The sequence below is a fragment of the Sinohyriopsis cumingii genome, chromosome 11 (assembly GCF_028554795.1).
Source record: "Sinohyriopsis cumingii isolate HCF-2022 chromosome 11, ASM2855479v2, whole genome shotgun sequence".
In the NCBI taxonomy this organism is placed as follows: Eukaryota; Metazoa; Mollusca; class Bivalvia; order Unionida; family Unionidae; genus Sinohyriopsis; species Sinohyriopsis cumingii.
In genome coordinates this window covers 90,730,394-90,860,516 of record NC_142971.1, presented here as the reverse complement: position 1 = coordinate 90,860,516, position 130,123 = coordinate 90,730,394, and the positions used below count along the sequence as shown (strand labels likewise).

The following is a 130,123-nucleotide window of genomic DNA, read 5'->3' as shown; positions in this document are numbered from 1 at the left end:
CAGTTAATGGAGGTTGAACAACAACGAGAAAAAAATTATAACATCTTAAGGTTTTTCTATTATTGATTTAGACTGTTGCTTTTCTATTAATGTTCATTATATTTTTCTTGAAAATAACTTTTTTCAAAATGCACAAATGTCAACCATGCTTGAACAGACAGGTGCACGTACGAGTCTCCTTGATTATTATTTTAACTTTATTTCCTTGAACGGTTGGAAATTTTAGAGTATACAATTTCGAGAAATATCGATGTTAGACACACTATGCATGTATAGGACATTTGTGGCTCTCACCTATCTGCCTGTCTGTCTGTCTGTATGTCTGTCTTTCATCTGGTGCATGGGTATGTATATCCTCGAATGAATGTGTGTTTGCATACGTACATAAACATACTTCTGGTTAAAAACAAGTATAAAATGATGCTAAGTTAGAAAGAGTGATTGAAAGATAAGGACAACAGATATGAATATTTGTGACTATCCATTTATTATTGACTTGTAGATGTATGTTCTTACTAGCAGTCTCTTATTTAAGTCATACTGTTTGCAAATTTACATCCAGTCACGTGGATCAATATTGATTTAAAAGGCAAACCAAAGTAATATGACGGAATCTGTGAAATAATTGGATCTTTAAAACTTACATATTTGATGCAAGGAAAGTTAAACAGAATTAAACTAATTTTAAGAAGGCTGCTGTATATGAATTTACTGGTGGCAATCAGAAATGTTGTCTAAAGACCCCAGCAAATTTGAGAGTTATTACGTGTCAGCATAAGCAAAGAAAAATCATGCTGAAAGTTAATGCATGTACTGTCCATTATTTGATGTTTCAAAAGTCAAAAAGAAAATGAAACAACAAAAAAAACGTCATTGGGCATGTTATTTAATCTAAATATTGTATGATATTTACACCCAAATATGAATAAATATTCCATCTGTATTAATTATTCTCATTTATCGTTATGATAGCTAATGAATTATTGCTTTGTCAAGTTCTTCTGAATACATTAAAATACTGTGTTCCATTTTAAAAAAAAAAACTTTTCTGGTTTAAAATATTCAGCATTACAAATCAGCTGACGTATCAAAGTCGTGTTATAATTTTCTTATCAAACTTGTGTTATAATTTTTTTAACATGTGCTATGAACGAACTATTAGCCTTGCGAAAATAACTGAGAAAGAAGGATATATCAACATATGAAAAATACAAATTGTTGAGATTGTTTTCGTTAAAGTTATATAATCAGAAATGTGCAATAAATGTTTAAAATCAGAGAGCAGAGTGAAATGTTCCTACAAATGTATCTGAAATTATGGATAATGAATTTATATTATCAGGTATGGACAGTATTTAATTTAATTATTTGATATCATTTAAGTGTGGAAAGTAAATATTATTTAATTATCTGATATAATGTAAGTATGGATACTGAATCTAATTATTTGATTTAATGTCTATAATTATTCTTCTAGTATGAACAAAAGATGTTTGACATATATAATTGATTCATTGTTTTAACCATAATGATCTGTATGTAGTACAGCTAAGATACCTTCCTTTGTTGACTTTATGTTTCGCTAACCAAGTGTAGAATAGTGAACTGTCCGGAACTGGAAATTTTTTGTGGGCATGTGCATTGGAGCTAAGGGAGGTAATTTTAGGCGCTATGATCAGTAACTCCGTTGCAACCATGAAACCCCCTATAAACAGCCTGTATCTAAATGTGAGTGTGTTGCACTCTTGCACCTTCTAAATGGGCACCTGAATGGAGCAGGGTGCCCATTCAGAAGGTGCAAGAGTGTAACACATGCATGTTTGACATTAAATAATTAAGTAAGTTATTGTTCTACTTTACTGGTGGTTATAGATGTTGTAAATAGTTACATATACATTAAAATTTTAAAAATCATTATTTGTTCCTGAAATTCAGTATTTTTGTCATAAGCAGTAAGTATTTTTGTATGTTTTTTTTTGTGTGGAAGCTATGGTATCAGATAAGAGTCATTCTTGTCATACCATTTACTTAAATAACACTGATAATTGTTTTGAGAAGCTATATCTTTTTCTTCGATAAATGATTCAAACCTCTCAATAAATCAACAGAATCTTTATGAATGTGTTTTAGTTGATTATTCTCTCAAAAATCTATATTTTTATTGAGATTTAAAGCATCATTGTTTATTATTAAAAGTCTACGGATGGGTTTTCTTCCTGTTAATCTTGGGATGAGGGTGGGGGTGCTGACCTGACATATAGTACACATTCCAAATATTTTATCTTCAAATATGAAAGAAGGATGAATCAGGAAGTAGTATTTTTTCGTCAACATTGGAATCAGTAATATTATAAACTTAATTGTCAACACTTTTTATTTCAGCCTTTTCTTTCATTGAAATATCATTTTTGTTACAGAAAGAAAACAAAATCATAAATAGTTGGAGAGAAATTGATGAAATTGTAGTATCCTGAATTCTTTTGTATGGACCTTTGTCTTATGTTTTAGGATATTCCTTAATCAAGACAATCTTTCATTTATTTGGCTGTGTAATTCATACTATTATAGGCAGTGACTTGAATTTAAATACTGTAGAACTGTTCCAGGAATACTGGCCTAATCCTGTGGTTCTGGTATGACAAGAATGGCAGAAAGCTAATATCTTGAATATTTGTATAGATTTTCTTTTTGGCTGTTAAGATTGTTGCAGGATTGTACATATTACCTAGTATATGTAGCCATCAAACCATAAAAATAGACATTGTTATATATCTGTCTGAAGCACAGATGGGGAAGATTGAGAGAGACATCAATCAAGTGAAATGAAATTCAAGGTAGCCAAATGAATATAAAGTAAGTCCCTTGATGCCATATGGGACTCCTATCTATAGATTTTTTTAGTTTTTGAATGTGTTTCTCCACCAAATTGAATTAAGAATGATTGGATTGAATCAGAAAATACAAAATATAAGCCAAGTCAGGACTGTATATCTCTGAGTCTGTGCTGTGCAGTTTTCTTATGTTAATATAGTGGAGTACCAAGTATAGAATATTTATTGTCAGTGGAACTCTAGATTTTATGAAATGATCAATTCTGATAGTGATTTGACACCATCATCAGTCCTAATCAGGAAGGAATGTTTACCAAAATATATTTTCTATCATTTTCTGCAAAAATGTTTTTGATTGTTTTAGCTGACAATATTCAGTCTGTTTCGTGTTTAGTTTGGTCTTCTGTGTTGTCATTGTACTGTTGCCTTGGATAATACTCCCCCCAAAAAAATTCTGTTTTTTTTTTCTTCTGCTGCATCATATCCTTTCCATTCCGCTTCAAGTTTTCCTGATCTATATATATCAAGAAAATTATTTTGTGCTAAAGTGCTAGCTGTTAATGATAAATGTTAATTACGGGTTTTTATGGCTTTAAAAGTATGACAGCAATCTGCCTTGACATCAAAGCATGTCAGCATCACTACTTGTAGATATTCATTATGAACATACTGATATTGGTCCACATAAATAGATGGGGTTTTGTTTTAGTGGCACTTTTAACACATTATTGACTGTATCATGCCAACTAAACCGGAGATAGGAGCCTTAACAAGGACACACTGCTGCAGCTGTTCCTGGGTGGGTATCAAACCCATTACCCTTGGTTTATTAGTATGGCACTCGACCAACTGAGCTACTGCAGCTTCCATTAATCAGTTTATCCACTAAGTCCATTGTTGAGTGTAGGGAGGTAGAATGTCCTCAAGTATACATAGCAGTCTTGTTTGAAATGACACTGCAAGTCATAAACCACCCATTGTATGGAATTGAGGCTATTGGTATCTGGTTGTCCTAAGATTTGAAATGACTCTGCAATTCATGAACTACCCATGGTATTAAATTGAGGCTATTGGTATCTGGTTGTCTTCAGATTTGAAATGACACTGCAAGTCATGAACTACCCATGGTATTGAATTGAGGCTATTGGTATCTGGTTGTCTTCAGATTTGAAATGACACTGCAAGTCATGAACTACCCATGGTATTGAATTGAGGCTATTGGTATCTGGTTGTCTTCAGATTTAAAATTACTCTGCAATTCATGAACTACCCATGGTATTGAATTGAGGCTGTTGGTATCTGGTTGTCTTCAGATTTGAATTGACTATGCAATTCGTGAACTGCCCATGGTATTGAACTGAGGCTGTTAGTATCATCAATTTGTCTTCAGATTTGAAATGACACTGCAAGTCATGAACTACCCATTGTATTGAATTGAGGCTATTGGTATCTGGTTGTCTTCAGATTTGAAATGACACTGCAAGTCATGAACTACCCATGGTATTGAATTGAGGCTATTGGTATCTGGTTGTCTTCAGATTTGAATTGACTATGCAATTCATGAACTGCCCATGGTATTGAATTGAGGCTGTTAGTATCATCAATTTGTCTTCAGATTTGAAATGACACTGCAAGTCATGAACTACCCATTGTATTGAACTGAGGCTATTGGTATCTGGTTGTCTTCAGATTTGAAATTACTCTGCAATTCATGAACTACCCATGGTATTGAATTGAGGCTATTGGTATCAGGTTGTCTTCAGATTTGAAATGACTATGCAATTCATGGACTGCCCATGGTATTGAATTGAGGCCGTTAGTATCATCAGTTTGTCTTCAGATTTGAAATGACACTGCAAGTCATGAGCTACCCATGGTATTGAATTGAGGCTATTGGTATCTGGTTGTCTTCAGATTTGAAATGACTGCAATTCATGAACTACCCATGGTATTGAATTGAGGCTATTGTATCTTTGTCTTTAGATATGCACATCAGTGTCATTTGGAATTACACTGAATCATGAAATAAACATGGCCCTTAAAGAGACTAGTGGTATAATGTTTACAATTTATAATAATAGTGTGGTTACTGTTTGCAGACCTGGTATTATATTAGTTGAACTTCAGCAGTTTACATTTGTGTCTATAATTTACAGTAGAGGCTAGTACCAATGGTATACCATATTTGTCTATATATAAGAGTCATTCAACAACACAACATCTTTGATTCAGACCTGCTATTTATATAATGTGTTGTCATATTAGTCTTCAGGGTTTGTTCTACACAGTGTCAACCCAGATCTGCTAGTACATTATGCAGCTGCAGATCTAGTTTGGCTGTTTGGTGTGAATTGTCTACTGGTATCTATGGTACATCTTTTGCAATATTCATTACTGTACATTATTCAGATGTGTCTGTATCTCATCCCAGAATTGAAGGAGAACAGAAAACATGAGATTATTGATTGTTCTAAAATTGCTCAGAGAAACTTTTGTCTAAATTTACCAGTTGAAGAAATGGTTAAGATGAGAACATTGTCACAATTGATTTTGCAAACAACAACTGAACATTTGTTTTAATGACTGGAAAATTGTGAATGTAAAAGTGCTTTGAGTGGTGTACTTTTTAGTAATGAGGAAAGAGATGATTTGAAAAGTTTGTTATTGGGGTCAGGTTCATTGAATTCCGTTCAGAATCATGGTGGACCTGTTTCTCAGCAGTTCATCAGATAATTTTCCCATCTTCAGTAAAATATTTCTAACATTTTCCCCAACGTGAGATAAATGAGAAACTTTTTTCCATTGTCATAAATTGTTTTAATTATTGGGACAGAAGTATTTTTGTTACATGACTAAATCCTATTCAGCTTTTTGATACATATTTGGCAGATATGACAGCTTGAAAAATGATGAGGTTTGTAAGAATGCAGAAACCACAACTATTACACTTATTCCACATGCATTGTCCTATTTTATTCTTTAACTCTGAAATACAATTCACATGTTTAGTGTCATTATGGGTTTTAATGATATTGTTTTTGAAAATTTGTTCAAATCATCAAATGCCACATTAAATCATTCTATAATGCTGGCTGATGATGATGTCTGATCTCAAAGGAGTTTTTACCTCTGTTGGTCATAGACCAGAAGAGTTTACAGGATGTTTTTTTTGTCTGCCATCCATCTCAAGTTATCAATATTCCTAAACTACATGAAACTTTGCACACACATTCATCCCAAAGTTCAACCAGTCCTAAATGAAAATGGTGACACTTGGTCATCCAACTTCATGGAAATCTTTTTATTGCTACTCTTAAAGAACAGAGAGTCAAGGGGTTTTGAATAGACGAGTTCGGCTGGTGTCCTGTGGGTTTTAAATGAAAATGGTACTGATCTGATGTCTAATATTTCTGCCACAGCAGCCATCTTGACATCATTATTACTGCTTCTCTTAAATTTGAAAATCTTTTTGTTGCTGAAAAACATCAGAGATAGTTTAATTACTCAGCAGTTAAGAGGAAGAAATGGTTTTGTGATGAATTCCAGGAAATTTCTTTTCACCCAGTTGAGGGTCAGTTCCTTCAGTGGATTCATTTTCGATATTTCATTAAATGATGATAAATATTCTTGTCCTTAAATGCATGAATGATATTGCAGTCAAAAGAAAGATGATACCAATTGTTCTTCATTTATTTATGAACATTTCCTCTTGGATTTATGTTGTAATGGCTTCTGTTAGTACAGGCCAGTGTTTCTGTCTAAGGCAAAACAACATTAATGGACTATTTCCAGTGAACAACAACAACAAAAAAGAATCTTTCAAATCAGATTATGTTATTTTTGGGCTGCAGCCTGCATTGGACCCCGTCTTCAATCATTGGGCTTGTTTCTTTATAGGTAGCTCAGCTTTTACATTATTCAGAGACAACACTTAACAATACAACTTAAGTCAGCTGTATAGATACAAAGAATGTAGACCCATAACATTCTGCAATTAAAACTGTACCGGATCTTATTCTCCATTGGATTTTGTTGGATTTCGTATTATACTGGACTTCATAAATGTCATTATGCATCTGTTATGCATTCCTGAAACCACCTCCCATGAGAGGTACTTGCACATCCAGGTAACACAGCAATAAAAAGGTCATACCTTCAGCAGGGCTGGTTCTTTATCTTTACCATATGTGTTTATTTACCTACTCTCATAGACCATTTGCCTGTCATTAAGTATCTATTAAATGTGACCTGTTCTTTCATGCCTTGCCCTACCTTCTGTTTTGTTCCTTTTAAAAAGAGGATATAATAATTATTCATTTGCAGTGAACTGGCTTTTACAACTCATTTGAGAATGGAGTCTATTATCAGTAGTGAAATTTTGATACTTGATGGCTGTGCATGAACTGCGATTGTATTGTTTGCAGACCAGAACAGTTCTGCAACAATCTGCTTGTCTGAATTTAATTTCCAAGCATTACCTTTTTCTCCCTTGATCAGATTTCTACAGAACTGGCATAAAGCCAGAGACATCATGTTTTGAAGGATTTTTGGCATTTTCCATTGTTTATTGATGTAGTCTTAGGCAGTGTTCTTTAGATAGAAAATTTACTCCTTAAGGGATTCCATCAGTTATTGCACAGATCCAGTCACTGCACATTTCTTATCTATTCTTGACTTCTTGTAGTATGTTTTGAACCAGTAGATGGAAACACTAACACATAATGAAAGGTAGTTTTTGAACCAGTAGGTGGACACATTAATTCACAATTCAAGGTATATTTTGAACAAGCACATGTAAACATCAACACTTAGTACCATTTGTATTTTGAACCAATTGATGGAAATAAATGCAAGGCATATTTTGAACTTGTAGATGGAAACATTTGGTGAAAAAATTAACACGTAATGCAAAATATATTTTGTACCAACAGGTGCATGCATTAACACCTAATTCAAGGTATATTTTGTATCAATAGGTGGACACATTAACACTTAATGTAAGATATAATTTGAACCGATACATGAAAACATAAACATTTTGTGCGAGGTCTATTTTTAACCTATAGATGGAAACATTAACACATAATGAAAGGTATATTTTGAGTATGAACAAACATAAATAGTGCATAGAATTTAGAACAGTTAAAAACTTGGTGGTTACTGGTTTTGTGTTTCATTTGGCATAGACCCTCAAAACAACTATTTGCAGATATCACCCAATTTAATCTTTTTACTCAATAATTATCCCCTGAGTGATAAATTCTGGCTATGTTGCTGAGATCCACATGCATGTATTTGACATCAGACTTGAGTTAGTCATCACATTTTGATATGAGTGGGTATGTTTTGCAGACTGATGCTTATGGTACGAAAAAAAGAAAAATTAGAGTAAGAGATTTGATGATAATTATGTTTGATAGATGCATGTATACTTTGTACCTAGACTAGGTTTGGAATAGATGCAGCTGTTTATAAGATGTTGCACCTGTTTGATTACAATCTAAATAATCCTGGGCTTCTTTTCTTTCATTTTTGCTACCCCAAGTGTGGTGAGCAAAATTCAAGAGTTTTCTTTGTTATATTAAGCGGGGTGCATGATATTAAATGCACAAAGAGTTGCTGCATTGCAGATTTACTGTAAATATCTTTTCCTGATTCAAGTAGTGTTGTGATTATCTTTGTAAGTCTCATGCATGTTTAGTTTGACATCTTTGATTATATTAATTCAACACTAAAGTGCTTGATTTAGAATAAAAATATTTTGTTTACTTTTCCATGTTTCTATCCCAGCAGCTATTAAATAAACAGTCTGGACCTACTGAGTAGGATTTGGAAGTAATTAGAAGAAAGTAAATCCCACAGTTGCATAAAAGAAACACCTGCAACTCAGTTTTTTGTGTTTAATTGTTATCCCCAGTATGAATACTGGGAGATATAGCTACTGATACATTCATCTGTCTTTCCATAAACATTTTCATTTCCAGAGCATTACAAACTGATCAGGGTATTCCAGCCAGACTTGGTACACATGTCTGGCAAGTTATATCGAGGTGACTTTTGATATTTAAAATTTTCCACATTCTATGTATGTTTTTATTTTATGTTACCGTGGATGCATTGTTGCATAAGTAGTATATAAATTGAGAGTGCTTGTCATAGGGTACTAACAGAACTAGTATACAAATGGATATAGGATACTTTCATTAGGAGTCTTTGCATAAGCAAGGCACCAGTGGGATATGTTATTCTCCAGGTGGTTGTTGTTGTTGTTGCTGTGGGGTTAAACACCATTTTTCAGCACATGATAGGCTATACAAGGCAGCCAGTATTAATGGTGGAGGATGAACCCAGGGAAACCCCAAGAAAGAACCACTGACCCACGAGAAGCTACTGGCAAACTTTCTCACATACCCACATTGTGTTATCTGTGGGTGACTATTGTTAAAGTAAAGCTTATAAATCAGGCCCCCCACCCCACCCTCTGAGTTGGAATTTCCAAAGGGATTTCAAATGCACATCCATCAGTGATTCACTCTCACCCAACACTTTGAATGCTTGGCTGGTACAGCTCATTATAACCCTGCTTAATTTCTCAATACAGAAAATACATTTCTTATTTCAAGAGTTTTCAAATCTCTAAGACTTATTTATATAATCTCCATGTGCCAGTTGAAGTCTCCATATGCCATTTGAAGTATCAAGTTTGCTTATTATTTGTATACATCATTCAGGGATTGATTTAACCTTTTACGGATATGGTATCACATGGTCTAGCTTTCATTTTGCTTCACTACCATCTGTTGCATTTTATCAGCATATTCTTGAACTGTCGTTGACTATTTAGTTACCCACTCAGTAACATTATGTGCTTTTTTTTAGAAGCTATATATATTTTTTCAGGATATTTTTGCCTCTGTTCTTTTCATTCAATATGTAAAAAGATTTAGTGGCTTTCATTATCAGGTAATCAATTACAGCATAATTGTCCAGATTTCGAAGTACACTTTTTAAGTTATGCAATTCATGAGATTCCAGTAACCATAATGCAAACTATTGGCATTTTCCAAAGCAGTTTGGTCATGAATTTACTAGACTCTTTGACAAGGAGTCATAAGCTACTTGTACATTTACTAAAGCATTCATAACTATTGCGCGAGGGGGGAGCACTTTTCTTCAGGACGATTGTCGATATTTTCTAAGAAAATTATAAACATCAATCCGTTCAGAAAGAAAGAAATTATCTTAAGAAACTTAGTAAATTGGTAGAATAATTTTCTTTATCATTGATACACGTTTATATCTTTCGTTTCTCATGTAATATCTGACACTTTTTTATAATCTGCCTGCTGTCTACATTTTCCTTCTTGTCCTCTTATTCTAACACCTTTACTGGTAACTTTCTTGCAGCAATGGGGCTCCATGGTAGAAAATTGGTGGCAGTGACTTTGATTTGTTTTTTTTTTTATCTTGGGGTGTGAGTTGAGTTTTTATTAGTCTAGTCCTTCAGGAATTAGTCTAAGTGTCTTCATTATTGGTTTGCAGTCTTGGCTGGCAATGATTGATTCAGCTTCCTTGGATTTTTGTCAGAACTCAAAGCCCTTGCGGTACATTTTACACTTAGATGTCAGATCATGTGTACCATATATAGTCAAAAAGAAGTATCTGCTAGATTTAATGATACACATTTAGACTCTGCAGGAGTTATCTCCGTTGATATTAATAAATCCCCAATTGTATGCATGAATGGCTTATATTGCAATTGATTTCCAAGGACTGGATTTGTATATATAAAAAAAAACGATTAACTTGTTGTGAGGGATGGGTGGGTGTGGCAATCTTACAGGATGCACAGAGAAAATGTTATGTATGTTACTTGGAAGATTAAGCTTAAATTTAGAGCAGTTAAGATGAAAATGTTGTCATTTATAATGCACATGTATAGTGTGAAAATACCTAATCAAAACAAGAATCAAACTTGACATTAAGGCTTGATGTATACTTAAAGGCTTTGCTTTAAAACTTGTAAATAGCAATTTGGCATCTCAGATAAGAGTTTTCTCTGTTGTAAAAACAATCTTAGATTTTTTCAGGTTAAAGTGTATCATTAGTACTTGGGGAATAGGAGTTATGGTAAAGTTGAAGAAAATGCATTCAAAATATTTCCTTTAGTTCCAACAGATTTACAAGCCATTATGCATTTCATAAGGTTCACACAGATAAGTTTGTCTCTGAACTTTGAATAAATGGTTTATCAAAACATTTCCAAATTATCAAGTCAAATGTCTTTTGAACATTTTTCTTGCAACTTTAAGTTCATTCGTAAGTTTGAATTTGCGAGGTCTAATTGGCAGTAAAGTACTGGTAGAGTGAAAAACGTGGCACAATAGATATCTTGAAATAAGTGGGGTTTTTTTATTGAAAACTTTTGGGTAGATAAAGATGCATCCAATTTCTTATTGTTTTATTCAAAGTGATTTTGATGATAATGTGAGACATGATTTGCACAGTTAAAAAAAAATTGTGCTAAACATTATATTTACATCGATCTATTAAAAGTTTTTTGTTTGTTTCTCATGTACCACAAATGCAGTCAATGGAATTGACACCTATATTCCTTCGCAGTGATCTTCTGAACTTGCATTTTGCATACTTGTGTGAAGCAAAGATGCTAACAATCTCTCCTTTCTCACGTTAGGTTTAAGAAAAAGCAGATTAAAATCCTTAGATATCAATGTTTGGATGTTGGGAGATGATGGAGAGAGGTGTAGAGCAGTGTACATGTATCTGTCAAAAGTTACATTAAAAAAATGAAAAAGGAATCAGATAACAAGCTGCAGTACATTGTGTATGTATTATTGTCTGTCTGTCTGCCTGTATGTATGTATGCATGCATGCATGGATGTCTGTATGTATGTGTGTGTGTATGTATGTATGTATTCATTATTTTAAGCATGAAGGGTCAATAACACATATTTCTGTATACTTGTCAATCTAGTATTTGACTGTTATCTAATTTCATGTGCTACCATAAATACAGACCCAACTGAGTTCTTGCTTCGTATCTTGGCACATCAAGTCCTCCTGTTTCTGTTATTATGATATTATCCATTAAATGCCTGCAGCAGCATTGAATTATCAGTTCTGTTCTGTTTTCTGATTTTCAGTAATAATAATAAAAATAATAGCAACAACAATAACAACAACAATAATATCTGCAAGAACATCATTAATAAACATTAATAGATAGTGTATCTAAAATAGTGTTGAGAAAACATTTTACATATGTGAGTCTGTGTAACATTTAGTTTCTTGCCTAGATACATTTGATGCATTAATGAGATTAAAATCCAGAATAATGAGGCTTATAGTCATGTCACATGTAAAATATGCCCGATGGAGAACTCTTCTTACAGACATAGGCTGACAGATTTAGCCCCCCCCCCGAGCAATCCAGTTACCACATGAAATTACCAACCTATTTTACACTTAGCTGTCAGATCATGTGTGCCATATATAGTCAAAAAGAAGTATCTACTAGATTTAATGATACACATTTAGACTTTGCAGGAGTTATCTCCATTGATATTAATAAATCCCCAATTGTATGCATGAATGGCTTATATTGCAATTGATTTCCAAGGACTGGATTTGTATATAATAAAAAAAACTAATATTAACATGGTGTGAGGGATGGGTGGGTGTGGTGTTCATACAGGATGCACAGAGAAAATTTTATGTACTGGCGGGGTATGTTACCTGGAAGATCAAGCTTAAATTTAGAGCAGTTAAGATGAAAATATTGTCATTTATAATGCACATGTATAGTGTGAAAATACCTAATCAAAACAAGAATCAAACTTGACATTAAGGCTGACAGATTTAGCCAGTTATTACATGAAATTACCAACCTATTCCTAGGGTACATTGATTGCTTCTCCAAAAAATCAATTACTTTGCTGCAGTGATCAACATGATATTGATCCTTAGGCGATAGATTGTCAAAAGTATCCATCTTTGTTTGTGCTCATGTTTTCACTCCATAGTTGAATAAAGTTTTCCTATGTTAAAGTGGCCATTCTGCATTTTAATCTCTAATGCATATCTGTATTGTTGACATAATTTAGGTTTATTGATCATTTATTGTATATCTGACATGGTGGGTTGATTGGTTGGCAATGCTGATTTGCTGTTTGATTTGTGTAGATACTTTATTTTGATTACATAGAAACAATTATTATTGTCCAAAGGATGGAGAAGTACTTGGTCAATTCCCATTTACTAATTATTCATGTACAATGTATATGCAACTGCAGGTAGTGTAGCCCTATTACATAATTTGTCAGGTGGATCATATTATGTATTCATTATATACATGTATGTGATTTGAAAAGAACAAAGTAGACCCTGATCTTCTGGTACTTTTATATAATGGGAGACACAGGTCTACTGCATTCACACCCAGGGGCATGCTGTACTTGTGCAAGCACAGTGAATGTGTACATCATGCAAATACAGTGTTTGGCAGCTAGTATACATCAAGCATCAGCCGTTGATTCTAAAAGTGCTTTTATTCCCTTTTTGGACAGTCCAACTTTTCTTTTTGCTTTTTTCCAACTTGTTGCACAATCCCAAATACTGTCGTTAATAGCAATCCTTAAAACTGACAGAAGTTAGATCATTAGGACTTTACTTTTGGTTCTTTATATTGGAACATATCCTCCACAGTATTGTTACAAATCAGTCAAATGATCTTTTGAACAAAAATATTTAGGAACAAGACATTTTACTAGAGGGTCTGTAGCTCAGTCTTTCATTTTAGTAATTCTTTTGTTCAGGTAGAGTCAAGGAAAGGTCAGGAAATGTAATAATGCTAATAAGACACAAAAAGTACTGTGATTATATACTCACTTATAACTCTAGTCTGAGTTTCCTCTGATCATTGTCACCCCATTTTTGATATTTGGACATTTATGTTGAGGTGTAGGGTCAGTGTCCATTCTCTTTCGAAAAGTTGGAATTTGCCAACACCATTTCATCTCATCTGTCAGCAGATTAAAGACATGATGAATGCTATGCTCATGATTTTTGAGAAAATACATCTTATTCCTATTGATTTTATGCAGGTATATTTTGATGAAAGGTTGTTCAAGTTTGCTGGGCCGGCTAGTAAATGGCTACCCCAGCTTTTCGATAGGGAATGGACCCTATGCCCAAACATAAATGTCCAAATATCAAAAATGGGGTGACAAGGGTCAGAGGAAACTTGGACTATTATAACTCAAATTAAACTGCAAACATCAAAGATCCCCATCTGCCATAGCATAATGCACCTGCAGATCTGATCTGTGTTTGTTCTACAGACTACTTCACACAAACTTCACAGACCCAGATCTGCATGCGCATTATGTGACAGCAGATCTGTGTGTTTTAAGTTAAACTCCCCTTATAAGCGAGTATATATTGTAATTATTCTGCAAACATCTTCAGATATTAAATCCATTTGTGAGACTGTCTAGTTCAGAAGTCAGAAACATTTCTGGTCTGTAAGTTTTGGAGATTATTGATATTTACATAGTGTTGATATATCTTTGAGTGTTCTGGTGATTGTAAACCATCATGAGGGCAGCTATTTAATTACATTTTGGTACTTGTTGCTGCTGCTGTCATTGTTGACTCATTGAGGTCATAGCTTGCACCATTGATTGTGTGTCAGTTTTTGATGTTGAGCTGGAGTAAAGATAATTATGCCTTGTCATGTAAAGCATCTTCTGTCAGCAGGCTGGAATATTACTGAAGCAGACTAATTTAAAATATTACTATCAAGCACTTTTGCATATCAACTAGTCTGTACCCCTCCCCTTTTTTCAGGTTGGTTTATGTACAGTTTATATACAGGGGTAGAAAAAATTCATTACCCGGGAGCTTGGGACAGCTTAAAGGTCATGTATGGCAACCATTTTTTCCAGTGTGAACCTGATCAGGCAACAACAAAAAATATTTTTCAAAAATGCTGCTGTTACAAATTATAATTGAATTTAATAATTATTCCAGTGACAAAATTTGATGGTAAAATTGTCTGTCTTGGTACTTTTTGCAGATTGCCCAAATTGTCTCCACAAATTTCATAGTTGAGTCTTGGGTGATTTCTGTTCGTAAAAAGCCATGCTGAGTATTGTTGGCTACTCATTATCTGATCTAGTAGTTACAGCTGATACTACTAGCCCCATCTGCTGAACCCATAACACATTAACCCCTGGAACTTTTTGCCATTTTTGCCTGAAAATCGAGTAGGAAACACATTTTGAAAGCTATTTCTGAATAGACTCGAAAACACCAAATCCCCGGTCATCTTTCAATAACATACTGCCTAGTTGTGTTAGAAACATCATTTTTCGTTGGCTATTTGACTTGCGCATGAGCAGATGGGTAAACGTTGGACTTCTTCATCTGTCTGTTTGCAGTTGATACCGGTTTGCCTTAGATCTGAGACCAAAAAGTCAAAACCGGACACAAAATGGGATTATGACTAAGGGCGAATTTTGCGTTAAAAAAAAAGTCGGATCCAAAAAAATGAGGTTTTTCTATCTGTATTTTGTAGTGGAACTAGATATTCCAGATTATTTGGTATCATTGTAGAGCTACATCTGTCTACCTTTCTATAATACCACCCACTTTAGTGTATTATGCATGACCATGACGCTACAGAGCTCGGCAGTAGGCTACTACCTCCTGCCCCGTAAAGTCGTCGCTAGAGGTTAATGTGTTAAAGAAACCTGACTAGTGAACACTCCAGTTTTGTTAACACACCAAAACATTTTAGCACCATCTTTCATCATTTACTTGACTTTTATGGCATGTATGATGTAATATAGTATTATGCTTTTCCATCAGCCATTGGAAGACATCAGTAGTTGGTGTGTAACCTGTGGCACTTGTCTCTTTCAGCTAACTTTAGTAAAAAAAATATATAAAAAATGTGGCACTTATAACCAAACTAATCTCGGTTGTTGTTGCACACTATATTAGCTTGTTGGGTGACACTAAACAAATCCCATGTGGAAAGTTTACTTTTATCTTGCAGTTTAAACAATGGAATAATAGTAATTGAATACTTTAGACATGGGAATAATAGTAATGGATTAGTGATAATGTGAACCGGAATGATGTAAAGTTGGCTGAACATTAAAGATGGACAAGTTTCTGGCCATTGGTCAGGTTATCCATCAGTACCTTTATTTGTTTAGGCGCTGATTGAACCAATTCCAAAACACTATTTAAAATGGTATTTGTATGATTATCTTCTGTTTACTGATCTCAGACTGATGAATTTCACAACTTGTGTCACTTTTGATTAGCCAGACTGATGGTAAATTACAAGTATTGCATGCTGTTTATATACTGATAGATGACAAAAGTTGTTGAATAATTTTCATTTCAGCAGTTTGCAGCAATTGCAGTAATTTACTAGGCAACCTGATCAACCAGTTTTTCTACCCCTGATGTACATGATTCCATGTCTGTGATATCATATTTAGGGAAAGCAATTAATGAAATACAAGCTGCTATAATACCATACCAAAGATGAAAGAGACTTGAGGGATTAAACTTGACATGAATTGTACAGTAAGCTACTTGTGCTTAATATTCAAGGGAAAAATCTTATGAAGGATACTTATTTTACTCAGTTTTGATTGAGTATTTTTACCATTGTCAGCAAAAACTTCCATCAGCCACATCTTGAATGCTGCGGAATGTTACTATTGATAATATCATGATTATTAAAATTTTGTATACTCCATGGAAAGCTTTGACTTGATATATAAAAAAATCCTTTCTCAGCTAATCCATTACGTGTATTGTGTATACTTGTTTAAAAGTTGAAGCCAACTGCAGACTTCAGAAACCTAGATATACTGTTGCACAATGTACTGGCAGACCTAGGTCTGTGTAGTTTGTTAGAACTAACAGTGTAAATCCTAACCTGCCAGCACATTATATGATGGCAGATCAGGTTAGTGTTGTTTGCTTTTTGACTCGACAATTGACCATGTATGATTAGTCTGTTCCAACATACCTAGGTTAGCCATGCACTAAATTATGCAATCCATCATTTCCTAGTACTCCACATGCACATTAGAAAGTAACAATTTATAAATGTGTTTTTGAGCATAAATGAAAAATATTTCTATAATCGTTGTTTTGTTTTGTGTACAGTAAACTGCCATTCATCCAGACTCATAAGGGCATAGATTGTCCAGATATTATTGTTTATCCATATAATAATTGGATTTTAAAAAAAAAGAGACAAATCACACAGCCAGGGTACAAATAATCAATCTGCAAAACCAAATTATTCATACAATTTCTGTCTGAATAAAGGCTGTTTTCCTGTACCATATTCATGGTATAGTTCTGACTATTTTCTACAAGTTGTGATTTTCAGGTGTGAATTAGGCACCTTTGATTTTGCAGAGTAAAATGTGCAACATTTTTTGTTGGAAACTTGTGTATTGCAGAATCTAAATTTCTACACTAGTGACTAGTGTATAGCTATGGTTTCTAATGTACAACACCCCACCCACTCCCCGCAACTTTATTGTTATTTGAGTAGCATTGTCAGTGCAGCCCCTAGTGTTAAAACAGTGAGAGTCAAAAATCTCCTTGGTGTCAAAACTGGGGGTTAGACGAGTAAAAACCAAACTTTGGTATCAAAACTGGAGGTCAAATTAAAAATTTGGGGGTCTCTGAAGCACAAATGAGGGTAAAGGGAAACACTGATTGTATTGGATTTGCAATTCACTGCAGTAAGCACAATTTCCAAAAGAAAAAAATACAGTAGTTTTTGTGCATTGTGATATTTACTTTAGTACAATAGCACCAAAGTATAGTGTACATGTAGATGAGTTGTTGCACAACTTACCAGCAGATTGTAAGATCTGGCACATTATTTGTTGGCAGGTATAGGTCTACGTGGTTTACAGTTGTTTGCATTATATATTGTTTTTATTATATACTTAAGTGTGAAATATAGAAACTGGTGATTAAAAATAATTCTTGTATTTTTTAAATTTAGTTACTATATTTTCATATCTAAAAAATATATCCTTGTAAATTTCCCATCATGCCAAGTAATGCTATAGTGTGTCTACTTAAGATACATCTGCATAAATCGAGCACTTTGTGAGTTAGAACAAATCAGTAGAAACTGGAATAGATTTCAAACATGGAAATCCATTTTTGCTGCAGAAATGTGACTTAGTGAAGTTATTTCCCTTTCACAACAGTGATAAACCACACTGAGATGCATTGTTCAGTTGGACTTGCTTTGTGGTCAGATAGCAAAAACCTACAAAATGTCCAAAATGTAATTTACTGTATTAGATTAGGTCAGCCCAATCCTACCAATCTCTTTAGTCACTGATGCGTGATCAGCACATAAAAATGGTAGCATTGAACCAAACATTATTTTTGCTGTTGTCATACTGGTATCATATTTTAAGTGTACTAAATATTAATATTATAAGATGGTATAAAAATGTAATTTCTGGTGATTTTCAACAATTTGAATGCAATAATTCATAAACTGGCATTATTAAACAGAGTACAAAGGGAACAGTTACTGTTAATATGTGAACAGCATCCTGTCATCATCTGATCAAATTATACATATTTGAGCTAGGTAGAAATGATAAGAAAATAGAAAAAGTAAACATATTTATTGACTTTTCAAACAAATTATATTCATTTATAACATTTCCATCTAGTAATTTATAATGATAATCCTGTAACTTTGACGTCACTTTTAAAAATGATGTTTTGATCAGTAAAATATAAAAAGATAACCAGGGTGTCCAAAGACTTGTAGTACAGGAAAAATGTTATTTATGTCCCCACATCTATAGGTCATAAATGGATTACTTTTAAAAATAATTAAGAATATCCCTGGAATTGTAGTATACCAAGACTTGTCATTGACCAAGACTTGTCATGTACCAAGAATTGTCATGTACCAAGAATTGTTGTAATTATTGTAATACAAAGACCAAATTTGACATCAACGCTTACTACATGCACACTTTTCATTTAGCAGTAGAGTATATGAATACTATTTCCTCTATAGTAATTTACAAATGGCAAGAGCAGACATTGCTTCACCTAATTGATGGAACAATAAGGCATAGTGTGAATATGCCATGAGGTGCATCTGTTTCCTTCAACAATTTATATTTTAAACGTCTCAAAAACCAAATTTTGCATAAAGAATTCTGGCATGAAGGCGTTTCATATTTATACACATGATGCCAATCCACCATCCCCTGGTTGCCATTGCCAATCTGCCATTAGATATGGACACCATTACTGTACATAGAAAAACCATTAAATGACTTCATCTCCAGAACCAGTGAACTGAATTTATACAATCTGACAAGAATCATTTTGGCATGAAAGCTCCAAAAATTTATCTAATTGATATTGGATCACGTTACGATAACGTTACTTCCAAAGTTATTAAAAGTGAAGAGATCTTCATATAAGCTGTTCTCCAGAACTACAGGAGACACCTCTCATATGCACGACAGGGTTTAAACAAGATGTAGACCGCATCATTGAAAACTCATTTAATAACAGCATTGGGAATAATTGACAATCAGTAACTTTTCCTAATGCATTTCTTCACTTACATCGGTAATCACCTTTATTTTTAATATATCCAGTCTCTGAAAGGTTGTGCAAAATCTCACTCCAAGTGACTTTAACATGCATCGTATGCAACCAGTGAATACATTGTGTATTACATCACTGCATTTTGCACATGAATGTGGGTACATTCTGGTGTAAAATAGGTTCAGCTTAAAATAGAAACATCTTACTTTGATACTAAAGACTAATTAATTTGCAGGTTATCTTTAAATTCATTTGCAGCTAACAATTCTGTGAGATGGAGATCAAAATGCAACTGGTGTTTAATTTGGTTTTCATAGAAACACTTGTGGTCATCGCAGTGATGGTCGATTGACGCTTTTCACATTTGAATACAAGATGGTACATCACGTTTGTTATGATTAGTACACTGAAACCAAGGTAAAAGTTAAAATTGGAGCACAAATTACACTTGACAGGACCAATTTAATTGGCATTTATTTGTTAGTATTGCCACCAGTAGGTCATTTTAATCAATATTTATTTAGTTATACATGTATATTATTTTCAGTGTACTGAAAATGGTTTTTCTTTGACAGAAAATGTACCAAAATATATGGCTTTGATTTATAATTTTGAAACAAAAAAAATGGAATCCTTGCCTCATTATACACAGGCTTCATGAGCTATCCGAGTGTGAGTTGGGGGAAAGATGTAGAATGTCAAAAACCTTAACAGCAAGCATCCTGGCATGAAGACCTTTAAATTTTTAGAGATCAAACTAATATGCTAATGAATATAACAACTAAATTTTAAAAAATCTTTATATGACCATTTTTCCCCAAAACTTCTAAATTGAATTTCATCTAACTTGACAGAAGGCATCTTGTTATGAACATCTTTAATATTGGTAGAGATGATGTTGATATGCCATCAGATATAGTCAAGGGCCCTGAGTGGTCTAAAGTGCTCTTCGTTACGGATTACTGCCATCTCACCTCTGTCTGCGTGGGTTCGAGTCTCGGATTTGGCCAATGTGGGTATGTGAGAAAGCTTGCCAGTAGCTTCTCTAGGGTCTGTGGTTCTTTCCAGGGATTTTGCAGGTTCTTCTTCCACCATTAATACTGGTCGCCATGTATAGCCTATCGTGTGCTGAAACAAGAAGAAGAAGAAGATATAGTCATCATTACCAAAACTAGAAAACTTCTTAATGAAATTGTGCTTAAAATCCTTCAACATAATTTAACCAGATTTGACAGAGCATCAAGGGCTTTCAAGTTTATACAAAGCCCTCTCCATTTAGGATCACTGCCATCTCAACTCTGTCTGCGTGGGTTCGAGTCACAGATTCAGCCAGTGTGGGTATGTGAGAAAGCTTGCCAGTAGCTTCTCGAGGGTCAGTGGTTATTTCCGGTGATTTCCCTGGTTCTAACTCCACCATTAATACTGGCCGCCATGTATGGCCTATCATGTGCTGAAAAATGTTGTTAAACCCTACAACAACAACGACATCAACATGTTTATACAGATATGTTGGTTGCCTTACTATATAACTGCCATCACTAATATAGAAAATCTTTAATGATTTTTCACACACAAAAATATCAGATCAACAGGGTTTGATCAGATTTGATAAGTATCCTGGCATTGAGGGATTTTCGATTTTTGCAAATGATGCCGAGTCACCATCTAGAATGGCAACAATTACTAAAATATGCAGACGCTGCTAAAAATAGAAGAACATTTAAATTACTTCTGGAAATCCACTGAACAGAATTCAACCAGACTTAACCAAAAGCATCATGGTCAAAAGGGCTTTCAGTTTTCATAAAATGTCAGTCTGCCACCACATATAGACACCATTATTAAAAAGAAAAAAATAAATAACTTTGTTTCATTAACTGCTCAGTAGAACTTTACCAAATTATGCAGAAAGCTTTCTGGTTCTAAGAGCTTTAAAATTTATACAGATTATATTTTTTGCCCAAAAAAGTGGTAACTGTTACTAAAAAGTGAAAATCCAAAACATAACTTCTTAAAAGCCACTCAGTAGAATTATACCAGATTTTTCTAAAACATTCTGGCATTTAAGTCTAAAAATATTTGCAAATGATGCTACTCTGCAAACAAGTATTATCACGTACACTGTTGCACACAATCTTCAAGACTTGTCTGCCATCTTGTAATGTGGTTACTAAATATATATATAATAAAAAAAAAAACTTCTAGTTAATTGCAGAGCTAATTGCATTACAGAATTCACCATTTCAGTTTCTGTTGTAGAAATGTTGTTTTTCAAGATTATGTTTGAAAGGTCTACCTGCTTGTAACCAATTAGACATTTTGGCTGGTAGATATGGGGATAAAAAATATGTTGTGGGCTTGACTTCATTTTTTAGCACATGATATGCTTATAACTGGCAGAGGAAGAACCCAGGAGAACACAGGAAAGAACCACTGATCCATAGGAAGCTACTGGATTTCTCACATACCCACGTAGACTGAGCCATAGACTTTAACCCATATGGGCAGAGATAAGATGGCAGTGATCAGGAAAGGCAAGCGCTTTATACAACTTGGCACCCCCACCCCCCAATAACAAAATAGTTAACAGCATTAGGAAAATAAGAACTAAGATTTAGTTCTCAGAAAATGAGCTGCTGAGAATTTGATGACATACATGAATATATTTAAATACCATGGAAGAATTTTAATTATGCATAGTGAGTAGTTTCATTAATTAGCACATAATTTCTGCTTTTAAAAATTTATTTCTCTGATTGTATCATAGTAAGTATTTCTAATTTGGAACATATTTTGCCTCCTTTTATTATTGCAAAATCGAAGATGTGACAGTTCTGGCGTACAGCGGTAAAGTATCTAAAGTTCTTATCTTTTGACATGTGATCATCGTTTGGAATGAAGTCCCACTTTGTGACATATTCTAATTAACAGTTTGTCTCCCTTATAGTAGGAGGATATGCATTTAAAATGAAAGAGGCATGATTATTGCAGCAATGCAGTTTTGGCATGCCATATGCTAAGGGCACAAGGGAGAATTCTTATATACAATTTTGATGCCACATCAACCTGCTTAATATAAAAATTTATACAAATATAAAATACACCAGTAAGGTCCGAAAGTCATTATTTAGGATAGTTATGATAAGAACAAAAAATATGAATATTATTCCCTTGATCTGACAAGTGAATCGAAGCTCATACCTATAGAGGTTTTCGCACCCCAGCTGCAAATTCGTACGTGCATTTTTCATGTCCTAAGGTCATTTTTGACACAAAGTGATGTTCACAGTGCAAATTCATTTAATTTTCCTCTGTGATAATTTTGAAAAAAACTAGTAAAGAGCTTCATGCAGTTCAAAATAGTTGCCATCATGGCGTGTTGTTTTTGAGATACTTTGCTTGCCTTGAATGGGTGGCCTGCTCTGATTCCTAGCCAACTTTTGGGATTTCACTATCCATATAGTATGAAGTAACTAAAGCAGGTGTACATGCCTCAAATAAATCTCAAGGACAGCACAAGTCTGAAACATGTAATTCAAATGTACATCTATCTCCAATTAGTACAAAACAATAGCTGGAAAAGTCACATCAAAGGCTTAAGTTGTGACATTTGAGAGGCCAATTGACAAAAATATCTCTAGCGACCAAAATGCTTTTTGATCTTTATGAAAATCTAGATTATATTAATGAAAATTTATCAATGCAGCTATTTCAAATGGTTTTTTTTGGGTGGGGTTTGCAAAAAAAATGTTAGTGTTTCTATAAAATTATTATTTGTCACAAAACAGTGACGTTTTTTGCAGTATATAGAACCTAGTTCCCTCCTCCAAGTTTATGCTGCTTTATTTTCTCCTAATAAATGTTGCTTTCATTAGATTATTATTGTATTAAAATTCATATATCTGTTTAAATATAGGATGATTTTTGGGGGTATTTAGATCAGAAAAGTATTTAGTACCATTTCAGAAAAGAAGATCTGAACAAAATTTTCACAGGTTTGGGAGACATTACCCAAGTCATTGTGGCATGCTTAACTTGCATTCCAATCTGTATATTAGACTCATGCATATTGGAATGCCATTGAGTATTTGTACTGTGGCACATATATTTGCATGTACATCGTTGCACCCAATCATCAGAGACTCTTGTCTGCTATCTTGTAATGTGCTGGTTGACCAGATCCTATACTGTTCATTCAGTTCCATTTCATAGATTCTAGACTTTTATATGTTGGGGCATTATGCAACAATGATTCCCGGTTGGTGCTGGATGTTGGGTAGGCTTTAGGTCTTCATATCGGCAACTCACATCTGATATGATATGCAACTTCCGATGCTCAAAATGTATTGTATCTATGGATGGTATACATGTAATGCCATTAGACATGCACCTGTAAATTGTTGTTGATTTTGGATAACTTGTGTCATTTTTATTTATGGGAATACACTCGTTGCATTCAGATGCAAAACTAAAACTATGACATCCAGTGCTACATTGTTTATTTACTTTCTGTAAGGAATGATTGACAGAGTAATATGGAAGTGGCATTTTCATGTATTGAACATTTCTATAACAAGTCAACGCCACCGGTTTATTGGTGTACCAATCCATCCCTAGTGTAGATCATTGACTGGATACTTGTTTTCCATACTGTAACCTACCAGCTTTTTTTTTTTTTACACGTGAATGTACTGTGAACATGGGAGACCTTCAGATATCTTTTTTAAGAACAGTCGTTGGTATAAAAGTATGTCATAGTTTCATGTTTCAGTTATGTTGACCTTAAATTTATTTGTACATTTGTTGTATATTTGTTGCTTATGCAGCTGTGTCATATATTGCAACCCTGCATAATTTAATTAGCCTGATTTATTTAAATTGGCCCAAATTGCATTTCTTTTAACAAGAAAAGCATTCCCATGCACAAACTCCTAAAAAAAGTATGACAGCTGATTAGTCAGTGATTTGACATTAGTCAATAGTTTGAGTCTAGTCAGAGTTTGAGTATGTGGTTGTTTGTTGTGGGGATGTGTGTTGTAATATTGTAGTCTGATGGTATTGCTTCTTCTTGTCCTTGGAAAATGTAATGAATTTTATAAACATTCTGCACTTTATATGGAAGACAGACCCTTAAGAAATTCTGTTGAATAAGAATCCGACATTTCACTTTTTATCTTCATCTTCAATTTAATCAACATTGAAAGGGAAACACAAGTCATTGCTAATGAAAAAGAACATGCAAGAAAAAGAAAACATTACTCAAAATAAAAAGTTACAGAAAAAAGCATTTTTGACCTTAGAAATAAGTCTTTCAGTTGAGTTTTTTTTCTTTTAGGAGGAAGCAGTGGAAAGAAAAGTTGTAAACTTTGATACCTGTAAATTCATCTTGTAACTTGTCTTTCTAAATTCGCTTACAGATGGACAAGAAAATGCCAGAGCACTGTCGGAACCATGTAAGTCTATTTTTATATTCTCTTTTCCTATGAGTTTGTTTCTTCATTTCCTGTATAAAAAATCACATGCAATTTTTAGGTATTATGTTACAATGCAAGGAATTTTCAGGGCAAAAATGAGAGCATATTGTTAATCTACAGTTAAGTCTTGGGAAGGAGGAGTTCAGTGGGACATATAATTGTTGTTTAATTATTAATCAGACTGATAAATCTTCGAGCATACTTTTCTAAACGGAGTTTAAAATGACATGTTCCTCAGAATTTTTCTCATTAATAACCATTTTCCAAATCTTCAGTGATGTTATTTTCTCAAGTCCACTATTGGTACTTTTTTTACAGCTGTGAAGTTGGTATTCACCACAGAATGTGATCTTTCTTGATTCAGTACTTTCTTTGGGTCATGACTTTCATTAATATATATGCTCTCATGTTTGTTGTTCAGCAGATTTTTCAAACAAATTATTTTACTGTGACATAATGTGTAAAATGTTTAGATGCTGAATTTAAGGTTTTGCACACACATTACAGCAAATGAGCAGGTTGAATTTAACATACATAGCCTGCCTGAAAAGTTGCCTACTTTAATGAACTTTTTTCCTCCTTCATTAAAAGTATTTGTGCTTTATCGTTAATTAAATGTTAATGCTGTGGCTGAAGTACTTTCTAAATTTACAAATAAAACAGTTGTAATGCTGTTTAACATTTTTGATCTAGTTAATTATTCACTGTTTTTTGTGTGCAAATATGACTTGATGATGGCTGATTGGTGCATGCTTTCTAAAATATTGGGCTTTTGTAGTACCACCAATATAACATGGGGAAACATTTTATCATTATTAAATTTAATATTTCTTAAACTGTCTTCATTTATCTGTCCATGTTATTCAAACCACAAATATCTCTAGACATCAGTGACTTTTTTTCCACTACAGAAACTTGTTGTGCATAGTATCATTGAGCTTACCAAAAAGTGCTTTAGAATTTTAGACAGATCTGCCATGAAATATTTATCTCTGTTAACTAGACACCATTATTAAGCACCTAACTTCTGTATGTTTGACACATTTTAGAAAAACCATCAATGCAAGGTAGACTTGATTCTAAACAACCACCTGTATCATATGCTTGCTGGTTTGGAGCAGCTTCTTCTTAAATACCAAAATTTTCTTAAAGAAACTTCAGAGAATGTACCATAAAGACATTCTTCAGAACCAGAATTTTAGATTTTCATGTCTATTGCCTAAGTTGAATTAACCACCTGAAATAGTTTATCAAAATAATTTTTGTTTGGTTAGAGCATGCAAGGTTATGAATTAATGATTTTTAAACAAAAAACACTTTTAAAAAAAAATTCGTTAAGATGAAAATAAACGGATGGTTTTCAGTTTTTATTGTACAACAAAAATGTTTATTCTTCAAGAATAGTTGTTGTTTACACAGTTGTTAAAATATGTTAAGTTAGACATTAACAGTAATATCAACTAAGATGAATTAAAATTGATGGTATCTCACTATCCGATATACTCACTTGTAAGTCAAGTCCAACTGCAAACTGTACAGACCCAGATCTAGTCACATAATGTGCTAGCAGATCTGGGTCTGTGTACATTGTTAGGAATAATAGGTAGAACAAACAACATTCACTCTAATCTGCAGGTGCACATGCTATGGCAGATCAGGATCTTTGTTCTTTGCAATTTGACTTGACTTGTAAGCAAGTATAGTTATTATTTATGGAGATCGCCATTATGGCTCTTTTTATGACTATAATGCTGTGTGAGAAACATTTATTAAAATTTCAGACAATAAACTATGTATTAGTCTATTAGTTGCAAAACTTTTGAGTTTAATGACAGTAAATCAGTCACTTAAATATTTGATCACAACATATATGCTGTCTTGGTACTAATTAAAAAAATGTGTAAACCATTATGTTAAAAAGAAAATGATGCATCCATTCCTATGCTCCACCTTTGCCTCGTACTTTTGGCTCATTGCATGAAGAATGCCACTGTTGGCAGATATTTGAGGTTTTTTTGATTGAGAAATTTGACATATAAGTTTTTTTAAAACACAAATCAACATCAGAATTTAAATGGACAAAAATTAACTTCTTTACTTTTTTCATCCTACACCATGAGCTATGGAACCTTGGGACCTGTTTGTATAGAGAATGTTTGACTAACATTACAGTGCACCATGGCATGCTTTATAGAATCACAGTATAATGGGGCTGTGTTTCACATTGAGGTTTTTTTTATGCTTGTGCTTGAAGTTTGATCTTGAAACGTTACATGAAATCCCACTAGATATTGAGTAATTAGAACATTTTTGCTCTTGTTTCTATATTAGTGGGAAAAAGGAATATAACATAGGTTTGGAAAGTGAAGTATTTTGGTGGATTTGGGGCTTACTTTTTAATGTGCATTATATGTTATGTTGAGTAATTTGTAGTATGAAGCATGAAGTTTCATCATAAATTGTGTGTAATTAATTGATCAGGTCAATATTTGAAGAAATCTAATCTTAATGAAAGCAATAAAATTTAGGAAAAGAGAACACATTGCCATTTACTCTCAGTGTCAATGAATGTAATGCATGTTAATCCAACACCATATTTTTAAAGTTTCTGAAGCAGTACATTTGAAAAATAAGACAAGATTTCTTTTATGGTGATAATCATTACTATTTTAGTGAAGAAAAAAACCCCCACAATTATCACTTGGAGTTAGGGATGCTGGTTTAAAATCTGCCTCTAAGTTCATTATTGCATGTTTTATAAAGCATATCACTGCAGTTGACCAGTTTTAAATACTTTGTTGTTTTTTACAATTGTTGGTTAATGTTATTTTTAAAATTGCTATAACCTGTTCTGATTTTTTAAAAAAAGGTGATTTGTTGATTAGGCCCATTTTTTAAGATGGAATTTTTTTTTCAAACAAGTGTGATAACTAGTTTGCAGTTCAGATATGGAACATGAAGAGATGGGAATAAATCTGTATAAATTGTAAGCCTTTGTAAAATGCTTTTCAGTATCTTTAGGTAGTAGTCATTTTAACTGGTGATATATTTGACAATAATTTAATATCTTTTGAAGGACATATTTGAACCATATATGTCCAAAATTTTCACTGGAACTGAAACATTGTTCAGATGAATGGGATTGCTGATGTACAAGTTTGGACTATACCAAGTTACCATATTCAGTGTAATACTTCCATTGTATACTTAACAAATTATTATGGAGAGCTGTTGACTTTGGAGAACTTTCATCTGGTCCAGTACTCTTAACTAAACACATACAAGATCCATTTTTTTTTTTTTTTTATTTCTAACATGCAGTTTAGTGGTAACTAGACAGCTGGGAGCTGCTGTAAGAAAATGATGTTCTGCGCAAATTTTAGGAGTTGCTTCCCTCAGGATCAAAACAGTTGTATATAGAAATGAAAAATTCTTAAGCATGTTTTGTCGAGAGTGTTCTCATCTTAGCATTATAGGAACATAGGTGTGGGATAAAAATCTGCCTTATTTGGATAAATCAGATTGTTCTGTACGTATATTTGCATGAAGCCTTGGGGTTTTTTTGAGCTCATGGAAAAAAAAAAAATGACTGATTACCATATTTTCTCATATAAAAGTTATACCAAACTGTAAACAGCATGGATTTAGATTGGTTGAAGCAATATCTGCCAGTGGATAAGGGTTTACACTGTTATGTTCTAGTTTTAATTTCAAGTCAACAGAGTATAACCAAATCTAGTAGTATAGTATGATTAGTATAGTATGTGATGGCAGATGTATGTCTATATTGTTTGTGCAGCTTGATGTGCATCTGTATACTGGTAGATTTGGTACACAGTGATTCATACAGAGGTTAATTTAGGTTGTAGAGCACCATAAATCATAATCTGTGTCAAATGAGAATGGCTGATTAGACTTTGTTGCATGCAAATATCAATTAAGTTCAAGAGCCGTGAAATCCTAGCTGAAATATAAAGTAATAAAATATGATACATATTAGCTTTTAAAATGTTGCAAAATTATGTGTAGGACAAGAAATTTATTGTCATGTAGCTTTGCTACGTGGTAAATATGGCATGCAACTGAAACATGTTTTCATCAATATAAATCACCAAGAAGTCTATACATTATTCCAGATTGTCTTCTTTGAGTTTGGTTTCAATTACCACCTAGTTGAAAATGCTAATTTTAAGAACATCGTTTGCTGATAAAGCATGGATTTGGGTTGCCACAAATGGGGGTGGGGGTGGGTCATGCAGCAAAATCCCATTAAATAAGTGTAGCCAAACTTTAAGCAAGCTTTTGAAGAATTAAGAAGACAGAATGGTCATTTGATTGGTAGTTATTGGTAGAACAGTTTTTTATAGTTTATTTGGTTAGCTTTGTAATAGGGATATGAGATCAGAGAACTTGTGGAATGGTATGTTGTGCATCCATCGTTTCTCTGCCCATTAGCACAAGCTTATTAGTGCTACTCCTCCTATACTACTTGGAGAATTGCCATGAAACTTTACCAGCATTTATCCTGTGGTCTTGTTGGTTCCTAGATGGAAACTGTGATGCACCATTGTCACCATATTGAACAGCTTATCATTATTTACATTGAATGAATGGTCATATGAACATGGGTTTCCACTGAAAAACTTCTTAAGTCTAGTTGGTCCTAAATTAAAATTAATCTGACATCAAGTATGGCTGCCATGAGTGTAAAGTAATATTGGCATGGGATTTTCACCAGAAAACACGGTTTGTTAATTCTAAATGAAAATGGACATCATAAAAATCTTCTTATTACTACTCATAAATTGGTCAGCATGGGATTTTCTCATAAAGACTGCTTATGGTGTTTACATTTGTGCTGATCTAAAGTCCAGCATGGCCCCTAGAGCAACCATCTTGAAAATCTTGTTATCACTACTCTTTGAATATAAAATTATATTTCCATAGGTTGCATCAAATGACTTGTAATGTCTGCTTTTTCCTAAAGGAAAATGGTACCCTTCACAAATCCAATATGGCCATGGCCATGTAGAACATATTATCACTACTCTTGAATTTATGGTCATATTAATGTTTTTGTTTTCTTTAATACAAAGAGAGTTCTTTTGATCTCTACTTGGTATTAACTCATTAACCCCTGGAGGTTTTTGTCATTTTCACCGGAAATGCAAGTAGGAAACACATTTAGTATGCTATTTCTGAATACATCCTAATACTTTGACTTCCAAGTGATTTTCCATTAACCTGATTCCTAGTTGTGTTAGAAATATCGTTTTTCATTGGCTATTTTGCTCAAGCATGAGCAGAAGGGTGAAAGTTATTTTTCCCACTGAACAGACCCATCATTTTCGAATCGACATCACTCTTTATTCCAAATGCCCATCTTATCCTACTTTTTGCAAAGGTTCAGCTGTCTGTGTGCAGTTCAGACCAGTCTGCCTTAGATCTGAGATCAAAAAGTCTAAAATCCGGACACAAAATTGGATTCCGACTATAGGCGAATTTTGGGTGGAAAAAAAATCGGGTCCAAAAAAAATCAGTTTTTCCTTCTGTATTTTGTAGTGAAACTTGGACTTCCAGATTATTTGGTATCATTGTAGAGCTACATCTGTCTACTTTTCTATAATACCACCAACTTTAGTGTATCTTACATTACCTTGATGCTACAGAGCTCGGCAGTAGGCTACTACCTCCTGACACATAAATGCGGCACCAGGGGTTAATGAGTTAAATGAAAATGGTGCTGCATAGACCACAATGGTAGCCAACTTGAAAGTTATCACTATCTACCTGAATTAATGGTCACATGATTATGGGGTAAAATACTATGATCTGGATGCATGGAGATTACAGCTGAATGCAAGGACCCTAAGGATGGCAAATTTTCAGTTGTGGAAAAAAGACCCCAGATCACTCTTAGGAGAACAAATGTTGGTGACTTTGCTTGGATTGGTTGGGTGGCAGAATGCTTATACCAATGGAAGCTATAGTTAAAAGTGCTTGTCACAGTTGCGAGTCAAGATATTAAATTAAACCCTCCTCCATATAAAAACTTAGATAACCAATTTGTTGTTGGAGGAAATTGACTTTGTTATCCATTATCAATATTTTGAATCACCTTGTATTAAATTACCAGTCTGATAATATGGAGTTATGAAATAGTGAGACAAGAATGTGTGTGTGTGTGTGTGTGTGTGTGTGTTTTCTCCATGAACTGTTTATAAAGTTGTCAATTTATGTACCGCAGACATTCTTGACATATTCATTCATATTGTCACGCATTTAGATACATATTACCTGTATATAGTGGACTGTTTAAGAAATGTATAATGCTGTCCATTATATTCAGGTGTCTGCTTAGTCAAAGTAACAAGACAACACTAATAAAGTGTATGAATAAAATCCATTTATTTTGGGTCTTTGTTGAAAATGTAGTGTCCTGTTGAATAGGTTTCTTATGCATTGGAATATTGACTGATTTACTACTCTTGTTTTTCTGTATTGGAATATTGATTCTGATTCTATTACTTTTGTTTTTACATATGCCCAATCAGGCCATCAAAAGGCTTGGAATTTAAAATTTTCATGCTGATACAGAAATTATCGAAAACTTCAATGGAAGTAAAGTCTGTTTGACTGAATTGAAGTAAATGATAAAATGGTACCCATGTATGTTTGCAGACATGTTTATTTGAATTGATATAGATTCTGTAGATCTGTCACTCTTGTTCACCCTTAGTTTTGATTTTTAAAAGCAACATTCTTTTGCAGTATTTTTATTTGTGACAGATTGAATTTCATGAACTTTTAGTTATTTGTTATTTTCTTTTTATTTTATTAGTGCTTTCTAGCGATGCAGGCACAAAAGTCGGTACGTGTTGAAGTCCTTGTTTATGCTTGTTTACATGTACCAAAAGGGGAGGTTTGATATACTGTCTTTATCAACATGTTTTCTCTATTTGGTGAAACAAAGCAGAGAGTAAAGGCTCCGTTGGTGGCAATTTCCTCTTCCCCACCCCCAACAGATGCATACTGAATCACTTTTAAATGATACCATTTTATTATGGCCAACATTTTTTGAAACAGAAGACATAATTCTTGAAACCCAACTGATTTTGCTGTCAGTGAATTTTTTTCCCCTCTTTGTTATTAGTGCTGTATTGCAGATTTTCATTGAAAAAATAATTCAGTCTTTCTGCTTTTGTTTTTCCTGAATAGATGAAAACATCACTCTTTTGTCACCCCTTCTATCTCAGTGTTATACTCACGCTAGCATCTAGTTTGTTGTCTTGTAAGCTTGATCTTTGGCAGTGTTACCATATTTTGACATAGCTTAGATATAGGCATTAAATATATTATGATGTCAGCATATTATTAATTTCTATATCCATTTTCAGAGAAATGTTTATAATGAAAGTGAAAATTACTATAATTTAAAGTTCCATTTATTGCATGCTTTGCATTCTCTCTTTTTAGCTTTTGCATATTATATCTCCTTTTTCATAAACAGAACTGAAAGTAAATCCCTATATATTTGGATCTGTTCTAGTCCTAGTGGTAAAGCAATTTTTGTACATGATGATTTGTCCATGTGTATATCTAAGCATCTTGGTATCATAATTCTGAATGAGCGGTCATATGCCTAATTTTTTTGTATTTTATTTTTAAAACTGTTTTCAGTTGGATCTTATTCAGTGTTTATGTTCTAGAGTATTTATTACTCAAAAGCATGGTGATGGTTTATATTCTTGTGTCATCAACTCTGGGAAGGAGGCAGCGCATAATGGTCTCGTCATTTTTTTCCTTCATTCATTATTGATCTTGAATCAAGAAAAACAGACAAAAGGAATAACAAAAATCCAGCTGAGGCATACTGAAGAAAAATTTGCATATTGGAGTCCATTTTTACAAAATAGGCTCAAAAGTTTCGACGGCTGAGATTTCATTATATACCTGTATATGTGTAATTGACTCAACAGCCCAGAAATTTTACACTTTTATGAAGCAATATGTTAATGACCTGATTTGATTTACACATGTAATGTGTTAGTTTAATGAAATTGTGCCCCTTTGTGACTGATTTTTTTCTTTCTTCCCAAGATGATCATTAATCTGTTTAGGTATGATTGCACAAAAACTGTTTTACAAAGAGCCATTGTAATTGCTTTGGGATGGTCATACTTAGATCATCTTAGTACATTTTAACATGTATAGCACTTTCTTTTTGTCACAGTCTTGTGGCCCTTTGCAATTTAGAATTTCTATACCATATTTCCAGCATCTTCCTCCTGGAGTTATAACACATGGATTAATGATTTGATCAAGAGTCCATTTAGCTAATTTTGTTGAGCCTACTTTCATAGGAAGCAAGATAAAGCAATCACTTTTCTGATGGCAGCATCAATAGTTTTTGGTTGAAGCTTTTTGTTTGCATATATTCCTAAACCCCTTTATAGATTCTCACCATAATTGGCATGAAGCTAATATAATTCTTTCTATAACATGCTTTTATTGAGAGGACAAGGTCACAACACTAAAAAATTTGCTTTAACTGTTTGGTTAAAGTTTGTTTTGTTGTACATGTACTATGTTTCCAAACATCAATTAACTGGACTAGTGGAGACATGATTTGGTCCCTATAAATTATAATGTGGATAAACAAGAGTACTACAAAATAAATAAAAGGTCCAGAACACATTCTACTGTTTTGGATGAGTGAAAAGTCTGAAAAATTTATGAATTCTTAATCATTGTTTTGCTGTAACTAGCTGAGATGAACCTTTAGCGATACAAGAAGCATTAGCAGTAAGTAAACTTAGAGAGGTTGATTTTAACATAAAACAGGTACTAAATATATTTGATATGTAAGCAAGCAAGAACTTCCCAGCGACAATTTCTTTTCAGTAATATCTCTTCATCTGGAGGTGCAACAAATTCTGAAAAATGAGAATATGGATGGAAACCACAGATCAGAATTGACCTGTTGATGATGCTTATATACTCAGAATTGACCTGTTGATGATGCTTATATACTCAGAATTGACCTGTTGATGATGCTTATATACTCAGAATTGACCTGTTGATGATGCTTATATACTTAGAATTGACCTGTTGATGATGCTTATATACTCAGAATTGACCTGTTGATGATGCTTATATACTTAGAATTGACCTGTTGATGATGCTTATATACTCAGAATTGACCTGTTGATGATGCTTATATACTTAGAATTGACCTGTTGATGATGCTTATATACTCAGAATTGACCTGTTGATGATGCTTATATACTCAGAATTGACCTGTTGATGATGCTTATATACTTAGAATTGACCTGTTGATGATGCTTATATACTTAGAATTGACCTGTTGATGATGCTTATATATTCAGCAGTGCATCAGCTTCATACAGAAATTAAGAAATAGACACGACCACAGATATTTAAAAGAATTTTTAGTAGGATGCAGAAATTTTAAAATTAGCTAATCAGTATGTTGAGGGATAGCCAAGTTGTATAGCATCTTGCTCGAGAGCACATTTCATATTTTTTTTTATATACCTTTGCTCAAGTCTCAGATATCATGGCAACTAATTGGTTAAATCGAATTCATTATTTTCATCGGTATAACATTTTGTAGAATTTTAGGCTGCTTCATATCATGAATTTGTAGACATGGATCAGGTGAAACGATTCATCGAAATATTGATGCCTCAGTACCTTTGCTGTAACGATACACACATATCGATACAATTGATATAAAATCGATACAAAACAGTCCATACTATTTCCAAGTGCTAGTTGTAAAAAGTTTTATTTGCCTTGTTATTCTTTCAATTGAGAATTTGTCAGGCACATTCACCCAATATTGTTTGTTGGAACAAAAAGGACATGACAACACTCACTTGCCATCTACAGATAAACTAAAGTGACATTCATAATATTGCCGCCCCCACCACCAATTCAGTGGTAATTATTTTATTGCAACAGCTTGTTCAGTTCCAGTTGTCTGTTGAAAAGTTGGAATTTGCCGACACCATTTGGCATAGGGTAGCCACTTATTAGCAGAACTAGCAAATATTTCAAGCCCTTACATTGAGCCTTACCTGCATGAAATCAGTAGAAAGATGATTTTTCTCAGAAATTGGGACTTGAACATTCTGTATGCATTTAATCTGTTTACAGATGAAACAAAATTACAGCTTTGAAATTTGACTTGGAACTTGCCTTTTGCATTGCTAGTCACATGACATAAATGATTGTTAAACTTAATTTCTATGGCATATTGTGCTCTGGAAGAATCATTTTGTCATAATTTGAACTTGCATCATGGAAGTTTTACAAATGAGTTTATGAAATGTGGGCTACCTAGAAAACTCAGACTGGCTGATTCCCAGCATTATTCATCTTCAGATGAGGATTTGAAGTTATCAGATTATTGGAGCTGGGAAAAGTGTTAATTGAGATAATAGTGGGTGATATTGAGCATGAAAATAGTGTTAAATATGAGTCTGACGTCCATGCTGGATGGACAAAAATAGATGGCATGACGGTTAATCATCCTTTCAGCAAATGTGGAAGAGGCAATATACCAAGCCAAATTATTAAAATCAATTTAAAATTAGAAAGCAACTTTCATTTCTGCTTTCAAACAATTTAGCCCTGCTGGATCATGTGCTACAAAACTTTTTTCCCTGTTGGGGTTAAGATTAACTGAATAAATAATAATAATTAAAAAAAGTGAAATTGAGAAGTAAACTAATTTTGACCAAAATACCTCTGTCTGGTGGCTAAAATGAGTCCTGCATCTGATCAGATGGAGCAGCCTTATTTGGTCTAACATGTTGAATGTAGTTCACTGACAACTAAGAGGTAGACTGTTTGAATGTGCTTTTGTTTTGTCATGGACGAGAATGGCATATAAATAGATGCTGAGTATATGTTTCTCTGTAATTTTCATACTGGAAATGCATCCAGTGAATCACATAAAAGGGCATTTCCATCCATTGACAGACCTTCTAAAGATGGAAAGACCATCGAGTTGATATGTGTATCGATAATATATCATTTAATTGGCTGTGTATTGTGAATCATATCAGTATGTGGCATGTGTGTCTGGTTTCACCCCTATTGAAAACCCATCAAACAATAATTCTACTTTGGAAATAATTGGACTTAACTACCTGTATAATATATACTGTGTAGATGTTGGGTCCAATACCAAAAAACATAGACCTTGATCTGCCAGTGCTGATTCAGTGGCTGATCTGGGTCTGTGAAGTTTGCAGTTGGATATCACTTGTACTCAAGTATATATGGTTATCTCCAAAATTAGTGCCAACACAAACATAATAAATGAATTTACATTATTATCAATCATTCTTTTATCCTTAGGAAGTGAAGTTTTATTTAAATTGTTTCATAAGTTTCATTTGAAATGTGCACAGATGTAAGATTCTGTTTATCACATGATAAAAATATCTCATTTTTCCTGACAAAGAAGCAGGATAGCTTAGCAGAGTGACTTTAAAATGCATTTATATTCATTGGTGATTACACCAAGTTTTGCTTTATATGCTATGGTACTTTATATCTCATATTAAAAAAATTGTGATATGTATATAATAACCTAAAATAAGACTACAGACTAGTCTGCAATTAAGAAAAAACAATCCATTATTTGAAATAACATGGGTGTTGGAGTTTCATTCATTTTGCCTCTGACAAACAATTGGTGTGTGTGTGATTAGGGTTTTTAACTTAGCATTAACAATTTTTCAGTCATATGTCTACGATGTCTGCAGTGTGGCAGTTTATAGTGATGTCTAGCACTGAGGCATCATGCTGTAGACATGTAATGTAGCAAGATGTCCCACCCAGTCACATTATCCTGACACCAGGCTGACCAGTCCTAACACTAACCTCTTAATGCTGAGCGCCTAGCAAGGCAGCTGTTAGTACCATTTTCTTTAGTCTTTGGTATGACTCAGCCAGGGTTCAAACCTACGACCTCCTGCTTCTGAGGCAGACGCTTTAACTACTAGGCCACTGGAAAGGCGACAAAGAAATGGTTTGGTACAGAATTGATTTACCTGGAGAACATTTTATTCTTGTTGGCTTACAGGGTGGTATATTACCATAGTGGAAATTGTTGGACATTTGTCAATACTGTACTGTCTATACTTGTTTATAAGTCAAGTCCAACTGCTAAAATAATATAGACCCTGATCTTCTGTCACATAATGTGCTGGCAGATCATGGTCCATACTCCTGACAAACTGCAGAGACAAGAGATCTGGATATTTGCAGTTTGCAGTTGGAGTTCCAAGCCATTATATACAGCATGTCTGTTCAATATCCACAAACTGGTTAGTTGTGAATAATAAATGTACCCAGATAGAAAGAAAAAAACATTGTTTCACTCAAATGCACAAGTTTACTCTTAAGGTTTTGACCTTTGCGCAAATCTCAAAAGCATGACAAGCTGTACACTTTTTCCCATGACATCACAGGGTTGGCTATTATGAATGCGATGTAGTGAAAGCAAGTTTCCTTATCAACTGCAGGTGAATTCCAAACTTTATTCAGATCCACTGAGCAGTTTTAATGATAATGACGGGTCAGTATCAGATGCTTGTGTCGATAGCCAGGACTAAAAAAGTTTAAATGATGGATGTATTTACGATGTCACAAAGTCACATATGGCCTATCCCTGATAAATTGGTATATAAATTCATTGTTGCCATAAAGTTAATTTTGGAACTGTTGAATAAAGTGCATAGAACGATTTTAAACTGTTGAGTAAAACAAGAAAGATAAATTCAAATTGTAGAAATACATGAAGAAGCCATTTATTAGGCTGTCAGATTTGTGTAACCCGCTATGTAAACTTGCTGTTTTTTATTGCAGCAAGATATGTATAAATGATTGTTTACACAAACTCAAAAGTTTTTATTAAGATATTCAGAGACCTTAGTCATGTCATTTTTGTTTGGAAGTGGATTGTATCCAGATTTAAGTTCAAACTAGCTAACAACTATAAATTCTTGCAGAGTTTTTCAACCGACCATTATCTTATTGCATATCCAGAATGGACTAATAAGGTCACAGTTACAGAGGTGGAGATTTTAAAAATATTGTGACATCCTTGCATCCGGAAGATCACCTAGCAGAAAAATAACTGAGATATCCCTCACAAAAATACTAATAATCACAACTCTAGAAAATAACTGAATTTTGTTATTTATTAAAATTTGTCACAAGCCATTTTTTCCAATGAAACAAATCAAACTTGTCCAGTTTGGCTTTTGATGTTCAGATCATAGCTTTGCACTGTTAAGTTCTGCAAGGAACATAATGTTGGTTATAAATTGGCTTTCAGAGGCAATGCAGCTTTGCAACAATTTAATGCATCAGGCATTGAAAGCTTTATCTTTCTTTCTGGTCAACATTTGCGGCCATGCCTCTAGTCTTTTTTTTATGCTACAATCAGAGATCTATTTGAGCATGTGACATTTGGCATTGTCAAATGGTAGGCAAATAAAGGAAACTTTTCTTTGAGCTCTTAACATTACAATATAAACATTTTACTTTAAATCTTGGATACCTCTCACCGGTGAAATTTATAAAAGGAAAACCAATATGTAAGTGATGTTCAGGGAACAAACAAAATCATGACCTACATGGACAAGGGTTTTTTATATAGAGTTGAAAAAGGTACATAAACATAATAAAAAGGGTTTATAAATGTCACTAATGTGGTTACCTATATAGATGTACTTGCTAAGGTATCTTTCTCAGCATTGATTTGGTCTAGTATTTGATCTGATAGGCTTTGTGTCTGATACAAATTAGTTCCATACCATTGGCAGGCCACATTCTTTGTGCAACTTTTGATGCATCATCCAAGCTATTTGTTAAAATTACACATTAGACTAATATTTCTGTTTTCATTATAAAGGGTTTTTCTTTTATACTAAGTTACTTGTTTGGGTATTACATAAGAAAACTTTATGGGACCAGACATTATTTCATTTGGGGGCGGGTTTGATTGATGGCCTTGCAGGTCATAGTCATCACAAGATTATGCACACTGATATTTTTGAAACCTTAGTTGTCATGGAAATGAGTGTACAAATGTTTTGGCCTTGAAGGGTTTCATTTTGTTGTTTTGCATTTTATAAACATATCGAACTTCTGATGCTGATCTATACTGCTTTAACCATGGTGTTGGTAACATCTGCTTCAGGGCTTTGATAACAGAAAGCATAAAAATGTGTTTTTGAACATATTGCCTGTTAACATTTTTTTAAGTTTTTCTCCATATAACAGATTGTACACATTTCAAATATTTATCTTCAAAGAAGAACATGCAGGTAACTTTTATCATATCAGTAGACAACCTATATTATCTTGTTGCATTTTAAATTTCATAAAATGCAAGTATTAATATTTACTGATTTAGAATGACAAGAAATATTGAATATTTTTCCATTTTTCAAAAAGTGTTAAACAGAAGACACCTCAAACACGTAGTAAATTGCTGAACTAGAAGGTTCATCAAGCATCATTTGTTAATCCTAAATATTTATTGTATGGTAGCACTTGTCACAAAATTCAGGTACTGTACCCACATTGTGGTTTAAAAAATCTAATTTAGGTGGATATTTGTGGTAAAAGCTTGTCATAATTAGTAAATATCAACAATGATATAAGCACTATCCCCCTTCATGTTTAGACTCATATGCTAAAAGAGTTTGGTGTCTTGGGAGCTTAGGAATTGCATTCACTTGTCCAGTATGTTTGTGCTTTATAAAACTTTCAGAGCAGTGTTTGTAATTTATTAAACCATATTATTAAGTGGTAATGAGACACCAAGAATACGTGGTGGTAAATTACTATTTGTACATGCTTATAAGTTGAGTCCAACTGCAAACTGCACAGACAGATTTGCCAGTGCATAATGTGTGGGAAGATTTGGGTCTATGCAAATCATTGGGAGTAATCAACATAACAAACAACAGAGACCACAATCTGTCATTGCATTATGCAATGACCGATCAGGGATCTATGTTGTTAGCAGTTTGACTTGAGTATAAGGAGGTATATATGATACAAGAACACATGCTGGAAACGAGGCACATGGTTTGTTGTGAAATTTTTAAAGTGAGATTTGATTTAAATGGAGAGAAGTGCGTTTTCCAAGCCATGTGTAAATATTACATTGACTGTATCATATTTACATGCTTGTAAGTTGAGTCAAATTGCAAACAACAAACCTTGATCTACTATTGCATAATGCGCCAGCTGATCAGAGTTTATATTGTTTGTTCTACTTATTACTCATAACAAACTGCATGGACCCAGATTTGCCAGTGTATTATATTATAGCAGATCTGGGTATGAGAGTTTGTGGGTGGTCTCAACTTAACCAGTGAGTCTGTACAGTAGCAAGATTTTCCTTCTACAGCTGTAATTTGTTGGGTTTTTTTAATGACTTTTTTCAATGATTTTGTTATAAGACCTATGATAACAAAACTAATGGATGAATGAATGTATAAATAAACAGTTACTAAAGCAGGAAGAGTGTTTCCAGGGTAATTCAAGTAATTTTATTCCAGTAAGGTTCATCAAAATGTTTATGATCTTGATAATACATGAATTACTATAAATTAATGATACACTGATAGACTCCTAGATTTGCTGGGATTTATAGACAAAGACTATTACATAAAATGAGAATTTGCAGTTCTAACTGTTCTTAATAGTCCTATAGTTAGGGTGGTGGTGATGAAATATGAGAGGAGCACCTAACTTTTTTGCAGATCCTGACAACATCAATCTTGAAGTTACAGGCAACTCACACAACATTGCAAATGCCAATCTGGCCAACAAAGAGGGGATAGCAGCCCAGGATCAAGCAGATGCCCACAGTAATGCTGAGAAGGCATCCGGAGGAGGAGGCCGAAAAGACAAATCCGTGCTCCAAGGAAAACTGACAAAATTGGCAATTCAGATAGGTTATGCAGGTCAGTATTTTTCGCTCTGCTGGTCATAGGACAGAAGAGCATATGGGACATGCTGTCATGTCATCCATCTGTCTGTTAGCATTGGTTTGTTAAACTAATTCTGCTGAATTTCTTAGAGGAATGCCATGACAATAAATGAATACATTCATCCCAACAACTAATTGATTCCTAATGAAGATGTTGCCTCGTCTCGTGAATGAATGGTCATGATCAGGATGGGATTCTTTACTAAAAGCTTATGATGTCTGGTTGGTCGTAAATGAAAATGGTGCAAATCCGATATCCAGTATTGTCACCATTGCAACCATCTTGAATATCCACTCCACTTGAATATTGCTACTCCAAGATGATAGCATAGATATGGGATTTTCATCAAAAGACCAAATTTACATTGATAAGAGAAAAGGCATTAGAGTAAGTATAGTATGAATGAAAGAATTAGACTCAAAGCCCTGCATCAATGTCATATCGGCTGCTAACTATGTGAAATATTCCTATCGATGCAGTCAGAACAGAGCTACAACGCAATGACTTGTGACAGTAAGACACCCTCCCCTTCATTTGTTGTTATCAGGGTTTACATCTTTCATTGTAGAACTTTGACATAAAAGACACAAATGGTTGTCATGCTGGTGCATCATGTGGTTATATGTCTTGGTTTAATGTGTCTTTTTTAGATTGACTTGTTTCCATTCATAAAAAAAATAGGGTACACAGTGAAACCTGCCTTGGTTGAATTAATAGCTATTAAGCAGAGATGTCACTTCTTCATTTGGTGAGTTATAATACCAAACCCAAATTGATTCTGTTGTTAAATGAGAGACTTTCATGTTTAGATAAATATCATCATTTTGCATAACCTTTTTATTTGCATACATGATAACCTCATTAATAGATGATGACATTGTGTGCAAGTGCACAAATCATGCAAACTTTGGATGAATCCACATCCTTAAAAAGCAGTGATGCTCGAGAACTCCTGCAGATTAGTTCATATTCATGCATATAAAAATGTACTAAGCACAAAATAAAATCAATAGTTACCTGTTACATCTTAATGTGCTTCTCACACCACTGGTCATTCCACCAGTAGAATTTCTCGTCACACTTGTCATATGCATTTCAACTTGCCAGCCATTTGCACTTGTCCATATTTCTGCTTGACATGAATGGTGGTTAAACTAAATTTGATTGGTACATTGGGGCCTGGAACAGGCAATTTTTATAGTGTTAACCTTGCATTCATCAAAAAAGCTGTACAGATGTTTGTTTAAATTATGAACTGCCTCGAAAACCCCAAATGGTTAACTCCCAACAAGATTCATCTTCGGATGTTAATTGAAAATTTTATTAGCCAGTATTGGCTGATTGAAAGTGATGACAAAAATGATTCTGAAAGTTTTGAAATATATCGAACTTATTGGAGCTTGGTAAGTGTTACTGTAAAACCAGTGAATACTTTTGAGCCCAACAAATGGTGCTGAATTTGAGTCTAGTATAGATGCTAGATGGACAAAAATGGATTGCTGTTCAACATCAGTACTTCAGAATTAAAAATAAAAATACCAGTCATAATTGAAATGCAGCTAATTCAAAAGTATTGTGCAGTTTTCGTTTCAGCATGGAGGGATCTTGTGCTACAAAACTAGATAGCACTTTAAGGGCTAAGATAAATTGAATAAATAAGGATCTGAAAAAGAAATTAGAAAGTAAGGAAACATGCATTATAACAAGTAGGCCTTGGCATTGATGGACTTCAAACACTAATATAGCATTATGGAACTGATAAGAAATCTGGCATTGTAGTCTGCAGTGATTAAAGAAAGTTAAAACTTGGGCAGAGTTGTTAGTGAAAACTCTTGTTTTGGAGCTGAGATTACCTAGACATAACAACCACCAAGAACAAGCTGCCTACGCTGGCAATACATATGCCCCTTCTGACAACAGACTGGGAAAGACCATTTCTCAACACAGAACAATATTCATACAGAGATGAGGAACAGATTATACTCAGAAACAATCAACAGGTTAATGCTTTTACAACTTGGGAGGATATGTTTTTTGAGGATTTGATTTCAATAGAGTCCCAACAGAGTTGAGCAGGTAAAAATGGGATGTATTTTCCATTGTTAGGTAAATATAGACTATGAATGTCCCTCCCCCCTTATGAATGGACCCCACCCCACACCCCTGGATAAATAACTGGCAGTATCACTGCACATCTGATTAGGTAGAGGTCAATTTTCACTGTGCTTAACTTTTTAAGCAGACATAGGCAACTTATTGAGACCTACTTTTCCTATGAACATTGTTTAAAATAGTAATTGACGGCATTTTTTTCAGAATTATATATAAAGTCATTCTTCTGCTTTCATGTTTACAAACTTTTGGAGCCCCTACTATTAACTCATTAACCAAGCACAATATTATTTACATGCCATGAAGATGTACCTTATTTCCATCCTCTGTAGCATAAACACCAAAGCAGGTGATATTACAGTAAAGTCAATAGATATGGCTCCACTGTGATACCAAATATTATAGACTTTCTACTCACATTACAAAATACTGCAGGATTTTGTGTGTGTGTGTGTGTGTATGTATGTATGTATGTATGTATAAAAGTGAAATCGAACTAGCTGATCCAAAACATCATCTGTAAGACAACTTTGCATCCAGCTGAATGGAAATCTCATGGAAGCAGATGTTTTTGGATGTATTCAGATGTAATCCCCAAAATGTGTTTCTTGTATCTTGGGGTAATGACCTAAGAGGCCCCAACTTTGATACGATTTGTCCTCTTTTTTTCAACTTTAATAGGGACAATGCCCAAAATAAATCCTAGATGCAACCCAGCAAGTATATTGCAAGATTTAAAATATTACCTGAATATATGTGACCATTTTGCAGTATCTGTGTACGATTTTGTGATTAAATATAAAGTGCCTGTGAAATTATTTGAAACCCTAAAACCTGAAATAATTCAGGATGAGAACCTTACTATAGGTGATTGTTTACACTTAAGATTTAGTTTGCCATATTGGCTTACACAATGAATTTGTTATAAAATATGGAAATATTCAGCATTTAATTATCATGCTTTTTTACCATATCCACCTACAAAATTGATTTCAGTGTTTTGTCACTGAAACCAGTGGTTCTATTCACAAGTAGTGGAGCCTATCTTTTTTTTCATAACCAGAAGTTGGAGCATAATAATGATAAAACAAAGAAGGGGGTGGAGGAACAGTGCCAAAATGTTCGATCACTTTATTGAGGAGACATAACTCTTAAAGGTTCTTTCTGTTCTCATAATATATCACCTTCAGTTGTTAGTACAACATTGAATTTTCACACATGAAATACAATGTGTCTGGATAATCTGACTAATATACTACATACTATAGCAGAAAATAATGAAATGCCATAACTTTATAATCAATTCATCCCTAGAACTCACTATACTTGATATCATGTCACACAAAGAAAATGATTCAGACAAACCATCACATAAAAACTTTAGTGTAATTTATATTTATTATTGGTGTGGGTGTGGGTGTTGATGTTTTACAGTGCCAAGTATGCCAACTATATTTAAGTGTATTAAATACTTCAAAGAAAATGTAGTATGCATAAGTGTAATTAGATTTGAATATCCAGTCTTTTTTTTATAGGTCTTCTGAAAAGATAATTTATTATCCACTGGACATTCTTGCTTTTTAGGAGTCACACATGCAGACCACCTTGAGAACTCAAATCATGCTTTTTGAGTCTTGAAAGTAAAACCCAACTTTGTCTTGGTATATGGAAGGCATTATGCATTCGTGTCTAAAATTCAGGAACTTATCCGTTGCACTCAGTTAGTGCCTGAAAGTTAAATATATTTAATTGCTATGCATAAATGTATGATCCTCAGAATAAAATGAAATGTTTTTGTCTCAAAAAAGGTACTGCTATTGCTGTGTTGACGGTGCTCATTTTGATCATCAAGTTCAGTATCAAGCGTTTTGCCATCAATAAAGAAGAATGGCGTTGGGGATACATAGAATACTTTGTGAATCATTTTATCATTGGTGTGACTGTGCTTGTGGTGGCTGTTCCAGAGGGTCTTCCATTGGCTGTCACTTTGGCTCTGGCATATTCTGTTAGGGTAAGTAACTAACAATGGTAACCTACATTTAATATGTATACCTTAGTCTCGGCATATTGAATGTGAAAAAGCAGTAATAACAAGTATTTGTCCATTTATTTTTCACTGTAGATGCTAAAACAGAAGAGAAATACTCTGTTAACCTATATACTATTATATTTTGACTATTATAACTTGATGGCCATATCATGAACATGACATTGACTCTATCACAAGAATTATCATGTGCTTTATAAAAAGTCTTGGAGGAACAATGTGCACATAATAAGATTTTAATAATTTGCTTGCCTCAAAAATTTAAATATTTATGGTGGGATTACATCAAATTCTCACCTAAATGACTAAGATGTCTGACAGAGAATTCATTCTGAACATTTGATGTTTGATTAAAAACCATGCAAAAAAATGTAACAATCTGTAAAATACACTTGTACTACATGTTTCTCATGGTTTCAAAAGATGCATTTAATGTTGACCATATCAGATGGATGTTAACTGAAATGATCATCTACATATACATTTTGTGTTTTGACTGATGCAACTTTATATTGATTGATCTTATCAAGTATTATATTGCAGTAATATTCTCCACTTCCATGGCATGGTTGTTGGCATAGACTAGTGGTCAGTGAGTTCAAATCCTGTCCTGACAAAACTGGGTCAGATTTTGTCTTGTATCTCTGCCAGGAATTGCCATTACCACAGCATCAATCTCCAAACTAGTCGTTGTATAGTCTTTATATTGTTGACTACTCCATTTATTCCGTCTTTGCTAAAGGGTCCATATTTATCAGTCCTTGTTTAGAATACCACTATTCCAATCGTTAATTCTTAAATTGTGAAAATGTGTATTTATTATGAGTAGGCAGGCAGTTCACATTAAACATTCAGCTCAAAGTTTATTAATGTTGTCACTGTCATCAGTAATAGAACGATATATATATATATATATATATATATATATATATATATATATATAAAATTTCATTAGTTGGGCTTAAAATGTGAAATGTGAGATTCACATTACTGTGTAAGGATTTTTACATTGGATTTTTCTTGTATTCTGTATAGGAGCTAAAAACTTTAGAATTATATATATATTTACTTTCTAACCAAGACTTGTTTAATTTTAATAAAAAAAAAGTTTTAGGGCATAATATTTTTTGAAAGGAAATGATTTCTGAGCAGTTAAAAAATTTGATATACAAGGTCAGGTGAGCTTATGGCATGGCTGTGCACATGTTGTGCATCATGTGTCATCCATTATTCATCTCTCAACCATTGCTATTTCTAATTTTTCAAACATTACTGGACAATTTTTCATTGAATGAAGGCAACTTTATGCAAAAAAAGTTAATCTGCCATCAAATATGGATGCCATAATGAAAATAGTAAAAATCTTTTAAATTACTTATCAAAACATCTGAATAGAATTGTATCCAATTTGACAGAAAGCATACTGACATAAAGACTTTTAAAGTTTGTACAAATGCTGCTGTTCTGACATGAAATTCGGACAGTTATTGAAAATAGACAAACCTTGAAATGACCTTTTCTCCAAAACGGCTTGATAAAATTTGACCAAACTTGACAGAAAGCTTCCTTCAAAGTCTATACAAATAATGCCAGTATGCCAACAGCTATGGCACTGTTATTAAAAATAGAAAAACCTTTAACCAACTTGAACAAAACCATTGAATAGCTCAACCAATGTATGTGAGAAAGTTTGATAGTTGCTTTCCATAGGTTGGTGGTTCTTTTCAGTCTTCCTGTGTTCTTCGCCTGCCCCTGCCCCCACCCCACCCCCCAATCATTGAGATTGTTAATTCACTTTGCACAAGCTATATAATTTTTGGTTTAGCTTTGCCATGTTTGTTGAATATTGTTTTGTTTTTTCCCCACAGAAAATGATGCATGATAATAATTTGGTACGTCATTTGGATGCATGTGAAACTATGGGCAATGCCACTGCTATCTGCTCTGACAAAACTGGTACATTGACAACAAACAGGATGACAGTAGTGGAGAGCTTTATTGGAGGTAAGGGAATTAATTTATACAAGTTTTAAAATAGTAGACAATATCGGAGCTTTATTTCTTTGCCAAACTGAAGTATTGCTAACCTTCAGAGCATTAGTTTCTGTATATGTGAATCCACCATACAGAGATGAAAAAGTGTTTTATGAAGCTTTTTAAAATTTAGCTTTCTCCTTATCTTCATAAAAAATTTACTGTAATTTCTTAACTTTTACTGAGTCAGACTAGAGTCACTATTTTTGAAATAATTTATTGTGAGCATTAATGTATTTTTTACAGTTTAGTGGCAGGCATTACAATCAAGTTTGCTGATATTACCAGAAACAGTTTTTATTGTATAATGGGAATGATATACTATCACTGTTGTCTGTTCCTGAATAAATATTTTTATTTACAAAGCAAAACTCATAAGCCATTCAAGATATTTCATCCAAACCTGGTGCACATGTCAAGCAAGTTTTGCAGAGATTCCTTTTCATAGTTAATTGCTTTTTAGCTTGACTAGATAGACCAGAAGGGCTTGTGCTGTAGCCTGTTGTCCATCATCCATTCATCCACCCATCTTTTGTTTGTTAGCAAAAGTTTGTTACTGCTACACCTTTTAGACTACTTGGAGGATTGTCATGAAACTTAACTCACATTTTTCCCAACAACTAGTTGGTCCTGATTGATAATTGGTGTCCCTTGTATGTTCAGTATGGCTGCCAAGGTGACCATCTTAAAGAGCTTAATGCTACTCCTTTTGAACAAATGTTCATATTCATGTGGAGATTTCATCCAAAATGTCTTGTGATCTCTAATCAGTCCTAAATGAAAATGGTGCTGATTTGACGTCCAGTATGACTACAACAGTGACCTCTTAAAAATGTTGTTACTGCTACTTTTCTAGAATGACTGGTGATATTGATATGGGATTTTCATTAAAGAACTTCTTATGATGTCATGTTAGTGTAAATGGTGCCCTTCAGGCATCCAGTATGTTCACCATGGCATTCATCTTAAAAATCTTTTTATTGATGCTCCTCCTAAATGGCTTTGATCTTCATCCAGTATAGCTGCCACAGCAGCAGCATTGAAAAGGTTATTGCTACTCCTGAACAGATGGTCATATCAACAAACTAAGCACTAAGGTAAAGAGTTAAAATGGTGCTAGTCAGACCCTCTTGTTTCATTGCCATCTTGGCCATCTTGAAGATTTTATCACTGCTGCTCTTGAATTGATAGTTGTAACAACATGGGGTTTTCACTGAAAGACTTTAATTGTTTCTACATGAAGATCTTGCCAACCAGGCCTCCAGTATGCATACCTGCCATAACATGCCATGTCACACGAAAACACAAATTTGGACTCCAAAAGCCCCCAACACAGTCATGTTTAGAGAAACACTATTTTAAGGAATCTTAACCCCAAAGTTATTTCAACAACAAAACCCATATCTAAGGGCTGGTATGAACAGTAAATATTCTTGCTCAGGTAAACCAGTCCTTGGGGCATATAGATGATATAGAGGCTATTAAAAGGAAATACTGTCAGAAATAAATGGCCATTGTCAGAGATTACCTAATTGGCAGACAATAGTTAGTGTGATGTGTCTTGTCAAATCCTGCTGCAGGATATGGCATTTGTTTAATTTGCATATATGAAGTACAACAACCCAAGTCACCTGAAGTTATCTTCAGACATCAAAGAGACATAAAGAAACTGATGTTATTACACTGCATTCATTGAGAATGTTGAAGCCAACTTTTATCAGATTTGCGATTAGAGGCAACTTTATTTGAAGTTGGATGTTTACTTGCATATAAAATGCAATATGATTATTTCATTTGTCTGAATAGTGTGAAAGTGGAATTCATTTTTGAAGGGCGTCATTCAGGAAAGAACGGGCTGTCAGCAAACCCTGGCAAAAATAAATTTCAAAACTGCAGGTTCAAGAGGGTACATTTAATTCTTTGCACATACTGCAAACAACTTAATTGACGGAGGTGTACACATCAAAATGGAAGCACAATATTCAAAGCTGAATTGAACAGTCATATTAGATCTTAATCTTGTTAAAGTACTAACTACAAATTGACCTATGCTTTTCAGGATGATTTTAGCCATGAAATAGATTGATTGAAACACAGTAATAAGCACACACTGTACAGTTGATTTGTGGTGATAAAGCATTAAGACTCAGACAGACAGAGGTTCTTATTACTGCTGTATTATGTGTAAAGACCCAATTAAACTTTAAGTATTGTCTCCATTTCCACAAAGAAATGGTCAGTCACAGATATGATATACAGGTGACCCCATTATAGCACGCTCCGTTATAACATGAATTCGGATATAACACAGTCATGGCGTGGCTCCAGAAATTTTATATACCTGTATTTTTCTCGTACACAAAAAAAAAATCTTTCTTAAAAGTACAAAAAAAACCCCCCAAAAGTTGATTATCATTTTAGGGAAGAGATCGCACATGAATAATACAAGATGATCATGGCATGGCTCCTGAAATTTTATATGTATGATTCTCGTATACAAAAGAAAAATGTTTTTTCTTCTTCTTAAAAGTAACACAAAAGTAACGGGTATGGCTTTGGTAATGTCGCAAACTGCGATTTTTTTCTCCCTTATTAGCGGTAAAATATACCATCTGGCGATTATTTTTATTGGCGACATTATCGGCTGTTTAAACTTGTATATACAACCATTGGTTAGGAGTGGAGAGATTCACAGGCCCTATGAAAGAAAGCCACAAACTTGATATAAAATGCACTGAAAGTTATCTGTTATTGCATAAACAATTTCTTTGTCCTTATTGTACTGTATGTTGTGAGATATCCGCCTGTTTTGTTGTTGGTGATTCTGGTAGTGGAGATCAACCAGACGAGGCAAAATCTAGTAATCTATCTTTTGTCGGATTTTCGGCTGCTCGCTAGTAATTAATATATTTACATAGATTGATATTTGTTTGTGGAGGGTAAGTAAAATTCTTCTTTTCACTCAATTAAATCCTTCACAACACTCAAATTTTCTGTGCTAATCGTTGTCATCAGACCAGATCACCTGCGTCTCTGTTTTCCGTTGACCCTTTGTTAAATTTCTGACGCATGCATGGAAGGCAGCTACCACAAATATATTTAACCAAAATAAACAACAACAAATCTTGTTGGTCTATTCAATAGGCAGGAAGGAACAGTAACTACAATCAACCAAATGACGACCAATTCTTTTTTTAAAAAATGTACCCAGATAAAATTGTTTGCTGAAATTTCAAAGAAAACAAATTTGAAGCACCGATTGTTATGAAAACGTACTAAACAAATGGAAAACAATTAGTCTCAATCATGCAGTACAGTTATTTGATGTTGCCGCCACAATAAGAAATGGGCATTTATTTGGTTCTCCAAAGCTGTGGTGTCCACCTTCGATGCGGGAGGTCGTGGTTTCGATCCCAGGCCGAGTCATACCAAAGAGTTAAAAGAAATGGTACTTACAGCTTCCTCGCTTGGCACTCAGCATTATGAGGTTAGTGTTACGACTGGTCGGCCTGGTGTCAGGATAATGTGACTAGGTGGGACATCATGCTACGTGTCTGCGGTATGATGCCCCAGTGCTAGACATCACTATAAACTGCCACACTGCAGACATCATATCAATATGACTGATTTTTTTTTTTTTAAAGCTATGTTAAAAATCCAAATCACACACACACACTTGCATTACTTTTGAACCCGCTATTGAACTATTGAGAGCAGCAAAAACTGCATCAAATTAAGCACGTTTTGGTATCCAATCAAATTAAAGGACAGAAACTTGATATTTGTTTTTATTTAATGTCAGTGTGGTTGTGAATATGTGAATGGTTTGTACATGAGTATGGAATTGGTATTTGACAATGCTAAGTCAATAAGTGTAAGTAAGTGTATTAAATGCTTTGAAGAAAACAGATAAGTCATTTTCTTCTATTCACATGAATTTCCAATCATTTTCTATATGATTATATGAAAAGATAGCTTATTCTCAATTTGACAACATTGATTTCTGGAGCCATACAAGCATGGAATCTCAAAACATTTTTTCCATCTAAGAAAGCTCCAACACTGGAAATTTGGCAGATATGAGTATGATCCACATATCTGTCATCTTGAAAAAATTTCTTGTAGCTACTTATCTGAACAGATGGTCGTATAAACAAGGGGTTTTCACTGTGAGACCGGTAATGATCTCTTGTTGATCTTAAATTAAAAGTGATGCTGAGGAAAATCTTGTTATTATTATTTCTCTTAAAGGGATGGTCATAATAACACTGGTTTTCACTAAAGCACATTGCCCTGTATACTTAGTCCTAAATGAAAATATGCCCATGTGACCTCCCAGTTTTCAAAAAAGTCTTGAAACTGCTACTTCTTTTGTATGAATGGCCTTTCCCCATCATAAAAAATTCTATCTTGCAATACATAATTACTCCTATATTAAAATGATGCTTATTTAACCTCCAAAATGGCTGCCTTGATGGCCATTCTGAAAAACTTAGTGTGAATATTTCTGAACAGATGGTCATATCAACATTAGGTTTTCATTAAAATGCTGTAACAATAAAAGCTAGTTCTGAATAAAAATGGTGCTCATACGACCTCCAGCATGGCACCATAGTGGATATCTGCACACAAAAAATCCTACCATAACTCTTGTTACATGTGTGGCACTGGCATGAGGTTTTTCACTAAAATACTGCGTGTTTAATTTTATTCTGAATTTCACTGATAGGTTTAATGAAGCTTGGCATGTGGGTATATCTTGTCAATGATTCACTGATTTTCTGTATCTATGATATCAGGTTCAATATCAAAGGTCATGACAAGTATTTTTGTACTCCACTACAAGTGTCTTGTGAATTTGTTAACTTTGACGTGTGGAAAATATTTGATTTACCATACTTGGTATGTTTGAGTGTCTCAAGAATACTAGATATGCGTCAGCATCAGCACTCAGCACTTAAAAGGACAAAAGAATCAGTCATTTAGGGATTCCTGGAAATTCTTTTCTGTCAGGAGACCATCAGTCCCTTCAAAGAACTCGTGTTCATGTTACCATGAAAGTAAAGTGGAGCATAAGTAATATATAAAGTAATAGTGTAGACCTGTCAGTAGATAAAGTAGTACAAAATTTGGGAGTTTTGGACAATAATGTGTATTTAGTAAGAGTCCTTCCATAAGCAAAGAAACAGGTTGGATGAGTCATCTCTAGATGACACTTGTATCTAAAATATATAATACAGAATTACAGAAATGATGATGGTAATATGATGGATTTAATGTTTTTACAAATATCATGACATGAAAATATATTATGATTTGCATAATTTTTTGTATACTTTATTCACTTGGATGATTTTATTTCACAATATTTTTTTTTCAGAAGTCCATTATAAACAAATTCCCAACTTTTCTACACTGAATAATAGAGTCCAGGAAATGCTTTCAAGGTCCATTGCTATCAACAGCGGTTATACCTCACAAGTCCTGGTAATGCATATTGTTTCTTTCCTACATTTGATAAGCATTGAAGCAAGCCCACATGTACTTTTCCGCTTGCAAATCTGAACAATTTGTTTTATTTTTGTGGTAACATTGTAGGCATTACTATGCTACTATTTCTTTTATTTTTCTGTAATTTTGATGAAATCTAGTGCACAAGTTACAAGTCTCTATGCACAAAGACTATCTTAATTATGTTTGACAATAACTTGGCCACACTGTTTAAGAAAAAAAATAATCAGAATATGTTATGTTGGGTTTTCAGGAGGTAATTGTTTTTCAGCTGTCTTTGGAATTACTTGTTCAACAACTCAGGCACTTGAAAATGTCAGATATGGAAACATCAGCAAAATAATTGTTGGATTTTACTTTAAGCTAAATAATAACTAACAACACTCAAGTTAAGCCTACCAGACAAATACCAGTAAACTGGTGGAAAAAAAACAACCACAGAATTATTTGTTTTCGCATAACAGCAGTACAAACCTTATTTGGAGACGTGTTTACACTCATGACGATTTATAACATCAGCATTAGCAGCCTGAGAGTGCAGTATTTAGATATTGTGTGAGAGAGACAGACAGACAGTCTTCTTAAGCTGGTGTCATTTATTACTTTGTATCATATTGTAAGTTATTTGTGTGCCAGCACCATCCTTCTGTCATATACTCATTGAATTATTTTAGGTTCCTATATTTACTGATTGTGCCATTTTATCTAAGTGCTAACAAGTTATATTATTCAGTGATTCATTTATTATAACATACCTTGCTGTATGAGGTAATTATACTGAACTGCTTACTGTCAAAATAGACAAAACCCAGGCTTACAACAGTATGAAATTGATGCTATAAAGAATTACAGTGAAGAAACTGGTACAGACCTAAACTTGAACAGATCATCCGTACACATCACATTTACTATCAAACCACATGGATGCTTGTGGACTTGTAAGATGTTGCTTATTTTTTGGATCAAGTTGTGTTTCAGCAGCATTGATGACACCATTGGAAGAGGACTACTCTGCTACTTTACATATCATATATACTCACATGTGAAGTCCAGCTGCAGGCTGCACAGACCCAGATCAGGGTCTATATTGTTTGCAGTTGGACTTTATGTAGAAGCAAGTATATACAGTATGTGCACAGCACTAAGGCCTGATGTATGGCTTACAGTTCTATTGATTGTTGTGTTGCTTGTTAATAATGCTGTCATTAAATTGAAACCATATCACTATTCTTCTGGGTTCGATCCCTGGGTGACTCATTACCAAAGACTTATAAAAATGTTAGTAACAGCTGCCTTGTTTAGTGCTCAGCATTAAGAGGTTATTGTTAGGACTGGTTGGCCTGGTGTCAGGATAATGTGACTGGGTGGGACTTTATGCTGCATGTCTGCGGCATGATGCTTCAGTGCAAGACATCACTATAAACTGCCACACTGCAGACATCGAAGCAATATGACTGAAAAATTGTTAAAGCTGTTTCTGTCCAGTGTTGATAAAATTCATGAATAAATAAATAAATTTGCTGGAATAGAAAAGATCAATTTGAATAAGTTAAATAAGGATATACTACATATACTCACAGGTCGAGTTCATCTACAAACTGCATACACCCAAGTATATATGGTATACTGGTTCACCCTTGCCAAATGGAAGATTATCAAACGTGTGGAGCTGACTTGCACATGTCATTGCTGTCTATATGTCACATGATTTAAATTAATTGAATAATTCTATTTGGGTTAGTAATGTTGGTGTTTATTTTAATCCCTGGAAGGGAACAGTTTCCACATCTAATTGAAATACCTGTAGTTTCATCTGAATGAAATGATTCATTGATACAAGTGATCTTTCTAGAAGTGGCTGAATCACACATTTTGGCCTTGTTGTCCTATGCAAAAATCATGAGGTTAAACTGAATAAACATTTTATTTTTTGTTAAGGATTTTATGCTGCTTTCCATAGAATTTTAAACATTCTTCACTGGTTAGCAAATCTCCAGGAAACAGCTGAAGAAAATAATGACTTTCTTAATACCTAAAACAGGATGCAGTAACAGTTGACTGGCTTAATTAGTATGATGATACCTTAGTCAATTACAGCCTCACCCAGGACTGTTATAGACACATCCAGGGGGCCAGGTGTCTTTTACCATTTCAGACTTGTTTGTATGCTTCAGACAAATTTGTATTACAGGGTTATATATAATAGTACTCCATCTATGATAATCTATATGTATCACATCTTCATTTAAAAGGTGACATGAACTTCTACAAAAAACTGGAATGACTGGAATCGAAATGATTTGTACCATGACAGATGCAAGTTGTAGTGTGGTTGAGTTTAGCAAAATAGATTTGTTAGAATTGGTAAAAAATACCCAACATGGTTAAGTATGTCAATCATAACTTTGTCAATATTTGCTTCCAATACTTGATGGCAATGTGACTCCAGAGAAACAGTCCTATCAATTTTCATGTTCTTAGCATTGCATTACATAGCAGACATTTATTATCGTATACTCATTATTCCCACTATGAAGACAAAGTCATAGAGACAGCGTTCTTTTGCATACTGGGGCCCAGCAACATGGAATCAATTGCCCACTGAACTTAGACATAAAGACACAGCCATCCCATTCAAGAGTGCTCTTAAAACTCACTTATTTCGACTGCAAGAACAAACTTAAAGACCTGATGTTTCCTTCGTTAAATATTTTCAGCATGTTTTTTTTTTCTTCTAATTTTATGGTGTTTGTTTTTTTAATCTTATCATTATATGTTTTTTATGTTATATGTGTTGTCTAATGTTGTAAGTGCTTAGAGCTCCTAAAGATTAGGCGCTATACAAAGTCCTCATTATTATTATTATTATTATTATCTCCTATGTTTTCTTCAAGATGTGCAATTGTGCTAATTGCCATAAACTTGAATTCCCTCTATAAACAAAATGAGCAAGGATGTGAAAATCACTCAGCCAGTTTGACAGTTTAACAAAATACAGGTAAAACCCATTATAACACGATGCTAAGGGTCCAAAGAATAACAATGCAATATAAGCATGATCGTGTTAAAAAATTTTTCGAAAAACTACCCATAGAAAATGTGCATTAAATTTTCAATGTCATCAGTTTTAACTAACCTCTTAATCATATAATCTGCAGGGGATATGACTAATTTGCTTTTCTGAGAGCATTTATTTAGGATTCTAAAAAGAGATATCACCTTATATTAAAAAATGTTAACCATGCTGCCAATGCGTTATAATGGGTTTTACCTGTATGTTACATTCATTAATAATAACAAAAATTGGGCAACAAAATGCTTTCATTGATTACGTAAATATTTAACACTTTTTTCCAACTACACTTACGAGTTTGCACAGTGGCAAACATGCAGTTTTTTGTATTCACTAATAAAGTCTTTCCAGTTCTCATGCATACAACATAAAGTTTCATTGTCATAACACCTCATTGCTTTCACTGTTTTGATAATGAAAATAAATTACAGCAAGTTGTTTTGTTATTTATCTAAAGTTAATTATCACATCAACTTCTGCTGAAACATACTATAAAAGGTCTGTCCACAGATACCGTGCTCACATAAAAACTACTGCCACCATCTCTGCTCCACACCCAGTTGAGAAGATGGTATGAATCATATGCAGTCTATGAATGTTTTTCATGAAGATGTCATTTTCTATCCAGGTCAGATAATGTGTATATCTACATGTTTATAAGAGAGATTTAAATTTGTGGTATTTGTATCAAATCCAAATCTCCAGACTCTAAATTATGTCTATTTTATTTTTCATTTGTCAGAAATCAGATGATGGGGGTTTACCCAAGCAATTGGGAAACAAGACGGAATGTGCTTTACTTGGCTTTCTCATGGATATGGGTCAGAGTTATGAAGCCATTAGAGCGGAGTATCCTGAGGAGAAATTGACGAAAGTGTATACTTTCAACTCAGTCCGAAAATCAATGAGCACAGTTGTACCTGTTCGTGGTGGAAACTTCCGCCTTTTTACCAAAGGTGCTTCAGAAATCATAATGAAAAAGTAAGTTAACCTGTAAGAATACGCATATTAAAAATATTGTTGTATCATTCATTTTCATGGGTCTCAGTTTTGTTGGGTATTTTAAAAGGCAAATTCACTTTCATGGGTACTAAAATTCATGGTTTTGCCTTTTAAAGTTTGCACATTTGTAGGTATTTAATTTAGTGGATTTACCTAATAATTACTCCAAATAAAGAATGTAAAAGAATAAAACTGTGCTGAAAACATATGGTGTTTGCTTCAGTAGTGAAAACAATACTACCACTTGTATTAGCACAAATCAAACATCAGTCATGTTGAATCACTTGCACTCGATATCAAAATGGAACCAATAAAGCCAACAGTACTAAGTGAATCCTTTATTAAAGTACCATATATACGTGCTTATAAGTCCATGTTTATTTTCAATGAAAACTGTATTCTTGCAGAGTAAACACTACAATAACTTTCATAACTTTAAGGGTAATATTACAAACTCTAAATGTTTGTAGTATTTATACTGCTGTCAGCTCATATATTTGTATGTTTTCATGCCACTATTCCCATTCAGAAATGTATATATTGCATGCACTTTGTTTATATGTTTCATGATGGTATTTGTTATGCAGTACTTGAATTGACCACTCCAGTGTCCTAGTGGTTAGAGTGTCCGTCTGGATGCAGGAGGTTGCAGGTTCATACTAAAGACTTATAAACTTGGTACTGACAGCTGCCTTGCTAGGCGCTCAGCATTGAGAGGTTTGTATTAGGACTGGTTGGCCCTGGTGTCTGGATAATATGACTGGGTGGGACATAATGCTACATGTCTGCTGCATGATGTCCCAGTGCTAAACATCGCTAAAAACTGCCACACTGCAGACATCATAGCAATATGACTGAAAACCCCTTAATGCACACACACACACACAGTACTTGTAACTACATTTATTTGGATTATAATAATTTGAAAATATTCCTAGTAAATTAAATATCCACTACAGAGAGAGAAGTCTCTGTCAGTGTTTTTTTTTTTACAGTGTTTACTAGCAAGTATACTGCTTCCATTTTCATGCCAGTCCCAACAACCTGTATTTGAATTAATATTTGTATTTTGCTGTATAGACACTGTGTTTAATGCAATGAAAGTTTTGATTTGATCTGTATTTTCTTTTTTCATAAGCCATACCTAATTCCCAAGGGATATTTCCCAGTTTTTCTGCTAGTGCATGTGCACCTTGTCTTGTAAAGGCCTTGTTTTCAAGTTGACAGTCCTTTTTGATAGAGCCATGAATTTGATACTTGTTTAGTACTGACAACACCTTGTGTGTGTTTGATGTGAATCCGTTAGCACCCTCTATGTTTTCCCATAAAACAGCCCTTTGATCAAGCTGCACTTTTGATACTTGTTCATTGTGAAAACTTGTTTTTAGAACTCGGTGATCTTGCCACACAAATGACACCTGATAAGTTGTATCCATTATTAGTGTCACAGATCAAAACCTCAGACTTCACATAATCTGCCGCATATGACTGTAAAGACTAGGAATCAGAGTAGAATGATATTTACAATGATCAGATGACAATGGAGGATTTTTTAAGAATTTTACTTGCTCACTCAAATAGTGGGGATGAATTCTTGGGCTTTGTACCAGATGACTTTTGACAACAATTTTTATCAGGTACTGTGAATAAAAAAGGTTTGGACTTGGCTTTCATTGTTTTACTTTTTTGTAAGATGTGTGGAAATAATGTATTACGGGATATTTTAATTCGATCTTTCTGAACTATTTTTATACTGGTATGTGACCTTGTAGTAGAATTCACAGATTTACCATATAAATGGATTCAAACTGTCAAGCATTATGGATTTCTATGATTTGATGACACAAAGATGGACAAAATGTAAGTTGTCAGTTTATTTGTGAATAGAACACTTGTGCCCATTCAGGAGGTGCAAGAATGCAACACATGTAACTTTGACATGAAATAATTAAGTTACTGTTGTACTTTACTGATGGTTGCAGAAGTTGTAAATAGTTACATATGCGTAAGTTTTAAAAATCAGTATTTGTTCCAGAATTTGTTTGTCATAAGCAATCAGTATTTTTGTACCCTGGGGTTGGCAGGTATGTAAGCACTTCAGGTACTGGACTAAACCAGCTCACTTAGATGCATAAATTAATTTTCAGGAATTTTTTTACTTTTTTACTGGTTTATTTTAACCCTGGGAAAAAAATTCTTGAGTTGGCAACAAAAAACGGGGATGGTCAGCTGACTGTAAATGCACATATTTTCTTTGAGCCTATGGTGTATTTTACACTGGTTTTGTCTTTGTTTTTCCCATCCATCTAGTTCGGCTTTTTTATTTGACTTGTCGATAAGTCACCCTTTAGACTGATCTGGCTTGCAGAATACTTGACTTAAAAGAAGGGTCAAAGACAAATTAGCCATTTAAAACCCTGAAAAAAGGGTGAGGGACTAGAATGGAGCACATGTGGTACACGTGTTTGATCTCTTCCCACAAACACTGTCCAGAAAGCTACATGATCAGTTACACACTAATGTGGCATTAATGTTACTAAAAATAGAAACAGCCTTAAACAACTACTCAAAAACCACTCAGCAGAATTTGACCAACTGTAATGGAAACCATCTGGTATTTAAAAAAACTGTAAGATTTGTAAAAATTCAGCTGTTCTGCAATCAAAAATGGCCAACATTACTAACAATAGTAAAACCTTTACACAACTTCTCAAGGGTTGATGAACAGGATTCAAAGTTGACAGTATTCTGCAATGTATTTATATAAATGATATCTATCCAACATCAGATATGGTACCCATTACTAAATACAAGAGGATAAAACACTTAAAATGACTGAGCAAATTTAGAAAAGAGCTTCTTGGCATCAAAGGCCTTCATATTTATACAAATGATGCTAGTCCAAATTAAGCTATGGCTGCTGTTACTAAAAACAGAAATAAAACTTTCAACACCTTCTTGTCTCTAATTGCACAACAAAGTTTGGTTTAATTTAAAGGAAAGTATTTTTGCTTGAAGTTATTTCAGGTTTGCTCAGATACTGCCAATCACCAGCAAATATTAGAAAATCTTTGACAACTTCTCAAAAACCATTATTATTCAGAATATTTGAGCAGTTTTGATTGAAAGTGTCCTGCGCTAAAGTGCTTTCAGATTTGCAGAAATGATGCTGATCTGCCATGAATTATAAAAGAACCACTAAATGTTTTGCTTACATTTTTTTAATACCAAATTGGATCAAATGTGACAGAAACTATAATTGCATAAAGAGCTTTCAGTTGCATATAAATAATGCCAATAAGCCATCAGATATGGCCATTATGAATGGAAATAGACAAACCTTGAAACTACTTATTCTCAAAAGTCACTTAAAAGAGTTTAATTAAATTTTATATGTCACCTTGATTCGAAGAATTTTCAGCTTTTTATAAAGGATACCAATCCTTTCTCAAATACGACTGCCATTACTAAAGATATAAAAACATTGCAACAACTTTGTCTCAAAAAGCCAATTGTCAGAATTTTACCAACTTTGACTCAAAACATTATGACATATAAACACCTATTAATATTGGACAGATTGTGCTGATAATGCCATCCAAGATGGATGAAGATACAAAACTATGGTAGTTTTGAAGCTCTTGTTTTCTCAACATATTTGATCAACAGTGTTGGAATAAATTGACAGAATGCATTGCATTGGCTCAGATTCTTTGCCATCTTCTCTTACATTTAGCATTTAGGCAGATATCTAGGTGAATAATGTCAAGCCTACTTGGGCCTTTCTATCCTGCCGTAGCAGAAGCGCAAAATAGCAATCACTTTGGCATCCATGTGTTTGTATATCCATCAACAACCTTGATTAAGGTCAGTGTTAAAGTTTTTTTAGATTCAGCTCAATGTTTTAAGTTTTTGGTTTTACTTTCTAGCCAGATAAAGTGCATGCTAGACAAAAGGATAGTCTCTTGTTAAGACTTGCTGTGAACATTTGATGTTGATGGGGATTTCCTCAGTAATATAAAGGTCAGTTCACATCAGTCACATGTAATCCCATATTCTTCCTGAATTAAAGTAACAAATATTTTACTTTCTTTTCCAGTTGCAGCTATATTTTGGACTGTAGAGGGAACCCGATTCCATTCTCCATTGAAAAGCAGGAGCAGGTTGTGAACACTGTAATTGAGCCCATGGCCAGCAATGGCTTGAGAACCATATGTCTGGCCTATAAAGATTATGTCAGAGGTATTCTGTTATTGATATACTGTTACACCTTAAGAAGCGAGAGGAAAAAGTGTCATCCTTGATCACATGTCTGTTCACCTACTCATCAAGATCCCAAATGCTCATTTTAGTTCTTGCTCTTTCTCTGCATGTTCTAAGACCACTGCATGTACCTTTGTTTTACAGGGCAGAGTCCTCTTCCAGTGTTTTACTTGGGTTACCTGCAATAAAATATTGGAAAGAAAGCAAACTGTATTTCATGATTTAATCATTAACTTTGTTGCCCATGCCCATGATATGCTATATATTCTAATTGCAGACTAAAAAGAGATTATGATCATTGGTAATTTCCCATACTCAGAACATACTTATCTTAAGCATTTAAAAAATTTGCAACATCCCACTGCCTTCATCAGCGACTAATTAGTCGCTGATGAAGGTAATGTGGTATTGCCGAAAATTTTGAATTATTGAGATATGTATGCTCTTAGTATGGGAAATTACTAATGATCATGAATTATACAGGGCAACGAACAGGTTCCTACGGTACCATGAAATCGGGGGAAAAAGTCAGGAGAAATGATAAAAATTCCCGACTATGAAAAGTCTTTTCCTCCACAACTTGACCATCGAAACAATTATGTAATTGAGGCGTAACTGGACTGATCGTGAGTTAAATTTATTGAGTTCTAACCAGAATATTAGTAGGTTGCAGTATGGTTCATTTGGGTGCTTGCCATAAGTATATTTGTTGAGATAATCCGAAAGCTCACTGGATTAGATTCGTCTAGTAGACTTTTTCTTTCACAGACAGTTCGATATCCATATCTTTTTTTTTATATGGAATGTATGAAAACCAGTCTAGCATCAATAGAGGCCAACATGGTGGCGTTAAAGCATAGCTGTTTAGCGGATGGGCTAGCAAACTTAAATGTTGTTAAATCGATTTATATCTGCGTATCTGTTGACGCATATGGCGAGTACTGGGTCAGGCTTCATCTCTGCCAAGTTTTGTCTAGTCTGTCAGCGGATTAAAGCCAATGATTACATACATGCCAACCATTAGTGCTTTTGGCATAATCATTACACTTTTTATCACCAAATTACGCATTAGGCATAACTGTTCGGATTACGTGTTTTCATTTTATCCCCCTCCAAAATAATTAATTTGTTTTCTCATTTTTACTAACATCCTGTTAAACCCACAGATCGTATTCTAGAAAAGACAGCTTCTATGTAACTACGACATAAAAGTATGCTTGTCCGAAGACTTGCATGTACTTTCCTAACAGTATTATGTTCTATTTATAACACTTATCCTACTTCAAGAAACATGCTGGTTTCTGCTTTCAACTTTTGACCTCCATTTCTATTTATAGCAGCTGTATGGCTTAGTTATGAGAGAACAGACTGGTTTTCTAACTTTTAATCTTTGCTAGCAGATTCTTTGTTCTAATTTAGAACAGAACTGTTCTGTAGGTATTTGGTACTAAAAGTCAAGTCAGATTTATTTTAGTTGATGCATGTTAGAGCAAAAATATTTTTCAAATAATTTCGCATATGGATTAGGAAAAGACAAAAAACCGATTCAGAGATGAATACATGAACTACACAATACAGCGTTCCATTCTAGAGATCTTCATGCCCCTTGCAGGCTGCATGGAAAGGATTTTAATACTGGTCATGGTGGTAAAACAAAAATTTTGAATTAGCTCGTTTACTAACTTCAGTACTGAGGTAACTTCTTTTTGTACAGCAGAACTAAATTGTGGACACGAATTTTATAAATGCAGATGCATTATCTACTGAGTTCTTAATAAAACACGGACACCTCTATCGGTAGAAGACTACATTGGTCCTTTGTTCAAACGAATGCTTCCTGATTCCAAAATTGCAGAAAATATGCATGTGCAAGAACAAAATCATCTAATATTGTTAGGTGTTTAGCAGAAGATACTTCACTTACAATTGCAGAAGCCATGAAAATTGGGCTGTTTAGTATTGCAACAGACAGGAGTAGTGATTGTGACAAAAAGTTGTAACCAGTCTGTGTAAGAGACTTTGACAATGAAAAGGGCAAAGTCAGAGAGCTTTTCTTTCATTACCAGATTTAACAGTAGATTCCACTGGAGAAAACATTTTATTTATTTGCTTGATAATACTTTGAATAAACTTAAGTTGACATAATTGTATGGGATTTTAAGCTGATACTGCAACAGTGATGACTGGAATTCATAAAGGAGTTGAATTCTATAGTTTGAAAAATGTCTCCATCATCGTATATATTAGGCTGTCTCTGTCATATGGTGGGTGCATCATATGACAGAGACAACCTGATATATACAATGATGGAGGCATTTTTCAAACTATAGAAAAAGCTGCTGATAAATTAAAAGAACTCCTAAAGTATCAAGTTGGCACTCCACTCTACCTGACAATGTACTTCATACGGATAGAGTTGATTTTGTCATCTTATTTCCCAGCTAAAAGACCCAATAACTGTAAGATATAAATTTCCTCTTCTTTGTCAAGTTATGAAAGGAATATTGGTTCTTTACCATTCTAATGCTGACTGTGAGAGATTGTTCACAAAAATAAAACTGAATTCAGACACAGGCTGTCTAACCCAGCACTTAGTGCTTTACTGGTGTGTAAAACATTCATAATCTCAGCTGGTACAAAGTGTTTTGAAATTGAGAGTCATTTGCTTTCTAAAGCTCAAAGTGTTATATACGAAAACTTGAAGCAGTAATTGATGTTAAAATTCCAGAGGGATAAATACATCATTTTGTATATATGCTCATTGAATTTGTATCATGATATATGTGGATTACTCTTTTTCTGCTCAGTTTACTCTTTTTTGTCCACTTGGATAACACTTTTTCCTCACCAGGGATTGGCATGTATGCGATTATAATACTTGCCATTTTTGAGAAAATAAATAATTTTCCTATCGATTTCATGCAGGTATAAATCAGTATAACATAGTTTAAATTTGCTAGGCCCCCTGGTAAGCAATCTTACAGTGGCCCCAGATTCCAAATTTGTTATATGTAATTGCTCTGAACCCACACTCCATCCTAATTGTCCAGATGTGAAAAATGGGGTTGGAATATTCAGAAGAAAACCCAGATTAGAATTTTTTTTAATCACTGAGCTGAACTTCGGTGCGAAACTATTACACAGTAACATTGAGCTTGAAGCTTTCAGATCTTAAATAGAATGCAGGAGGAATGGAAAATTGTCCTCCCTTTTATTATATATTAAGAAGCAATAAGAGCCCATGTATCAATACAGGTTTTGGACTGCTTTAGTGAACTACAAGAAGAAAAGTTGATTTTACAGAAAATTCATTCCTTGTTTATACAGCAATATATAATTTTGAAGGTCTTTTGTAAAAATTTAAATCAACCCTTTTATAAATGTCTTTAAATGATGGAATTTTTAACCAAATCGTCTTAAGAAGTTTAGGTTGGTTGAAAAAGCTTGAGATTTTATTGGCACACATAAATTCAGGGTTAAACTTTTTTTGTTACAAGATAAGATTCTAATACTTTGCATTTTTGGGGGGTCATACTGTGACAGGAAAAGTTTACTTTGTATAACATGCACACATTTTGCTCTAGAATTCTTTAGAATTAAAGGTTTGAAAGGAAACAAAATAATTTATGTTCATTATGTTGTTTCCTTGTAGAAGCATAATGCAGGTCAGCAAAGTAAAGTTGGAATTTGTATTCTGTACATTGAAATGGCTTTAAATGCCAATTTATAGGAATGTAGCCAGATTTGTTTCATGTGACTCATTTTGTGGTTTTGTACATGATCATCTTTTCTGACATATATGTTTTGGAATATTGAAAGAGAAAAATCTTCAGATTTGGAAAATACATGTTTATCCAAAATGTTCTTTAATTCCATTCAGTAATGGTCATATGTTAACCTTGAAAAAAATTAATTTCATCCTGGAAAAGACTTGGAAATTAATATTTAGAAAAGCATGGAAACCATGAACGAAGCAACCTTTTCAATTGTAAAATGAGATTAGTTTGCATTTTGCTTTACAAGATCCTAATGAGGGTTTAAAAAAGTATCTGCTTTATCCCAAAATGTAGATCTGACTCTGATTTTTATGTCCGTGCCTGCATTGATCTGTGTGCTTGAGTATGTGTAAGTCTACATGCATGGCTACATACATGCTCATCACTAAACTGGGGTTAGACTTTAGTTCAGCTATATACCTGCCCATGCCAGTCATAAATAGAGACTTTTTACATTGATGTTTAGGGGCCCTGAGTGGCCGAGTGGTCTAAAGCACTCTCCGTTATGGATCACTGCCATCTCACCTCTGTCTGCGTGGGTTCGAGTCTCAGATTCAGCCAATGTGGGTATGTGAGAAAGCTTGTCAGTAGCTTCTCGTGGGTCGGTGGTTCTTTCCGGGGTTTTCCTGGGTTCTTCCTCCACCATTAATACTGGCTGCCATGTATAGCCTATCGTGTGCTGAAAAATGGTGTTAAACCCTACAACAACAACATTGATGTTTGTTTCATGGCCAGTAAAAGACTGAAAATCTTTGACTCTTTTCATAAATTTCATTTGAAATGAGCACTGCTGTTAGATTCTGTTTATCACATAATGAAAATAACTATTTTTAAAAAAAGAGAAATTGTAGAATAATGTTAAACAACTTTGAAATATATTTGGATACCTTGGTTATTATAATTTTATATCTCTGTGACATGTATTTTATCATGTTTTATTTTGGTTTTGTTTAGGGAAAACCTCTCTCAAAGTACAGCACCTCTGCCTAAGTAGGTCATTTTGATCTATATTATCTATATGACATTTGTATAACCTTCATTTTGTCTCATAAGAAATGCATTGTATCACTACGTATGTAAATATACATTCAGAATTGTGCATATTTGGCTGTTGCAGGTACAAATGAAATTAATCAAGTCCACTTTGATGAGGAACCAGACTGGGATAATGAGGATAATATCGTACGAGAACTCACCTGTATTTGTATCGTGGGGATAGAGGATCCTGTACGACAAGAGGTACGAGTTCTACCTTTTCGGAGTGCAAGTACATTAGTATTATGTTCCTGTGAATTCCTCTTGGTGTGTGTGCATACATGTGTGTGTGTTTTTATACACACATACAGTCAAACCTGTCCTAATGGTCACCTGTACATATCAGTCACTTTGTCTTAATGACCATTATGAATTCGCATGGCAAATGTCCAATATACATGTCCTGTGTGTAACAGTCACTTGCAGTGGTATCTCCCTACCTTAAGCAGTCACTAAAGCATATCATTAGTATGCAGATTAAACTTTTGTTTGATGAACACAGCATTGTTTAGATGGCACATTGTGCAAATTAATGTGTACACATTTTACATCTTGCTTGTACTCACTGTACTCCAGTCACGCTGTCATTCTAACTCAAAGGTATCACATTGTCAAGTTCAAAAGAAGGGTGGTTTCATCCTAAGGGTGAGGGTCAAAGCAGTTCATTTGCAGGAAAGTGGAAAAAGTAGCTGTGTGTAATTCATTCCACATAGCATCTTGAATTTTTCCTGTTGGTAACTCTGTAAATTTTCAGATCAGTGTCATTAAATGTAGATAAAAGTACCTAATTCGTTTTAAATACTTCATGTGAACTTAATTAGGTACTTTTAGCTATGTTTTATTGTTGTTGTAGGGTTTAACACCATTTTTCAGCACATGATAGGCTATACATGGCGGCCAGTATTAATGGTGGAGGAAGAACCTGGGAAAACCCCGGAAAGAACCACCAACCCACGAGAAGTTACTGGCAAGCTTTCTCACATACCCACATTAGCCGAATCCGAGACTTGAACCCATGCAGACAGAGATGGCAGTGATCCGTAATGGAGAGCGCTTTAGACCACTCGGCCACTCGGGGCCCCTTAGCTATGTTTAATAATGCTGATCTGAAAATTTACTGAGTTACAAATAGGATAAAAGTCATGATACTGTGTGGAATAAACTTTAGTCACAGCAGAAATGGGAGTCTGGAGAACTCACATCAATGAGTTTATTAATTGTGAGCAAGATATTATGGCCAATTTTGACAAAATAAATTCAGTAAGAAACTATGCATAATTTTTATTGTTGTTTTAAGACATTGAATTAAAGCTATCAGTGAAAAAAAGTAAACCTCTCAGTAGTGATACAAATTAAATCCCTATTCATTAGGGTCAGGAGTCATTTAAGGTAAAATACATCACAATTCATATTTATATTACCGGTAGGGTTAAATACAATACAATTCATGTTTATCGACACAATCAAGCAGTATTTTAATTATAACTTGTAGAAGAGTGGATATTTCAAGCATTATTTTTGATGTATAGATTTTATTTGTAAAGGTAGAAGAAGTTTCAGTTTATGTGTTACTAACAGTAGCCCCAATAAGCTTAATTTCTCATTTGTCAAACGCCTCTCACAAAAGCCATCTTTTTTTATCACGGTGAGTTTGATCAACCTGCTCTATTGTTCACAGTGGGACACCTATTTCCACACATAATATTAGCTGGCCTAGGTTTCACAATCTTAGGTAGGCTGTCAGTTAGTAATAAAAATAGTTTGTCATGGTGCTGAATCTCTCCTTTATCTTTATTAGGGAACAAATTTTTCTGTATTGAAATCTTAGTGATATGAATTTTATTTAGGCACCGTTTCTACTGATAGTGAGATTAAAGTGTTTGCAAGTGCAAGAGAGTTGTATTAGTACACAATGGTATTGAGTTTTATTGATTTGATCTGGGCGTATTGAAATTGGCAGATTGGTTTTATGACCTGTTTAAGAGCTGATGATGATCTAATTTTATGAGGGATTTAAGTGAGGAGGCAGTAATCTTTTGTAGAACCAATTTATTATTTTTGCTTTTTTTATTTTATTGATGAGAGTGCTGCTAATAATAATAAAATGCCAGTGGTGTTTGGTGCAAAGTGTTTATCATGAACCAAGTTTGAGAGCTTAAGCTGTCTGCAGAGAGAGACATACATACAAGTATATACAATTTGGTTATTTATTATTGATTGAAGAGTAAGATAAAAAATGAAAAATGAATCCCAAAGAATGGGGTGGCAGGTTGAAACAAAATAATTGCATGCTTCTGCTAGATCTCAGTATTATATCTGTGACAGCATAAATTCATTGTAAACACCAGTAATAGTACAGTTGTTTTTCTTACAGAGAGGTAATTTTTGTTTTTAAAAATGGGGCTTTTTTATATATATAAAAAAACAAGATGGGGATTTTGTGATTCTGTCTGTTTTGAGATGTGTGCATTCTTAACTGATTCAGCCCCGATCCCGTCTGTAGGCGTGATGAAGCTGTACCCTACTTCCGAGCTCTGCAGCATCAAGGTCATTTAAGAGACATCAGCATGGGTGTATTAAAAAAAACAAACAGATATAGCTCTAAAATGATACCAAATAACCTGGAGTTGCACTACAAAATACAGAGGGTAAAACCTCATTTTTTTGGACCCATTTTTTTTTCACCCAAAATTCGCTCAAGATTGGAATGCGATTTTGTGTCCGGATTTTAGACCTTTTGACCTCAGATCTAAGGCATACCAGTCTTAACTGCACACAGACAGGTGAACCTTTGCAAAAACTACAATAAGGTGGGCATTTGGAATAAATTGCAGTCTCCATACAAAAATGATGGGTCCATTAAGCAACAAAAAAAAAAAAAAAATCCAACTTTTACCCTTTTGCTCGTGCGCAAGCAAAATAACCAATGGAAAATGATGTTTCTAATACAACTAGTCTCATGGAAAATCTGTTGAAAGCCAATGTATTCAGAAATACCCACCCAAATGTATTTCCTACGCACATTTCAGGCAAAAACCACAAAAACCTCTGGGGCTGAATGAGTTAATTAATGTCATAAAACTAGTCTTACAATGATACAGACAGAAAGTTTAAAACTTTTAATGCAACTCCCTTAACACTGCCTAAGATAGAGACTTTAAACCATGAGTTACGATTATGGGTGTTCTGTAGATATGCACATGTTTAGAATGTTGATTCACTGCTATGTTGTAAGGCTGTTGGATTGGGGATGGTTTGCATAAAACTTAAATAAGCTCAAAACGAAGTCTTACATGTAAAATTGTATCTGGGATAGTTGACCCATTTGTTAATGCATATTGGCCTTGAAAATGATAGAGCTAACAAATAACTTGGAAAATGTTGAGATTACCACTGTTTACTACATGCACCAACTCGACATGAAAGGCAAAATTAGATATACAGTCAGCATAAACTCCTGGGTCTATCCTAGGGGATATAGATTTAAGCAGTGGAACAAAAGAGAAGATCAAGGAATGTGTTTTTCAAACAAATTTTTCAAATAGAATTGACTTAGGACCATATGCATTCCAAGAATGATAATCCTCTGTTGATTGTTTTTTTTTATTCACATTTCAGGTGCCAGATGCAATCAGAAAATGTCAGCATGCTGGGATCACTGTGCGTATGGTAACTGGAGACAATGTTAACACTGCTCGCTCAATTGCCACCAAATGTGGAATCATCACCCCTAACAGTAGCTTCCTGGTTATGGAAGGAAAGGAATTCAATCGTAGAATTAGAGATCCAAAAACAAATGAGGTAACAATTTGCACAGAATTACCTCAGATACAGAAATTTTGTAATTGCTGAGCATATGATAGTGTACTGATTTTTATGACAACAAATCATTTGTTCATTTCAATAATTTCTTATATATATATGTGAGATCAGTGCGTATTATTGCATGTACAGAAATGCACCTCCCTATACTGGGTCCTGATTACTTGATAATCAGCTTTATTTCCTTGTTTCCCCTGTAGCACATTTTGTTGGCAAAGATAACTAAAGTGCACTAACAATTCATAGATGTTGCTTTTGAGAAGCACTAAACATTATTTAAACTGAATCTGTTAGAGGCGGAGGAGTTAAGTTACTGTCAGCCTTGCCCTATGGGATTTTACATGGATCAAATGGCTGTCATCAAGGAAGCAGTTAACAATGGGGGTTTGTAACTAAAGGCAAAACTCCTTAACTATATTGTTTTGACTACATTTGCTGACTTTTATCAATATGGGTATAATTTGCTTGATAACGCATATTACCATATCATACTCTCTGAAATCATTTATCAGAACTGTTAATCAACCAGTAGACAAGAGTCGCGGTGGCTCAGTGATGAGCATGCTGGACTCGCAACCAGAAGGGTGTGGGTTTGAATCCTACTGTTAGACCAGCCTGGGTCAGCTACAGTGGTGTGTATTTGGACAAGGCACTGTACACGGATTGCCTCAGCACTAAATAACATACTTGTGTTGCTGTGCCACCAAACAAATAAGTAGACAAAAGAAGTGAATCCAAGCTTTCATGGACATTGATGAATTCATCAGTTATATTGTTTGTGGAATGTATTGTAAAAAATCGACATTTACTTAAAAGTACTAGCTCATCTTCACATGAACTTCTCTTCCAAATTAGTGAAGTAGAATTTTTGGAAGCCATTCATGCAGAGCCTTACATTAGACTCCGCGCTTCAGAGAACCATTTAGTAAAGAATGCCAGGTGTACTTGCATTGTGGATTGATGTGTTTGGCTTCTACACTGTTTGATTTGCATCCTTCTTTTAAATCTGTATTCTGCTTCAAAAAGAAAAAAACCTATTATAAGTGAGACATGACATTATTTTGTGGTTCATTCAGTTATTAATGGTAAAAAAATTTGAAAAAAGTTCACCACAGTCAAGAAAAGTGGAATACATGCAGGGTCCTAGGCAGATGATTAGTACCACGATCAGATTCGGCTAATGTGGGTATGTGAGAAAGCTTGCCAGTAACTTCTCGTGGGTCGGTGGTTCTTTCCCGGGTTCTCCCTCCACCATTAATACTGGCCGCCATGTATAGCCAATCGCGTGCTGAAAAATGGCGTTAAACCCAACAACAACAACAACCACGATCAGAGCACACCTCCCTGCTGCTCTGTACCCTACACTGGCTATCCATTCGATCCAGAATCAAACACAAAATTTGTTCTCTGTGCCATGTTTCAGTGTTGGACTCTAGTCCAACATACCTATGTGATCTCACCCATGTGTACACACCAGCAAGATACTTACCCTCCTCTTCTGACAATCGTATACTCATTATTCCCACTATGAAAACAAAGCCATATGGACAGCATTCTTTTGTATACCAGGGCCCAGCAACGTGGAATGAATTGCCCACTGAACTTACACACAAAGACACTGATCACATTCAAGAGGGCTCTCAAAACTCACTTATTTCAACTGCAAGAACAAACTTAAAGACCTAATAATGTTTCCTACCTGAAATATTCTCAGCATGTTTTTTATTTTTTAATGTTTTTCTAATTTCATGGTGTTTGTTTTTGTAATAATATTATGTTTTTTTTATCTTATAGGTGTTGTCAAATGTTGTAAAGCGCTTAGAGCTTCTAAAGATAAGGTGCTATACAAAGTCCTCATTATTATTATTATTATTATTTAAATACAGTGGTATGTTTTTGGGTTCATTGCTTTCAACATGTACTTTTAACACAGTGTCAGCAAACCATCAGCTAGGTCACTGTGCACTGTGGTGCAAGCAATTGTACAAATTCATGCCATAACTGATTCAAGGAGTGTCTGAGCTACAACCAAATCTACCATTAAAAGTACAGTAGACAATTACCTGAACATTCTGCATATTACAGTCTAGAGAAAGCAAGTCTTATTTCACTCACAATACAAAGGTTTGCCAGAAATTAAAGAAGACAAATTGTACAATCAAGTTGGATTTTGGTGGTAAGACCATTGTTAGGCACTGTAAAGAACTGGTACATAAAATTATTTAAAAATCGGTGGGGGTGGGTGCAGCTTTAAGGCTGCATTATTGCATCATAATTTGTCTAGGGTGATTTTGCTATGAAAGCTTAACTTTGTTTTGATTCATCTTTTCGTTTTGATTAATATAGTCAGAAATGCTGCCAGGGCTTATGGGTGTACAAATTGTGCAAAAATTGTACGAGTTTTTGCACACTTGAACGACAGTGATGCAGGAGAACTCCTGCAGTTATGCTCTGAGTTGTGCATCCAATAATGCACTCTGTGTAGTATAAAATGTTTTAGCTTTTATCCCTTAAAAGGTGGTCATGTAGTGTTTATCACAACGTATTGTTTTTCAGTTAAGCAACTGTTTATACGTCTGCGTACCTCAGCTTGACATGAATTAACTAAATTTGATTGGTGCAAGTGGACTCTTGGAAAAATGCATTCTGTCATGGCTTTAATCTTGCATTCATTTAGTTGTAGAAATTATTGTTTAATATACCTGCTACTTAGAAAACTCAGTATGGCTGATTCCCGATATGGTTAATTTTCAGATGATGTTTTCAAAAAGTAGATACTGGCAGATAATAACAATGATGACAATGATAATTTTTAAAGTGATGAAATTTATCAGATTGTACTGGAGCTGGGATTGCATTTGTGTAAATACCAATGAGTGTACCCCAAAATGATCTTTAATACATGTCTGATGTACATGCTAGATGGACAAAAACAGATGGCATGCTATTCAACATTCTCTATATTCAGTGACACCAAGCTGAACTAAAATGCCAGCAATTTAAAATAAAGTGCAATTTCCTTTTCTTAGATCTTGTGCTACAAAACTCTATAGCACTTCTAGCTGGCTGTATTTGCTATGCATATGCCCCCTCAGAAAGCAGATTGGGGGGGGGGCATGTCTCAGCACAGAACAATATTCATGCACAGATAAGGAACCAATTAAGCTTGGAATAAATTAACATGATTTTTTTATATTTATTTTTTTACAACTAGAGGGAACATGTATTGAGGATTTTTATTTCATTAGAGCCTTAACAGAGTTTAGCAGGAAGAAAGAGACAGATATTCAGGTATTAGGTAAATATTGAAATATTTGGTTTTTTATATTTTGTTTACTCACCCCTTATTTTGTTTACAAGGAGTGAGGAAAAATCCTGACAACATCTCTATATATTTATGGTTTTGTTCTTAATGATCATCAAAAATTATGCCCAACTGATTGTTCAATGGTTATTTCTACAGGTTATTCAGGAAAAAGTAGATGAAATTTGGCCGAGACTGAGAGTGCTGGCCCGCTCCTCCCCTCAGGATAAATATGTACTTGTAAAGGGAATAATTGACAGCCAGCTCAGCAGCAATAGAGAGGTGGTGGCTGTAACAGGAGATGGTACTAATGATGGACCTGCTCTAAAAAAAGCTGATGTTGGCTTTGCTATGGTAAGCAATTCTTCTGTTGGTGATCTGTTAATGTGAAATTGTTGATTTAGCCACTTATTTTTCTTATCATCTGGAAATAAGTAATACCATGTTTTGGAGTTAAGTATATATAAATACTTGCATGAGATAACAGTTTCACAAGTGAGCGTGTATGAGGTAGGATGTTGGACCTTTCATACTATCTTTGGTAAGTACCTGTGTATGTTTGAAAAAAATGATAATGTTCACTCGGTCGTAAAAAATGTTTGAATTTTGGTGCCAGCTTTGAAAAGTGCTTGAATTTGAAGTCAGCTCCAGAAAGTAGTCAGAATGCTTGAAAAAGCTCAGTAGTCTTTGAAAAGTGCTTGAAATCTGAAATCATTTTTAAAAAAATATTTACTGACATAAAATCAGGAAATAAAATAAAAAGATCTGCTAAAAATCTAAAAAAAAGTTTCAGAGACTTTAATTCCATGTTCTGTTGCTTGCATATTCAGGAAGATGGTTCGGTTGCTTATGCACTCATTGGTACTTGATCTTGTTTTTGAACACCTCACAATATAAATGAACAATGCTGTGTTGACTGGGGCATTAAGGCTTTTAAATGTAGCTTAGGTCGCCTTAAGGGACACTGTTGGGATTTATCATCATCTACTTGTGCACCAATCATGGTAATCAAAAATAAAGTTTTAAAATGGTATGTTTCTGACCATGTTCTACATACATTCATTTGAAACAAGTAGAAAATTGCTTGTAGAATGCAGTATTTTTTTTTTGTTGTTAAAATTGATGAAGAAAGAACATCTATCTAGATGCATGTGCAAAAGCACAAGGGTCTGGAAACTGCTGAAATATACATGCATTGACCTTAGATTAGATGTTCCCACTATCAGTATAACTAGGGACTTGTAGAGATAAAGTTAACCTCAGCAAGGTCAATGAGCAAATATGCTTTAAAATCTAACAGCAAGAATGAAAAGCATAAAAGATGGAAATATCATCAGTAGGAATGTAGTTAGAATATTGAATGCCTAAACATGGAAACTTGTGCAAACATGATTGCCAACTCCCAAACTGGTGCTAATGAGTTGTCAGCATATCTACCTCCATACATCAAAGCCCACTGAGCTCTGGTGACTTCATTTAGGCCTAGATTAACAAAAAGTATTGATGAGTTCTTGTTTAATAATGAAATTCTATGGACTCTATATACCATAATCAACATTCTACCCAGGTTTATATGCAGTTCCATATGGTGCTTGAAAACTACACAGCTGTCCTTGAAAAGTTCCTGAATTTCCTAATGAGATATCTGTATGAACAGTGTTATTAGACATGCAGATTAGATGGGGCGGGGAAGTTGGTAACCTGTGTTTTTGCCAATTTCATCACATTGATAAATTCATTGTGGACAAAGGTTTTGCATTTTCAGATTGATGGCATTATCCAGGTGTTTTTGAGAGAAGAGGTTGAGATAATTATTACCAGTCTGTTCAGCTAAATGCAAGGTTTAATTTGTGTGGCTTATGTGTGTTTGTATTTGTCATTTGTTTTTGTTGCTTTTAATGGCACATTTAACACATTATTGACCACATTGTGCTGAGGAAATGGTAGTTAACTGCTTTTCCCCAAGGACACACCAAGGCAGATGACCTAGGTGCATGGCCTAAGTAGGGATCAAATCTGCAGCCCTTTAATTACTAGTCCGATGCTGTACCAACTTTGCTACTGCAATTCCCTCATGTTTGTAATGCCATGCATTGCCTCCTTTATGGTTCAAGATAGAAACTACACAATATATGGTTGAGATTGGTCTTTAGATGTTGGTAACAGTTTTTGTTTGGGATGGGGATGGTTTTTCATACATTCCAATAACTTTCAGCTTAAAAATTAAGTGACCAGTATGTTTGAGAAATGGTGTGGAGTGAGTGATGTCACTGACTTAGGCATCAACAAATATTAGAATGGGGTGTGCATTAAAATGAGACCCTGTGGGTCATGTGCAGAATTTTGGGAGGGGGAGGTAGAAAGTTGTGGCTCCTGCTCTAACTTCCCATTGCAGAGATGCTGAACCTATACTCACATATACTCGGATGTTTATAAAATAAAGAGTAAAATATACACATGTAAATGTCAATGTCCTTGGGTTCCATCCTTACCCTAATGGACTTCATTTAACTTTTTACCCCTGAAACTATTTTAATGAAACTTTTGCCTTTGTATACCATGACTTAATGGTATTTCACTTACCTCAAGGCAATGGTTACTAAAGGGAAAAATGTAAATCTGACTTGTATCCATGCCTGGAGTACACCTTTTAAGTCAATTGATATTTTAGTGAAAATTTAACCTTTCATATTTCGTTACTAGACGGCACATCACATACCATAGTCACACACCCTATCTTAGGGTCAAGGTCACGGCTTGGAAAAAGTATAAATCAGCGATTTCTATCCATGTATGCTAAAGCAACAAGGTCAACAGAACATGACCTTTTATCAGCATCCATCAGATCTCTACAAAGGACTGGGGAGATTTGAATTTAATCAGATTGGATTCAGGTCAAATTAGGCATAATCAAAGTTAGTGCCTGTTTCCACACCTTAGCATTCAGTAGTCCAGTCCTGGGTCATAGGTCAAAGTTGTAAGATGGTCAAAGGTTGTACGATGGGAATATTATGTACAATTAACATTACTCTTGTTATCTTTTACAGGGCATCTCAGGAACAGACGTAGCCAAGGAAGCATCAGACATTATCCTGACTGATGACAATTTCACTAGCATTGTGAAGGCTGTCATGTGGGGGAGAAATGTGTATGATAGCATTGCCAAATTCTTACAGTTTCAGCTGACTGTCAATGTGGTGGCAGTCACGGTGGCATTTATTGGTGCTTGTGTCATTGATGTGAGTAAATACATTTTTATACCCATTGTGACCCATTGTTAAATCTTCTGTGATTTGCTATGCAAATCATGTGTGATGTTAATGTAAATATGAACTTTTCCAGCTATTGGCTTGCCTGGGTTTGGTCCAGATCTTTGTGTTAGACCAGGTGGAGTTGATCAGGAGCTAGATTAACTTTACAGCAGGGTGCCTCAGGCACCTAAAATCTACCCTGTGTTCTTGTAAAGCACCTGCATGATCAAGCTTTGCACTTGTCTGGCATAGCTTGCATTTTGGATGAGGATGAAGTCTATTGATTTTAGAATCCAAAGGTCATGGTCAGTTTTATAAAAAAATTAAAATGTTAACTGGTTTCTGCACAGAAATTTCAGTTATTAACCATTACCAAATGGCTTATGTTTTGGGTAAAGAAGAATTGATTTGGAGCTCGAAAGGTCTATCTTAAAGGCATTGAAAATGAAGAAAAATGGGTTTTGCAAAGTAACTTTACTTCTAGATTAGATACCTAGATCAAAGATTGTGGATGGCTTGTACTTGAAATAGGGAAGAGCCTGTTGAGTTGGGGATCAAAAGGTCAGCTCAAGGTCATTTTTGGGATCAATGAAAAATTAGTTTTGGCACAATAATTTGTGTTTTAGGTTAATTGCTTGACCAAATTTTGTGGCTGGCTTGTATTTAGGGTAATAAAGAAACTTGTAGATTTTGTTCAAAGGTGAAAGTTAGTTTAATAGGAAATTAATTGTTTTGGCACAGTTTTAGTTCCAGACTGCATACATTGATTGAAGGTCAAGGTCATTGAACCCAATGATGCTTTATTTGTGTAGGGTTGCCTCTATGATGCATGGTAGTGAAAATACTGCTAAAATTTAAAATTCAGTGTGCAATTTTTTAATTCATGCAGGCAAAATCTCACCAAAAATAAGGATTGGGTGCAAATTTTTAAGACTTGTGCTTTATTTCCAAGAAATGTAGAAATTACCCATTTTGCTCCTGCACAGCACTGGTGTTCTGGACTGCCATTGCTTTTGGTAAAAGAGCATTGGTAATCAGTGAATGCTGGATTTGGTTGAACTAGGAGATAAATCTGTCTAATCACAAAAATTTCTGAATGTAATTAGACATATTTGTTTCATTAAAGAAATCTCATACCTAGTTCAGCCATCTTTGGCATTCCTCAGGTATCATCTCTCTTCAAAAAAACTGAAATGGCAGTCAACTGAGTTTGAAAAACACTACTAGTCTGTGCCTGGAATTGAATTTGAAAAACACAACATCTGGTCTGTGCCTGGATTTATATTTTATGCGAGGACAGTGCCCAATTTATAGAATCCTAGATGCAACCCTGCTACTAGTGTCTAAAAGATTTACACTATTAAACAAAAGGTTGGCATATGATGTAACTTTAATGGCACTTTTATTCAACTTTTGTTATTCAACTTGATTGGAGCCAACACTGGGTACAAAATACCAAGGATCTGGTAGAAAATATGTCTTCCTTAATAATGCAGACTTGATGCTCCTAAAAATTTCGCACACACACTGAATTTAAAACTTTTGATACTGAATCACAGATCTGTAAAATCTGAGATATTTTTTTAATATTCTAGCCAGATCTTAATTATGGAGCTTTGTAGAGATTCAGTTTCATTCTGTGTACAATAATTAATCTTCATTTTCAGGACAGTCCATTGAAGGCCATCCAGATGTTATGGGTCAATTTAATCATGGACACGCTTGCCTCTCTGGCTCTTGCCACAGAACTTCCTAGTGAAGAGCTTCTAGAAAGGAAACCCTATGGCCGCACAAAGCCACTTATTTCTCGCACCATGATGAAGAATATCCTCGGCCATGGAATATACCAGCTCATTGTTATATTTACTCTCTTGTTTGCAGGTAATTTGCAGTTCTGAGTGGTAATTAATTATATCAGTTGAGAATGAACTTGGATCATTATTGAGTCTTGAGTCTATCACAAAGCCAAGTGTATAATGTTTTGGGTAGATGGCAGTGTTAGCACGTTTAGGCATTTTCTCTTTATCGGTCTTTTCATTTTGACTTTCCCATCATTAAGTGCCTGCAATCATAAATCTAAAAAGAATATCATTCAGAATATATACACTTGTGGTTGAATAAATAAAAAATAAAATATTGTTTTCTTTTAGTCTGGTTCAACACTGTAGATTAGGCATAAATTTCCATTTCCTAATAAAAAGTAATGCACCAGAGATTGAAATGAATAACTACAGAACCTTTATAACACAAGAGTGTTTTTATTTTGAGCTGGTAAATGAAATTAAATTTCTAAGTATGATTTTGTAGAAGACAGCAGAAAACACAAATTCATGAATAAATCTGTAAAATTTTGGGGAATTCCTGGTGGCTTTTTTCTTTAAGGCATTATGGGCAAAACTGGTTCTATATTAATATTTTAAGAAATGCACCATTATTGCCATGAAAAATCTTGAAAAAAACAAGAACCTGATACCTCTTGTACCCATTTTGTTGCAGAAAATTACCCACAATAACTTGTAAAGATGCCATGACTTGAACTAGAATTTCACATAAGCCATCATCTGCTACAAATCTTACTTTCAAATGAAAATTCCTTTGACCTTAAAATAAATGAACTCATGTTTTCAAGGTTTGTACTTTACATTTTTAATTTGGAAACATTTTTTGTTATAAAACTGCAAGATTTACTCATCTGTGTTCAACCATAGATTAAACAAATGAATGATATCTAGTTGATTATAACATTTATTTGTCTCTAGTAGCTTTTATTTCAGTTATATACTGTCTCAAAAAAGAGTAGACTAAAGCAGGTTATATTCAAGCTATGTTCAAACTTTTACAGAAATAAAGATGTACACTTGTCTGTCACAATAAAGTTTTCAGTATATTGTTACGACTGATGCAAAACTTTTTATGGATCCCATTAAATTGGTTGGTTCTTGTCTCCTCGTTGCTAAATAAATTATTTCACATTTATTTTAGTTCTTGGTTGATTAGAAGTCAAATATAATATGATTTCAAATGATTATCTATCAGGACTTCTTTGAACATACTTCAATATATGGTTCCCTCATTTAACAACACGAGTCACTTCCATTACCTTTTTTACACCTGCTGATACCAGCCCACTTGCATCTTCTGTATGTGGACAATTTCACATCTTCCATGAGAAATATTTTGGTGTCTTTCTTGAGGTTTCATTTCCATTTTAGCTCAGCTGGTCAGAGACTAGAAGAGCTTATGGGATATCCTATTGTCCTTTGTCCATGTGTTAGCACAAGTATGTTATAACTAATCCTTCTAAACTACTTGGAGGATTGTCATGAAACTTTTCATACAACTTCATCCAAAGGTTTTGTTTGTCTTAATGAAATTGGTGCCACTTGGACATCCAATTTGGCACCGCAACAGCCATCTTAAACATTTTGTTGTTACTTCTGATGAATGGATGGTCTTATCAACATGGAGTTTAGACTAAAGACTTGTGAGCTCAATTTAGTTCTGAATGTAAACGGTGCCAGTCTTTCATTGAATATGTCCACCGCAGTAGCCAGCTTGAAAATCTAGTTATCACTACTTCCCTGTTGAAAATGGTGCAGTTCTTGTATTCAATATAGCTGCAGTGGTGGCTACCTTGAAAATTTTCTTAATACTCAAAAATGTCAGAGAAAGTTTCAGCACTTGGCAGTTACAAAGAAGTCATAATCTTCTCTATGATTCTTAGAAATTATTTTTTGGCCAATAGAGTGTGTGTCCTTTCTAGGAACTCTTGTTTTGTTTCAGATGTATGTACTTGCCATCTTCATTATACCTTTTTTATTGACTTGAAAGAAGAAAAAAAAATAGGAAGCAAATAAATAAAAACAAAAACAAAATGAAAAGCAGACATAGCCTAGATATGTTTTTGCTAGCAAGTTTGAGGCTTGATATTTAACCTAGTCTGTGAATAGTATTTTATGAATATTTCCTTGAAAAATATTTCATGCATTTAAATGCTTCACAGAAATGTTATGATATACAGTATATTGGTTTGTCTTTTTGTAGGCGCAGGTTTGCTGGGAATTGAAGATGGTAGAGGGAGGTCACTCCATTCTGCACCCACTCAACATTTTACAGTAATCTTTAACACATTTGTCATGATGACTCTCTGTAATGAAATCAATGCTCGCAAAATCCATGGGCAGAGGAATATATTTGCTGGTTTACATAGGAATCCTGTGTTCATTGGGATATGGATAGGAACCCTGATTGCACAGGTAAGTCACTTCATGATTTTAAATCACTTTATTTTTATTAAATTTTTGTTACAAATCCATGGGGTTAAATGTAAATAAATTTGTGGGTTAAGCTTAACATGTACTAGGGATAATCCACATGGAATTACCCTACAAGGTAGAAAGGGATTTTTATAAGCTCTGATGGTCAGAGACCAGAAGAGCTTATGAGACTGTCTGATGTCTATTGATCTCATAGCACAACATTGTTACCACTACACTGCATGGAGGATATCCATGAAACTTTACAAACACATTCATCCCATGGTCTAGTTGGTCATAATTGAAATTAGTGTTGCACAGACATCCAATCTGGCCACCATAGTAGCCATCTTCAGAATCTTGTTTTCTCTGTTCATTGTAGATGGATGGCCATTTCAACGTTTTCTGTTTTAAAAACGATGTGGTGTTGAATTGGTTTAAAAAGAAAATGGTGCAAATCAGATGTCCAGTAAGACTGCCATTTTAAAAATGTTGCCATTGCTATTATGGAACAAAGTCTTTTCAGAATGGGGTTTTTATGAGGATACTTATTGTGGACTAACCTTAACATATGCTAGGGATAATCCACGTGGAGTTACCCTACAAGGTTGAAAGGGATTTTTATAAGCTGTAATGGTTGGTCCTAATGAAAATGGCGATGTTAAGACATCCAATATGGCAACACAGTAGCTATCATAAAAATCCTCTTACTCTTACTATTACTCCTGAATAGAATATATCAAAATGGGTTTTTTAAGGAAAAATCTTCTTTGGATGTATAGTTAGTCCTAAATGAAAATGGTTCCAATATGGCAGTCATCTTGAAAATCTTGTTACTGTTACTTCTGAATAGTAAGTTAGATCAGCTTGGATTTTTCACCAGAAGACCGCTTGGGATATCTGTTCAGTTTTAAATTGCATTGATAAAAATGTGAACAAATAAAATAAAAAAATTCCATTCTTAACCCTTAGATTAAAATGAAACAGACAAAAAATAACAATTAAGTCTTCAATTTAACATTGATCTAGAATTGATTTTCCTTTCATAGATAATAATGAGAAGATGAATTTTTTTTTTTTTTAAAATTACAACCAGGGTTTTTGCAGCTCGTAAATGGAGGCTCATCAGTGGAGTACAGAATCTAATTAGTACAAAACATTGTGTTTGCAGAACACTAACTTCAACCGCAGCACGCCTTAGGATGTACATGTCTTGCAATTAATGTTTATCTAGATTACTGTGAAAGAATGCTTAAGTGATGATGAAAATCAGAGAGGTTTGGCCAGTTTTTCTACACTGTCATTGCTATAGAAAGTTATGTGATGGAAGGCAGCAGTAATAGAGATATTCCACAGCATTGCTCTTTAATGGAAAACACTGTCACACACTTAAGAATGAGACAAACCATAATTTTTTAAAGAAATTGTAGTTCAGCTGGGACCGGAGTTTACACCATTCATAGCCAGGTGTATTCTGTATATGCTTATAAAGTTTTCTTTGTGAAAATCAGACCTATTTGCCTGCATACTTGTGGCGTGAAGATTTTATAGTCTCTTTATCTCTGTTATTTGGCCTTGTAACCTGTATATTCATGGCCATGAGATCATATAGTACATCATATATTCATAGGAATATAAGTCCGGAGACTTTTCTGATTGTTCTCTAACCTTTTAACATGTAAATTCACCGAATTTGATGCAGCTTGCTTGGCCATAAATTTGAAAACATGTTTTTTTAAAAAGCACAGGACTTGCCTAATATTTTTAAACTTGCATATGTTGAATTGGGAGTACAAACTTGGGCATGCACATGTAACCATTTTAATATTCCTGGTTTAATAATTATTTTCTTTGTTATCATCATTTTTATTACATGCAACAGGTTTGCCCTATGGAAGGAAAAATGCACAAGAGGTACTACACAGTCCAATAATAGTAACTATATTCTTTCTGTTGAACTGCCCAAAGAGCTGCTCTCAGACCAGAGCATTTTGATATGCTCATCTTTTTGAAGAAGAATATTATGATTTGAACTGCTTTATGTTACTAAGACTAGTAACTAAGACACCAAGTAAGACACTGAATAACCAGTGAGTTAACTAACTGTAGATTAGAACTGTTCTGTGTTTTGGTTCTTGTTTTTTGTTACGGAATATTCATGAAAAAATATTATGTATTCGTCATCCTGTATTTGTGATATGTATCGTATTAACCACCCCCTGTATTCTGTCAGCCCTACAAGTGTATATTCAAGAATAAGGCTCATAATTGTCTGGAAGATTCTAAATTTAGAGATAATTGTATTTTATGGCCAGTAAAGGGACAGCTAATGGACCATATGTTGTATAAATCTAGTTGATTGCTACATTTTTTATGTTAGATCTGTTACTAACAGTATCACAATGCAGTAGGCATGAAAGAATCATTTAGAAAAGTCAGGTGAATGAAAGAATAAACAAATGTGAATCAAGTACCCATGTTCATCTATGCCTATCATTGGTTGATTGCCAGTGATTACTTTATTTTAGACTTCTGTTGAAAAGTTGTATACTGGAATAAAGTGTGTGAAGGACTTTGGATGAGATTTCAGTTTATATTTGTAATTAGAGAGAGAATGTGTGTGAGCTCATTCTGGCACTCAAATACTTATTAACAGTAAGATAAAATGTGAAGGTAAAACTCCTTAGGAAGATAAAACCTTGAAAATGCATAAATATGTACTATGCAAGATGAAAGATTAAAAGTGTGGATTTCTAAAATAGAAGATGTTCGTAAAAATATTTTTATTCTTGACAAGTGGGGGGGTCATAGGTTACACAGTTTAATGAATACTGCATGCATCATAATTTTTTTAATGAAATATCATGAATTGTAACTTCCATTTCAGATAATAATTATCCAGTTTGGTGGTAGAGCATTCAGTACAACAGGTTTGACGCTAGAGCAATGGTTTTGGTGCCTATTTTTTGGAGTAGGAGTTCTAATATGGGGACAGGTACATACTTTAAACTATGCATATTTGTATTTATCCCAGCATTTCAGCATTGGGAATATTGTGATTCCCAGTTTTTTCTGTCTGCCTGTCTTTGAAGCTTTTATCTCCTAAATGAGGGGGTGAAAATCTGTGCACTTGTCATGTATATTTAATAATTATGGGTTGATGACAGGAAGGTTTACTTTAATCAAAATATTTTTTTTAAAAATTGTCTTTTGTGTAATTTAGGGATTATTTGACACAAACTACAACAGCTGCTGGGACCTGAATACACTTGTTTCTCACCTTGTTTTGAGTTGGGTTTTTTTGTTTTTTTTTTGTGGGGTTGGTTTTTTTTGGTCATAATTTCAGTGTGAATGCATTCTGGGGATTAGTAGTTTGGGGGTGCGTTGGAGAATTAAGCACAAAAGTGTGATGCATAGGGCCTTTTCTTAAAAAACAGTTGGGACCCAGGGAAGTCACTTAGACATTTGAATGTCATCCCTAGATTCAGTAAAATTGTGCATTATTAGTCATTAAAATTACCATTATCAGATGGAGTAACCAGAGTATCTGGATAGTTTATTGATTTCAAGTTGCCTTTGCTTGGTTCTAAGAATGTTGAAAACAGCCCTACTAATTTTAATTGTGTCCTGTCTTTTAAAGTAGTGTAAGAGAGGTATTTCCTATAATTTATTTACAGAGGTCTTGGTAATAAATTGACTTAAAATGCATAATAAATTTTTTTAATGCATTTAAATTGTGCAGAAGAGTTTATTTACCCTATAAACATTTATTTAATGTCAGTATATATTGCAACTGCACTAAGCACAATCCATGTTTAATAATGATGCATTTAATCACTATGTTATTTGTTCAGATATTTGCTCCCATTTGGAGAAAAAAATTGCACTTGATGACTACAAGAATAATCACTCAAATAGAACTATTTAATTGAACGTACCTGCAACTGGTCTTGGTCATGAAGCATTTAGTAAGGCATTATTAACATTCTGATGATTACGACATGGTCTGGAATATTAACTTGGTGTTTTGTGGTATCTACAAATACATACCTTGTCAAATTTAACAAAATGATTATCTGAATCTATGCTGTCAATTGAGTTTACTGCCCCATCCCCATGTGTCTGTTCAAAATTACGAAGTGGGGTTTTATTTGGGAGGGTTAAAGTATTTTTTATAATATGTGATTATTGCATCAGATTTATCGTAGGTTTGATAATTGTGCACATGTTTCTATATAGACATGGTGTTCTTTTTTTAATGTTCCTTGTATTATTCGAGGCAACAACTTGTATAGCTGTCCACCTGTATATCTCAATAAGGCCATTGTGATCTACTTTGATTGTAATATTTACTCGCAACATATTTTTGTATAATCCAGTGTACTGTTTTCATGAAAATAGACTTGAGTTGCTTCATTCAGGTGAATCTCGCATTGTTTCAGACACTTAAAGTACTATGGGGTCCAGATTTCTTGTTTGTATTTTTAACTGTTTGAGTTTGTGAAGTTGCAGGCAGTGGAACAAGTCATTCCGGTCATGCTAAGCATTTCAGAGATTAGTATTGGACATGTAATATAATTTGTCATTAAACTGACAAGTTCATATTCACCATTTTATCTTGCAGCTTGTCACAACAGTACCTACCAGCATATTGCCCAAAAAGATCTGCACTTTTGGTCGTGAGCCAGATGCTGCTGATGTTATACCACCTTTGGATGAAATGGATGCAGCTGCTCCATCGGATAAGACAGGTCGTGGTCAGATTTTGTGGGTGCGTGGGTTGACGCGATTGCAGCAGCAGGTAAGTGACCTGATTCTCCCAATATTCCCATGTATTCAGAACAAAATTATGCTTCATATGTGTCTTGCCAGATCTAAAACCATGGTGTTTATTCTTTTAACAGCAATTTGTTAATCAGGACAAAGTTTTTCCACAGATATCATTGGCATTCAAAATTTGAGTGTATTACCAGTTTAAAATTTTTGAATCCCCAAAAATGATCCATTATGTATGACCTCATATTGATACTTGATGCCACAGTTTGTTTTGTGGCTTGAAATTTTAAAGAATTAGCATGGAGTAAGTTGAATTGAAGATTTCCAGTAATAAACGTTGCCTATAAAATGATGCATGATGTTAAATAAATACAACTTTCCATGGATTCTTTTAACCTTATTGCAGTTGTTTCCATTTTAAGAACTTAACTTTTTATGTGCACTATTAAGCCAGTATTGTGCTGGCATGCTGTTAAACTTGGTGCATACATACGTCTCCAGATGATGTCAGGAAAATCGAAATTCAGGGCTGGCATATTGTTGTCATTTTCTGCATGTTTTTGGAAGGCAAAAAAAGAATTACTTTTTCTCTGTCTGAAAACATTTTAAAATATTTAAATTGTCAAAAATTTAGAGGATCACGTTTAAAACTGTTTTTGCTGACCCAGTTATAACTAATAGTATTTGTTGAAAACTTTCACTTACCTGTAAATAACAGTTCTTGGTGGTAAAGAGAAGAAGATTGGCCAGAAGGAGGTAACTGTTAAAATGAAACTCTTCCTCTTGAATATTTTGTTTACACCTCCATTGTGGTTAAAGCTGAAACATTCATCCAGTCAACTGCCAGTTCCAGTTTGAGTGGTCTTTTACCAAAAAACTTGCAATTAATATATAACAATGTCCAAAATGCTCCCTTTCTTTCTTATCTTTTTCAATAAGGTGACATAGTCTTCTAAGTGCCGTCTTGTTTGATATTTTATTTTCAATCCACAGCTGAGTAATTTAATATAGCCTTATCACCAAATGAATGGATATTGAAATGTGGTTTTCAGAGTTTTTGTCAGATTATATAACTTGTCAAGAATATTTCTGATTACAACATTACATAGCAAGAAAATATGATTTTGGCAAAAGTAAAAAGATATGTGATGTCCAAATATAAGCTGTGTCAGAAGGCATGCATAAAATAGAGTATTTTAGAAATTAATAAAGTGGGGAATAGAAATGGGGGAAAATATCTGGGAGATATTGATCACCTGATTTGGGAGATAATACTTTTAAAGTACCTTATTTTGGTCTTTTAGTGATAACCTTTCTTGAATGCAAATTTAGTTTTTGATTATCAGTCCATTTATATTATTGTCCCGTTTCACCACTTTCACCTTTCTTGGAAGTCTAAATGGTTATCATCTGGCAAGATAGGTTATGGAGCAAAGTTTCAAGCATGGTTTTGGTCGTATGTTTTTGATCGATGATGCAGTATTGTGATATTAGACATAACATTGTTAGAACAAACATGATATTAACATTTAAATTCAGAATAATGCACAGCATACAGTTAAATTGGTCATTCTTAATCAGACTATTTGATTTGTGATTTCATATATAGAAAAGATTATTTACTATATTATATTCCATTCATTTATTTTGTATGTTAATGGAAAAGCTTAATGCTTCATTAGAAAATAAAGTATGATTTATTAGATTTAATAAAGTAGCTATCTACATGATGTATGCAATTCATAATGCTGGAGTGGATGATGGTTTCCCTATCCCAATCCCTCATGGGTTATAGCTTCAAGGTTTCCTTGGCTTTAATTTTTTTTTTTAAAACAAGTTTCTCTTTGCTCCTTCATGTATATTTTCTTTTCTATCAATTTCTTGGGTTTTTTGTTGTTGTTTTTTTGCCACTAAGGGAAATAACTTGTAACAAAATCAAGTTCAACATTTTTTGTTGTTGAAACTTTGAACAAGTAATATGCACAGGCCTTTGTTCATATTTTTTCTTCCTTAATCTGTCAGCAAGAAGGATTCTTCTGAAAATAATTGTTTTCACTCTTCTCTGAGAAAGGACTGCAAACTATTTTAGATGAGGCTCTTCAGTTCATTTTAAGGGCTTATCTCTACAAGGCAATACACTACCAATCCATATCCAGTTGTTCCTGCATATACCAACCCAATGTCTATCCACTTTAAAGCTAATAGCTACAAAATAGGATATAGTTTATTTGGGGAAATTAGATTGAGCCCATTATTTGAATAAATCTATTTTGGTCATTTCCATGGATTGAGTTGTACTTGTGTGGAATAGCACTTCTGTTTTTGCACCCCAGTCTCCTGTGAAAAAAGTTACTTAGTTATTTTGCCTTTAAATGTATTCTCCTGTAGGTTGGTATGAGAATGTAATGTAATGGTCTGCCAAAACTTGCTTGGAGTTTTCCTTTATGGGCTGAAAATGTTACCAATATGTATGATGCTTTACACTGTGTCAAAAATTACTTTCTTACTATTGTACATTCTGTCTGGATGGGTTAGACAATTCAGCTCAGCTCAGCCAGTATAGGTATGTGAGAAAGCTGCCAGTAGTTTATATAGGGTCAGTGGTTCTTGTCGGGTTTTTTCAGGTTCTTCATCCATCAGTTATACTGGCTGTCATGTATAACCTATACTGTGCTGAGAAATGGCATTGAACACCAAAAAATAACAAAAACAACTTTCTTACTGTGTAAAGTATATGTGTTAAAGCTCAGGATGTAACTATGCTTTTCAAATATTGGACATTTGGGTTCATTAAGTCACCATCTTGAAGACTAGGCTTGATCTTCAGGTAATATCTTAAGTTCTTAAATAATTTTGGATATTTCCATTAAATTCTGCCTCTGTTTATATTTTTCAAACAACCTGTCAGTTTGCTGTTCTTTCTTATTTCTCAGTTTGGACAATCCATTTAAAAAATATTTGCATAATTACATTTATTATTGCTTGGGCTTTTTCTTCAATAATTCGTAATTATTTGGTTTCATCTTTGTTTTGAAAATAATTCTTCTTTGCACTTTCACTATTCTATGCATTCTAGGACTTTGTCTCCTGCCTCTAACTCACCAGGCTCTAAGGGCATTCAATTTGACCTTGTGAGATAATATGTTGTCCATTAGTCAGTATTCATCCTTCCATCTGTTTTTACAAAACTACTTGGAAGATTGCTATGAAACTTTACACACATGTTCATTCCAAGGTATTGTTGATCCTAAATAAAATGGTTTAGCTCAAATATCCAGTATGGCCACCATGGCAGCCATCTAAAAATCACTACTCCTCCTGAAGTGATGAGCATATCAACTTGCAGTTTTCACTTATTCTTGTGATGTCTACTTGGTCCTAAATAATTATTTTGCCAATCCACTGTCCACAATGGCCACCATGGAAGCCATCTTGAAAATCTTGGTGGTTTTCACTAGATACTAGATCTCCTGATGTCTTGTTGGTCCTAAATAAATAACAACTCTGCTGAGACATGCAATAGGGCCATTATAGCAACAGCTATCTTAAAATTTTGTTATGGCTGATCCAAAATAGCTGGTCATATCAACTTGAAATTTTCACTAAAAGACTTTTAATGATGTTTATTTTGATCCATAGTGAAAATGGTGCCAATCTGACATTCATTGTAGCCACTGTGGTAGCTATCTTAAAAATCTTGCAACTGCTTCTGTGAAATGAATGTTGTATTGGCATAAAAGTTCCAGTAGACTGCATATGATATCATGCTTGTCCTAAATGAAAATGATACTGCCTGGACATCCAATGAGACCACCACAGCAGCCATCTTTAAATTCTTTTTATTGCTACTTTTTCTGAACAGCATGGGATTTTCACTATAAGAATACTTGTGGTGTTTTATTGATCTTAAATAAAATTTGTGCCATTCTGAAATCCAGTATGACCATTGAAGAGTCCATTGTTGTTGTTGTATGGTTTAACGCCATTTTTCAGCACAAGATAGACTAAAAATGGCGGCCGGTATAAATGGTGGAAGACAGACCTGAGAAAAACCCCGGTATGAGCCACCAACCCACTTGAAGCTACTGGCAAGCTTTCTTACATACCCACATTGGCCAAACCCGAGACTCTAACCCCCGCAGACAGAGGTGAGATAGCAATGATCCGTAACAGTGAGAGCTTTAGACCACTTGGCCACTTGAGGCCCCCATAGTGTCTGTATTGACTATCTAACACTACTGTACCTTGATGTAAAGTCGTATCAACATTTAGGTTTGCACCAGAGGACTGTGTATGATTTATAATTTGTACCAAATTAAAAATGGTGCTGAGCTAACATCCATTTTGGCCAGCATGGCAGCCATTTTTAAAATCTTGTTATTGCTACTCCAGTATAGAAAGACATATTGACATGGGGTTTTCACCAAAATACTAATTATGATATCTTGTTGGTCTAGAATGAAAATGGTTTTGAGATGACCTCAGATATGGCTGCCACATCAAATATATTTAAATTTTGTCACAGTCTCCAGAACGGATGGTCATATCCACTTCAGTTTTTCACCAAAAACATGATTTAGTGGTATCTTGTTTGTTCTAAAAGAAGATGGTGCTGATCTTAAGATCCAGTATGGCTGCCACAGTGGCTAATTTGAAAATTTATCACACAAGAATATTGTATTAACACTCAACAGTTTTTATTTAAAAAAATGATTCTCACTCTAGTTCCTGATAATTCTATTCAGGCAGTGGAGCATCAGTTCCTTCAAGGACTTGTATTTACAAATGATGCCAATATGCCATAGAATATGGCTGCCATTACCAAAAAAATGCAAATCTGTTCAACAACTCTCAACAGAATTAGACCAGATATGACTGGAGGCATCCTGGCATGAAATGGTTTCAGTTTTTTTTACAAATGATGTTGATCCCCCTATAAAAGTAGCCACCATCACTTTAAAACAAAAAAACAAACAAAAACAAAACCTTAAATTAACTTGTCCTTAAAGACTCAATAGAATTTTACCAAATTTGATAGATAACAGTCTCCTACAAAGACCTTTCAGTATAAGTAATGCTGATGTGCCATCAAATAAGGATGAAGATAAAAACTTAAGAGAAACATTGAAATGTTTTTTCATAAGATACACAATCAGCAGCAAGGAGGAAATTTCTAGGGAAAGCATCCTGGTGACCCAGATTGCTTGGGCAGCTGCTCTTGGATATGACTATTTTGAATATGAGCATTCAAAGACCCACTTGGGCATCATACCTGGAATTTCCTAATGAAGATTATCTGTATTGAGAATTGGATAAGTCTCAACAGATCTTTTTGTTCTGAGATCCAATTATAAGGACTTGGTATATAATTATTTAGGCTCCCATTTTTACTTTATACTTAATTATGCTTCGTCGTTTTTTTTTTTACAGATGGCATTACTTTTTTCCTTCAAAACTTTTCGCCAGGGTTTGGAATTTACTTTCTTTTCTTCTCATTCTTTGAAAGAAAAATTGCAAAATCATATTGAGACAATCAAGAATAATGTTGCTATCTAATTGAAACTTTATTTCATAAAACTTAAAATTTATAATTACAAAAAAATAAGGATTCTCGATTCTCCAACTATGACATCTAAAAATGAATAGTTGATGTTACTGTATCATTCACTGATGGTGGAGTTACATGAAACTTGTGCAAGGTGTATGGAAAGTTATTTTTACTTTGCCAGTAATGTCAGAGTTTTCTGCTTGTGTTTATTACCTGGACAGGTTCTTCTTTGTTTTTATCATGGATCCTTTTCTTTTGCTTGTTTTAGAAGAGTTTTTGTGAGTTTTTTGTGTGGAAACCTCATTATTCTTTGAGATATTTTTTTTCCCAGCACTGTTGGGTTTTTTCATATATGATAACATGATTTGATAACCAGTTGTATTTTAGCATGCTGTCATTACTCTGATGAAAGTGGGTATTAGCATCTTCATGGGAGATTCAGCTGGTAATAAAATGTTATATGAAGAAGAAAAAAAAATTAATAATTCTAGAGTCATGTTAGGTCATTTTCTAAGTTGAATATTGGTTAGTGATTTGTCTGGTGTTAAATACAGTACCAGTAGTGTGCAGCCATTATTCTTAGTGTAGAAATTACTAATCCTAGATATACAGTTCTTATAATTTTGTTTTATTTTAGTTTTTTGTTCTGGTTTTTTCCCCCCATCCTCAGCAGTGATATCATTGTACACCTGTGTTTCACTAATTTTATGTTGTATGAGAATGGGATGATATCATTTAGTAGATACTGGGTATTTAAATAGAAATCCAGAGTTCACTTTTAACACCAGGATAATTTATGGGTGCATATTGCACATCCAACTGCAAATGGGTTAGACCAAGATCTATCATCTTTTGAAGTGCTGGCAAACCAGGGTGTATGTTTTTGTTTAAAAAAATAAACTTGTGACTTAACTCAAACATCATAGACCCTCGTCAGCTGGTGCATTATGCAATGGTAGAGCTAAGTCTGTTATTCTCTGCAGTTGGTTGTACATAAGCAAAGGTAAATACGATAGTTGAAACCACTATCCTCACCACAGGTGATGCATGATATCACAGCATCTCCCTGACCCCTTGATGATCATCAGTTCTTTTGTTTTATTTAATTTGACCCTAGTTCTTAGCATCTTGTGCATATTTAGTTTTCATCACTGTTACCCCTGTGATTGTTTGTTTTTGGTTTGCTCCATGGTTTGTGTTGTTTGTTAGTTCCTGATTGTTGTTGTTGCTGCTGTGGTATGTAAATTGTATCTTTCGGGCATGCAACTCGTGTTGGAAATCCTCTGTTTGGGTTGCGGGAGCACTGACTGATGACTGACTCCAAGTCCTTTTCTCTCATTGACAGCTGCGAGTAGTGAGAGCCTTTAAATCCACTCTGGAAGACCTGGAAGAGAAGCGTAGTATTCACAGTTTTCACAGCTTGCACAGTATTCGTACTTCTCGCAGCCACCACGGGCCACGGCCCATTAGCGAGGGAACATTCAATTATTACCAAAAAGTTTTGTTACGCACAACATCCTTTCCCATCCGAAATGTTTACCCAAACCTGAACTCCCCTGACTCCTCAGCGCCACATGAGCAGTACAAAACCAGAAGCCAGTCATACGAGAGCGTACCACTAGTTATAAAAGAGCGCTCACCACTTATGGCTACTATTAATCCAGCACATAAAGTGTTTCCACCCAAAATTTTGAATAAATCTGATGGCAACAGTAATGACACAGAAGTAACAGAAACGCCTATATAATAGGTAGTATTAGGACTAAATGATATTTGGAAGTAATTTTAATTGTTGAAGGTGCTTCCTGTGGTGTTGGACAAGATCTTGCAATGTCATTTTTAAACTTGGTGCAAATTGTTTCCATATACTTCATCAATGGATCAGTATGTTGAATTCTTTCATCATGATGCTTTCAGATTTTTGTTTTATCCTTCAGCTCTGATTTGATTGGAGTTTCTGTAATTTATGTACAGAAATGAAATAACTTTGTTAGTGGAACATGTTAAATGACGTTTTTTTTAAAAATCTAAATAAACATTTTAAATAATATTTGTTAATGAAGTCTTCTGAAAGTGAAACCTAAATGTTTGTTGCATCTTTTCCTCTCTTCACTTAAGCAGGATTTTTGTGGCTGTTTTTATGTTAAAATATAAACATTTAAAACAGTTCTCTGAAAGATGTTTCTTATTGATAGCTTTTGTACAAAACTGTCCTCGATATACATGGAAAATTGTGTGATACATAATCGTATAAAATTCATACTTTGAGTGACTTCTGTCTTTCCTTCAGCCCATCTCAAGCTTGCTTCTAGTGCTGAATTCACAAGCCCTTTTCTTGATTCTCACCCACCTCTCTCAAAACCTTCACGTGTATTGCTGTTTACTGTGTACAACCCAACTCCACATTCACTCCATAAAATACTAATTATCCACACCATATGTAGGTACAGTATATAATGTGTACGTATCCACACTTTTCTCAGCGGTGGTAGATGAAATTTCACCATGATCAGTTGGTTAACCTAGCCTATAGTTGCTTGAAGTACCCAACTCGGTTTTGGATTCACTAAAACTGATAAATTGCAATATGTTTGCCCAAATTTGTGTACCGAACACTGTCTCTTTTCTATTTCTTTTTTTACCTGTCTTGTAGTACAAGCAATCCATATCACTACAGATTAGACATGCAAATATGGTTGTAACCAGGATATTTCCAGCAAAGACTTGATATAGAATTTGCTCTGGCTATATCAGAGATCTGAACATAGGTATCAAAACCCATGTAATAACAATGTACTCTTTTTATTTTAATGAAAACTTTAGCCATTTAAAAAAAAAAAGTGTTGCTGAGAAATTTACAAATGTCCATTATTATGGATAGTGATAGGCTAGGTTTGCCAGTCATCCTTCCACTATATTTGGCTCAGGTCACATGTTGTGAACTTTCAGATATTCCCAGGAGAAACCTTTCATTTTGTTTGGTCATGCCTTGCTTGTGTTACCACTTTTTTATTTTCTGTTTTTCCAATTTTGTTTCAGATTCGTGTTGTAAATGCTTTCCGTATGGGCTTAGACACGCGCTATGACAGTCGTAGCATGTCATCAGTCCATAGTTACCACTCTCTGCGGAGTGCCACCGGTACAAGAAAACCCGGCAGTCCTGATGTGGACTCTGCCGTGGCATCGGTGGCTAATCTACAGGCAGAAACCACCATGTTTTGATGGATCACCATGTCATCAGTTATTGTCGTGTTGTTTTCGATTCAAACTTTTTATAAGACATCCTATTTGTCCAGACTTTTCTTTTTGTTGACTTTTAGTCATTGCAGTTTGATCCAGATGGCACTGAAATGTATGCTCTTCATGAACTAGATGAAAAGAACCCAGTATGAAATCAGCAGATAATGAGACTGTGTATCTTTGCATGCAGGTTTTTTGCTGCTTTTTTTTAAGCAATGTTATCGTTATGTGTATATGAAAGTGCACACCTTGACACAAAATGCCATTGTTGAAATTTTGAAATGTTCATGTTCAGCTACTGACTCATCTTTAAAGCAGCACAGAAAAAGGTCAAAATGAAAGCAAACAGCAAAGTTGATCATTATTTTTGTACAGGTTTATATAAGGACCCACACAGAACTGTAAAAATCATAAATCCAGATTTAGAGTAGCATTATATACTAGCATTTAACATATTGCTTGCTCATAGCTCATGCGTTTTTTCCTTTTATTACCCAAAACAAAACAAATATGGGAAGGTATTGCATCATCTCTTGTAGGTATCTGTGTTCATGCAGATTTTAAGATCAGCTGTGGTTAATCTTGGAATTTGATCACAGAGAGCGCAACAGTTATAACATATTTCTTAAAAAATAACAGAAGAATCTGAGAATTTGTTTCAAAAATATTTGCATCTATTATGCTATGTGCCATTTTGTTGTGGTGCTTAGTGCAGGTCTTTTTTCTTCTTTACCATCTTCCTTCCAAAGATGCAAAGCTACATATAGCAAAAATGACTGAAATATTACCATTGCAGCTAAATTAGGAAACTGGTTTGTCCATGGTTGAATCTGCATCCAGGTTTCATATTAGGTTCAGTGGAGTTGGTCAGGGAACCAGTCAAACTTTAAGTTTACCTTAAATGCTTTAAACTGGCCATATTTTTTCATGCAGACACCTGCATGATCAAGCAAGTGCTTAGAGCATTTGCTTTAAGTGGCTTACAATGAACAATAACACTTAGAAGATGAAACCTCTTGAAATGTTTAAACAGCATATAAAGTATATAAAGAAATATTGAGATTCTTCTAAATAAAGCAGGAAAGGTGACAGTTTCATTTATTGAACATCAAGCAGAGGTCTAGCAAGAATTCTTTGAGATCCATGGGCTTTGGAACTGTAGTTATGAAACTACTGGAGGTAATTAAGGTCTGCATGTACTTTACAGGCTTGTTTGTTGAACATAATGTTTGCCTTCACTGCATTAGTTTCAGATCACTGTTCTGAAAGTTTTTTTAATGCATGTTTCCACATTGAAAGCAGAAGTTCATTAAAATTTCTTATGCCTTAATGAAAATTTGTATAACTTGTAAAAAAAATTTACTGCCTTGCTGAGAAGGTCTTGATAGGGTTGGCAGGTCTGCATAATTACTTAACAGATATTCATCATCTCCCATCCAGAAGCCAGTATGTAAACCAGACTGCACTACATAATTATTTGTGGAAGGCCCTTTATGTGGTGAATTATAATTGCCATTAAAAGTTCAAACTTTGTCCAACCAATTCTCTTGTTATTTTGGTAGAAAATGTTTTTTTCTTCAAAATAAAGATGTTTAAATCTTTAAACTTAGGGAGTATATTTTAATCATAATCCTGACATAAGATTTTGAGCTTGAAGGTTTGTCCTGCCATATTTGTGAAAATTATATATATGTTGTTTACCATTGTCCATCCATCTGTTAATCCCAGACTGGTGTAGCTAGTTTTTTCCGACCATTGTCTCATTCACTGCTGACCTTGCATAGTTGCATATGAGAATGCATCTTGATAAGAAAAAACATTATTTCACAGGAAATAGGCATGTGACCAATTAATATTAATCACACTCTTTTTGGTCAGAAAGATTGAATAGACAAAATGTAAATGGTTTCAACAAATAATGATAAAAGTAACAACAGTTAACTCCACTGGCATAAAGTTTAAAATTACCAGATAATTACCAATTTTCTGCCAGTGGAATGCATCATCATAGAAATAGCCATTTTAAGGGTTCAAATTGTGCCAGACATCATTGTGGTCCATTATCACTGCAATAGTTTCAAAAGTAAAAGTTCTATTGCATCCACATTCAGTTCCCACTTTGATAAAATGTTTCAAGATTGAGTCACTGATGTTTTGCATGCTGATTGTCTGCAAACTAGTTAACTGTATGAAACACAAATTTGTTACTTAAAGATTCTGGTCCATATCTTAAATCTGACTACTAAAATCATACATAGGGATACAGTCCTTTTCCTTATTGCCTCTCTGGAAGGATAATACCACAATCACAATGTTGTATATTTGGTGATAAAAAATGCCACCAAAGAAAACCATATGATTGATAGCTGCATCACACTGAGTTATTAGTGGATTTTCTGAGATACTTTCTCAGCAGTTACTTTAAGCATAGGGCTGAGAACATTACAGGGTAACACATGACAGATGTTATGATCTATGAATGAGATTAGAACGGATTTAAATCTAATTAGCAAAAGAAGGTAGGATCCAGTCAGTGTGTTTATGTACTAATGCATTGGGACGGACCACAGTTTAGATTACCCAGGAGTCAAAACAGCCTTTTAGCAGCAATATATTCTTAAAGATGTATGATACATTGGCCCTTTCATCACAGCTGGTGGGGTGGGGCAAAGTGGTATAAGTATTGTTTTGGTGTTGGCCTCTGATCTGGGATGTGGTCTCTTTAAAGAGGGTCATCAAAAGGGAGGAGCCACTGTTCTATAAGTCTTAGGAGCTGTGTAGGTTTGGACTACAGATTTTTCCACATAGAGTGCAGTCTGTGTTTACATAGGACAATGGGTGTGAGAATCTTAATGTTGGTTGGATTTCATTGAGGCTTACAGATAAATAACATATAAGCAACAATAAAACCTGTCACAATATGCTACAGTAACCAGTGTTGTATGTTGTATATTTCACTCCCTCCTGAATGTATATTGCATTATCTTTGTTACCGTTTTCACCCTAAGATATTGATGTTTCTTCAGATTTGTATAGAATACAATAACACATTTTGTACTTGACTAGTTTATCAATATGGTGTATTTGCATTATAGAGTTAAAGAGAATAGAACATAATTGTTAGAGCATATATAATCTGCCATCTAATTTGTATGTTACACTGGTATAATATGGTATATCTCTGCACTTGAATCACGCTTGTACAAAGTTGTATATTTCATACTTGTCCACTTGAATCATATTCATACAATGTGATATATTTTACATCACCCAATTTTAAATATACTTCTGTAGCTAATACTCTTAATAGAAAATATCAGCAATATTAAACATGTACATTATTCCTGTGAAGAGATTTCCACCCTCCCCACGACCTATCTGTCTCGGGAGATATTCATTGTTTTTACACTATATTTTCTAAATAGTATCTGTTAAACTTCCAAAATCACTGGCTTAATAGGGGAAAGAGTTTTTTTCATCACACACAGAAAGATTAAGGTTATTGAGATATAAAAAGATCCTTGTAATCAACTCTTGCAATCTTGAAGAGTCATCACAGTTATAATTAGTGAATAGTTGCAAGTAAAAAAAAATGATATCTGGATTTTAATTAATCTGCTAATTATAAGGTGATTTAATCTCAAATCAAACTCTGCTATTGCTGTAGCTTTTAATCCTATTTTAAATGATATCATCTAATAATGTAAAATGCAATGGTAAGAATATCTTTAATTATGTAGATGGAGGAAAATTGTATTACAGATTGTATGGCAGCTATGCTGAATTCCGTTCTTTATCCAGACTCCAGAAAATAAATTATTTATAATAAGCAGATGTTCACTCTAATGAAGTGACAGTATGGGAAAATTACTCTTGGATATGTTGCACCATGGTTTGGGGTTATGTGTGTGTGTGTACATGCACGCACACATTAAGTTTGCCAAAATAAATTCTATTTCAGAGTAAAATTGGATGAATATTAGTGGGTTTTTTATATATTTCTTATGGATTCCTCTTCCCCCTAGCCCCCAACAGTATGCATTTATCACCAATGATACTTGGCAAATTTATATCACCTTCACATGGGCTTACTTAAATAGTTATAGAATTACATGAAATAGTAAATTTATTTTTGACTTAATGAAAGAAGGAATAGGGAAAAAATACAAATAGATGTAAATTGAGGTGTTTATTTAACAATAAAATTCATATAAATATTGATACTTAATTAGAAATATGAAGCAGACATAACTGGTAAAAGGAACAATTTTGCCTCTCGAGTTCGTCATCTTGGATGTATGTAGTAATATCATTGTAAAATTTAGCACCCAAATGTCCTATTGAGTTATTTAAAAAAAAGAGAGTAGTTTTAATAATAACACTAACGACGGAAACTTTATGGAGATTTTAAGTTGTAAATGAATTCAGTTTTATTTCTCTGTGTACTCTGTTTCAGAAGGAAATAGGGCATATGTTTAACACATTAACCCCTGGAGGTTTTTGTTGTTTTCGGCTGAAATTCAAGTAGGATACACATTTTGAAAACTATTTCTGAATACATCCTAATACATCAACTTCAGGTGATTTTCCAATAACCTAATACCTAGGTGTGTTAGAAACATTGATCTTCATTGGCTATTTCGCTTGAGCTAGAGCCGAGGAGTAAAAGTTGGATTTTTTTTTTTTTTAATGGTATCAAGACCACTCTTTATTCCAAAAACCGATCTTATCCTACTTTTTGCAAAGGTTCATCTGCCTGTTTGCAATTCATACCAGTCTGCCTTAGATCTGAGACCAAAAAGTCTCAAATCTGGACACAAAATTGGATTCTGAGCATGGGCGAATCATAGGTGGAAAAAAATCGGGTCCAGTAAATTAGCTTTTTTCCTCCGTATTTTGTAGTGCAACTAAAACTTACAGATTATTTAGTATCATTGTAGAGCTACATTTGTCTACCTGTCTATAATACCACCCACTTTAGTGTATCCTACATGACCTTGATGCTACTACCTCCTGCCACGTAAACCTGTCACCAGGGGTTAATGAGTTAAAAGGTATTAGTATGAAACTTGCCAGCAGACCAGCCTGGGTTGGCTATTGTGGTGTGTCACTGGGCAAGGTACATGACTCTGACTGCCTTAACTGAATAACATTCATCTGTTGCTCTGCCATCAAACACCCAACCAAACCAATTCATTTCAGTGCTAGGATTGCAAGGAAAATCATATCAGGGTATGAAAGTATGCTTGTATTTATTAATTTCTGGTGTATGCTATGGAATAATAATTATAAAAACATCAATATGATGATAATTGACCTTGATTTATATCTCATTTCTGTATATAATGCCATTTATCTTCTGAAAGAAATGATCAAAACATTAGTATTCCATCACAATTCTAAAATTGTATATTCCGATAATGTTTTTAAATGATTTTCCTTTTAATGTTTTTCATTGTGTACAAAATTTACTGAAACTGGAGGAAATGAATGAAGAAGAATTTGATCTATGTTATAAATATGTTTTTGTTGGTTTTTTTTTGTTCATATGTTGGTTTTAAATTTGACCAGTTTTCTAGCTGATTTGTTATTTTAGAGTTGGGGATTAGTTCCCATGAACGTTGGTTTTGATAACAAAAGACGAATTATTGCAAGAACAGTTGTCCTAAATTGCCCATTCCAGCGCATATTAGATGTACTATAGACTCGCTTACTGGTCGAGTCCAACTGCAAGGCACATAGACCCTGATCTACTATCACATCATGGGCTGGTTGATCAGGGTCTAAATTCTTTGTTCTACTGATTATACCAAACTGCATCAACCTGTTATGTGGTGGCAGATCTAGGTCTGTGCAGCTTGGTGTTGGACTTTACTTACATGAGAGTATATATGGTATATGATCAATATGCATTTGTCATTACATTAAGAAGGTACCCCTGTATTTGTGATAAGTGATGATATTTGGAACATTCCATCCATCAATACATATTTGTGTTGTTTGTGTACATGTATTTGTTCTTGTGATGTTGGAATTTTTATTCTCTAAAGTAATAGTTAAACTGTTTCTAATTCATTGTGTAAAAATTAGTGGGCAGTTTTGCAGTCATTTCTAAGGTCTGCAATTCAACAAATGTTTTCAGATGCTTCTTCTTTTGGATCCAATTTGAACCTGACTCAAGACAAATTTATCAACTCTGACATTTTATCCAAGAAGTCAAACGCTGTAACATTTGTAAAGGATATTAAAAATGCCATTGATAAAATTGCCTGGAAGGAGAATCATGAGGAAATGGGCAGAACTTTAAGCCAGCATACACATGCCACTTAATTTTGCCTTTTACCAGATAAGTTTTTTTGAAAAAACAAATGTAGTTTATGTAACAAATGTCAAATCTTGAGTACATAGGTAAAAGACTTTTATTGGGTTTTCCCTCAAATTAACAAGTGGCTGATTGTACTGCTTAAATGAAATTGTTGAAATCCAAGAGTTAGCAAACAAAATCAACAATATTTTGGTAAAATTCAATGTTCAACCCATTTTGTTAATAGGTGTTACAGAGATATTTTGTCCTGGCATTTTTTGACTCTGTATATATAACTTTTGCGGTGTAAGAAAGAGTGGTAATTTGGGGGGGATACAAATTATTGTAGATATATTTCAAGGTGTAACTGAGGTTTTTTTTTTTATTTCATACTTTTGAATAAAAGAAAATCATAGATATATTTCTGTTTGTTCCATTTTTATTTCAAGTAAACATACTCTCTTTGATTACATAATTTAAACTATTTGTTTGTTGTACTTAAAATCGTCATTATAATTCATTGGTAATTGGTAAAATATAATAAAAAAATTAACTAAAGATGGAGTCATTCAAGAGAGGTTCTTTTATTTTCTGTTAGGGAAAAAATTCAGCTTTTGAAGATTTTTTTTTAACAAAGTATCAATTATTAAATATCTTGCATCGTCAAAGTAAAGTTACCCAGGCACCACAGAATACAGACTTAAATTCCATAGACTTGCTTTTCTGTCATTTTTATGAACCATAACAGCAAATTTTTCCAAGAAACCATATCTACATTTATGGGTCTAATTAATCTATTTAAACTGTTATGTGTTCTTATAATTACCTTGAAAACTATCAGTGAAATGTGTTTCATGTATTTAGAAATTGTATTGAAATCATAGCATTTGTGGATAGTGTTAATAGTAGTTAATTTGCATTGCTGTGAGACATTAATGCATTTTATAGTATCTTTGATTATTTTTTTAATGTCTAAAATTCTATGATTTTTTTCCTACAGTGATATAGAGAGACTAAATTAAGTGGAAAAATAATAAGACCCTTCATGTGCACTGGTGTCACATAGAACTATTTCGTATGAGGATTAGAATCATGCATTGGACACAGTTTAAACAAGTGTCCAACACAAAATTCTGACACCAAAGGGTGGAATTTTCCCAGTCAGTACTGATGTGTAATAAAGAATTGATATCTCACATTACTGAAAAAAATGAGGTTATATCACAAATACCGATGCAACTTGAAAAGGAGCCAAACATCCATTGAAAATTTCCTCACCATAAGAGCACAAAATGTTATGTTTACACTGAACACATTCAGTATAAACATTAAATAACATTTTTTTAGTGGCCGAGTAGTCTAAAACGCTCTCAGTCATGGATCACTGCCATCTCACCTCTGTGTGCATGTGTTCGAGTCTCAGGCTCGGCGAATGGGGATATGTGAGAAAGCTTGCCGGTAGCTTCTCGTGGGTCAGTGGTTCTTTCCAGTTTTTTCTGGTTTCTTCCTCCACCATTAATACTGGCCGCCATGTATAGCCTATCTTGTGCTGAAAAATGGCGTTAAACACTAACAAGAACAACATTTTTTTAAATATCAGTATTCAAACAACAATGGTAAAGACTGGTTTAGGTAATAGCAGTACACATTATCCAAACTGTTAACTGTAGAGCTTGTGCAATGATGAATATGAGAACGAATCAAATAATCAAGTCCACTCTTATTCCAGAAATTCATTGAAAATTAAATGATGTTACAGACCTTAGTTTAGCTTAGATCTATTTCCTTATATAAATAATAATGAGAAGATGAATTCTCAAAATCACAATTACAGAATCTATACTGTATTCAGATCAGTCATAGCAAAATATCCAGTTTGAATGACATGATTTTCAATACTGCGCCTCTTTGGGTGTAAATGTGTTGTAGTTAAGGTTGATCACTGAATGTTCAAATGACAATGGAAATCATTCAGGTTTTGTGCAGTATGATCACTGTCATAGGACATGTGATAAAAGACAACAGTCACATGATGAAAGATAAATATTCCTGATTATTCTGCACCGGAGAACACAATCATACACACATAAAGTGTTGGAAAAAATGTGTTGTATACCTCTTGTGTAACAGAACACACCTGAGAACAGTATAGACTCAGATCTACCAGTGCATAATGTTGGTAGAAAGGTTTCTCACTATTCTCACACATTTTTTTAAAATAATTATTTCTTTTAAAATTGATTCTTAGGATTTCAGTTGTGCAGCATAGTCATGGATTTGTGAGCACATTTTTTGACATTAGGTCTATGTCTACACTGTTTCCATAGGGATGGTAAATAAAATGTACGTGTGGGTCTGAAGTGTGCATGAGAATTTTTTTCTGCAATAATTTACTTATCATTCTGAAGCTCAGTGCAACTTTTGAAATAAGTTGGTTTTATTTTAACATCTTTTTTTAGTAGTTAAAATGTTTAAGTTCAAAAAAGCAAATTTATTGGTGAAATGGTTTTGTTTGTAAAATTGTTGTCCAATTTTTCACCTAATTTCAGGTCCTAAATTTATTTGAAGGGAAGTTGTGAACTTTTATTATTATTTTTTTAAAATTCAATGTTGGTTTTTTGTTAAAATGTTTACATACAGTTAGATTTTGCTTTGCCAGTTTACTTCCCCTTTTTTATATACACATTTCTTTCAAGATGGAGGTTGTGCTTACTGTCATTCGATTTATTTTGGTGGGTATCAGTTTTCATGATTTCGTCAAAGAAAACATTTTTGTCAGTCCTAAATTTGTAAAAGGATTCATGACAGTCCCACGAAAGAATCATGTTTGTGTGGGGTATTTTTGAATTTGTGGTTCATAGCAGCCACAGAATCTGCATAACTATGAAATATAATGAACTTGCAGTATTCCATAGCAATGCCTCACTGTTGAAAGGTTCATTCGGAGATGAAAACCTAACTGCAATTATATTTATCCCATTTTTATTTTTTTACAGGACTGAATCCTTTTCGGCACAATTTTTAGGCATCCGTGCAGGATTTTGAATTCATAAATAACTGTCTTGGGGGGAAAATGGGTTTATGGTCCTGGAAGATGTTGATGTTCAGTATAGATGTTGAGAAGCAATCACTGAAGTAGAATAAACATGCTACATGCTTCACATTATTTGGTTTAATAAATGTGCTTCTGCTAAAACATATACAAGACAAATGCATTATTCAAGCTGACATTAAGATGTGTGCATTTAAAACTCATCTTTTATTCTTATGCAATTCATTTACTTCTTTAATTTTCTGGTGGTTTTTATGCTAGTGTACTGTGTATTCAGATTCTTAATGTATTTGTAACTACTTGGTTGATCCTTAAACTGGAATGAGAATACTCCTATTCTCAGAAAGTGTACTGTACTTGTAACTGGTTCATATCTGAATGGATAACTTGCATAAAATTACACATAACCACCTATTATAGTAATTTATTTCAGAATTATGTGTTGGGGTTTTTCTGTATATAATGATGAAGTATGAGTCATGTTTTTGTTTTTTTTCTTTAACCCAATGCACTGGTATATGTATCTGTAAATCATTCAGTCTGTTTTTGTTTAAAAGTGTAAAGTTCTTTAATATAATTACATTTGTACAAGTTTAACCAAATCAAGTCATACCATAACCACTCAGCTGAGTTATGTCAGTTTACAGTCAAGTAATTATCCAGTCTTTTGAGTTCCTTTACTGTGTAAGGAAAGTACTGTATATGATCATTTATAAGTTGAGTTTAACTAAAAAAAACATAGACATAGATCTAATGATTACTCCAAGTGAACTTCATAGACCCAGTTTTGTCATTGTATTATGCAATAGTAGATCAATCTGGATCTGTGCAGTTGGCAGTTGAACTCAACCAGTAAGCAGATAAATACAGCATGGAGGAGGGGTAGACATGTCCCATACAACCTTGCAAAACTAGATTAATTATTTTTTTTAAATCTGACAAAACATAAGGGCAACATTTTGAATACTTGTAAGTTACAGGCAAATTTGATCATGGATTATACAGATAAATTCATTAACTGGTATTTATTTTCTTAATGCATACTGACCATATTTGAAGCACACATTGACAATTATGCAACCAGTGTTTGAAGAATTCTGTTGTATAGGACATGCATTTGAGCATGCTGCTCTTGGGTTTCTTTGTTTGGTTATGTGACTTGTACTTGTGTATGATATTAATCTTTTTAACAAAAATACCTGTAGTATATATATATATATATATCACTATATATTATGTAGATGGCAGTTTTGTACCTATTTATTTCTTCTTCAAATGAGAGTATGTTTCTTCAATTCTGTAAGGTTTTTAAAGAAATAAAAGATTTTAATTTGAAGATGTTATTTTCATTTTTTTTCCCCCTTAGGCAGTGCGTCATTTGTTTTTACTTTTCGTCCAGCTGTTAGGTATTCAGAATTTATGATAATTACATGTTATAAAATACATCTACCGGTACCTTATATACTCCATTATAAGTCGAGTCAAACTGCACACTGATTGTTCCCAGTAAACTGCACAGGCTCAAATCTGATGATGCATTATGTGATAGCAGATCTAGGTCTGTGCAGTTTGCAGTTAGACTCTGTCTTATAATCAATTATAGATGGTATGCATTGGTCATCACTGCAGGAAACCCCATTATAACACATTCATTGACAAAACTTCAATATGGTCATGGATCCATGTTGAATTTTTTTTCTCTTTAATATACCCCACTTTAAGGAAGCCTCGTGTATAACATGATGCGCTTTTTAAATCTCCCATCAATATCATTATATTGAGGGTATTTTGTATGAATATTTAGTATTTAGGGATAAAAATCATTAGATTTTACCTCTTTGTTTACATCAAAACATTTAATTTTGGACTATATTTTTTACTTTGTAAAAAAAAGTATCAGTAATGCTATAATAGAAACTTGGTTGAAAAGAAAAAACTCAATATCACGCTATCTTGAAGACATGTACTTCAACATTGATGATACAAATTTATTGTTAATGTCAGAAAGCTGATGAGAAAAATAATGTCCTTATTCATTTTGAAACAGTTCTGCAGTACCTGACCTTAAGTCAGTTACCACTTCAAAAAACTCCAATACTGGACTTAATGAGACAGTAATTATTGAGATCTTGAGGAATACAAAATTTAATTATATTTCTTCCCAAACACATGCACATACACTGCCCCGTTTGTTATCTTCAGGTATTTTCAGTAGTTCAGAAGAGAACTAATTGGTGAATACCAAATAAGCATCAAAAAAAATATGCAACATGTTGAAAGGTCAGTATACCATAAGATTCTTTTGTCGATTTTTTTAAATATATTTATAATTTATTATCAGTGTGTGAAGTTTTGTAAGTCTGGTGCATCAGCTTGGTTTTCTAAAGATTTGAAGTTCTGTATATACTCACTTTTATGTCATCCATCAGCAGACTGCACAGACCCAGATCTACCATTTCATAATGGTCCTGCAGATCAGGGTCTATGCAGTTGGTTTGCTCTAATCAGTAAAACAACAGTATAGACCCTCAACTGCCAGCACATTATTTGATGACAGATCTGGGTCCTGGTTGTTTGCCATTGGACCTGATTTATAAGTGAGTATATACAATAGTACAAATTCTGAATACACAGATAAAGTGTTGACTTGTACCAAGTAGATCATGATTTAAAACATTAATTGGACAAGGGTGTATAACTTTTGCCTAGATTGTGACGTGAAATATGCATTTAGATGTTTTTCTCTATGTCTCGTGTTGCTTTGTTTGTGTAGACACGTACAAAGAGAGAAGACCTACATTTGTACCCTATATCATTTTGATCCATCATAAACTGGTTTAGAAGCACTGAAAAGCCACACATTTTGTTCAGCTCCTAGCATTTCCTTTGAGAATCTTCATTAACTACAAGACGAGTTATGTATGTATACAGATGGAAATATTGCTTCACCACACACTTGTATATATCATGATCATTTTATTATACGTGAATTATTTGTCAGTCTTTCACAACTTTTTTAGTCCAAAATGTACCCCATATTTTTTTAATTTTCTCCCTGTCAACCTTTGTCATCCAGATTTGTGACACAAAACCCTTAAGCACTCACTTGCCTCAATACCTCCATTTTATGTTACCATATAGTTTCAACTGTGGTAAGTTTTTCATGATTTTATGTTACCAGATAGTTTCAGCTGTGGTAAGTTTTTCATGATTTTATTATTATTTGCATCCATTTTACATAGCATTTTACTATTGATCAAGTTTCAGTCCTGTCACGTTACAGTAATAAAACTGCAGCACTTGTCACTCGTTTATTCACGAGTCATTTCATCAGTCGGTCAGTCAGTGATGCATGCTTTGCAACATTTTTATTGTGATCCCATGCATATTCTTTTTCTTTTGCTACTGCTTAGCTGTGAACTATATGCATGACTATATTGCATTCATAAAAGTTGTGTTTGAATTTATAAATTATATAATTATATACAAAAAATTCAGAATATAAGGTATTTCTGAAAATGTTTAGATTTTATAGGGAATATAGTACTAGTTTTATTCTGTACGGTTATGAAAGTTCAAGTTCAGAATAACAAGTCCATTTAATGTGCATACTCTGTTACAAGTCCAGTCCAGCTGCAAACTACATAGACCCAGATCTGACGACATAATGCACCAGATCTGGATCCGTGCAGTTTGTTCAATGTAATCATTAGAATAAATAACATAGACTGATCTGCAGATGCATTATGTTATGGCAGATCTTGATATTTGAGGTTTGCAGCTAGATTCAGCTTTTCAGCAAGTATATATGATCTACCCCACTATCATATTTATGGAGGGTGCATATAGTGTTACTCATGTCCAGTCAGGTCAGGTCCATTATGTGAATTTCATTTCCACTCTATACATTTTCAAGGACTTTATGGATTGCAGTCAGATTTGGTAGAAGCTATGATATTAAATAGTCCCAGGTAAAGTTCTATTTTCACCATTTGCTTGCATAATGTTTCAGACCTGTGACCCATCTTGATTTGCAACCTTGTACTCAAGCTTTCTATCAGTATCAGTAAGATTTCATGGATTGCAAGAGAATTTGGTTATGAGGCTTTATGTTAAGATGACCTGGGGCAAATTCAATTTATGGGGCGGGGGTTGGGGGGGGGCAAAAAAGGGATGGAGTTATGGCCCCTGACTGACTTTGAACTTTGCATTTTAATCTGCTCATATTGTTTCATGGCTTTAAAAAAAAAATTGGTACAAGAATCTAAATTAAAATGACTTCGGTCAAATTTTATATTAAGAAGACCAAAGTCAGATTTGATGTTGATTGTTTTCTGGAAACAATTAAGGTTGTTGTGACTGCAGTTTGACTCAGTATCTTACACATTCATTTCAGCTTAAATACTTGTGAAGCTTGGAACCAAATTTGATACAAGGCTTTAAATTAAATAAACCTAGGTCATTGTCTGGCAGAACACCCTTGTTTCAGGAAGGACTTGGCACTTCCATTTACACTAAACAATTTTTGAAGAACTTACTGAATACAGATCAAACTTACATTAAAAAGAATTGGGTCAGGTTTGATTTCAGCTATTTTCAGAAGAAAATTACAGAGTTATGGCCCCTGTTTGATACTTTTATGTTTGAAGAGCTTAAGAACCTAATTGATTGAATCCAAACTTGGTACGAGGCTTTAAGTTAAGTAGACTTGAGTCAGGTTTGATTTTAACTGTTTTCGAAAGAAAGTTACAGAGTTATGGCTCCTGTTTAATTAGCACTTTAACTTTTAAAAAACTTATTTCACTGAAATGAAACTTGGCAATAGGTGTATGTTAAGAAGACTTGGATCAAGTTTGATTTTAACTGTTTCAGACAAAAGTGACGAGTTATAGCCTCTATTTGACTGGGACCTTTGCCCTCCAGTTACATCAAATTGCCATGGCATTCATGTCATATTAATACAGTTCTAGTTATTATAATATCATAAGAAAAAATATTAATTTTGTCTAGAAATTAAAATGTACTATGATAATGTACACTGCTCTGTAAGTTTACTGTAAAAAAAAAAACAAACAATTATACATCTTTGTCAGGAGTGCTTTTGACAGTACTTTCAACTCAAAACTGTCATTTACGCTTTATGTGGATAAATATAAAATTGAAATCATGAATTGTTTCATGTGCCAATTTATGTTTTCTCTTATGGAGAAAATAAAATTTCAACTCTGGATATATTCACACCATTTGGCTGCAGTCTGCAATTCCAGTTGATCATGACTGTCACACACAAGAAAGTCCATAGAACTCGTTAAATTTATCTTTAATTTCCTGTTTTAAAATGTGAAAGTGGACATTTTAAAATCCAGTTAGTTGGGGTTATTGCTGGGAGGAGGGTTTTCATTTGAAAGCTCCATTTGATAAAATTGCTTATAACTACTAAATCCCTAGAAAATTCAGTCTTGATTGAAACACTTGAAACAGTTCATCTACAATTGAATGGGATTTCAAAAAGCAGAACCTAATTAAGGTCCACTCCCAATTTCAACAGCTCTTAAGATTGCATTGTCAAACCTCATGTAATATAGACATCCTCTCAAATTTTTAACATCCAGAAATCTTTTATACGGAGATAAGTATTAAACTTTAGTAAGTAAATCGGAGGGGGGGGGGGCTGAACTGGGGGTATAAACTACTCTCAAACTTTCATTGTGCCTGTCTTGGCCTATGTCAGTATAGTGATAGCATTGGCATCGATGTTCATGTTCATATATCTATCTATGCCCAATATTAAAGGGAATGTTTTTACATAAAGGTCAATATTATAGTTGGTTACTGTTCTAGCTAAATGAAGGGCAGGTTTAACATAACGGGTCTCTTGTACATGGTATTCAGTAGAAAAAGATTGGTGCTAGATGAGACATTTTTGTGACATTTGTCTGTTTATCACATCAAGATTCCTGAAATATTTTTCAAGACATTCTGAATGATAAGTAAAAGGAAATTTGTATTTTTAGTTTGTTTTTTTAAATGCAGAACTGTATAAGTAGTATGTTGAACAAAATGGAGCTATTGTAATGCAGATTGGAATATTGTACAGATTTCACTAGATAAGCATGACCTTACGAGTCACTTTATATTTAATGTGGATTGACATATTGCCTCAATTGATTTGCATAACGATCATGTTAGGACTAATAGCAGGGTTTCTTCTAAAACTATTTGATCCTACACCAAAAATAATTCATTTTTTTTCTGCCTTATTGATGTAACAGTGCACATATTTTGGGGGGAATGTCTAATTTGGACCTTTTAAATAGACGGTACTTGTATTTCTGTTTTATTTTGCAACATTTATCTATTGGAATTGATCATTCATTCCAAAAGACAGATTTCTATGAAGCCACTACACTAGTGTAAAAAAATTCTCTGGACTTTACAATACACCCAAATTATGGACTTTCCCTGATGCTTGCACATTATGTCATTATGTAACATCCAGAAATTAGTTGTTGTTGTAGGGTTTAACGCCATTTTTCAGCACACAATAGGCTATACATGTTGGTCAGTATTAATGGTGGAGGAAGAACCTGGGAATGAGCCACCAACCCACGAGAAGCTACTGGCAAGCTTTCTCACATATCCACATTAGCCGAATCTGAGACTCTAACCCACGCAGACAGGTGAGATGGCAGTGATCCGTAACAGAGAGCGCTTTAGACCACTCGGACACTCGGGGGGCCCCCCAGAAATTAGTAGATATCATTCTGCATAATTGTCCCTTCCATGTTTGGATTGAGCAAGTTCCAGATTTCCTTCCATAAAGGGGTGAAGCAAAATTTACATCTACCATCTGTACTCACTCATAAATCGGTTCAAATTGCGAACATTAAAGATCCTGATCTGCCATAGCATAATCTGCCTGCAGACCAGGGTATATCCTATTTGTACCACTGATTACACCTAACAAGCTGCACAGACCAAGATCTGCCAGCACATTATACAATGGCAGATCTGGGTCTTTGCAGTTTGTTAGGTGTAATCAGCTTAAGCGAATAAAGATGGTGCTAAGTCTGGGTCACACAAACTGTATACCTCCTACTGAGGTGAATGAGGTGAAGTCGTGTCTTATTGAGCTGGATTAGTACAATCCATGTCTTCTGAATCTGGATTAGAAAATAGCAGGGTATTTAGAAATAATGATTGCACATCAAAATTGGGAGAGAAAAATCCAGGTTTCCTTCTGTACCTGGATAAAGCAAATTCCAGGTCTTTCTTTCATTCTGGATTTAGTACTCTCTTAATCAGTGTTGAAAACAATCTGGTGTCTCGTTAGATCTGGATTAATTAAAATCCAGGTTTCTGTAAATTTGAAATTTATACAATCATTGTTAATTTGTGGATCAGGATTAGACTAAATTCATGCCAGTTTCTTAGCCAGGGCAGAACAGAATCCTTGCTTCCTCTTGAGTCTGCATAGTCAAATTTATAGTGCAAGTTACTGACATTTGGGAAGGACATGATTTATTTCGTTTCACGTTGTCAGAGTTGTATATTAATGTAATAAACTTTTTCTGACTCCGTTGGTCCAGCTAGAAATGCAGGGCACCAGTCCTAAAAAATTGCAAAAAGTATTTGCATTTCTTGTGAAAGGGCATCTAGCTTTATGTCATTATGCAGGAAACAAGACCTATCCTGCTATAAAATTTACTAATTAGAAAATATGTCAACTTTTCATAACGTAACTATCAAAAATAATTATAGAAACTTAAATTGCTGTTACTGGATGTACAAATCCTGTTCAACAATTTTGTACATTACATTATGTGTAAGCAAGTTTTCAACCCCTTTAGATCTTTAATAATCCCTAAAACTGCTCTGACATCAGCATTTTTAATAGGAGACTTTCCAGTAATTTTTAAGGTCAAGGTCAAGACAGGAGTAAATATAAATCAGTGACTTCTATGCATAGGTATAAATAATGAAGATCTTTTAATGATACTTTATATTGATTTGACATTGTCTTGCATATTCACCATCATACACCTGCATCAAGGTTAAGGTCACAGTAAAGAATAATGCAAGTCAATGGTTCATTTGCTTATCCAATCAGCAGTTTTGTTTGTACAGCATCAAAAATTGTCATCCAAGGATCCCAGGATCCATACCTACATAAGCCAGTCCAGCTTGGCTGTGTCAGTTTATTCTCAAAAGGCTACTATTAACATTTCCTCAGCATCGTTATTGTGCAGAAAGTGCTGTTTAAAAAAAAAATGGAAAATAAAGCAAAAACTTATCGAGGCTGTCATTTTTTGGGTGAAACTTTAGGTCCACTTATTATTATGATCAAGTCTCTAGGTCAGAGGTCACAGTAATTAGTAGGAATAATGGTCACAAGATGGGCGTATCTTGTACTGTTTGTGATAACCTTGTTATAGTAAGTTATTCAGATGTCATTTATATATGTGCACCAGTGGCCTGGTGGTTAGTGTCCACCTTGGATGCGGAAGGTCGCAGGCTTGACGTTTGCCAAGTCATACCAACTCAGCATTAGGTTAGTGTTAGGATATGTCCGCCTGGTGTCGGGATAATTTGACTGGGTGGGACATGATGCTACCTGTCTGCGGCATGATGTCCCAGTGCTAGACATCACTATAAACTGCCATACTGCAGACATCGTGGATATGATTAAAAAATTGTTAAAGCTACATTAAAAAATCCAAATCACAAATGCCTTTAATTGTTTGAAATCGGTTTCTGTAATTTTTCAATAGATATTATTCTATATTTAAAATGACTTGAAGCAAAAGGTTTGAAAGCAACATGTCTTTCAAAGACCTGATTTAAAAGAAGGATATCACTCGTATCTGAGCCAGAAAGTATGGGAAAAATGAAAATATGTTTATGTAGATAAGCATTTTGCAATGACAAAATATTGTCAAGTTAGTGTTTATGCCGATTAAAGACTATAGGTCTTTGTAACAGTTGAAGTTTTATTTTTAACCGTAAACTTTGACCAGAAACCTTCAATAAACCATAATTGCTACTTCTCAAATTTCCAGATTAAAGATTTCAGATTATTTTTTTTTTGCTCTTCATTTCCCATCTTATCTGTAGATAGCGGTACACATTGCCTTTGTTTAAATTTATTTAGACCAGCACCAAATTTTTTGTAGTTTTTCCTGTTGGTATTTCACTAAATATTATGTCAATAGTACCCCGAAACAGAAGATTTAGTAAAATATAATAAGGCTAAAATGAAAAGATTTTCAATATAAAATATCTCGGGGACATTGCATAGTGTCATATGTGGAGATTGTACCATATGTTTTCATTTAGAAGTGTAATCCGACTGAAAACTGCACTGATCCAGATCTGCCATCGCATAATAACACCAGATCCGAGTGTGTGTGTTGTTAGCAGCTGGACTCACCTTGTAACCAAGTACATACAGTATTTATCTTGATGTGATAAGTAGAATTTAAAACACTTTGTCATTAAATACAAAGTTACAGGTGGCAGATTGGTCTAAAACATCTTAACTGATCACTGCCATATCATTTCCGTCAGCACAGGTTCGAGTCTCGGGGGCTGGCTAATATGTGTAAATTAGAAAGCTTGCCAGTAGCTTGTGGGTTGGTGTGTCTTACCAGGGTTTTTCTGGGTTCCTCCTCCACCAGTCATAATTGCTGCTTTGTATAGCCTATCATGTACTGAAATTTGGCATTAAACTCAAAACAACAACAGATTTCCAAACTCCAACATTTAAAATCGTATGCTGATGGACATGAGCTAAAAATTTAACACATCTGCTCATATTTATGAGTTGGGGCTTACGTAACTTTTTCAGGATATTCATCCAGTTGGACAAGTGCCATTTTTTAATTGTCTGATTGGACTAGTAACAGGTTCAATATTCTATACAATGCATGAGTAAAATTTGTACTGGACAAATAAAAATTCAAAGTTACTTGCCCTGCAAGACAATGAACAAACCGAAATTTTTTCAGTCCTAAAGGGTTGATTTTACCATTTGTATCAAATAATTTTATGCTTGACAGAAGGCTGACCTGTTCATTTTTACAAAATATTGGCAAATATTTACTGGGGATGTATTTTTCTTTCTGATAATTAACCCACCAATAAAAAGATTTTGATAAATTTATCAGGTCTTTTATTTTGAGAAGTAGAGTGATGTTATTAAATTGGTATAAAGAATCTCTTGTTGAATGAACATACACATATAGTCTTTAGATTCAGTCAAATTCTCCAATGGTTATATTTTATAGCTTTAGATTACCGTAAGTATTGTTCTCAAGTCAATAATGCATGTCATGAAAGGTAAGTTGTTAAAGACTTAAAACTTCAAAGATGTTGACATGAATTTTAAATTGACACAGCAGTCTTCGAGAAGCCAAAAGTAAACTTATTGAATTCTTTCCATTTAAGTTCATCTATTTAATTTGATTGCCTCATCTCCAGCAAAACTTGAAATTTCAGGAACGATAATTTTGTGAAATTTTCACAAATTTTGGTTGCAAATTTTCTTATGTGATACTTTTGTTTTAGTAGCACTTCTAAATCTGTATTCTGCATTTTTAAAAACTTTCATTAGAAGACCCTGTGTACTTTGTCCTTCAGATACGTGTGGTCAATGCTTTCCAAATGGATATTGAGGCACTTGGTGGATTTGACAGTTATGACAAGCGAAGCCGTCCCTCCATGATCAGTCTACAGTCTCTCCAGGCGGCCCAAGCATTTAGAGGGATTTCAAAGAAGCCCAACCTTCCTAGTTCCCCTGAACGAGAGGAACCTCTAACCCAGTTCAGACGGCAGGAAAGCATTCCGTACGCTGACGAATGAACATGTGTTTGAATTGTAACCACTGATATAATTATGTACTAGTATCATTTGTGACTGGAAATAGGATAACTTAATCTTACTCCCTCTGGGTTTATAGTTGACCTCAAATTGTACTTTAAAATATTGAAACCTTCTCAGATATACTTTATTTTTATTACTAGAAAAGGTTGTAGGTAGGAAATTTGACAAAACTTCGTGGACATCTCAGCAAAATTGCTTTGCAAGGATTTGGCACTTTGAAAAGGTTTCCTGTCATTAATAACTGTATCTAAATAAATGACTGAAGTTTTGGACAAGTTACCAAGCTCTGTCTGCATTCTACCAGATGTCCATCAAGTTCTAATGGACCAGTAACCAATCCCATCATAAGAAATGTAAAAAAAATAATCACCGTATGTCATCTTGACATTCTAGTATTTAATACCTTGGGTCTGCATCATTGGACACCTTGGTAAATTTCTCTGTACAAGATATGCAAGGTATCGCAAACTGATTATCACAAATCCACTATTCCTGCACATTTGATTGTGAACATAGATTTGGAATAGTGTCATTTCTTGATAGGGTGGGTGGGGGGAGACTTGGAATTGAATGACGATAATGTTCTGATAGAAAGGCAAGATTATCCTACATATTTATATTGAGTCACTTACATTTGACACAAATTTTCGTAGCAGCTTAATGTGTATCATATAAATTCACTTTTAAATCTGATCCAACTTCCAAACTCTCATGACCCAAATTTTTAACATAAATATGCCCGCAGATCTGTAAGGCGTAATCAGTAGAAGAAATGACACAGACAATACATTATGTGATGACAGATTAGGATCTGTTTAAGCTTTCATAAACAGCACATTTGGATACGTAAAACTTGATGGAAATGGGGGGATGGTGACAAAAGTTAGATTGGTGATTAAAAAAGACAGTACAGCTGAGTATAAAGTGATTTCATATGATAAATTCCTTGGATATTTTAATTTAAAAATACAACGGATATGTAACTAGGTAACAGACGGTATATATATTTTGGGCATTTTTCTTTTACAATGTCTTTAAGAAAAAATAAAACTCAATAACATTTTCATAAGATGTAGTCCTTTGCACTTGTCTGAAATACCTATATTTGATGCAGATCCTAAAATAAATTACTTGTGAACAAAACATCAGGAAGATATTATTAGAAGTATTAAGAAATGAGTGTACCTTTTTGTACAGGTCTCCAATACATTATGTTCATTTTTGTATTGGGTTCCAATACATTATGTACATCTTTGTACTGGTCTCAATACATTGTGGATTTTGAAGTGAAATTTGTTTGTAAACAACACTGAAAGAGACATGGTAATAATAAGATTGATAAATATTCTCAACATAAATTATCTAATTAACATAAATTCATTCATATAATTTAGACCTTAGACTACCAAAATATGGATTATGTAATCTCATTGTAAATAAGATTTTAAAATATTCTAGGAAATGGCATGGAAATCTTGTTTGTAGTGCCTAAGTGAACCTTACATTTCAAATGAATCATCATTTTTATTTTTTGTACTCCTTTTAACAATTATTGAGGTTTACAAATAATAAGTCAAAATGAGGTCACTCTCATGTGCACAAATTTGCAAAGTTTTATGTAGGAAAAATTTCTTTATACAAAAAATTACAATGCATGAAAAATTATAGTACCGTACTTAAAATTTTGGTCAAGTGAAAGGATGAGCTCTAATATACAGAACTTCAGCTTTATTGTGTTTGTAATAAATAATGGCATACATATGTCTTGTCAAGACCACATCTGAACGTCTACTATAGCTTAATGAAGAAAGCTGTGGAGACCATGCAGGTGTAAATAGGGATTATACTGGCAGTGGCATGAAAGTGATTTTAGATTTATTCCATGTCAAGAAATATTCAACCTTTATATATAGTTTGGGTAGTGTAGATTTTGGAATTTCTTACATGTACTAAATACATAGAACAAAAAAAGCAATATACCATATATACTCATTTATAAGTCCAACTGCAAACAACATAGACCAAGGTCTGTCATGGCATATTGTGCCAGCACATCAGGGTCTGTTTGGTTGCCCTACTAATTATTTCTAACAAACTGCATTAGGCAGTAGCAAATCTGGGTGTGTGCAATTGGACCCACTTATAAGTGAATATATACAATAGTTAATTTTGCACTCCTTTTACTATTTTATAGAAGCATCTGTAAAGTAAAATTTATGTGCAATTTAAGGATGTCTGCTTTTGTAGATTTAAGGCTTAATTGCACAATTTGAAATGACCTCATTACATTATGATGTCATGATAGTGACGTCACTTTTAACCATAGTGTATCATAGTGCTTTTGAACTCCTGGAGGGATGGGAAATAAAATGAGTGGATACAGCTTCTATCTCTTAAAAATTACAAAAAAGAACAATGTTGATAGTTGCAGTTGAATCAGTTCTGTGAAAAGGAAATGATACAGTCACCTAATTGGATAAGAGATCATAGGAGATCTTTAGTGGTTTACATTTACAACCTGCTGCTAATCGACAGTGCAGGTCTTCTGTTATGGAAAACTGAAGTGGTCCGACAGATTGTATGATACTGATAAAATTCACTTGCCAACATACTTTTCATTGTGTGTTTGTCAATAGGAATCTGTGATTTTCTAAACTTTGCAGATTTGATCAATTTTTAAATATTGATGTAGCTTCACTTTATGGACAATTAATGACTTCTTTTTCCCATACATTTCTTTGATACACTAAATTTTATGGGGATATATATTCAGCTATGAGTAGTGACAAGAAAATATACAAGAATTTTATGTGGTTTTGGATTTCATGAAACCCTATTTGGAGAAATTGCAAAAAGTTAATACTCAACAAGCAATCATCCTTGAGCAGAATTGTAAATTGTAGAAACAAATTTGATGTATTATTAAGCATAGTGAAGTATGTTGTATTTGTTGGAAAATATTACTAGTATGTTGAACAGTGTTTTAACAGTGTTATTTAGTAACAAATGTTTACATAATTAAAACTGCTAAAAACCACAACAAAGATTCCATCCATTTGTTGATTTTGTATTGTTTATATACATTTACTTGTTTCTTTTGCCAACATGTTGCTGATAGAATGTACATAGAATTTGTTTGTTAATGTAAAATAATTTCAATAAATACCCTCTGCAAATGTTTTCAGTTTAATTTAAACTCAGACTACCAAGGGAGGTTACCCAATCAGTGATATCATCATAACATGGGAGATTATAGCTGCAAAAATTCTCAAATTGAAATTCGTGGAAGCCATAATGTATTTTCTGTTTACTTTTTTATACTTCTTACTCCATTTTATTAGTGAAACCGAGCTCGTTGTCCTCGATCAAATCAGATAGCTTAAATACCCCCAAGTCCCAGAAAATCAGTTCAGAAAATCCATTGGTAGAAGGTCGACATTTAATAATACCCTTCAGTCGGGTCTAAAAACCATTCAAACAATACGGGTATTGGAGACAACAAGATTGTGCTATATAACAAATACTCAGACAAGTCATCGCACTTTATGTCATAGCAGGTATCTCTAAATTTTCAATACTTCAGCAGTTATTTCAAGTTCTGAGTCCCCCAAGATCTCATTTTTAACAACAAATGTTGTTTGTTCTACTGATTACTCCTAACAAATTGCACAGATCTAGATTTGCCAGTTCATTATATATTTAACAAAATTTCTAAACGTATGTCTAATGAATCTCACCACAAAAACAAAAAAAAGAAACAATGTACAAGACTGGTTAATTGTCAAAGAAATAGCGTATTTTTTTATTTCCTTACTTTACTTTAATTGAATTAGTTATTCACAATGCCAAAATATATTGTTAATCACAATAATGACAAACTCTTAACAGTAAAATTATGCTAATAAAGGGCTGATGACTGATTTTCAATAAAATATTTTATTAATTGAAATGTTTTTTATCATAATCATTTATTATTATTTGACTGTAAAGTTGGATAGCATGAGGGATGGGGAAAAGGGAAAATTATACCATGACAATTTTAAATTTTTAGTTTCATACAAATTGCAAAAAAGAAAATAAAAACTGATGACTCGTCAAAACTTGTAATAGCAACAAAATATAAATTGATCGATAATAGACCTTTTCTAACCAGATGTGGCTACATCATTATGGATAGGATATTGTTTAAAGGAGTCCTAAAAGTCTTTTTCATTTGTTCTACTGATCATTCCCAACAAACTATACAGACCTAGATTTGCCAGTACATTATGTGATGGCAAATCTGGGTCTGTGCAGTATGCAGTTGGACTTGTATTATAAGTGAGTAGGTATGTAACCTATTTTGAATAAAAGGAATTGTGGTACCTTACACTGAAGCCAAACTTTTTTTAAATGTACAGTTGTATTTGTGTAGGTAGGATATCTTTAGATCAATACAGATAATTTGTATCTCACCAAATATTTTATTTGCTGGCAGTATGTTTAGTGTTCATTTACAGATCTCCAATTCCTTTTGACATTTGATACAAGATTAAAGTCATTTTTTCATGATTAAAAACTTTTCTATATACAAGGGCTAATTAGATTTGTCAACACAAAGCTATTTGGCAAAATTTATTAAACACACAGATTTGGCCCTTGGAGGTTAATTTCTTTGGTGTTTCAGTTTTAAGATTTTGGCAGTTTTACTAGACGGGTTATTCACCTGTTGTGAATCAAAATCAGTTATACTGAATAAATTGGGTCAGGTTAGTAAACAATACATTATGGATTATACAATGTGCTAACAGTTCAGCTGCAGGCCACACTTCTATTTAGGCATTTTGGGATTGCAGATTACACACAATTTTTACTGACCTCCAAAATTGAAGAGCATGATAACATGTAAATTTTCTACTTCTCCAACACTGAAGATTTCACAGTGGAAGTGCTCCATTGAGCATCTGCATTTGTGAAAAATTTTATTTAGTTCAAATTACAGTCAAGACATAAACTGACTTTAGCAAGTCATTATAAACTAAAAATGTAAAGGAATTAAGTGTTTTGAACTATTTTGTTAGCCTTTTAAAATACATTTGTGTCCACTGACCTGGTCTATGTAGTAATACTGTAATATCCAAAACTAGATAATAAATCACAATAGCAGAGGTACCTAGTGGCATTGTTACATAGTGCCCAAACCCAGGGTGTGAACCAGGTCAATCCCCCCTCCCCCTCCACTGCCCCATATAGTATTTTTTAATCTCCATACAGTTGCAAGTTTCTTCAGGTGTCACTGTAGTTGGTTCACATTGCTTTTTTCCATATCATTTAAGCAAAAGTTTGGCAGTTTTATAATAAGTCAGAATGTATTAAAAAACCATAATACAGGTAATTTGAGAGTCTTCTGCACAAATAGTGCAAAATGTGATGTCACTACAAAGGTATTTCTCATCATTGATTTTTAATAAAGTTAAACAATGTAAAGTGGAGGTGTAGGGGTTTTTCACTTCAATACTCTATTTCAGAGAGAAAGGTGATGTGACTTTAATCTCTGCATGGAGAATGGATCGTAAGGTGTTTGTTATTAATAACTATTAGTCTGTTGTTCTTTATTTGAAATTCTAGTGGACTGCTAATTAATCTTCTCTAAATGAAGTTTGATCATTTATATAACAACACCTGTGTGCCAGTTTGTGTAAGAGGATGTCTGCTGTCCTAATATGGCAGGACATCTGGACTGTTTGCACGATATAGTATGTATAAATTCAGCATTTAATAACTTATTTTTCATCTAATGTGTCTGAAATTTTCACTTTCAACTGAAAGTTATTTCTTATAAAGTGATGCAATTTTGGAAGAAGAAATGGTTTTAAAATATTTATTCTTGGTTTTATTTCTAGCTCACCTGGCCATGTGAACTAAAGGTATGGCTCTGCGTCTGTTGGCCCTTGTCAGACAGCTGTCATGCATCAATCAGCAACTGTTATTTTCAACTTCTTCTCAAAAACCACTGAAGCAGTTTCAAGCAATCAGTGACAGACATCATCCTGGCATGAAGGCCTTTCAAATTTGATGGAATGATGGCTATCCACCATCTCATATGGCTGCCATTACTCAAATTAAGAAAAGCTTTATATGACTTCTTCACCCATTATTTGAAGGATTTTGTGGGTTGTTTGTTTTTACCTTTATCTTCTATTTCATATAGCTTGTGAAGAATTGAACACCTCTGTACTTAAGCTTTTTCTTGTAAACTATATGTGTACCTCATTTGAAGGTTTATCTTTCTTATGTATGTTTGTTTGCCATTTTTTGTCTTTGTATCTTCAGGACTTAACATTAATTAGCACTGTATAGGCAGTATTGTACTGAATGGCCATTAAACAATGTGCATATATTCACAATTTAAGTAAATTTGACAAGGAATCCTGACAAAGGAGGCTTAAAAGTGGGTACAGGTGATGACAATCTGCCTTGAGATGTAGCCACCATAACTAACTCGTAAACAAACCTTTAAATTACTTTTTTAAAAATCACTCAACAGATTTTGACCAAAGTATAAAGAGATCGCTCGGGCATAGATGGCTTTAAAATCTACACAAATGATTTCTATGCACCACTGAAATGGCTACCATGACTGCTGTTGTTGTTCTTGTTGTTGTTTTGAGGTTTAAAAACTTCATTTCTCAGTGCAAGATAGACTATATATGTAGGACAGTAAAACTGGTGGAGGAAGAACCCTGGAAAACCCAGGTATAAACTACCAGCCCACAAGAAGCTACTGCCAACTTTTTCACATATCCATACTGACCAAGCTGATGCATTATGCAATGTTTGGTCTGGATCTGTGCAGTTTGCAGTTGGACTCATTTCATAAGGGAGTATATATATGGTACATGGATAAACAAAAGATCATTTGGAAGAGCTTTGACATATAACTGATGCCATTAAAAAGAAAATGGGTGAAGGTGTAGTAGCCGAATGGTCAGTGTGCTGGAATCTTATGCAGGAGTACTAGGTTCAACTCCCAGACCAGGCTGGGTCAGCTGTTTTAGGGAAAACAATTTTACATCTCATTGCCTGACTAAACTAAAAAGGCCTCGTGGCAAAATGTCTTTATGTGGGAAAAGTAAAAATGAAAGAAGAAAAAAATGTGCAACTCTGATGTCCACAAGTTATTGAAGATAAAGGTTTCACAAGATTTAGTAAGTTCTGTTAACATGTGCTCAGTATATACATTATTATGCACATTGTACCCCATCTTAGACATGTTCTCACAAGGCCTCTCATTTTACAATCACATTATTATTACCTTGAAGAGGTCAACTGATAATTTAGGCAAGACATTGACCAGTTAATCTAAGTTGGGTGCAAGTCACAATGGTTGCATGTTCATCTATGTAAACCCTTTACATGCATTATGGTAAAGGCAGATGAACAAATGGTGCATCATGGGAAATTGAGGCACATGACAGTGACATGCAGACAGGAACTAAGTATCCTCTGAAAAATTCACACTAATGCTGGAATATGAGTCATTGATAGACCTGCATCGAATATAGCCACCATTTGACAAGCCTTGAAATAAGTTATAAAAACCCACTTAGTAGAATTGGACAGAAACTCCTAATGTGACAGGCCTGTAAGGTTATACAAATGATGTGGAGTCACCATCAAAGTTGGCTGCTGTTACTAAAATTGGCAAAACCTTTAATAATTTTTCCAAATCCACTTCATAGAATTTGATTGTGACAAAAAGCATCCTGGCATAGAGGCCTTTACCTAACTGGACAAATGATGCTGACGTGCCATCAAATGTGGATGAAGCTACCAAAAAATGAAGAGTCATGAAATAGATGTTTTTTTGGTAAACTTCTCCCATATTTTGGTTGTTTGGCAGATGTGAGCCAGGTGAGCAATATTTGGCCTTTTAGGGCCTCCTGTTATTTAAATGCTATATAATTAAAGTACTTATATGTGAGATGTAGAGAGGGTGTTATTAATAATGAACATGTTGTTGTTCAGCTACTGGCTTTTGGTTAGCAAACTTTCTATATACTTCAGTCATCAGGGTTTGATGGTGATTGGTATGCAGTGGTTTAATAGCTTCTTTCATCTGACCAAGCCAAGTAATGACATTAATCACAATGCAATATAATGTTAAGGGTTTAGAAAGAATTATCTGAATGATTATGAAAGTTTGTTTAGGTAGAATGATATTATAATGAAATCAGTATGTGCAAATAGAACTGTATTATAATGAAATCAGTATGTGCAAATAGAACTATATTATAATGAAATCAGTATGTGCATTTTAAAAAAAATACTCTCTAAAATTACCGTAGATCAGCTTCAGTCTCTTATGGCAACCATCATGTTTCAAAACTTAGTTTAAAAAGATTTTTTGTTTCTTCAAAATATATAGATGTGGTAATTGGAAAAAGCGGTATGGATCCCCCTGCCCAATTTCCTGCTTACATTTTTACTGATCCTACTTGCAATAATGTTGTTTCAGTAATATTGCCTGGAAGAAAATCATTCATTGCAAACCATATTCAAATGGTGCAGACCAATATGTTGACAACATTTTTCTAATTCAATTTTATGTTTGGCCAAGTGAACTTATGGTATGGCCCTCTATCCATTGCCCATTATCTATTTACAATTGTTATATACATCATCGTAAGAACCAATCTTACTGCAAGTTTTCCAGAATTGGGGCTTTTCAGGATTGTCCATCATCCTTCACCATATATGCCTGCCGTTACTAAAAAAAATTTGATCAACAACTCAAAAAACACTGAGATAAATGTGACCAAATTTGATAGAATCATCCTGGCATGAAATGTCCTTCCAATTTGTTCACTTTATGCCAGTCTGCAATCAAATATGGCTTCTGTAATAAATATTGAAGAAACCTTCAAACAATGTGGAAAAAATTTCTCAAATTTGATGAGATTTGACAGGAATGATCATAAGATAGAGACTTTTTAAATTTATGAGCATAATGCCAATCTGCCATCAACTATGGTCATCATCACAAAAAATATAAACACCTTTAAATGGATTCTCATAAACCAATCAACTGAATTTAAGGGCTGTTATATTTGTATCAATGATGCTGATCTGCATTAATTATGGCTGCAGTTGCTAAAAATTGACTTTTAAACAACAACTCGAAAATGGCTTGGTAGCATTGGATCAAATTTGATTAAAGGGATCCTGTCAGATTTGTTCAAATGATGCCATCCACCATCAAAAACTATAACTTGTCATAGAATATATAAAAGTCTTTAAAATAACTTCTTAAAAAGCTCTAAACAGAATTTTATTAAATTTGAGAAAAGCAGTATTGCATGAGGGTCTTTCCAATTTGTATCAGTGATGCCATTCTGCCATCCTGTATAGCTGCTGTTAGTAACAATTAAATTGCTTCTTTTTTAATAATTATCAAGTGAATTTGACAAAATTAAGAAGCAATGTGGCTTGAAGGACTTTTAAATTGTATACAAATGATACTAAATTCACCGTCAGATATGGCTGCCTCTGCTAAAAACAGAAAAACGTTTAAACAAATTATCAAAATGTGCTCAACATAGAATTTGACCAACTCTGGCAGAAAGCATTCTGGCATAACTGACATTCAGTATTGGAAAAATATATAAAAGGATACAAAATACTGAGAAAACATAAAACTTATTATCAGCAGCAGTGTAAGAAAGTTTTGGCAGAAAGCATACTACATGCAGATTTTTTGATCAACTGCTCTTGAGTTTGTCTCTTTGGTAGACGTCAGCAAGGTGGGCAATTTCAGGTCCACTTTGGCCTCTTTTTCATTTGCCTAGATATTACATTACCATCTGAGCTCATTTGAAAGACACAGTATATATATATATATATATATATATATATATATATATATATATATGACATTGACTAAAGTGTATCATGGAATCTTCTGCCAGCAACTGCAATTGTTAGAAAAGCTAAAGAAGTGTAGACTGAGCATCTACTTAGATCTGTTCATGACGAGTTAATGTGGCATTACTGTTAATGTACAATTTCATTAAGAACATACATTACCATTACATAAGATGTGTATATCAAGTTTGACCATTTGACCATGATGTACCACTTTTCACTTTTTCCCCTCTCAGTGTATATAAGGATTGTTACACATGTTGATTTTTTTTTCCTTCCCCACAGCTTTTGCCAGGGTTTAGGTGTTTGAAGTTGTGTGTTTATACTTTGATACATGCTGTATTTATATCTTGCTTTGAATTACTCATCAATAAGACAGTGTCCATCTATTACAAATAAAGATCAAAATAAACTTTTCTCATAATGTGGAAGAAAATCTGACTCTTCATTGTACAACATACTCCCTACTCCAGACAAGAAGTTTTTAAAAAAATCCTGGATCACTGATTCATTACATATAGATGTTTTGCATTAACAATTGCTTACTTTTCATTAAAAAGTCTATTTGTTTCATTAGCAGACTTTAAAAGTCTAACAGAAAATAGGATACAAAGCTTTTCTTATAGAGATTCATTAAAATCTAATTTGTGTATTTAAAAAGTTCGTTTTATTAATGGCAAAGCTCCATATTTGCAATTCTTGACAGATATGAGTGAAGTACAACATACCTCAACACTCATAGGCTTAGATGCCATTATGCAAAGATAAATTTGCTTGCCCCCTACAGCCCCACCCCTTTTTTCTTGACATCATTTTGTCAACATTTGCTATTTTTAATTTCTAACAAAAAAAAACACTGGACCAGTTTCAGTCAAACCGAGCATCCTGCTGACATGAAGACCTTTCAAGTTTCTGTAAATGGTTTGTATAAATGATGCTGATCCACCATACAAGATGGCAGCTGTTGCTAAAAATAGAAAAACCTTTTCAAGACTTTTCAAAAACTGCATAACAGAATTTGACCAGAGTTGACAAGAAAGCGTCCTGGAATGAAGAACTTCAAAACTTGTACGAATTATTTCTGACCATGAGATATGGACACAGTGAGTTAAACAAATTTTTAAATGACTTCTCAACAATTACTGAACAGAATTTTACCAAATTTGACTATCCTGACATGGGTACATTTATAGGTTTGTACAAATGATGCCAATCTGACTTTAAGTATGACCACTTACACTAAAAATGAAAAGAACTTTAAATGGCTTCTCCAAAACTCTGAACAGAGTTCAACCAAATTTGAAAGCATCATGGCTTGACAGAATGCACTCTGTCATAAAAGGGATTTTAAATTTATAAGCAAATTATGCCATCAAATATGGTTGTCATTACTTGAAATATAAAAACCTTTAAATGCATTCTCCAAAACTGCTAAATAAAGTTAAACCAAATTTGACATTATTTGGATGTGAAGGTGTTGCAGATTTGTGCAAATGATGCCTGTCTACTATCAGATATAACCACCATTACTAAAAGTGGAAAACCATTAAACAATTTCTCAAAATCCACTAAAGAGCATTAAACCAGATTTGACAAACATTCAGGCATAAAAACTTTCCAATTTTATACAAATGATGCTGATCTGATACAAATGATGCTGATCTGCCATTTTAAAAATAAATAAATGGAAATCGTGCCCTGTATAGCCCCCACCACCTTTAATTTATGCTACTCATTAAAACGGTGCACTAGCATTTAAGCCCAGCTACACCTTGGCAGTATAGACGGATCAAAATATGGTTGAGCACTGTCTTATTTGCTGAGTAACTGCAGTATCATGTCCATTCTGTTTCTGTGGAAATAGTTTTGCAAGTAGCTAAGAAGTCCCTCTCCTTGTGATAGATCTGTACTGTATTTGGGTTGTAATGTTGGAGGCATGGGCAAGTCCAGTACTGCATTGCCAGACATTCTTTCAACCCTAGTTCCTTCTATACATATATTGAACTTCTTGTTGTATTAGATTTAAGTTATAATAAATGATTTTGTACAGATATTCTGCCTTGTCCATTTATTTGCGGCACAATAACAGACGTTATGCATCTCCTTTTTATCTTGCTTTTCTCTCTCATACACAATAATGGAAAGGGTACAAAGGATGCTTTCCACATGTATCGGGGCTCCAGGGGGCCAAGTGGTCCATAGGTGATTGCCTTTAAAGATCAATGATATCTCATGTCAGTTTGTATGGGTTTGAGCCTTGGCTCAGCCAGCATGGGTATGTGAGAGAGTTGAGTTGCTGCTGATGTGTCACTGGTTCTTCCCCCAAGTTCTTCCTCTGCCAAATGTACTATCATGTGCTGAAAAGTGGCATTATTCTAATCAACATCAACCAAATATATCTCAAAACTTGATTTGCAAATGAACTGAAATAAGCAGTATTCTTGCCAGTTCCTGCTCAATTGGCACATGCACTTATGTGACATCATCTATAGGCAGCACTATAGCAGGAGTCCCTCTCATCTCTGAAACCAGTTATCAAAATAAAACTCCTAACCATCAATATGTATACCATACCTGCCATATTTCTAGACTGTTGGGGACTTGAAAGTGTTTTTTCAGGTTCCAGGGGGATTAGAGAAAAGAGCATGTGACCTTAAAAAAACAAACAAGCTGAGAACAAGTTAAAATTTCACAGAAACCTATATAAAATTTCAATAAATTCAAATCTGATTTAGAAAAGAAAATAACATGTTTGAAGCATTTAATATTCTTACAAACCCAAAATAGAACCACCACAAACATTACATTTTAAAAAATACCAATGTTTTTTGTCTCTAAAATCCACTGGACAGTGGAATTTTTTTAATTAGATTTTGACTTTGCTGGTCTTACTAGGTTGGGAGTGGGGTAGGGTTGAAGGTGATGGAAGTTGTGTTGAACATCCTGGCACTCGTCTGAGACTGAATGGTACTGTTGTTCAAACTTCACCAAAGATCTTGTTTAATTGTTCTCAGCAACAGTTTACTTCATCTGCTCTTCTGTGAGGGAGGCTAAGTAGTGATGCTGTGTCAACAGGTGTCATGCACTCTGTTATAACTAATGTTAATATAGTGTGTGCAAGTATAAAATCCAGAAGTTTTGAAATTTAGTTTTGCTGCGCCCTGCTCATTTTGCAGATGGCTCATGTTTCCCTAAATTACAGCTGCAGTTTGATATTGTGCCGTAAAAAACGACACGTGCACTATTCTGACTACCAATATAATTGTGTTTTTGTGTTTCATATATCCAATTTTCAAAGAAGTATTGCCACTAGTCACGAATCTAAGAAAAATCTAAAATAATGATGGCTTAAACCTTCATTCAAGGCACCAATGTGTGTAAAAAGTGTTTTGAGGTCCCAAAGAGCTTGGTTTTTGTGTTGGCCAAAAAATAAGAGACATTGTCCAATAGAGAACAAGCTATCTTTCCATGGAAAATGATTGGAAGTTCAAGTCTGAATAAAAGAAAATAATTTCTGTTTTTTCTTTAACCCTTTACCTCATGCAAGTGTCTTTGGACACATCTACTCCATTCGCATGGAAGCGCCTTTAGATGCCTCTACTCATTCGCATGGAAGCACCTTTTGAGCTGGTTTTCATAGCGCCACCTTCAGGGAAAACCCACCTATTAGATACTACATTCTTTCTGCAAATGATAATTACGTCAGATCACGTGGTTGCTGTTTATGCACTGGTCGATATCTGCTATTTAAAGTAACTGGGTCTTGATCTCCACTCTCCAAAATGGCTGTCGCAGATTTTTTCATTCAGTACCTACGAAGTTTTCACAATTAGATCACAACTATGAAAGATTCAATAACTTAGGTAAAGGCTCTGATATTAATGTAGGCAGCAATTAGATTTTAAAAATTATCAAATTCAGATGACTTAGTGATGTAGACGTAGACGAAAAACTTGTAAATTTCGATTATGGGAAATGGCAGCTATGGTTGGTCATGCGGCCTCACTGATATGATGGTGAACAAGTTCTCTCAAGATTTTAAAGCACATAAAAATTCTTCCGTGAAAAATAATTACACAGCTATAACAATCGGACTTTACTCTTAAATTTTTCTACATATAATAGATGTGTACCAAAAATGTAAAATGGTTAAAATTGCTGTTAAACGTAACATACCCTACATTGCTTAACAATTCACAGGCAGACCTATGCATATGGGTTCGTATAGGCATCAGGTGTTCTATTTATAGTGCGCTGCACTTTGTAACTATGCTCTATGAGGTAAAGGGTTAAACCAATATATACACTAGCAAATGAAAAATGTGTCGACTTAGCACTGTTAAATATCACAACACATACATGTTCACAAACACTTGCATAATCACACCACATGGACATTAAATAACAACATACACCAAGTTTCTGTCTTTAAAATCCACTGGATGGCAAAATATAGGCAGTCTTTGTGGCTCTCGATAGTTAAATATGGGATCTAAAGATAATGCAAGTGGGTTTCTTTAAATTATCTTCGCATCCATTAGAAACCAGATGATAGTGTTCAAACATCCCTGAAGGAATGAGTGAATCCTGGTCAGAACTGAGTTGTTCTTGATGACCATAATGCTCACACTGTCAGAACTGTATCCAATGCAGTTTGACCACAAGATATGCTTATACATCACATTTAGGACTGACCACCTTTTTTGGGGAGGGGGGAGTTGGAGGGGCATAAAGAAATTTAATGGAGGCCTTACAGGTAATACAGCAGTAGTAAACTCCTCTATCCAGTATGGGTGTTACCCAGCTGTACAACTGTGTGCTTATTATTATCTTCCAGTCAGTCAATTTCATGGCTATAATTGTCCTTAAAAGCACGAGTTAAGGAATAGTTATTTGAACGAGATTAAGATAACAAATAGTAATAATACAGAGAACTAATCTAAATGTTCAATTCAGTGTGATGAATATGATCTGGGTCTGTACAGTTTGTAATCAGTAGAACAAACAACATAGACCCTGATCTGCAGGCACGCTGATCAGGATCTATGTTGTTTGCAGTTGGACTCAACTTATAGGCAAGTATATGCGGTATATACAACCATACTTTGGGGAAACATTTCTGATTAGAATATTTGCAAATTATTCTGCATGCAAACCAAGAGCAAGCAAACTCATCGTACATAATATTCAAAGAATCCCAAAATGCAATGAACGATTTCAAATGTTCCAACATAGTGAATATTTTTCAGAAAGGCTAAATTTGTACAAAAATTTCAAACATTAGTGACCCTATTATATGTTGAGGAAATATTTCACCCAAGAAAACACCACTCCCAACTTAAGATCAATTTATCTTTCAATTCCAAAAGCAAAAAAGAACTTTAAAAAAAAAGTTTTTAATATTCAGGGCCACTAATTTAGATAAGAATTCAAAACAAATTAGAGGAAGGGCAAATACAGACATGATTCATTATAATCTGATTCAATGAATGAACCTGTTAACTTGACAAAAACATTACAACTTAAGAGTCAATCCTCAAGTGTTTCCGTGTTGGTGCCTCATTTTGATGCTGTATACAAGTTAATGGATCATGATCTTCTCTTTTTTTTAAGCTCATAAATAAATATACACACACTTATTGGTCTTTCCCCACTGGACAGAACTGTAATTAGTATTGTTATTATTAATATTATTATTGAATCTGTTAACAATGTCATTCATATCATTGGTTATAGTCCCATCAGTTACAAAATGATACGGGATCTGAATTAAAATATTTTGAGAAATTTTCCACATTTCATTTTGACTCACTTCCTTCTGTCATTATTGGTAAATGTTTGTACATGGCAAATCCTCTATAATCGTATAATCGATAGTTTGGGAATAATGATTTGCAGAGGTTTAATGTTT

The 130,123-nt window shown here is 34.1% G+C and overlaps 1 protein-coding gene across 1 annotated transcript; it reads left to right on the top strand.

Annotated features, from left to right (window-relative positions):
- Nucleotides 1-22,011: 22,011 nt before the first annotated feature.
- On the top strand, nt 22,012-126,265 carry LOC149788976 (plasma membrane calcium-transporting ATPase 2-like). The gene is made up of 19 exons (XM_089973573.1): nt 22,012-22,030; nt 24,914-24,949; nt 31,812-31,841; nt 40,792-40,995; nt 44,943-45,145; nt 47,050-47,185; nt 52,596-52,702; nt 56,542-56,780; nt 60,901-61,043; nt 65,958-66,079; nt 69,494-69,676; nt 73,161-73,355; nt 76,049-76,240; nt 77,920-78,133; nt 80,297-80,508; nt 83,396-83,503; nt 85,133-85,309; nt 114,067-114,272; nt 120,192-126,265. Exons 1-19 carry the CDS (start codon nt 22,012-22,014, stop codon nt 120,211-120,213), a joined length of 2,748 nt encoding a protein of 915 aa, XP_089829699.1. The 3' UTR covers nt 120,214-126,265.
- Nucleotides 126,266-130,123: the final 3,858 nt, after the last annotated feature.

Bases quoted from the DNA above. Each gene is read 5' to 3' on its own strand.
- LOC149788976 (XM_089973573.1), top strand. The intron at 45,146-47,049 runs GTAAGTAACTAA...TTTTCCCCACAG, and splicing joins CTCTGGCATATTCTGTTAGG to AAAATGATGCATGATAATAA. The intron at 73,356-76,048 runs GTAAGCAATTCT...TATCTTTTACAG, and splicing joins CTGATGTTGGCTTTGCTATG to GGCATCTCAGGAACAGACGT.